Raw genomic sequence first — 142,938 nt, forward strand, 5'->3', positions numbered from 1 at the left:
ATCATCAACTAGCTTAGCCAAGCCAAAGTCAGCAATATAAGGCTCAAACTCAATGCCAATGAGGATGTTATTGGCTTTGATGTCTCTATGTACTATAGGAGGCACACAGTCATGGTGCAAATACGCAAGGCCTTCCGCAGCCCCTAACAGAATTCTGTACCTGAGTTCCCATTCCAAACAATTTGCCGTCCTCTCATGAAGTAGACTACTCAAACTCCCATTTGCCATATAATCATATATCAGCAATCTAGTGTTTTTATTCCAACAACAGCCCAAGAATCTAACAATGTTCTTGTGACGGATTGAGCCAAGGGTTTTCACCTCAGTTGAGAACGAGTCACGAATTCCACTTTTATCATCCTTGAATCCGTCTCCTGCATCCATTGTTGTTGGCCACAATTTCTTCACAGCAATGACTTCACCATCATCCATTTCAGCGCGGTAAACAACACCAGAACATCCTTTTCCAATTATATTTCCTTCAACTAAACTTCTCAACACCTGCTCCACTGAAAAGTTTAGCTTCTGGAATGGAATGAATTGCCATGGCCATGAGTCCCCTAGTTCTGAATCATCATCTCTGATGGTTCTTCGCGCCTTTATCACTGCAATTATCCCCATTACTGTCAGTAGTACTGTCAAGACTGCTAACAAACTGATAGCTAGCTTAATCCTTCGTGACTTCCTCGCCTCACTTCCATTCAATGACATGCTAGAAGCACTCACAAAGCATGAGTCTTGACCAGATGTGCAAAGCCCTTGATTCCCAGTTAGGTCCTTTGGCGATAGTTGCCTAAAAAGCTTATTATCTGGTAGATAACCTGTGAAATTGTTGTAGGAAATATTAAGAGAGACAAGATTATCTGGCCCTGCAAGTGAGTTTAAACCTCCCTCTAACTGGTTATGAGAAAGGTCTAGTATAGAAAGCTTGGTAAGAGCAGAAATCTGATCTGGAATTGGGCCACTTAAAGAATTGCAGCTTAGGTTAAGCGCAATTTCAAGAGTCTCTATATGACCCAGCTCTGCCGGAATTCTTCCTGTGAGCTCATTGCCACTAAGATCAAGCATTTGGAGACTTGAACATTGGCCCAATGATGCAGGAATTGGTCCAGAAAACAGGTTTCTACCAAGGATTAGTTTATTTAGTGAAACAAGATGGCCTAAACTTTCTGGTATGTGACCTGAAAACCTATTAGAAGATCCATCAAATACTTGGAGCAAAGATAGTGATGACAAGGAATTAGGAAGTGGACCTTCTAAGTTGTTGCCGCTGAAGTCAATCATTTGCAGCTCTGTGCAGTTGCCAATCTCATCTGGGACTTGCCCAGAAAGGTGATTGCCATTGAGGTCCAAAAAGTTCAGGTTTTTTAGGCTCCCTATTGACTTAGGGATCCCACCAGTAATCCTATTATTCCCAAGCCTCAGTCTTACAAGAGAAATACAACTGCCAATTTCTGATGGGATTGAACCTGAAATATCATTAGAAATCAAGAGCAACTTTGAAAGGTTTTGAAGTTGAAAGAGGCCAGTAGGAATGCTACCAGTAAGCTCATTGTGAGACAAATCTAGTGCTTGAAGATTACTACAGTTTGCCAAAGTAGAAGGAATACTTCCTTCAAGTTGGTTTTGCCAAGCAAAGAAAACTGTGAGCTTTGATAGCTTTCCAAGCTCTGGGGGGATCAGACCTGAGAGCTGATTTGTGTCAACTTGCAGCTGTTGCAGATATGAGGCATTTGAAAGACTTGGAGGTATTGACCCAGACACATTATTATTACTTATCATAAGCTCCTCAAGTTCTAACAGAACCCCAAAAGAGAAAGGCATAGTTCCAGACAGAGAATTCAAAGACAGATCAATTCTTTTCAAGCTCGTACAGTTTCCAATCTCTTCTGGGATAGCTCCCACAAGATTATTCTGCCATAAAAACAACTGCTCCAGCTTTTGAAGTTTACCCAGCTCAGATGGAATAGACCCTGATAGACTATTTTCATATAGGAATAGATCAACAAGTTCAGAGCAGTTACATAACTCTGCTGGAATCTCACCAGATAGCATTGTAGTATAGATGGACAAAGTCCGAAGCTTGCTCAGTTTTCCCAATGAAGCTGGCAATGAGCCTGAAATACCAGTATCAGCCAGCCCCAGCTCAGTCAAATTGCTGCATTCTCCAATCTCTTCAGGGATTTTCCCTACTAAATCTTTGTTTCCTCCAGCTCTAATGATCTCAAGTTTTGACAACTTTCCTAACTCGCGTGGGACAACATCACTCAGCTGGTTATCAAAAAGGAGGATACTTTTTAGGTTAATGCAGTTGCCTAGCTCTACTGGGATTTTCCCTGTAAGCTGGTTGGTGTTCAGAGACAAGCTCTCCAACTTTTGAAGATTACCTATACTTGCAGGGATAGACCCCACAAGATTATTAGAGCTAAGGTCAATGATAGAGAGGGCAGGGCAGTCACCGATGTTAATAGGGATGGTTCCAGTAAGATTGGCATCAGAAACGACTAGTTTTTGAAGATGGGAAAAGGAGGAGAGATTGAAAGGCAATGGAAGCTCTAGAGGGATGGATTGTATATTGATTTCAGTGACAAAACCTTGTGAGGAACATGTAATGAAGGTCCAATTGCATGGGTTGGCGTCAAGAATGTTCCAGTTGGAGAAAGATGGAGGTGGCGGTGAGGCAGAGCTATGAAGCCAAGAGAAGAGAACAGACGCCTCATGATTTGCAGAGAATGCTAGTCCATAGAGAAAAATGGAGTGGAAGAGAAGGATACAAAACAAGTAAGAAGAAGAGGAGGAGGAGGAGATGCAGAAGGATTGCCTCGAGCTGGGCATTGAAACATTTGCCTCAAATTCCAAACCTTTCTCCTTGGGTTTGAGTCATTGGGTTTTGCACTTCCTCCCTCTACTTCTGTGACAGTGTGTTAGCTTTCTTCCATTGAACTCAAACTCAACATAACAAAGCTCCTAGTTAAAAAAAAAAAAAAAAAGAACACCATTACTGTAAGAGAATAAACTAAACAAAAAGACGAACACCTAGAGATCAGAAAATCTGCAGAAGCAGCACCACCCCACCAAAGATGCTTCTCTCTATCTGTACGAAAGGACTAGAATAATACAGGATTTGTTAGATGGTGTCTCTCTCTCTCAGACTTGAAAAGAATCATCTACAAAATTAATCTCTCTGTACTCTGTAGCAAGCTGCATATATTTCTGCTTCGGTTGCTTTTGTTTATTTTTGTTGCTCTTTCTTTCTTTATTTCTTTGCTGTGTCTCTTGTTCCAAGATGTCAATATGGGAATCCAGGTTTATATATATATTCACATCTGCTTCTTCTTGCAACGTTGTGTGTGACCAAAAGTCATCAAGTCATAAAAGCACAGCATTGTTTAATATTGGTGCACTTGGTCGTTTTACTTACATTTTAATTTCTATCATTGGGGTCACTTTGAATAAATATATTTTAGAGCCTTACCTGCTACAACTTTCAAAAATGTATTGCTCAACCGTACACAAACACTAATCTTTGGATTCTCTGTGTCAAGTAAATCCCTCATTTTCACTCTAATCGTATAATTACATCTACATTGAATGCTGTAAATTATGTATTATATATAAATACATACTGAGTACGTGTATGTATATATCTGTATCAGATATAATTACAGACTACCCCTCCTCATTATTCATTATTTAAAATTAGCATAGTGTGATGCTTCTTAATGTGATATATGTATAGATGTGGAGAATCTGAAGTTGACTCAATTATAATAAAATCCCATATATATATATATATATATATGAAAATCTTTCATAAATTTGTCAAACTGGCCTGGGTTTGTGTTAATGTGGGGAAATGCCAGCATATCTTTCGGACTTTCGGTTGCTTCAAACCTACTCTATAACATTCAGAATCATTTCAGTGTGTGTGTGTGTGTGTGTGTGTATAAAGAATTAAACATCTATTTTATAAAGAATTAATCAAACCCCACCAATTTGATTCTGTCCAAACACATGAAAGAGCTTTCATCTCCCTTGCAAATGGACTTAATCAGATCAAGAACATGAAGTGTTGGGGCTGTTCTGCAATCTACAAGTGCGTGTAGGTGTCCGTGTCTACACACACACGCGCACACACATTAGGGTTTGTAGTTTGATTTTAAAAGAGAATGCGAACAAGATTATGATGGCAAAGATTGCCGATTTCAGAAGCTTGCACTGTACAGCAAAACACCACGCGGACTAACCATATGGGGCTTAGTATTATAAACACTAAATTAATCTTAATTATAAATTATTTTCTCCGTATAAGCTCTCTATATACACATGTCCAGAATCTGCTAGTGTTCTCGTACATCTATAATAATTTTTTTCAGCCTCTGTTGTTTTTTTTTTTAATAACTTTTTACAGCAGGGATATTCGTTATAATTTAAACTTTAAACCCAGCAAGTTAGTCATCGAGATGAGAAATTAGCTGGGAGCAGCGTATTGATAGATCCAATGGAATTTTTGCATAATATATATATACACGCATTAAAAATCATTCTACTTACGAAGTTGGAGCTTCTTATGTCTGATCCAGCTCATTTACATAGACACGCATATGTAAATTCAATACTCACTTTCACTCATTTTTATTGAATTTTGTGTTAGATGTATAACTCATCAACATGGTGGCTAGTATTGGAAAAATTTTTGCATGGATCTAATGCATCGCGTTATCTGTGATTTTTTTAATAAAAACATGTCATATAAAATAATTATAAATATAAATTTATTTTGTTATTAATAATAATCGAGAGAAAAAAATACAAGAAATTAAATAAGCACTTCATGCCAAAAATAAAAGTAATTAAAAGTAATGACATTAGATTTTATTTGTTTGAACGAGTGATGATCGAATCCATGTAAAAATTTCACATATATCATTCAAAATCAAATTAAAGTTGATAATTATTAAACCTTTCACATGACATATCATTTAAACACTAGCATGCATAACTGTTATAGATGTGAGTGAGGGCTTTATATTTTTTGAGCAATAATTTATAAGTAAATTCTCTTTAAATTGAGATTTACCTTTGACTAACCCACCTTGACTAACCCACCAAAATTTTATTGTGATAAAAAAAAAACGGCTATTTCAAAAATCTTAAGATAGTAAAAAGGGATAAAATTTAAACCTATTTGAATTGTAGTAACAAATTAACATGTATAGAACCGAGATCAGAGCATTAATACATGGGTTCATAATTTAATTTCAAACATGATAGTGGCATGTTAATTAATTAATTAATTTTATTTTAGGTTATTTGATAATGTGAACAGAGATGTAGTGAGTTGATTAGTTTGTGTCTCCTTTTCAAAACACGCAGATACTTAAATAATAATTAATAAATGGTGGATCATGGATGCTACTTTCGGCTTTTAATTAATAGAATTAATTAATTAATGTCATTGATTTTGCTAAAGATATTGTGATGATATCCAAAAAAGGATGACAATCATGTGCCTCAAGCTAGAAACACTTTCAAACGGCATATATATTTGAATATATATGAATCCGCATTCCTTAATCATCAAAAGATGAACAAATTAAAGTTTGAGAACGAAAAGGATCAAAAAGAGAGATAAGCCACATGAACTTATATAGTATCAAGTAATGAGTTAAGGCATCACACAAAACTATATATGTATTTGAAACTACTTTAATTAAGATATGCCATATCCTTTAGAATATATGTAATAATAAGCTGATCTAATATTAGTATTACCAACAACTAGACAAGTGATTAAACATATTGCTACAAATTCAATCAATTTTTTTAATAAATTCATCTAATATTTGATACTACTAATTGTATGAGTATTATCTGACTTGACTAAGGATAACTTTCCTAAAATGGATTTCTTTTATTTACAAAATTCAAATATTTAATCTTAATCAAAGGAAATTAAATTTCTTCCCACTAGCTATATCCAGATGTTGCTGTTCTATTGAATTATTTACTTATTGTGAACAAATTATCTCTTGCCATTAACAACTAAAAACTAACATAAATATCAATTTAATATAAGATAATCATAGTAGTATATATGCAAGACTGGTGGGGATAATAGTGCAGTGGTGGAAATAACTTTTTATAAAAGGAAGAACAGGATCGCTGATTTTGAGGGCACATCACGTGAGGATGGGAATCCATAATTTTATATTCCACCTTGTTAGTTGATGTGTGTGTGTGTTTTTTGATATCATGATGAAATATATTTTTTTTTTTATAGAAAATGTATATGGGTTGGGTATCGGAAGTCTATGATCAGAACAAAAGTTGTTAAACTCCAAAATTTAAATAAATTTATAATAAGAATATAAACTTAAAATGTAAATTCATATAAGTTTAAATACCTTTTAAATGTATATAATTAAATAATTAAAATATAAAATAAAATCATAATTTAGTTTAAATATATTTTGTTGAAATTAAATCCATCAATGTTTATAGATTATTATACTCAACATAAAAAATTTAAAATAAGGCAACATATTTTTAGTATTTTTATTAATATTATTTTTTTATTTTTATTTTTCATTTAACTGGGTCTTGCCCTTTGTATGAATCAAGTTCTATATAATATATATCTATTTTGTTTAATGAGTTTATGAGTGAATTTGCACGATATAATAAGTTAAAAATGTAAAAATGATAAACTTAAAAAGTTAACTCACAAGTTTAATCGAGTTTCATCTAATTTAAATTTATAAGTGAGTTAATATAATTTTGTAAGTTAAAAATGTAAAAAATGATAAACTCAAAAAGTTAACTCAAGAGTTGATAATAATGATTAGAATATATTTTTAAACTCATATTTAAAAAAATATTTACCATTTATAGACAGTAATAGAGCCAAAATCTCGAACTAGGATGTAAGATAATTTAATTTAAAAATTAATACTTTAACAATAATACTAAAACTAAAATTGTAATAATACAAGTAGCTTAATTTTTTTTAAAATTATATTAAACACATTGACATGGTTTTTTATGCAAATACACCTTTTATAACTTTATATCTTATTTTAATAATTAAAATATTACAAATCTAATATTTTTTTAAACCTAAATATTTTATATTTAGTCAAAGAGGGTGAAATAAAAAAAATAGTGGTGCAAAGTTACAAAATGTACATGCCCTACTTATATTTTTTTTTTTTCCCAAAGCAAGTAAGGTGAGTTTGTCATTTCTTACAATTTCTCAAGAAGATCCTCATATTAAACATTTCATTCATTCAAAAATATAAAATATTTTTAACTAAATCTCATTTTTTAATAAAATAGTTACCTATTTTTTAATTAACCCTATTTTTTATATTTATCCTTATTAAACACCCTACAATAAATATAAAATCATTATCAATATGAACACTTTAAAAAAAGAAATAATTACACATCGAAAGACTAAAAATACCTTACATTTTTAAACATCTAACTCTTCAAAAAATATCTTATATTTTTTAATAAAAGAAATATGAATTTATGAATTATGAACCAAATACTTATTGTAATAAGAGGATGTACATGTTTTATATCGACTTGTAATTGATATATGGTGTACGTGTATATATGATACATGTTGAATAATATTCCCTCCATTTTAAATTATAGAAAATTTTTGAAAATTTTTTTATTTTAAAATATAATACACTTTAAATAAATTAAAGTTTTATTAAATGTATCAATTTTAATATTATCATTTTTTTCTTTATAATTAATTTATGTTTTTTTTAATATATTAAATAATAGATATTTTTAAAAGTTTATATTTTTATTTTAAAAAATAAAATTATTAAATATATTTAATAAAATTTATTAATATATAAAATTTTATTTAAAAATATATTATAATTTAAGATGAAAGGAGTTTTACAATAAGAGGAGTTGTTGTAGTTATGAAGGGACTTAGAAAGAATTAAGAAGAACATAAAGTGACAAAAGAAAGAAAAGAAGAAAGGAAGCGGCGCTGCCCCTGATTTTAAGGGCGGCGAGACCTCGAAAGGCTCGCACGGCCACACCGGAATCCATGCAACTTTTTGGTTTTATTATTCACTTCTCAACATCTTTTCTTTTCAATTTCGAATCTGCTTTTCAACATTTTAATTAATTAACAGTGTGATTTTATTTTTATTATTATCATTATGATTGCTTCCCTCTTGACTCTTGTCATATTTAATTAATATGCCTTGTAACCATGCGGCTCATTCCACTAACCACACTTGTATAATTACCCAAAGTCTTCTCACATTTTTCACTTCAATTTCAATATTTTGTCTCTCAAAAATTTGTGGGGAGAATGGCATTAAAGTGTTAAAGATTGAATTAAAAAAAAACAAGATATCAACTAAAGAATTTTTTTAATCAATTAGTATAGAAATTTGCTACTTCCATTTCATAATTTGCATCTCTCAAAAACAAGAATTTGCATGTGAAATTTGCTAAAAAAATTTTAAGATAATATTTTCCTTCTATACCATATAATAAGTAATAACGACTAAAGATGTTTTGTTTTTAGTGAATTAGCATTGAAATTTGCTACTTCCATTCCATAATCTGAAACTCTCAAAAACAATAATTTGCCGGTGAAATTCGTTAATTTTTTTAGAAAAATATTTTCCTTCAATACCATATAATCCTCTTTCTGTCATAAATTATAAAATATTTTTAAAAGAAATTCGATATCTCAAAATATATTTTTAAAAAATAAAATTTAATCAATAATATTTTTTAAATATTAATCTTTTTATATATTCTCTCTCTTTAATATTCTTTTAAAAATAAAGTACATAATAAATCATATTTTTAAAAATTTATATTTTTATTTTAAAAAAATAAAATAATAAAATATATTTAATAAATTTTATCAGTATACGTGACTTTATCTTAAAATATTTTACAATTTAAGATAAAATAATATCATATAATTTGATTGAACTTAATATGCTAGTCCTAAAGAACCTATTTTTAGGCCAACAGCATTTTGGTTTGGCCAAATCTCATTTATAATGGAAGGTCCATATTGTTTCATTTCTTGACAAGTGTTGTTTGTTTTTAATGCAACCATCGCAAACCGTGAGGGGCAATAATTAGTTCATGTAAAATAACACAAGTATATAAAGCTTATGAGCGTATTTGAAATTATTTTTATTTTATTATTTTAAAAATTAATGTTTTGTAAAACATATTTTTAAAATTAAAAAAATAATAAAAATATATATATTTTTTATTCTTTCTTATACTCTAGAACAATAATTTCAGAACTCCTAAAAAATATTTTTATTTTTTTATTCTTCAAAATAATATTTTATTTTTTATTCTTTAAAATATTTTTAAAAAACACATTATCAAATAATTTTTTTTGCTTAGAAGAATAGATAATTGTTCCCAAACTTTCAAAACAGGCTGCCAAACAGTCCTTATTATTCCTCCTTCTCTTCTATATATAGAGTATTTTTTAAAAAAATTATTATATTATTAAATATAAGGGATATCATGATATTTTTGAGTAATTAAATAATTTTATCCTTGCCTTAAAAAAAAAGGAGAGATATTAATTGTATACTTTATCCATCACCATTATAATATTAATTGACAATAAAAAAAACAAAATCATCAGTCATTATAGTTTCATCAAATTTTATTTGTAGTTCCTATAATTTTTTTAGTTTTTTCAAGCCCTATAATTTTTAAAAAAAATTGGGTGATTTTTATTTTTATGTTCCTTATAGTTTTTATTTTTCAGTATTTTAATCCCTATAAGGACTGAAAACATTAAAAAAAACTATAAGGACTAAAAATAAAACCCGATCAAATTATAGGGATCAAAGATTATGTTTTTTCTTGACATTATTAAAGGCAAAATTGAAAAATTATCATGATTTAATGGGATTTTGACTAAATAAGAAACTTTTATTGATACATGTGATTTGGTTAAAAATACTTTATTTATAAGGACGGAAGGAATAAATCTTAAGGGTGGTTACAAAAATCATAGTAACAAAATTATCATGAGATATATGACAAGCAAGCCAGTCCGCACATTTGTTTGATTTATGAAAAACATGATTAAAAGTAACAACTTAGTCTTGCATAGCCAAATCCTTAATTTTATTGATAATATTTAAGAGAGAATGATTTTGACTGAAGTTATACTAAATGGGTGTGAGAGCTTCAATTAAGTTAGAGTAAATGTTAATTTTATTGAATTTTCTATTTCAATAAATGTTAAGACCTTTAAAGATATCTATAAGTTCAGCAGCAATGCTAAAATAATAACCATCTTAACAAACATCGTAACCTATTCTTTTCTATTAAAAGAATATCCACAATTAATAATAGAACTGGGCTTTTTTTAGGTCAAAAGGAAACATGTAGATTATTCTAAATCAAGTAACTGCATCAATACTTAACTGTTCGAGATTAGCTAAAAGCAAAGACAATAATGGGGGAGGGCAATTAGAATCCCAACCTGAGAGGCACACCCCCTTATAATAAGAGTAGGGTATGTTTGGATTATTTTTTAATTGAGGTTTGAGAGACTCCAACTTCAATTGAGATTAAAAAAAAAATTTATTAGAACACATTTAGATAAGAAAATTTTAAATCAGCTTTGGCTATAGAATGAGCATTTCTAATAAAGCTAGATTGAGAAGCTTTTTTGACGCACATTATGAATGTTGGTGGGGCATTTGTTGTCAAATTTCTCTCTCCAATCCCTATCCTCTCACTTCACTCATACCTTCTTCACTTCAAGAAGCACCAGTTGTCACCTCCAACATTGTTATTGCTAACCGTATCTATGCTCACCACCATTGCCATCCATGGAGGCCAAGGATTGTCATGTTTGCTCCAACTTTATTGCTTCCCTTCATTTGTTGAGGTAGAGAGGGAGATGACAGATGCGTTGGTAGTCAAGAGAGGGAGAAGAAGATGAAGGGAAGGGGTGTAGAAGGGAGATGATGTTGAAAGGATTTGTGGAGACTTCTACAGGATAAGGAAAAAATAAAGAGGGCTTATTAATGTATTTTATATTTATAATCTATATTTTTTAAAATTGTAATTTTAAGCTTAATGTTTTTTTTCCTAAAAATATCAAATTAGTCACAAAAATATATAAAAAAAAAACTCATATTCATTTTTATCATTATACATTTTAATTGACTTTTAAATTAAATTATTTAAACAAATTTTAATTTGTTTAACTGATTTTTAAAAAAAATATCTACACATAAATCATATTATATTTATAAACATTTTTTCTAATTTTAGTTTGCTAACCTTAATTAATTTTTAACTACAATTATAAATTTTTTACTCCAAATAAACACTTTTCACTTGCCAAGTTACGCAGCCTTTGGAATCTAGCTAAAAGACCAAAATTTATTATCAAATAGAAGCCCTTGGATTTCAGCAACGAGGACAGAGCAGTTCCATGCAGGGCATTGGTGATCCATGTTAATTACATCTAAAAGAGCTTTACAATCAAATTCAACTATTAGGAGATCGAAATCGTGGTCAACAACAAAACGGAGAACTTGGAGCCTGGCTAGAGTTTCAGCCATAAAGCTAGAGTTTGCACGAGTAAGGAAGCCATGGATAGAGGTCCTAAAAATAAGTATTCTTTTTTTAAAAATAAAGTCAAGTGGTCAAACATATACTTAATTAAAATAAAGAAAAGAAAAATCATTAAATGACTGCAGTAGTAGAGGTGAAATACTCATACTAAAATTAAATAAGGACAAATATATTAGTATTCAAATGATATGATATTAACTATGAGAGTATACAAATTCAAAATAAAGCAATACAGAGATAGAATACACGGTTTAATATTTTAAACAGCCAAACATAGGTCTTGAAACCTAATACATTGACTTTCTCATACACAAAATACAACTTTTAAAAAAAAAACAAAAACTTTGATTTAGGTCTTTGTTGTAATTTATCGATCCTTGCCAGAAGTTTTTTTTCTTCAATATTTGATTTTCTAGAAGGCTGTGACCGTTATGTTGAGTCCATTTGGAGCTTCAACTCTTGGAAATTGGCGAAGTTCATTTCCGTTCTCTTCTTCCCACCTACGATCATCAACCACATCAATGTATCCTTCCTCGGCAAAATATGGACCCAAAAAAAAAAATTGTAAGAAAGTACTAACCTAAATTTAGTGACAAAGTGGTGAAGGAAAATAGAGATTTTAACAATTCCCAATTCTTTTCCTGGACATATCCTAAGTCCTGACCCAAACAACATGTTGTGATGGTGACTTTCCAAACTTCTCTCCTGCATTCATTTGATCAATAAATATAAGTGTTTGCCTTTATAGGCTGCGTTTGCTACATGGACAAGGATTTTGAGAAAAGGGTAAAAGTTGATGGAAAGTTTGTGTTTGATATATGGTAAAATGGTTTCCAGGAAAGAACTTTCCGTTGGAATTCCCTTTCCCATTTCCATTTCATGTACCAAACAGCCTCTTTAGTCAAGTTCATTGATCAAGAAATCTCACCAGCCATCTCCATGGATTAAAAGTGAAAGGCTCTGGATACAAGAAGGGATCATAGTTTATCTCCCTTGTGTACACATAAACTCTCCATCCTTTTGGAATTTTAAATCCTGTCATGTTATAATCACACATCCATATTCCATTGTCAATTGTTATGTTACAAACCAGAGCTATCCCAGAAACAATCATGAAAAGGGTAGACAAAACAAATATACCATTCAGTTCTAAATCTGTATTGGTCTTCCTCAGTACCCCATTCACAATGCTGGCCATTCTTGAGGTTTCAAGAATCACCTGCATGATCCAATAATGCCTTGAGCATAAACATGCGTAATTTGAAGAAAATCTTAGTTCTTAAACATGGATGAGGTAAAGAGATGTTTACTGCACGAGTCAAACTCATTTTCTTATAGTCATCCCAAGTTAGTGGTTGGTCTGATCTTTTCCTTTCCAGGATTGCAAAATGTTCTTCCTGTACATTAGGGAAAAATAAATAGTCATGGTTAAGATTTAGAACTGAGTTTGAGACTGTAGAAATTTTATCAGTTCAAAAGGTGTTGACTTACTCTTAGTTCTTGAAGAACTTTTGGATTATCATGGAGATATTTGATAGCCATCATTGTAGTGGTTGACACGGTTTCATAACCCGAGTACAAGATTGTGATGATCTGATCAATTATTTCTTCATCATTAAGTTTGTACTTGAGGTCCTCACTTCTTAAAAGCTTGTCAAGAATGTCATCATGAGGAGCATCAAAAGCTCTTCTTTTGGCTAGAAGCTCCATCAAAATTGCATTGACTTTGTCTCTCGCCTGAATATTTTAGCAATTTAACACTGGTCGAATTGGCATCCATAAAGGAAAAGGAAGAAGAGTGAAAATTATAGAGAATTTTTTAGTATATATTACCTGAAGTCCTATGTAGTAACTGGTTCCTGGAATCTTAATTGGCAGGGATATCGTTCCTAACAATATGTTGTCAAATGTAGCTTTAAATGCCTCATGGAAAGATTTTGGTTCATCATCCACAATCTGCTTCATGGAGACAAAGAATGCCATCTAAAAAAAGAAAACCAAGGAATTTAAACATGGGATTAGTCTGTTATAACCTTCTAATCACTCCTCTTTGCTGAATAATCAGAACCAAAGAATAAAGAAAGACATGGATAATACTGACATGACACATACATTTACTTTATAACACACAAAAAATAGAGTTTTCATGTATAACTTTTAAGAGCCATATAATGTCTTCTGATATGAGAGTTTTGTGCTAAAATATGGAGTATCAGATTGCATCAGATTCAAAGACGAAGTATAAAGAATGCATAATCTGTGCTTCTTGTAAAGAGTTATGAGGATTGAATTGGAGAATAACCTGTTTGGTTTTTTCTTGAATATCTATAGTTTGACCAGCCCAATTGTGAAGGAAGGACGTCATAAAATGGTCAGTTTTTGTCAAAAGATGATCCTTAATTGCAGGTGGGCCAACAAGAGACAACAATGAACCTCTAATACGTTTGTGAAAAGCACCATGAACAGCAGCAATATTGTTATTCCCTAGGATGTTCCTCATGGACACAGGGTACCCTGGAATAAGGCCTTGTGCTTCATTCAAGAGGATGTTCTTGTTCACTTCTGGATCCATGCTTACAATGGTAGGAGACCCTAATGCATGAGTCTTGAACATATTTCCATACCTACAGAAACAACATAGTGGATAAGCTATGCATATATATCAGGTTAACAATTCAGAAACAAAAATTAAAAACCCTCCATTATGCTTCTCTTCTTCCTTCTCTTTCTTTATGATTTGGTTTCTATGTCTCTGAATTCCCAAGTTTATGTCTGTTTTTTACTTCTACTAGGTTGGAGGAGGAGGAGGATTATTTTCTGGGGATACTTCTCAAGTCCAATGCTGAATCTGGGACCTTTCTGGGTTTCTGAGTCCTTTGTCTGCCTCTAAAAGGGTTGTGAATGGCTTTTAATATTTTGGATGCACAAATTTAATGGTTTAGGGTGCTTATAGATCTCATCATAGTAGCTCCCCCCCCCCCTAAATATGAATCAACCCTCATGAGTCATGACACACCCTTATGCAACAATTTGAAGTGACATTGGACACAAAAGCACTTGAGAATTGAGATGAAGTAATTTTCCATTTAGAAGGCTGTATATATATATATAGTAAGGTACCTTTATCTTTTTCATATGGGTAGAAAATGCTTTTAGCTTGAGTGGAATTTAAAATGACTTTAGATATTCTAGTTATCTTTTTAACATCTTTATAATGACTAATTAATTCTGCATGCTATGCTTTAAAGGGGGAAGAAATTAAAGGGCTGAGACAAAACCTACTCAAGTGGGCCTCACCTTGTCCTTGTTTTTTTTTTTTTTTGGTTTCTTTAACTACACTCAACATGATAATTCTTGGTTTTGCTCAACCACAGAAATTTAAAAAAAAAAAATTCTTACAGACGCCAACAAAAACATCACATTTTAATGGTAATGCAGAACATAAAGTGCCATTTTCTACTGTATACTGAAAGTTAATCTATATCCCACTGTTTTGCTTTAAAGGTTTGGAGGGGCCAGTGAGATAACACAAATCTTTGTTCTATACTGAGAATGTACAAATAATCTAAGAACGACTTTACATCCAGTTCAACTATACCACACACACATAATAAAAATGGTCACCAATGAAGGCTGGTCTTGGTAAAGATGCAACTTATCCTCATATGAAGATCTTATTAGCAGATAATATATATATATATATATATATAAGTACTTTTTGAGTCATGAGACATGCCTTATATGCTCAACAAAAAGATAAAGGTCCACCTAGAAATTGAAAAATATATAAGGTGTAAGTACGTACCTAGCTCTCTTAGCTTTCATGTAATCAGGTCCTTGTTTGAGAAAAGCTGAAGTCTCACCAAAAAGAGGCCAACCCAGTGTTCCTGGTGGAACACCTTTTCTTGTGTACCTTATATCATTCCATTTCAGCAGTATCATGAATCCACAAAACGCCAAGCCCAATCCATAATACAAGTACACCACTATTGATGATGATAGCATTGACATCAGCATGACGCAGCTCCGAAATCTTTGAGCAATATTTTTCTGTGTGTATGAATCTGATATGAAAAAACACGGACTGTGCTCAAGAAAAAGATGGGAGACACGTTAATGTTAAATAGGCCAAACCCGCCTACCCTATGATCATCATATCTCACTAGAACCTATTTCAAGTATACATGTTTCTTAAATCTTAATGATTCTAACATAAATTCTGTTACTGAATCTTCCCTGCCAGATATTATTACTACAACGATGTTATTCTTGTTTTTTGTTTTTATTGTCATTAATTAGATTGTGCCTGAATCAGTTTGTATGGATCTCAGTTAATTCAGCTTTATGGTTTTGTTGGTATAACTATAATTAAAAATGCCAAGAACATTTGGTTCAAGGGGCACCAAGGCATTCTTGTGATGCTCACATCGCGGGTTTAAACTGTGTCTACAAACATTTCGGTGTCTGCCAAATCCAGAAGCAGGATTTATGTCTAAAAATAGGATTTTGAGACTTTATGAATCTTGAATGTTATGTGGTAAATATTGTCAATTTGTTTAATTAGGCTAATGATAATTATATGTTATGAAATACATGTTCTGTTTCAAAGAGATTATGATGCAAAATTAATTAAAGACCTACCATGATGTATCCCAATAATTTATGCCCTTTAGAAATATTAGAGTTGGTATGTCACTTTAATTTCACATCAAAATTAACTTTCAATGTATATAGGAAATTTGCTTTATACATGGGACAATAATTTCCTGAAAATTAAGCGCACCGAAATATTTTCAAACTATTATGCCTTTCTACATTTAGATATTCCAAATATGTATACTGAAACATTACCTAATTTGATATGGATGGCATGGGAATAAAGCAAAATATTCGTCTCAATTATAAAACTTATATATTCTTTTTTTTTAAAAAAAGATGCAAAATTTTAATTTAACTTTAAATTGTTTTTCACTCAAATGTTCACTGTTAAATAGTGTTACATATATTGATGACGGTATTTTCGTCAAAGAATTTTAAATTGGTCTAAAATGATAGCATAACATACAAATGGGAAAATTTATGATTTCACTCAAGTGCGGTTTTTTCCCTAAATTTTGTCTGATAACACTATTAATCTATAATACATAATTTTCACTTCACAAATTCAATTCAAGACATTTAGGTTGAGCATAGATATACTTTGAACTATAAGGGTGAATAACAATAAAATCTTATAATAAGGAATTTATAACAGTCAAGTTTCTGACAATTTTTTTTAAGAAATAAGTTATAAATATTAATTCAAATAATTATAAATAAAAATTTAAATTAAAATCGAGAGTTATATTTAAAATTTAAATATTTCATTTACAATTAAAAATTTTAAATGTTTAATTATTTGAATCAACATTTATTACTAGTTTTTCAGAAAATTTTATTAGGAACTTAACAAAAATATTCATTGCTTTGGGATTTTAATATCCTTCTCCTGAACTATAATGTTTGTGTGTGTGTGTGAGGTTACTGGATGCATTGGAAATGTGAAAGCTAACCCTATTGATGGCTTATCTTCACCAACACATTACATTATAATTAAGAGAGATTTACCAAAAAGATGTGACGTGTCTCTATGTGTTGCTACATTCATATTACCAAATCATGAATATAAATATCACTTCCCTCATTATTGATTATATATGCATCAGGGGAACTTGTTGCTATTATATTCCTCTCTCTTATCTTAGGGTTTGCATGAACTTTTTAGTATGTGTGTGTATGCTCGTCTACAATATTCTTTTTTATATCAAGAGTTGGAGTTTGTGAACAACTATTTTCCTTTCAAATGTTATTTTTAGGGTGATACATTTTCATGTTGTCACACCTTAGATGTCACGCGGATGGCAGGAAGGGGGAAATCAACCTTCCAAATGAGATTTGAATGAAACAAAATCGGTACTAAAATTTTTAAGAAAATCTTAAAAAATCATATGAATAAGAAGGACAGTCTATGAAACCAAAAGAAAAAAAGAAAAGGTTCAAGAGTCCATTTTATGTATGATGAATGTGTTAAGACACCTTACAATATACACTTTACAAAACTGTTATAGAGATATGAGAGATCGAGAAGTCCATTCATTCGTAGGAAAAAAGAAGAATAAAAGAGAGAGGAAATTTATCTTTAAGGGTGGACTTGACATAGGCAAATAACATAAAGCCTACACACTTTTTGCAGATTAAAGTCCACATAATTCAAATAAAATGATATGTTACTTAGTTGGTGACCTTTATTAATTTATTTTTTTCTTAAGAATATCAAGACATAAAATAATTTATCTTTGGCAAAAAAAAAACAATTTTTTAGATGATTGAGCGCTAGTGTAAACTACTTCAAGATATATTTGAACATTAAATGTGAATATATCTCCTAACAAGAATTTGAATCTTGATATTATTTATTATAAAGAACTAGCCTCTTTTACTAGACTTAACTCATGTTGGCTGCAAAAGAACAAGTTTTTAGATGATTGGTTGGTGTGTTTTAATCTCTTAGGTAAAGAGATTTTTAAATATTTTAAGGAAAGGTTTTGAAACAATTTTCTTTTTCAATTCCAAAATTTCTAATTTTTTTATGCTTAAAAATATCCTGTAAAGATCCAGAAAAATAAATATTATTTTTTAATTTAATTTTTTGAAAGATCAATATTTAAGATAATATTTTTTTATTTTTTCTTCAAAGAGCGAAAAAACTAATCGGCATTGAGTATAAACCGAGAGACATGTAGCCTCACACAGCCTCTACCGATTGACACCATATGACTGATGACTATGAAAAATTATACAAAATGAAAATTGAAAAAGTTAAAATAATTTTTTATTGTTTATAAGTATTTTCCATTTTTTTTACCAACATACGTATTTTCCGATTGAAAAATCCAACAAAGGTTACATGGGCAGCTTTTCCAATAAAAATTTCAACCTTGATTATTCATATTTTGTAAGGGATTAGTCACTTTTATTGGATCAAATTCTCATAAATAAAAAGTTGTAATATTTACAATGAAATAAAGGAGATTAACCAAGAAAGATTAGTTCATTTGATAAGAATTTATCTCATAATCCATAAGGTTGTAGGATTAAATCCTGTTACCAATGAAAAGATCTTATTAATAGATGATTTATAAATATTTTTTAATTTTAAAAACATGCATTAATCTTAATAAGTCGTTGTATACAATTCTCCTAAACTTTTTTATAAAAAAAAATAAAAGAAGAGAAAACGAAAGAATGAAAGGAGATGAAGGAAATGCACTTACAGCAGTGACACCAACAGTTCCAAATTACCGGCGGTGCAGTTATGATGATGGAAGAAATTATAATTTAGAATCCACAAATGCAGGTATTAAGACAAGAGAAAATTGTATTATTATTGTTATTCTTGTTCACAGGTCACACAATATTCTCTCCAATCTCCAATTCTTCTCCCTTTTATAACTTCATTAATTTTCACCATCAATGCTGGGATTCTTACCATGATTTGCCTCTTTCATTTTAAACAAGGTTTGACTCTTATGAAATTGATTACAACTCCCAATCTAATTTGGATACCTTCTTTAATGACTTGAAAATCAAGAAGATTTTTTAGAAATATTTGGAAAATGAAAACCTCAAGGAAAGATAAATATTGTTATTATTATTGTTGTTGTTATTATTAAAAAATTATTGCATGGACTTGATACATCACGCCATTTATATATTACTTCTTTTTTTTAATTTATAAGATATTTGACGTCTAATAATATAAGACACTTTGCCAAAAAATAAAGTTCATTAATAATATTTTTTTATATTATCATTTTTATTATATTCTATCTTTAATATTTTTTTACAAATGAAGTATTAAATTAAAAGTATTTTATAAAAAGTAAGATAGTAAAATGTATTTAATAAACTTTTATTGATATATGTATTTTATTCTAAAAGTATTTTATAATGGATGGATGTAATATCTAATAAAAACATTTCATGTCAAGTTTATTTAATTTTATATATTATCTCTTATTTATATCACTTTAAATTATTTTAATTTTTTTATTTCCTATGTCGCCTCATCTATGATGATTGAGAGAGAAAAACAAGAAATTAAATTGATAGTATATTTTAAAAAAGTCTTTAAAAATAATGATACATGAGATTTTATTTGATTCAATTATTATTTTAAGTATTATGTTTTAAAAATAAAATAAAATAAGTATCTGCCAAACAGGATTAAAATAAAATGATTAAGAGCATTTTAATTAAATAAACTATAAATGATGTGACATATATAATCTATCCAATAATTTTTGCTCATATTAATATTAGGATATTAGGATTTAAATTTGCATCTTATACAGAATATAAATCGTATTATATATTTAAATTAAAAAGGAAAAGATGTTGTCCTTGATAACGTTACAAATTAAGGCGAATGAAGAAGAACAAAATAATGATGATTTTAGGAAGCCATGTTTAAGGGGAGAGGATTGAAGCTTTTTGCAGGTCTTGCCACATGGCACATGCAATGTGATGCTTTCGTAAGCAAGAAGAAGAGATGAGTCATCACGTAATTTTCATTGCCTTTTAATTTAGGATGAAGCAGTAAATTTAGCTATAAATTATTTTTTAAAGAGTATTTGATAGTCTAAACTATCAGATGGTGTAAAATAAATCACGGACTTTTAAAAAGAAAGTATCTAGCAACCCACCGTTAACTTCAACTGACGGACGTTATGTGGGGCCAACAATAACACGTGACATGACATAGGCACGACACATCAGCATGATAAAGGTGCAAATTTAGTTACAAACTATTTTTCTAGGAGCGTTGGGTAGCCTTTACTATAAAAAAAAGAGACCATCCAATACCTTTTCCTCAATTTTGGCCAAACATCATTTATTTTCGTAATTATGGGGCTCATAAAACATTAATATCTCCAATTTTCTTGCCTTTATTCTCAATATAAGCTTCAGAAGAAGAGGTTCAATGAGTTCTTATTTGAAAACCTTCACAAGGATGATGCCAACAAAGTAGAAGCTTGATTTTACTATGCATGAGAGGAAGCTTGATTCTAAGTTAATTTAGTCACGAATTTTTTTTCTATTTTGTTAGCATTGTCTTGATGAATGTCTTCATAGAAGAACTCATTGAACATTTTTTTCTGAAGCTTATATTGAAAATGAAGGCAAGAAGATTAGAGATATTAATGCTTTGTGGGCCTTATAAATATGAAAATAAATGATGTTTGGTCAAAATTGAGGAAAAAATATTGGATGGTCCGTTTTTTTTTAGTAGAAGCCACCCAGCGCTCTCAGAAAAATAGTTCATAGCTAAATTTGCATCTTTACCATGTTGATGTGTCATGCCCGTGTGTTATTGCGGGGTTCACATAACGTTCGTCAGTTGAAGTTAACGATAGGCTGGTGAATATTCTCATTTTAAAAGTTCGTATTTTATTTTGCACCATCTGATACTCCTCGAAAAATAATTTATAACCAAATCTACTACTTTATCTTTTAATTTATTAGTTTGTCGTTCTCACGTAACCAAGCGTTTCCATTTTTGCATGTAGCCAAGAAGTATGTTCATTTTTATGTATCAAATATCCATTATTGCCTCTTTATTCAAACATCAATATCTCAATAAATCTCTCTCCCAACATAACAAACAAAGAAAAAGTCCCTCCATGCCCTAATCAACAGATCTGTGAGGACTTAGGATTGATTAAAGAGGAAAATAAATAAATAAATGCAAATTATATAACCTGGGAGCTACTGTACTTCTTTCGGTCTTAAATATAAGATCTAAATAATTAATCTACAAATATTAATAAAATTAATTTATATTGTAAACTATTCATGTTGATGGAAAATCTCTTTAATTTTTGCAATCAATAGGAATATTAAAAAAAATTATAAATTTCAGAGACAAAATAAATTGAAATCTTACATTTAGATCAAATCAAGTCCCTCAACTAAATCTTATACTTTTAATGCTTCCATGCCAAGTGAGAAAAATCTATAGTTGATTACTCTGATGTCAACGCAGTATTATACTTTTACCGTCCCAAAAATAAAGATAAGTACATGAAATCCAAAATCAACCATATGATTTATTGTTCATAAATAATGCAAATTTTCAGCTTTGCTTCAACATTTAATCGGTTCCAAATCTATTGCACTTCCGATAACTCGAATTACTCTTCTTTTAATTTTTCGCCATTGATTGCAAGATCTCGTATTGTACTATAATTTTTTTTCTTTTCCAAAAAAACAATTCAATTTTTTTTCTTTTTGTATTTTATTTTGATATATAAAGTACGTAAGATGAATTTTTTCCTTTTTTCTATCTTTTCAAAACTAGAACAGTGCTGCTTGCAAGCTTAGCCCCTCTATACATTGGATGAAGATATTGAAATATTTTTCTGTAAATATTTGAGAAAAAAAATTCGAACATAAAATAAATACTATTCATCAATTGAAAAGGATAAAAAAAAATGAAGAAGTAAACTCTACAAAAAATTATTATCCCTTTATTTCAATTTTTTTCAATGAATGAAAGTACAATTAAAAATATGTTTTTTCCCCTAAAAATTATAATCAATTTTTTGTCTAGACAAAACTTAAATACTTGATAGACAAAACTTGAATTCTTGAACACATTTTCTATAATTTTATTATCCAGTTATAGGATAATGGGTTAGAAGAAGGGTCAAGCCCATGGTAAGCCCATGCTTCAGCTTATGACTTCTGAGAAGAACAGCCCATGGTGGCGAAGGCGGATTGACTGTGGCTTGAAGACCAAGAATTCATTCCTAGAGACAAGAGGCAAGAGAAGGAGGTTGCGGCAGTCAGAGGAAGCGAGGGAGCCCCATTCTACATTTCTGCTTCTTCTCTTCCCATTGCCGAAGTCCCCCTCCCCCCTTCTCTCTCTACTTTGAAGCGTCAAAGGCCAAAAGGCTCGCGAACATGCCAATCCTTTCGAAGCTCTATACGATGCAAGAGGCTTCCCAGCATAACACCAAAGGTGATTGCTGGGTGGTTATTGAGGGCAAGGTAAGACTTTTTGCTTGAATGCTATCTTTCGCTCCGATGGGTATTTCTCTACTTCTGGGTTGTGTTCTGTTTTGTTTTTCACAACTCATGTATGAAATGGTCTGTTTTTTATTATATTTAACTAGCCTTTTATGAAGGAGAAGTAGGTGGTATTGAATATTGGCATTCTATGAGACGGTAGGAGCAGGCAAATTTTTATTGCTGGTTTATTGAGGATTTAAGTATTACTTGCCTTCAAATTGTTTGGACTTGTTTAACTTTGCATAGGAAATTTTGAGTTGTCGTGTATTGGAAGTATTGAGAAAAAGTGCGAGGTATCCTGCTCCTACTGATTGGATTCAGAATGTGGTGGAGTCGAAATTTTCAATATTATTGAGCTTGTGGATATTTTTTGGCATTGTTTTCAATAAAGGTAGCTATTAAAGTTCAATGATTATTTATGAAAGGCATTGGTTACCTTGTATACATATTATTGTGAAAATTATATAATAGCTTCCAATATTCAATGTTCGCCCACCTTTGCTTTCACATAAAACAAATAATAATTGTTTAGAGTTTGTCGATTGTTACTTTTATGGTTCATGTGCCTCTCCTGAGGCCTGTCTTTCTCTACTATGATCTACGAATTGTCAAGGGTTTATGTTTGAGTTTTAAACTTTAATCATATATATAGAAAACCATCATATCAGTTCATTACTTTTGCCTTCTACATGCATTTCATTTTCTCACTTCTCAGTTTTGTCTTTTTATCATGTCTTTTCTGATCATTCTCCGATGTCATCCTTCTTTTCCATTATATTCTTTCCTACTTTCTTTGCCATTGCTTTGCTGTAGAAATGTTTATGTGATCTCAGGAAAACTGACTATTGCCAACCCCTCTTGGAAACCCATGTTTTTATCATTTTTAGTTTCATCATTACCATAGTTGCTTTTAAATGTGAGCTGTATATGAGAGTTATTGCGTACGTACATACATAGATATGGCCTATTTACATACTTACATAGATACATAAATACATGATACATTGATTTATTTGATATATATATATATATATATATCATGTTTCTGCATTTTGTTTTATATTCTTGCAATGGTTTGTAATGCTATATGGTGTCAAGTAGTTTCTGATATGAATAAGAACTTGTCTTTAAATTAGACTATAATGTTTTTTTTGGGCAGTAAATGGGATGCCCTATTAAGGACCTTTTTAATGCATAAAAAAATTTCTCTTCCTTTCCTTTTTCTTGCCATTTCATCTCTCCTTAAGTGATAGAATTCTTGTCAGTCACGAGACTCCTTAAGGTTTAAGTTTTCATCTCCATGCATGGAATAATATCTCAACTCCAGCAATTCTATTAATCAGATCTTAACTTTCCCCTTGCTCTATGTATTGTGCTTCACCATCTTTGAATGTTTGTGTGTGGGTATTCCTTGGAGAGAGGAACAGAGCAAGAGAGGTAAAGTGATTATCTGTACCTTAGGTGATTGCTCATAGCAGTTTCTTTGTTGTCAGCAGCCATAGCCCAATTGCTACTTTTTAGGATGATAGCTTCTTTTGTCTATGGCTATTGGTTTCTCATCTTATTTGTTATCAAATTAAGAAATAATGATTCTTTACAATTAACAATTTGCAGCTCATATGTCGGTGGCTGCTGCACATTTGAGGATAACATTTTGAAGTGCAGCTTATTCTTAACCATGTTTGCATATGTAGGTTTTTTTAAATAGAAAATTCTAGAATACGTACTTGGTTTCATTTCATTCTCTTTTTGCTGACTTGTTTTCATCTTTTGTTAAAGAAGAAAAAAATAGGAAGTGTGCGCTTGCTTTTAGACTCTGGCAGTCTGGCCTCTCTCATCATCTATCTTCTTGTCTCTGATTGGTAATATGTTGATGATTTATTAATGCAGGTATACGATGTGACCTCATATTTGGATGATCATCCGGGGGGAGATGAAGTAGTCCTTCTTGCAACTGGTACTTGTGCATCCTGTCTTATATCCTATATCCTACTGCCATACTAAGCATAGGGGGAAAAAAAACATTATGCACTGACATTGATGCTTGATGCAACATATTTACACCTCAAACTTTCACAAATAAGAAACATGGCACTGCGAACAGCATTTGTGTATCTTGTCATATTTTCATATTCAATTTTTGATGTTTTATTTTTATTTATTTATTTATTTGTTTTTTGTCATCATCCTATCTTTACAGTATTACTTTCTAAAAATTCTATGTACTCTTTCCATTTTCAAATATAAGAGAAAATAACTAATTCACATAGTTTAAGAAAGTTGGTTTAAGTATAATAATTATGTATGAAATTAAAGAAATTGGACTAAATTATATCTGCAAGTAATGAAACAAATTTATCTAGTGAAAATAAACATCGACTTTATGAGGGATAATTTGGGGAAAAACGTAATAAATGCTTCTTGAAATTTGTAGTTTTGCTTGTAAATAAAAACTAGATGAAACATGGTAGTTTATCTTATATTCGAAAATGGAGTAAGTACCATTAAATTAAACTATGTTATTCAAATTATTCATGTGCAATGTAAAAAGCATTACGGCAAGATCATGAATTATCTCATCAGGAAGGCGTTTCTAATCTCTCATGCTACTTAATTTATTGGCCATTTTTCTTTTCTTGAAATAGTCGCTTAATTTATTAGCCATTTTTCTTTTCTTGAAATGGTCTGGCAGTATGTTCAACTTGTGACATGCCTAAAATTAGATGGTGTCCATGCTTTGTAGAAAAGAAAAGGAAAACATTGGCAATTATAAATAAAATTATTGAAACTTCTTTGTATTTTTTTTTTTTTACTTTGATGAAGGGAAAGATGCGACGGATGAATTCGAGGATGCTGGCCACAGCCAAAGTGCCAGAGAACTTATGGAGAAGTTTTGTATTGGTGAGGTTGACCCTTCACCACCTGTTTCCTCGAAAAATCAAGCTGCAATTTATTCAGAAAAGTTCTTGCAGTTGACAAAGCAATATTGGGCTGTTCCTGTGGCCGTTCTTGGCATCTCAGTGATAGCTGGTTTTTTATACTTGCGTAAGAAGTAATACCACACCTAATTTTTTCCCCATTATTGAAACTGGAAATGAATAGTTGCAACGGATGTTTTACTGTTTCAAGGAAAAGCACTAGTAACGTCGGCCTGTTTCATGATAAGTTTTGGTTACACGCATTACATTGAAAAATTGGTCAAGTAATGGATATTGAAAATCTTAGTTCACATTGATGACTTTGGACCTTAAATCCAGTATCCGGTTTATGGTATAGTTGGATGTCTATTTTGAAATGCAGTAACTGAGCTGAGTAGATTATCAGAAGCCATGACAGGTTCGAATTGATGTGATTCCCAGAAAATTTGGAATGACCTGATTCTTAACCTAACAAAGCAACCTCCCCATGAGAGAGCAAGGAAAAATTTAAATGTTGAACTCAAATCCAAGGGAAATTAAAGTAGTTTGGATCGATGAGAGTCAACATATACATCTAGTAACAGCATACATCAATTTGAGAGAGTTCATGCTAATAGGACATCAGGGAAGGTTTAAGTTTTGATGCGGCTGGCTCATCCAAAAGCCAAACCAACTTACCGTTCACTGGCCGGATCATCCTCGCCGGTACTATGGGGAACTCTGGCCCCACATTATCGGCTGCCAAATGTACAGCATCTGCTTTACTATCACCTGTGGCAACCACTGCTACGTTTGATGCAGAATTGATAACGGGCAACGTGAATGTGATTCTCTCATGTGGAGATTTAGGAAATTCAGTAGTGAAAGTCACCCGTTCTTCCCTCTCATTCATTGCTGACTGATTGGGAAATAGAGAAGCAACATGGCCATCCACACCCAATCCTAGAAGGATGAAATCGAAACTGGGGCAGTCACCAGTGTCACAAACTTTGACTGTGCGATTTTTTACTGACTGTCTGATTAGAAACTCATACTCATCAGCAGCCTTTTCTGCTGAGACTGAATCATTTATGGAATGCACGTGACTAGGGATTATTGGTACCTGCTAATATTGCTAGGAAATGATGAGAGAAAATAAATGAATATCTAGTTATAAAGTGCAATGTAGTTATATAACAGCCTCTGCCCTCTGCCTCACATTGCTACTTAGTTTGGATGGAGGGAAACTGAAAGGAAAATGGAGCAAAGAGAATACTAAAAAAGATTGTCAAAAATAACACACACGTCCTATTTTTGACTGTTTTCCCTCCTAGTATTTTTTCCTCCTTATTTTTCTCTTCATCCAAATTAAGGGGGTCATGAATTGTTTATGGATGTCTGAGTGAAGAAGTAAATGAACATTCATATAAGACTGACAAAGTGAAGCAAAATTTAATCTGAATGTCATCAACATTGAATCCTTGATAAATGTAACTTTAATGCTAATCGAAAACTAGGTTGATATGTTTATAACTAATTCTGAGAGTCAAAACATTCTTTGTAATTGTATGAAAAGAAGGAGCAAAGATATACTTGGAGAGTACAACCTTGACAAAAGGCAATCTTTTGCAAGCTTATAATTTCTATCTGCATGGTTTTTTCCCACAAGAAGCTGATCAGCCCAGAAGACATACCACTTGGACCAATCTACTATCTTGCTACAAGGAGCTTCAGGAAGTTTGCTGTTTGCCATCATAGTGTTAAATCACTAACACATGCAAAGAAACATCGAACTTGGATCCACCAAAGAAAGTGCACTTCACTTGAAGTGAAAGATAGAGATAAATGTACAATTCTGACAGCCTGTATTTTACAGAAATAGTGCTCACTTCTGTGTCTATCTCTCTTTTTCTATACTGTAGGTGAAGAGCATTTTAGAGGATTTGAATCCGAAAACATTACGTGAAAAAAAAAAAAAAAAAAAGAAGTAAGCCACCAAGAATACCTGACTAGTCCAATGAGAGGGCCACCGGATAAAGCGATAGCAAAAACTCCCCTTTCCTTCACAGATGCTTCTGATATTTCAGCAATATATTCTGCCAAATCAGTGCTCTTCCAAACTCTCACGAATCCTTACCTTTCCTCTATCTAAATGACCATCACAAAGAGCGCATGCTTTGAACAAATACAATACCTCTGTCTTTTAAAAACATATTAGACACGGATGAAATAACCAAAGAAAGCTTTAAAACAACTCAAGAAATTCAGATACAACTTATGAAGCATGGAATTCCATATACAGATGTAATTCTAACAGTAAGGAAGTAACTTTGCCTTTTCTAGACTCAAAAACTACACGAAAGGACATTTGAATATAGATCATACTCTATCCATGAACTATGTGAATTAAATGTCAATCTAACCCAATAATCTACAAGCTGAGAGACCCAGAGTTCAATTTTAGGTAAGCGTGTGTGTTGCATGAGAAGGCAATTCAATAAAAGGGTATAATGATTCTTTTATCTATATAACCCAACTGATGCCACAAAATGGCCTCTAAGTCTTGACACAAGTTCATACTTCGCGATATAAGAAGTTTGACAGCACAAAACCATGTCTCATGAGAATCAATAAGCATAAACATGAAAATGATATAGTTTGAAGGTTAGTGATAAACTGATAGTCTCCTGAGAATCACAAGAAGCGAACGATAGGAAGGGAGAAATAGAAATGCTCACAAAGAGAAAAGAGGAGGGGTGATTGACGAAGCTAGAAGATGAGTATGTATGTTTATATACATACACACACGCATATAAGCATAAAAAAGATAAATGCTATAGACAAGAAGAATACTACCTGCTGGAAACTTATGACACGAAATGGAACAATAAGTTGTCGGGACTATTTTGAATTGATGTCTCTGACTGAAAATATCTGAGAGAAACTTTTACCAAATTAAACAAAGTCACGTACTTGTCAATGGCAAGCTATTCTAGTGGTAGTACTACCTCCTCGTTTGGAAGAGGTTCCTTGTTTAAATTTGATGTTGACATGTTTTTATATATGTGTTCCGGTTCTCCTTTTTTTATAAGAAAGTATTGGATTAGTGGTAAATTTTTTTATAAAAAAAATCATATTTGTTCACAAGTAAAAGAAAATATGACAAGTCTGGGGAATTTATGAGTGCAGGTATTGTAATTTGTCATTTATGCTCAATCATCAATGCATGGCAAAGGAAGCATGTGCAGTCATTATAGTATATTGTTATTTTGCTAATACGTGAAACTAGGACAGATTAAAAATAGAAATTTAATCACTTACGGATTTGTTTGGGGTGAGCAAAAAATATGGAGGAGGAAAAATTAAAAGAGAACTAAATAAAAAACATATTTTCACTCCGGTTTTCTCCTAATTTCCTGATATAGAGGGAGAAGACTAAGAAAAGATTGTGTTAGGGAGGGAAAATGTTTTTTTCTTTAACTGTTTTCTCCTAATTTTCTCTCATTCCTTTTTTTTTTTTTTTCATTCTAAACGAAGGTCGCTTTTTCAGATTTAAATGTGGACAAATTTGTAAATTGGTATTTGTGTCCTGCAAGAATAAGCTTAGCATATCTTCAATGGGCAATAAATGAATTCACACTCTTAATGCAAGTAAATGATGACACCGTATTAAAAAAAAACAAAAAAGAAATTGGATAGATACGTCTAACTTCCAGACACCATTCATCATAAATGAATCAAGAAATCATTTCATCAAAATTTATATGTAATTCCAATAAACTTCATCATTTAGACATTTAATTAAAGCTTTCTTGTGTTCCAACTTTCTTTTGTCTAATGGAAGGTTAATCTCATACATGTTTGAATTCTCACAAAAAAAAAAAAAAGTGCTCAACTTCAACCTCGCCTTTCGGAAAGATTGCCTCAAGAAAAAGGGAAAAAAGAAGAAGCTTTCTTGTGCTCCTCCAACCTTCTAAAACTATGTTAATTAACTTATTAACTTATTATTTCACATAATTTTGAGTTGCATCATAGAAATAATGAAACGAAGAGATTGTAATATCACTATATATATGTATATATATTAAAAAAACTTCCAATAATCCTAGGAGTTAGTAATGCTATCCTAAAACTACATTGTAAATCATGATATGATATTTAAGAATTTTAAAAAAATTCTGGTAAAAATCTTATTTGATATTAATTTTTTCAACATTATTTGATATATAAGAGTTTATTATAAATTTATAAGTGTAAATTGATTATCAAAAAATTTATAAGTATCAATTAATAAAACAAGCGTCATTATTTGGAATAATTAATTTTGCCATTTGAATAATTAATTTTCCACCCACACCAAATTCTTCCTAAAATTAATTACAACCCCAACGAAACTACAAAGCCCATTGTTGTGAGGACGAACAAGCATTCCACACTCCGTCCGACGCCGTCCACTGTTGTCAGCCCGGCGCGGTTGTTCTCGGGCAAGCGGTGAAGAAGGTTCGAAGCCTAGGGCTTTTTCTACTCCCAAAATCAGGTGAGACTGGTTTGTTCAATCTGGCTTTGAATCTAGATTTGAATTTGTTCCCCGCGTTATCTGTTCCCTGCGTGGTTGTTCTTGCTTTGTTTTAAATTTTTCATTTTTATTTGGCTTTGAAACTGGTCGTGTAATCGTTGAATATTGACGCTTTTGAATTTGGGAATATTCACATATTGAGGTTTTTTTTTTTTTCTGTACTAGTTTTTGCTTTGAATGGTGTGTAATTGGCTATTATACTTCTTCCCTCTTCATTTTGATTACTAGTGACTCGTGCGATTTGGATTGTGTGTTTTGTACTGTTAAATTTGTTTTGTGTTGGCATTCTGTTAATTATTCTTTTAATATTATCATCAATTTTGGAAAATTCTTAAGGTCTTTGTGATGTATGATCTTGTAAATGGCTTGGCTCCAGTTGTGTCAAAGTATCTGTAACAAAAATTAAAAAGGTATTATATTAACTATGCATATTTCAAAGAGCCCCCACTGAGTGTGGTACTAGGTCCGCTGATGATTGAGCAGCAAGTCAAGGAGAAACGTTATTTATTTATTTATTTTTATTCTTTTTTGTCACAGATGAGTCGAACATCCTAGCTCTGCTTGGCTAGCTGTTGTGTTTTGAGGGCCACAGAGAGGCAGATGCAAAGTGCAACTTTGTAAATTTATAAATGAAAGGTGATCTATAGGATTCAATATTAGTCATTGTGTGCAATATGTTAAATTTGTTACTCTCTAGAAACCAAAGTAGTATTGGGAAATCTTAAACGAAAGAAAATACTTCCCATTGCTGCGCTGAATGAGAATAAGCTGATAATCAATTTTCAAGAATGGTGTTTTCTGGCTAAAAGCATTCTCTGCCTAAAAGTGACAGCGTAGATGAGAGTATTCAGATGTTGTTTTATATGCTTGTTGCCAGTTAACGTTTATATTGCTACTTGGCAAAATATGAAAGCCGTTTTCAGTTAAGATATACTGTTTAATAGGAAAAGAATTTGTGTTTGTGTGTTGTGTGTTCTGAATAAGAAGGGGATATAAAATTGATAGTTTATTTTTGTATTTTTTTCCAGACTTTCTTAATTTTTGGGGGCTGAGACTAAGAGGATAGTCATGATGATAGAAGTTGCTCGAATCCCACTAAAGGGGTGGCAGCAGGCAGCTGTTGCACTTGGTTCAGCAGTTGGTGCATTGCTAGACCCACGAAGAGCAGATTTAATTGCAGCTCTTGGAGAGACAACAGGAAAGCCTGCTTATGAGAGAGTTCTTGAAAGGATGAAGCAGAGTCCAGAAGGCAGGGTAAGCCGATAGTTGTATCTTGTCATTCAATTTCGAGGATATTCTTGTTATGTTTTGTCTGTAAACTTATTTATCATAGAATGAAGGACTTCCTCTATTTGATTCTGAATTCTAACTGCTAGTGTACTTATGATTTTCCTACTGTTTTGACATGGCAAAAGTGCATGTCTTAAATGATTGTTTTGTTGAGTATCCTTTATTCAACTCTTTATGGACAAACTTCGATGGTAATTTTTTCCTTATTAGAAAAAGGGACAAGTTGGCCTGTTAATGGTTGTAACCCTGCATGCATCACAACAGTGCAATAGAAATATCATCTTGAATAATATTGAAATTAATATAACAATGTAGTAATTCCTTTTGAAATATTCTGGCATATTACCGGGTGTTTAAACTGTCAAAACGGCAAACTTTATCTTAGGCTGGTTATTGGTTCAGTTCTTTTCCTAAAAAGTCCTTTTAGACTATTATGGAATTACTCTGATTTGGATGGATGTATTTTGAAGGGAATGGATGTTACGGTCTTAATTGAGTAATGTTTTTCGTCATAGCATCTTGGAGTGTTGTGTTCTGCAAGTTGGTTGTATTTATCCTCTTATAAAACAAAATCTGAAATCACGTAAAGTTCCCAGAGTAAAATCACTATTTTATTACTTTCTTGGTTGCAAACTGTATCTTCTTATCTATATGATTTGTGTATCAATGTGGGGACTGAAGTTCATTAAACCCTATTTGGGTATTTTAAATTTTTAATCAGATGTCACAGCCAAAACCAATCCATTTTCTCTTGTATTTGGCAGGCAGTATTATTAGAGCGTCCACGTGTGATATCTGCTAAAGTTGGACATGCTTGGGACCTACCAGAGAACACATTTGGTGCTGCCTATGCTAGATTCATGGGATCCAGGAATTTTTCACCAGACGATAGACCTCCAGTGCGGTTCATGGAGACAGATGAACTAGCCTACGTAGCCATGCGGGCTCGTGAAGTTCATGATTTCTGGCATACCCTGTTTGGCCTCCCAACTAACTTGATCGGAGAGTCAGCACTGAAGGTGATTGAATTTGAGCAGATGCACCTTCCCATGTGTCTGCTGTCTGTGGTGGGGGGCACGGCAAGGTTCAGCGAAAGGCAGAGAAAATTGTTTTATCAGCACTACTTCCCGTGGGCCATTCGAGCCGGCATGCAATGCACTGACCTTATGTGTGTGTATTATGAGCAGCACTTCGAAGAAGATCTGGAAGATGTCCGCAGAAAATGGGTGATTGTTCCTGCTCCTCCTGGCCCTAAACCACAATTTTTTTGACCTAGTGATTTGTATCATGTTTAGTGGGTGTGGATGATTATCTTATAGGTTCTTTTCTTCTTTGCAATGTATTGGAGACTGATATACAAGAGAATTTTTCTTGAATAAATAGACAGGACCCTGGGGAGTATAAGCTGCCTTGATGTAATAGGGATCTAGATCTTCCGTTTGACATTTTATGGTCATGGATCTTGGCCTCTTGGGCCTGAATATAAGCGCAGGGATCAATGTATAGTTACTACTTCAGAGTTGGAAAACTTTGTATGAATACCGCCACAATAGCTTGCTTGATGGCCAGGCTTAGATGTTTGCCTTGTTTGGTTTTGGTTTTTTTTTTTTTTTTTTTTTTTTGGGTATTTTACTAATTCAGTTCAAAAGACGCTTCGGGTATCATATCATACTTGTAACCAAATCTAAAGTGATAATCTTTTATTATCCAAAGAGACCTGAGATGAGAATTTACACCCTGGAAATGAATAGAGAGGAAGATAACCGTATAGATCTTTTCAACCAACAGCACATTTGGTGTACAAAAAAATATAAAAAGTACTTTTAAATAAAACTAATGTATCTCTCGTTTCCTTTAAAAAAAATTTCTATTTACCAAACAATTTGGAAGAAAAATAATTCCAATTTTGAAAAGGATCATGTGATATAAAATATTTCAATGTTATGTTCCAATGTCAGGACCATTGCACATGGGCAGAAGAAAATTGAGGGACTAAAACTAATCTTAAAAGCTACCAAAAGAGCAAAGAGAAAAAATCTCAAGAACTCGTTAAGCACAGAAGTAAAGCAAGATATGCATTTGAAAATTGAAACATCCATTGACAAGCACAATTATGTAGATGTTTTGTGCTTTTAGAACAATGCAACTGACTCATCCAAAACAACCATAATCTATATTACACCATATCTTCCTCATGTTTTCAGGGTTTATATTTTCAGAAACAGCTTATTTTCCGTCACTAGGTCCGCCAAAGAGATAACCCAGTGATGAGCCACCACCAGGGGCAGAATGGACCTTAGTTGAGGGTCGGTCCTGCAGCATAAATAACAAAGAACAATAACAATCAGAACTATATTTGTGGAAAACAATCTAGGCATGCATCTTACAAGATATGCAGATAGCCAGATACAACATCTCAATTAAATTAGATATGTCACTCCAAAACAAGTATTGCATCAAATGCATTTCGTTTATTCCATCTGATTGAAAAATTATCATTTCATTTGCAGGTGCAAGAGGTCTCTTCTCAGGTATCTTGAACTATAAATGATGGTATGGGAACCCATCGAACATGAGAACATCACTTGAATTGAACTGAAGTCAAATAGTTTAGTAAATCGAAGTATCTAACCAGACTGAGATTGCAATACTGACTAATTCAGATCAAATTTCACCAACAACAGGGAACATTTTCAACACGACTCCACTATGGAAAATTCGATATGAGTAAATAAACCATACAAAACAATGAAGAGAAGCTAAACATACACATGAAAGTTTGAATTATACTAGCCATAGATCACGTAGTATTTTGATTAGATGCTCATCACGTTAAACCCTTTTGACCATAAATTATCAAATTAAGAAGCAAATAGATGGAACAGGCAAACACAATACCGTAATGAAGTCGCCAGTGTTCTGGCCATCTGCTTTATTGCTATGGATACCAGCAGGAGCCTGCCTATTCACATCTACTGGAGGAGCAGGTTTCTTTGAAGGAGGCTCGCTATTTACAACCTGTTCTTCAGCTGGGGCATTAGTTTCTGCTGGTTTTGGAGCCTCTCCACTACCAAAAAGATAGCCCAAGGAACTCTGTCCACCACCACTGCTAACTCCACGACCCATGCTCTTCAACTGTTTTTATAAAAAAAGTAAATCAAATATCTGTCTTGATGCAAATTGACAAGGTAAAATAAACTGTTAGAGAAGAACAAGAGAATCATAATATCATTTCATGGAGGCAACAATCACTGTCAAGATTGGAACGAGGATATCTTAACAGTCCCACAAGTAATCTTAATTCCATGTTCAGCCTAAAATCAAGAGGAGAGAAAATTTTTAAGGTCCGATTGTATTTGGTCCCTAATATTTGGGGGGTCAAACAGGAAGAGCTTAAAGGATTTTACCAACTGAATGATTCGTCTTCATACTCCCTTTACAAATATTAAGGAAATACAATTTTTTTTAGTAACTGCAATATAAGAACTTTAAGCATAAGGCACATAACTTTAAAATGGGATAGGTAGTCCGATGTTCATTTTAAAAGTTATTCATCACATCACCACAGAAAAATAAGAGAAGTCTAGTTTATCAAAATAAAATTAAATAAAATAAGAGAAGTCTCCACTCTTCACCTTCCTCATCCTAATCCCCTCTCTGTTACTTTTTCGTACTGCATCTTTTTCATGGATATGAAATCTGAAGACAATGACTACCAATGAAAGTTTTTCCATCCTACTTTCCCTCACAACCTTTCAACCACAGGCAAGACCTATGATGGAACTGATTACTTGATCCTATCCTTTTTCCGTACTCATTTTATACTTACTGCTATTTCCTTTCATTAATATGAAGCAAAACTTCTGTAACTCAACGACTCGATAACACAAAGCCACTGAGCTTATCACACATCGTACGAGCATAAACATACAAGAGAGTTGGCACTTGACACCCCTCAGAAAACTGGTAGCATAAATACAACTGGCTGCATAACAATCATTTCAACGCCACAACGACACACTCAGCACAAAGTGTCTCGCTGTACAAATTCAAAGGATATTCACAAAAACAAGTCCAAGATCCTTGAGACACAATAGTCGAAGATCAAGTAAAAGGCCTTGGAAAGGCAGGCAGGCATTACAGTGCTACCACAACAGCAAAAAATTCAAAAACAAGATAAAAACCCACAAATCTGAACCATAAAGGTTCGCGATCCGGAAAACAGTACGCGAAAGCACTTTATAAGTCATCGGCACAATGAAACTTGCTTCAAAATCCAAACAAACAGAAAGATAATGATGAAGAAGCTTATATTGAACAACAGTAACGAGATCACAGACGACAATGAGATTGAAACCCTAATTCAGAGGAAAAGAATCAAAGAGCTAGAGTGAAGACGTTACCAAATCTAGAGGGAAAGAGACGCTGTATGAAAGAGGGTGAATCGAAACCGCAGTGGGCAGTGAGGTGGCGCAGTAGTGAAGTGCGTGCCCTTTTATACGAGATGGCTTGACACAATCACAAATGAATTTTGGGAAATGGCTATTGATAGGGCTGTGCAAAAGTATCCAGTCCTGTCTGATCCAGTCCAATTCGAGATGGTCTCAGTCTTGTTCGGTCTGTATAGTCACTGGTCCTTCAGGACCAAAAGGACTAAAAAGACCAGACTATTTTTTCGGGTTGGACTGGACAAGAGACCAGGCATCCGGACCACTTGGTCCAGTCCAGTCCTATTAATTTTTTTTATTATAATTATAATTAATTTATTTTTGACAAATGTTTAAAGTGTAATTGATGCTAAGGAGATGATTGCATAAAGATTTATTAAGTTTGTTTCTAAATTGTTATTGTAATATAGTGTTGTTGAATTTTTTGAGTACTGTTTTTATTAAAGTTTATAAATTTAAATAATTTAGACTATAACAAAAATATTTTTTTTCTTATTGTTAGAAATTATTATGGATTTATTATTATTATAAGTATTTTTACTATCTTAATTGAGTTTATTATGTTGGAATGGATTATTGCCTCTCATAGAATAAAAAGAGGGAAAAAAAGCTAAGTGAATACTGGACTGACAGGACCAGTCTCCCAGTCCTATGGACCAAGTCCGGTCCTGTTAATCTTCGGGTTATTACTGGACAAGACTGGACTACGGGTTGCCTAACCCAGTCTTTTTCATGAAAGAGACCGGACTTCGGGTTAGGGTGAAGTCCAGTGCCGTCCAGTCTTTTGTGCAGCCCTAGCTATTGATAACAAAATAACAAAAATATTTGTCCTTAAGGACCTTAAATTTGTAAAAAGACCAAGGTCGTACAAAATAAAATTAAATAAATGTGCAAAGTTCTACCCTTTCCTCCACATGAAAATTTGTGAGAGTTTTTTTTTTAAAAAATTGGTAGTCTTTCTTATTTGATAAATGTTCTTGCTTATTTTTCATATATCTTCCTTATTTTTATGGAAGTTTACAAATATTTGCACTTTCCTCCACAAGAAAATTTTCAAGAGTTCTTTACTTTGCTCATGAACTTTGTATCTGTCATCTCATGTTTTCATGAAAATTGGCATGGTAATGATTAGACGGATGAGACCTCCAGGTTTGCAAATTTGGCATTCAAATGGAACAAAGATAATATTGGTAGTATCATTACAAAAAAAGAGAATTTTGAAAAGACTAGAAGGGATAGACTGAAATGGAAATTTCAAAGATAAATATTTCCTCAAAAAACTTAAAAAATCTCTCTGGAAGGATTACAATAAGGTGCTTCTACAAAAAGAATTGATCTGGTATCAAAAATCAAAATATAAATGGTTGAATTGGGGAGATCAGAACACAAAATTTTTCCATGCCTCTACTATCATCTGAAGAAAAAGAAATCAAATCTTATCTCTCAAAGATGAGAATGGCAATTGGATCAATGAGCAAAACTCTCTCAAAAACTTGGCTATCTCTTACTTTGAAAATATTATCAAAGAAGATAACCAAAAGAAACCCAAGGTTATCACTGAAAGAACTTTCCCTTCTTTGTCCTACACCCAGTTCTTTCCTTCCATCGGGAATGTTACTAAGAAATCAAAATCGCCATTTTTGACATTGGAGCTTTTAAAGCACTCGATCTTGATGGTCTTAATGCCAACTTCATACATTCCCACCGGGATGATCTAAAGGAAAGCGTCTTCAAATTGATTAGGAAGGCTTTTAGGGATCTAAAATCAATCGCTGAGGTTAATGACTCCTTTATTAATCTTATCCCAAAATTGGATCACCCTAATTGCATGAAGGATTTTTGCCCGATATCTCCATGTAATGTAAGCTATAAAATTATCACTAAGATCATTTCTATTCATCTTAAAGTGTGTATGAATCACCTTATTGGGGACAACCAATGTAGTTTCATTCAAGGGATACAAAGCAGTGATAATATTATTATAACTCAAGAAGTTGTTCATTCCATGAGAACTAAAATTGGAAAAAGAGGATTCATGGCTCTCAAACTAGATCTTGAAAAAGCTTTTAATAGACTCTCTTAGGATTTCATCGATGATACACTCCATACTATTGGAATAAATAGCCACTTCAGGAAAATCATCATGACAGCTATCTCAACTGTGAGTTTAAGAGTCATTTAGAATGGAGAACCATCACATAAGTTCAGGCCTACTCAAGGCATCAGACAAGGAGATCCCCTCTCTCCTTATCTCTTTGTCCTTTATATTAAACAATTAAGTCATTACATTTTTAGTAGTATAAATAAATCATAAATGTGATTGGAAACCTATTAATCTAACTACTAATGGTCTACCTATTTTCCATCTCTTTTTTGCTGATGACTTATTGCTTTTCGCAAATGCATCCCTTCTTCAAGTTGGAATCATACAAAAATGCCTTCATGAATTTTGCAATGCTTCAGGACAAAAAATCAACAATATGAAATCTGAACTCTATTGCTCTAAAAATGTCAACATTATTAGAGCATTACAACTCAGCAATGATTTGGGCATCCCTCTTACGGGAAATCTTAGCAAATACCTTAAGATTTCTATTCTGCATGAAAGAGCTTCTAACTTAACCTTTGCTCCTCTTCTTGATAAGACTAAGTCTCGTTTATCCTCGTAGAAAAGCTGCTATCTCAACATTGCTGGAAAATATGTTCTCATAAAGTTTGTGCTTTCTTCTCTTCCTAGTTATATTATGCAAACTATGCTCCTCCTTGACAGCATCATTTCTGAATTAGATAAAAGTTCTTAAAGCTTTCTTTAGGACTCCTTTGATGGTATAACAAAACCTCACCTTATCTCTTAAGACAGTGTTACTATGGATAAAAAGAATGGTGGTCCTGGTTTCAAGAAAATTAAAAGTCAAAACATTGCTTTTATTATGAAACTCTATTAGGGCATTATTACTAAGCCTAACTGTTTTTGGGTTCAAATCCTTCGTGACAAATATAAATACAACAAACCTAATATCTCGATGATCAACAAAATGAGTTCCTCCTCTTATACTTGGAAAAATATTTGCAAAGTATAGGATACCTTTATATCGTATGTTGGCTGGAAAGTCAGTAAAGAAGATAAAATATCCTTCTGGTACGATAGATGGTCACCTCTGCTGAAGCCTCTTGTTACTTATGTTTCTCTTAAAGCAGAGGCCATCTTTCATGCTTGAGTCTCTAATTTTTGCTCTATTATAAAGGGCTAGAATATTGAAAAAATTAATCGCTACATCCAACCGGATGTGATCAACTCTATTTTATTAGTTCAACCTCCCAACCCTCATGGAGAAAATAATATACTTGTTTGGAGACCTTCTTCTTATGGCAATTTCTCTATCAAATCTACTTATAAAGCCATTGAGAACTGTGAGAGAAACACCAATTCCAAATTTTGGTCTATAATCTAGAAATGGCTTACGTATGAAAAAAATCAAGTTCTTCCTCTAAAAAGTCACTTCGGATCGTCTCCATGCCAAATTTGTCAATTCGGGAAACACAAATCTTGCCATAAGAAATTGTCCCTTTAATTGCAACTCCCCTGACTCTTCCATACACATCTTACAAGATTGTACTAAATCAAGGCAATTTTAGATAAAATTAGTAAAGTCTTGTAAACTTGACACTTTCTTTTTCCTTTCTTTGTAGGATTGGATACTCTAAAATGTAAACAATAATGTTGGAGGCCTGAATACTAGAGGAACCCCTTGGAAAAAAACTATTTGCTCACATATGTTGGAACATTTGAAAAGACCACTACTCTTATCTATATTCTGAAGAATATATTCTTGATAAAGACATTGGGTAAGTTTGGATGTTAATGGTTCTGCCCACACCAATAAAGCTGCAACCTGTGGTGGCCTTATCTAAGATGACCAAGGAAACTAGATAAAAGGTTTTTACTAAACACCTTGGTTATCTTCCCAATATTGCCACTGAGCTCTTGGCCATCCTTAAAAGCCTTTCTCTTTGTTAGGGGTACAAATTCACCTATGTTAATGTTTACTCCAACTCCTTTAAAGCTTTGTCACTTATTCAATATTATCACAACCCGGACCATCCCTTCAATGAAACTATAATGAAAATCAAAGACCTCAACCATAAAGGATTGGATCATCAAATTCAGCCATGTGTTTAGAGAAGCCAACAAGTATGCGGACTAGCTTACCTGTCAAGTGTCGATCGACAATAACAACATCTTGATTTTTGACAACCCTCGGCCAAAATGTCGCTCTCTTATACAACTTGACTTGACCTAATTTTGTACGGATCTCTATGGCCTTGTATTAAAAAAAAATTGCAATGTTCTTCACCAAAATCCACAAGAAATTTTTCTTGTGGATGAAAATTCATAACTTTATATATTAGATAATTAGATTTTTTTATTGGATATAATGGGAAAAAAAAGAAAAAATATATGATTAGATCTTACTCTTGTGAGATCATGATGTATGGAGATATTAAAAATTAATAAAATTTAAACATTACATAAATATTAATTTGATAAATTTATAATAAATAATAGTGTTTAGAAGATGTAAAATATAATTATATAAATAATTGCAAATAAATAATTATAATAATAAAAGTATAAATAACTATATTTTTTATTTTCTGAACAAAAATAAATCAAAGTATAAATAATTACTTTTTATTTTCCATGCATGTTTTTAAAAGTAAAAAAAATTGTTTGATTTTACAATTTGTTATCCTCGATTATATTCAAATATAAATAATTTAGTTTATTCCATAACTTATTTTATTTAGCATAAACTATTTTATAAGTTGTTATCAAGCCATGTAAAATTTATATAGAAAAATTTGTTATTTCATGATGGTTATTTTCGCATAAATTAAAATCTAAGCAATATCTTCTAATCTAAAATTTATTATACATGCATATAAAAATATAAATTAGTTTTATTTTAGAATGCACTATCAATGTCCATATTAAAAGGATTTAAAAAAAATTTATTCCAACATCTTTTACCCGTACAATTCCTTGTAAGTGGAAACTCATGAGTTTAATTTCACTTATAATCTCAGATTATTAGTGTTTGCTTTCAACCTCAAGTCATCAGTGTCTACCTTCTAATTCAAAATATGCTCATACAATGAAAAATGATATTTTTTATTATAAAAAAATAAAGATGATCTAAAATACATACAATAACTTGTTATTTTTTATAAGTTATTACGTCCATATTAAAAAGTTAAACAACATATTTTGTTTCAAAATTTATTATCCCATTTACCCATGCATTAGAAGTTCTTATCCTAGTAATAACTTGTTATTTTTTTTATAAATTATTACATCCGCACATATTAAAAATACAAATAAAATTTTTATTCTATTCTATGATTGATTACTTCCTATAAATTAAAAATACAAGCTAATAAATTATTTTATCTAAAGTTTATTACTGCACGCCTACCTTTTTACCATTTGTGTAAATTAAATTTATAATTTTATTGGTAATGTCACCCACAAGGTTCCACATCCACTACCCAATTGCTGTCCAACCTTCTCCTTCAATATATAAATAGAGGCTTGTTCACGTCCGAGGCGATCAATGTAGAAGAAATCACCAGTTCAATTGCATTCATGAATCAGCAATACATTAGCCGCAAACTATAAATTTTGATAGACAAGGGCATAGACCTGACCTGGTCGAACGTAACCCGCCAAATACTCATTGAAACACCAAAGACTGAGTGCAGAATATTCCACGCACGCACGCGCACACAATGCAATTTATGCTAATGATTCCATCATGAACATGCATTCTGACAATTTATTGGTTTAATTAGAAACTCAAGAAAAAAACTAAGAATGAGAAAACCTGTTGTTTGAACGTACAAAAAAACTCGAAAGGAAAAGAGGAGATTCTCCAAGCCATAATCTGATTAAATATAAACCAGTTACATGATCTTTACTGTTCGTGTACACCAAAAGGTAAAATTATCATTTCATGACCTAACAAAATTCCCCTGCACTATCTTCTTCTATGTTGCTAGATACCAAATCCAGCAGTATCCTTGCAGCATTGACAAATCCAAGGCGGGGCATGTGGGGGCCATTGCCCCCCAATAATCTAAACCATCCTTTATAAATAGGAAAATCTGTAAAACATATTGAAATCAATTTTTGCAACCGAAATTTTAGATAAAGTTCTAGTCCTCCCTCCCCTCCAACACGATCATTTCTGGGTTCATCCCTGCCTTGCGGCAAGCTAAAAGATGCTAAAGACTATGGATATGACGCTCAAAAGGAGATGTGCAGCCACTCGGACCAGTCACTTCAAGGGTTAGCTTCACAAACTAGACGCGTCATAAATAAAAACGAGGACATTAAATTCTCATAAATAATAACACCATGAAAAAACTAACTCATGATATATGGTTATGGTGCTCTCTCAGCCTTGCTTTATACGCCCCTTCCATCTTTCGCCCTTTCCATCTTTCAAAGAAACAGATTCTTCTTTGAAGGGCATAACAACATCAATGGAGGTTATCCTTTTCCAAATGAAGCTGCTTTGGGCCAGCTTTATATGTTCTATGCATCTACCAGACAAGAAGAGACAGCTTCAAAGGGAGGATTAACAACATCAATGGGGGTGATACTTTTTCAATCGTACATCTGCGGGTTCCATCCAAACGTACAATCAGAGGAAATGCAACCGCTAGCAAAGGATTTAAATTACACCTTCTCTGCAGAAATATTACAATGGTTAGTCATTTTCACAAAAACACTAACAGCTTATATAGGGGATTACATAGTTGTTAATTGTCAAATTCAGTGCGTGATACCAAGACGGTGTGGGAAAAAAAAAGACAGGGAAATACATACAAATAACAGCAATGCAATTTAACGGTTCCATGTCAACACCAAGAATTTAACTCTGCACAGCATAATATTGAGGAGCCAGCTCAGTCAACCATAGGTAGTCGATTCTGGTTACATTCCGTATATACTTGTTATTTGTTTGGACCAGTTCATTAAATATTATGCACTCTGGCTTTTGTTGAAATAATACTGAAGAAGGGTGGATCTGCACCACCTGACCACTTGCGAGGGCCCTGTCATGTAAATAGCCTTACTGTAAGAGAGTATCTTTACAGAAGCAAAAGCAAGAGCGATACATGACAAAATCACAGCAGGTAAAAATTTCAGGCAAAGGTCAAATGTGATTGAAGAATTTCAAAACTTAAAGGCATTCCCAAGGATGGAGTTTGACCTTGTCACTCAACAAATGACAATGGCACTATGAGGAGCCAGCCTAATGATATTTAAGACATGTAATTAACCTGTATGTTCCCTCTGGCTGCTTTACAGCTGCATTCAGGAAAAAGGAAGCAGCAAGGCACCTGCGGTATTGAAGTGTATCATCTCCACAAGAAGCAACATGCAAACCCATTTGTTCAACATTCACAGAAATTTGCCTGCAGAAAACATGATCGACATGTGAGAATGTATAATTGCCAGTAGCATCCTAGAAAGAATGTCATTAAACATATGGTCTAAACATCATAGACCCTACTTGTGAATGTCAAGAGCATGCTTAAGAGAACGGCTATTGATAAAGTTTTCTTTACACCACTTTCTCAGAGCCTTTTCACTTTTGGCATTACCCATTCCCATCAATCTCTTTTCTAGGAACTCATTAGATGCCCGGTACACATTAATCAAAGTAAGGTGGTCTCCTTCTGGACTTGAGAAGCATTTCATTGCAGTTCTTGCCTGGTCAAAAGGGTAGAAGCACAACAATAAACCAAAATAATCAGCAGGCGTTAGATATGGAGTAAGGAAACAGTTTCAGACTAAGATTTCTATAATCAATTTCATGTATTTGAACAACCCACACAACAATTTCAAATACTGTGGTTATGTGATCAATAAGCTAGCACAATAGTACATTATTCACTGATTCATTGTGATGTTCAAATTACTTTCATCCAAACATCAGATAGAAAATGATCACAACACATTAGGTAGTGTCACGACCAATCTTTATACCTCTTCTAACTTATCACGGGGAGCATAAAATATGGATTCCACAGAAAGCATTGCAACGGTTATCAACATCTCCTCCAAGCAGTTAAACTGACTAGCTAAAATAAGAGCTTTAGAATAAATAGGGTCCAAGGGAAGCCGAGCCATTTGAATTCCAACTGGATCAGATAGTTGACAGTCATCTGTTAGAGCACCTAACAAGAATAGCTGCTCCAATGATTTGATGATAGCTGCCCTGTTCAAACATGTGAGACGTGAGCTTTGACTAATGGTCCAGGTTGTAAAAACTTTTTGAACCAGAAGTTGAGGTTGTAAAACTGACTTTAAGAAACAACAATCACAAATATCATTGAAGATCTATCAAGAATACTAATTCAGTTCTGCAGCATGATATATGACCGTTGAGTATTAAAAAGAAACAAAATAAGTTTCAATATTTTTACCCACCATTTACATAATCACTAATTTCACTAAGATATATTCACTTGTCAGATCTAGTTAAAGGAACTGATCTATTACCCAGAAGCCTCTTTCAGAAAAGAAAAAAAAAAGGGTATCAAATTTGGCAAATAATTTACAACCAAACTGGAGACAGCACTACATATGTAAGGGAGAATTATAACGAAGGACCAAAATGTAGTGATTTATGCAAAAATGACCCATTAACAAATCCACAAGAAGATTAACCACAGTAGCAATTAATGGATCCTTTTGCAAATTATAGCATATGTTGATCACTGTAATGTTCTCCGCAGGTAATGCTGTAATGACAAAAATGTCCGTGTGGCTTTCACAATATTGTACCAAATCTGATTTAGCCTACAATCTTACCCTGATGAGGTTAAGCGATAAAAACTCATTAAAAAATTTGCAAGCATAAGAGTATCCACAAATATACAAAAGGGAAGCAGTCAAACCAAAATTCTCAAGTGGTTTTCACCTTGAAGGTTTCTCAATGAAATCAAACCCTAGTATGTCATCAACACCTAAAGCCTTAAGCTGCAAAATAACATTGGAGAGGTTGCATCGCTTAATCTCTGGCTTTGTTGAGTCCTCGAGTTTCTCAAATTCAATTTCTGGATAGAGACGAAAACATTTTCCAGGTCCCTCACGCCCTGCACGCCCACTAATACCAAGAAGTCAATAATCCTTCTGATCCACTCAATCAATAATATATCGTCTTCATCCATCATTTCAATTGAGCTGAGCTGAGTGAGCTAAGCTAACAGTAAGTTTCACATAAAACTAATGTAAATGGGAAGAGACCAAATGAGCCACTAAATATGATGAATGTGTTCAAAAGTTAACTGAGCAGAAAATGTTACACATTATACAAAAATCCTATTCTAAATTTACCTGAAAGCAATAATAAAATTGGACATGTATCTGCTTACGACCAAATTAAACAACAAAATATCTTTTGAAACACTAAAGCTACATTCACACCCCAAAAGACCACGCCAAACAATACCATGTATTACTTGGAATTCAAAAGTTCACTTTACTAAAATTGTTTGATGCCCATTCATTGAACTAAACAAAATAACACTTGCAGCAACAGTCAACCATATCAAATGCTCCCAAGCATAAATGTAGCAACGCACCTCCTTTGCAGAGCTTGGGACTTGGATGTAGGTACCACAACCAAAGATTCCATTCCTTTGCCAGGGTCATAAGTGCGTGCTTTAACAAATCCAGGATCTACTACATACTTGATTCCAGGAATTGTTACTGATGTTTCAGCAATATTAGTTGCTAATATTACCTTCAAGAACAGAGCTGAGTTAAAAATGAAGAACTACAATATGGTAAAAAATTACAGAAGAAAAACCGGTATGCTCTAAGAACAAATAATGTAATGTTGTTTATTGATAAAAATCTCAAGTTAATTAAAAAATTAAAATATATGATAACTAACACAAAATAGGTGATACTCAAGTTATGAAGCAAAAATTTGGCAAAAATTGCTGTGTATATCCACCTATTACTACTGATAATATCAGCTTGCAGAGAAGACATAACTCCAAAAGGAGCAGTCATGAAGAAAAGGGATAAAACATAGCAGGTGATGGCAAAGATGGAAACAGTTGCTGTAGCTCTTCCACGACAGTAAAACAATTGAATGACAGTTATCACTTTAGTATGGAGAAATACTGACAGGAGCATTTGGGTAGGTTAGCTACCAAAACACAATCAAAGTGATTCGATGATGAAAGCAGTAGCAAAGAAGTTGAAAAAAGGATATTGTTAGAACTCAAAACAGAAGTGAAAATGATTTCAATTTTCAAAGGCTGTCACGTCGAAAGTGACAGAAATGCCACACATATTGTGTACTTAAGGCTAAGAGTAAGATACTCTGCTATTAATCAACAAAGAAAAGGAGGGATTATGATTATACAGAACAAGTGCCCAAAGAACTTCCGGAAAGAAAATTAGCATATCAGAAATAGGCATTACACAAATATTATAAATGCCCTAAATATATTGAACCAGCATTTAATTTATAATATGAAGATGATCACCAAAATACCTTGCGAAATCCAGATGGAGCTGGTGCAAACACTCGCATTTGCTGCTCAGAAGGAAGAGCTGCAAATATAGGCACAGTTAGAAGCTTCTGGCTGCCTTCAGGTAACTGCTTGAGTCGCTCATTTATGAGCCTTTCAATAGATTCAATCTCTTCTTGCCCAGTCAGAAATACTAGTATATCACCAGGGCCCTCCTCCAAATGAATCTATAATACCGAAGATCATGAACTTAAGGAACAAGACCAAGAACTTCATTTATAAGTCCTCATCATAATGAGTCTAAAATATATGCAATGTTAAGCATAATAATTTGAATGACTGATGTAACATAGTAAAAGGCTTAAAAAAATTATACATCATAAGGAGAGATCAAACTGTAAATGAAAACCAAAAATGAACATAGCAAATGAAGAATTAAAGCACCTAATCACCCAAAATTTCTGGAAAGAAGGAATTAAATAGTGCAGACCAAGTGAACCAATAACCTGGAATATTGTTATCAAGGAAGCATCTAAATAATCTGCCTCTGCATGGCGAGTGTAAAATATATCAACAGGAAATTGCCTCCCTTGAACATGAACAGCTTTTGCACCGCCAAAGTACTCAGAAAACACTCGCGCATCAAGGCTTGCAGACATAATGATTAGCTTCAGTGGAGCATAATTTCTGTTATTGTGCTTCCTAAGAAAACTGCCACGCTGACCACCATTTTCTTTCTCCAATGACATGCCACTCTTTACATTCTTGTTTTCAGAGTTAAGGCTCTGACCGTCAGAAAGAATATCAGAACGAGCATGTTGCACATTTTTAAGCAGGCCAATCAAGACATCAGTGTGTACAGTTCTCTCATGGGCTTCATCAACAATTATAACAGAATACTTGGAAAGAAATGGATCCAACAAGGATTCCCTGCAAGCACAACGAGAGGCATATCAGCATTCTCAATGAAATTTACTTTTAATACTACGATAAAGAATATATTTGATATGAAGCTTGTTCAACTAATTTAAACCACGTATCCATATTAAAAAACTATTAAACAAGAGTGCTAAACGGGAAGGTTATCCCCTCAAAAAAACCACTTCTTCAATCTCATCAACTTAAGACATATGACATGAAAAGTAAAAGCTTATCAAAAATGTTTATCAATGCATATTTAGTATTTGGTTTTTAGGTTAATATGTCAATCTAATGGAAAAGGATAGCAAGATCATTGCCATGCCCTCTCCTGAACACCCCCCCAAAAAAAAAATATCTGGAGAGCCAAATGAAAATGAAAATTGTATGATATCAAACCATTAATAAATTTACACCCAATGAAAAGTTAAAAGCTTATAAAAAAATGTTCATCAATGAGACATTCATTTGTCAATCTGATGGAAAAGGATAAAAAGATCACAACCATGCCCTCATGTCAACTCCATTCCCCTTTTTTATATTTGGAGAGCCAAATAAAAATGAAAATTGTATGATAGCAAACTGTTAAATTACACCCCAACAGTATTACTTTTAGATAATAGTATATAGAACCAACGCTCGTAAGGAGTCCTATTGAAACTTAGGAATATAGGCCAGCCTGCCATCTGCATCAAACTAAATGAAGTTTGCCGAAAAAACCTGCTAGTGGAGGAAGACCTCATAAGAATAAGAGACATAGGGCTAAAGAGACAGCCAAAAAAGGATCAATAAGTAAAATGAAATCTAAAGTTATACAACGGTTTTACCTCAGAAGCAACCCATCTGTCATGTATTTAATCCTTGTTGAACTTGAAGTAGCATCATCAAATCTAATAGAGTAACCAACCCTTTGGCCCAATTCAACACCGCATTCCTCAGAAACCCGTTTTGCTACAGTAACAGCAGCAACACGCCGGGGTTGAGTTATCCCAATAACTTTCCCATCAAGACAAAATCCAGCATCAAACAGGAATTGGGGGATCTCTACACAGTTTAAAGCAAATCATGTAATCATCGCAACACACTAAAAACATAATCTTTATCTAGCTTCTGTATTCCAGTAAACAGATGGGAAAATCACAAAGCTTATAACAAAAATAACCATAATATTTACGAGGATAAAAATGTAACCTACGTGTGGTCTTTCCACTTCCAGTTTCACCAACGATTATCAAAATATCATTCTTTCGCACCTCTTCAACAAGTCTTTTCTCAACTAAATGGCAACAGTTAGGATAATGTTAAGTTTACAAGAAAGTATAATTGAGAACGTAAAAGGCACCAAAAATAATCTCGACCCAATACCTGAAGCAATAGGAAGTGACTTCCTTTGTTGTAAAATCTTCTGTCTCCTGCATAACAAGAAGTATATTTACAGATAATACCAAGGCAATCAATATAATAAAGCCCTAAACCTATTTTGACTCACTTGCAATAGAAACTAGTGCCACAACATTCAAACATTTAGCTCAAGTGGCTCTGAATAGAAATTCCAGCCATGATTAATCTATCAGCTGGATTCAAAAGAAAGATTGAATATTTCATATTTATAGAAAATTTTACCGGGAAGGGAAATCAGTTTGACGATTCTGATTTTCATTGGATAATTTACTGCCAGGCTTCTGGTTGCCGGTAAAGTTTCTGAATCCTCCTTGAGCCATGGAAGGCATCACACCAAACAGCAGAACAACTTGAGCGAACTGTCAGGAGCTAAGCAGACAATCAACAGAAACATGATAATAAATAAAAGTTAAAACGTGGTTCATTTATCACATATTAGCATGAAAAAAAAAGTACAAAGAGAATGCAGCTCCATTTTCAAGCCAAAATACTTCAAACAGCCAATCAGCCAAAAAAAAAAAGGAGAAGAAGAGATACAAGGCGATGAAGAGTTACCTAGCTGAGATTTCAAAGGGAATGAAGAAGTCGCCACTGTCTTGACTTTTTCATGAAGGTCAGTGTCTAGCAGCTGCAGAATCCTGCTGCCGGAGCGGGGAAGGGAGGAAAAGAAAACAGAGAAGAGGAAAAGTTTGATGAGGATTTTGGAAGGGAGGGAGAGGCTGGAAACAGGCCAGACCACCATGCTTTGACCAAACAGACTAGCTAGGGCTAGAGCCGTCACTGTTCCTAAAGCCGATGAATAGTGTTTTCAGTCTGGAGCCGCTGTTCCATCCAGCTTGGTTGGAATAGATTTGTATGTGATATTATTGATATTAATATTGATTGATGATTGATAATCCGTCGGATTATTGTAGATTAATAGTAGGATAAACAATAATATCCCTTCCGTACCCATATTGAAGAAATAAAGCCACCGCCCAAATCAAAATTAAAATTAAATTATCATTAATATTCCATCAATAAAAATAAACTCAAAAAAAATAACATCTAAATATTTTCATAAAATAAAAATTATCTCAGAAAAAATAATATAGAAAAGAAAAAACAAATTACAGTTAAAATCATAGCAACCAAAATCAGAATTCCAACCCAAGAACAAAACATAAACAATAGGCTTATTTAAAATTGTTATTTTTGAGCAAGTCAGTGATGGCGAGTATAAAAGGTACAATACCAGGAGTAAACAAAATAAGCCCTCAATGAATCATGCCAGCAACATTGTCAGGAAGGTGTGGAGAAAGAAGGACCTATCTAGGTTTAAGAAGGCGAGACAGAGTGAGGTGAATGATGATCGGACAGAGCGGTCTTGCGATCACAAAGAAGAACCGACTGAAGATATGGAAATGCTTTTTAGCACAGATAAGGGAAACAAGAAAAAACTAGTTGGGCCATGATTTAATTGGGAAGGCCCAAACTCTATAAACATTGAAATTATGAAAGACAAAGAAGCAATAACCGCATTAACCAAGCCCAATTGCGCACTAGGAAAGTCCACAAAAAGGCTATACTCGGTCATTAAAGGAAATAGAAAGAATTTGGGCTCTCATTCTCAACCCATCAACGAAAAATACAAGGAGAAAGCCATTAGTGCTTCTGAGCCCGTAAACGACACCTGACTGCAGCAAATAACATTTACTCGCTGAATTTAAAGGTTTAGAATATTAGCAATGTTGATAACCAAATGCTGACTCTCAATCATTCACAAAGAAAGCCTCTTGATCTTGACTCCTCACCCAGCTTTATTCCAAAGACACAAATGAGTGATGACACCATCATGGATAACCATAGTAAAAATCTAAGGTCTCAGAATACATTAATTCTGTTGAAGATGAGTATATTGAAAATGAAGACATAGATGATGATTTGCTCTATAAGACTTTGAGAATACTCCTATTAATGAGGATCTTGAAGATGATGATTTTAGCGATGATCAGAATGAGAAAATGCAGTCTGATATCCGTGGTTAATCAGCGTTCCAGGTTCTTTCTTCGCTTTTATTTATTTTTTCCATGAATATTATTGGTTGGAATTGTAGAGGTTCTTGTGCTAAAAGTTTTCCTTCCAGGGTTAAAGAAATTTCTAATAGATATAATGCTTAAATTTTTATTTTACTCAAAACCAGAGCTAGTGGTGCTAGAGCTGATAAAATTGTTAGAAAATTGGGATTCTCTGATTGGATTCATGTTGAGGCCACCGATTATACTGGAGGTATTTGGTTACTTTCGAATAATGATGTAGTTAATATTGAATACTTATACTCTAATGTCCAGTTGCTTCGTTGTAAAGTCAACATCCCGTATGACAACACTTCCTACCCTTTATCTTGTATTTATAGGGATCCTAATCCCTATAATCGTGATGAACTTTGGCAATCAATTATCAACTTATCCAAAATCACTAATGAACCTTGGCTTCTTGTTGGTGACTATAATGCTTACCTATCTTGTGAAGATAAACATGGTGGCAATGGTTTTAACTAGAAATCTATGAAGCTCTTTAAACAATGCATCAACCTTTCCAACCTTCTTGAGCTCAATTTTAGTGGAGAAAAGTTTACTTGGGAAAAAGGTAGCATAAAAGAAAGGCTTGATTGGGCTTTCTACAATACGGAATGGAGACTTTCTTTCACTAATGCAAACAGCCATCATCTTCTTAAATTTGGTTCGGATCATCGACCAATTCACATTCAACTCAGCAAGAATTATGTTTCCAATCTTCATGCAATACCCTTCAAATACCATGCCGTATGGTCTTTAGAAGATTCCTTTAAGACTCTTGTCAAAGATTCTTAGTGTGATAATGATTGGACAAACGAAACTCTGAAGTTTGCTAAACTTGCTGCCGATTGGAATAAGAATAGTCTTGGTAGTATCTTTGCAAAAAAAAAAAAGAAGAAGAATTTTAAGAAGACTTGAAGGGATTGATAAAAATAGAAGCTCTAAGGACAGCTATTTTCTCAAGAAACTGGAAAAATCCCTTTAGGAGGACTATAATAAAGTTCTTCTTCAAGAGGAATTAATTTGGTATCAAAAATCTAGATGCAAATGGTTAAAATGGGGTGATAAGAATACAAAGTTCTTCCATGCCTCTACTATCATCTGAAGAAAAAAGAATCAAGTCCTATCACTCAAAGATAATGATGGCAACTGGATTCACGATCAATTCTCTCTTAAGAACTTGGCCATCTCTTATTTTGAAAACCTCTTCAAGGAAGATAGTCAGAGAAACCCCAAGTTTTGTATTGAAATAACTTTTCCACCATTAACCTATGACCAATCTCTTTCTTTCTATAGGGAAGTGATTGAAAAAGAAATTAAATCTGCTGCTTTTGACATTGGAGCTTTTAAAGCGCCTAGTCCTAATGGTCTTAATGCTAACTTCTTTCATACTCATTAGGAGGATATCAAGGATAACATATTCAAACTAATTAAGTCAGCCTTTAGAGATCCTAATACCATTACGAACATTAATGATACCTTCATTACCCTTATTCTTAAACTTGATCATCCTACTTGTATGAAAGACTTTCGGCCAATCTCTCTCTATAACATGAACTACAAAATCATAACTAAAATCATCTCCAACCATCTTAGAGCTTATACGAATCATCTTATTGGGGATAACCAATATAGCTTCATTCAAAGTAGATAGAGCAGTGATAATATTATTATTGCCCAAGAAGTAATACATTCCATGAGAAGTAAAGTTGGGAAAAGAGGCTTCATGGCTCTCAAAATTGATCTTAAAAAGGCTTTTGATAGACTTTTTTAGGCTTTCATTGAAGATACTCTTCAAGCTATAGGCATAAATTCTCATTTTATGAAGATCATCACGGCAGCGGTCTCTTCTCCTTGCATGAAAGTCCTTTGAAATAGTGAACCATCTAAAGAATTCAAACCTATACGTGGCATCAGACAGGGGGATCCTCTTTCTCCTTATCTGTTTGTACTTTACATTGAACGCTCATTGCATTTATAGTAGTATTGATACAGAGATTGGAAGCCCATTAATCTAACAACTAATGGACCTCCTATCTCACATTTATCCTTTGCTGACGATCTGTTACTTTTTGCAGATGCTTCTCTCACACAAGCTGGGATCATTTGTAAATGTCTTAATGATTTTTGTATTGCTTCTGGACAAAAAATCAACTATGATAAATCTAAACTCGTTTGTTCCAGAAACATCAATATTAATAGAGCCTTACAACTCAACAATGAATTGGAAATTCCCCTTACCGAAAATCTTGGCAAATATCTTGGGATTCATATTCTTCATGAAAAAGCTTTTAAGTTAACATTTGCTCCTCTTATTGAAAAAATAAATTCTCGTTTATCTTTTTGGAAGAGCCGTTATCTCAATATTGTAGGAAAATCTGTCCTCATTAAGTCCGTGCTCTCTTATCTTCCGAGTTATATTATGCAAATTATGCTCCTCCCCGATAATGTTCTTTCTAAATTAGACAAAAGCTCCTGAAACTTCCTCTGGGACTCTTCCGATGGAGCAAAAAAACCGCATTTTCTCTCTTGGGATAAGATCACTAAAGATAAGAAACATGGCAGCCTTGGGTTTAAGAGAATAAAAAACTAAAATATTGCTTTCATCATGAAGCTATGCTAGGGCATTATTACTAAGACCAACTATCTTTGGGTTCAGATTGTCCACGATAAATACAAATGTAACAAACCCTTTATCCTTATGATTTACAAACCAAATTTATCACCTTACACATGGATTAGTGTTTGTAAAGTTTGGGATACTTTTAAAATCAATGTTGGTTGGATAGTAGGCGAAGGAGATCAAATATCTTTTTGGTATGAAAGGTGGTCACTTCTCCCCGAGCCTCTTGTCATATATGCTTATCCTAAAGCTGAAGCCATCCTTCATGCCAAAGTCTCTAATTTTTGCGCAGCTTCAGGAGGTTGGCACATTGATAAATTAAAGTGTTATCTACCCCCAGATGTGATTAAGGGTCCGTTTGGTTTTCCTCCGTTTCACGTTCAGAAAGCAAAATTTCACTTTCAGAAAGTTGAAAGTTGTTTGGGTAGAATATTTGGCAGAAAAGCACATCCTGAAAGTACATTCAAACAGTAGCTGAAAGTGGATTTCTGAAACGTAACTATTTGAAGCTTTTGAAAAGTGGATTTGAAAAGTAGGATGTTATTTGACCATATTAGTTTAATCTCTTTTTTTATTTAAAAAATAGTTAATTCATTAAAAATATAATTATTATTTTAATAATAATAATTAGGTATCAATTTTTTTAGTATTATAAATTGAGTAATTAATCATGTTAATTTTTAGCATTAATGTATAATAAAAATTACAAATCTTTATTACATCTTTTAAAATTACAAATTAAAAAATACAAATAATTAGAGATCAAATTTTTAGCATTATAGATCAAAATTTATGTTATTTATAATCTTTATTACATTTTTTAAATATTTTGAATATATTACATTTGTATAATAAAAATTATAAATCATTATAAATCAGTGTCCTTTTTGGTAATTGTACATTTAAAAGCACATCTCACTATCACAAACTAAATAACTTTTAATGTATCAAACTGACTTTTGAAAAAATATATCCAAACACAAATTTCATTACAACAACTGACTTTCATTAAATTGACTTTCACCAAATGAACTTTTGGCAAACTAAAAACTAAACGTACACTAAATCCACTTTGCTTGTCCAGTCGCCTAACCCTCATTGAGATAATGATATTCTTGTTTGGAGACCTTCTTCTGACGGCAACTTCTCCATCAAATCAGCCTACAAAGCTATTGAGAATCAAGATGGGAATTGCAACTCAAAAATTTGGAATACTATATGGAAATGGCCCACCTACGAGAAGATCAAATACTTTCTATGGAAAGCAACTTGGAATCGACTGCATATAAACTCTGATTCTTTCAATTCTGAATGCCCCTTTGGCTGCAATTCTCTTAATAACTCTATCCACATTCTGCGTGATGCACTAAATCAAGGAAAGTATGGATGAAACTTGTAACACATTCAAAGCTTAATACTTTCTTTTCTCTTTCCTTTCAAGATTGGATTCTCTATAATGCGAAAAACATTGTTAGTAATGCTAATACCAGAAGAATCCCTTGAAAGAATTTTTTTGCCTATATTTGTTGGAACATTTGGAAAGAGCGCTGCAAATCTATCTACTCGGAAGACCGAACTCTTAAGAAAGACATCATTTTCACTTACACACAGGACATAATCAATGACCTCTACCTTTCAATCTCAACTTGGCATTATGCAGATGAATCAAAACAGATCTTTCACTAGATGGATTCCACCAAAACCTGGCTGGATCAAATTGGATACTGATAGTTCTATTCTTACCAATGGAGATGCTTCTTAGGGTGGCCTCATTCGTGATGATTTAGGAAACTGGATTAAAGGCTTTATTAAAAGTCTAGGCTATCATCCTACCACTACCGTTGAGCTCTTGGGTATTTTTAAGGGATTAAAGCTTTGTTGGGAGAATAACTTCAAGCAAGTTAATGTATACACTGATTCTTTAGAAACCCTGACACTTGTTCAAAAGGATCATAATTTGAATCATCCTCTTGGCGATATCATAAAGAAAATCAGATGTCTCATCATGAAGGATTGGACTATCACCTTCAACCATGCGTTTAGAAAATGTAACAAATGTGCGGATTGACTTGCTCGACAAGCTATGAGAGAAAATATAGACACTTTATTTTATGACGTTCCACCTTTAGGGTGTCGTTGGCTCATGGTCTTGATTTGACCTAAGCCATCCTTTGCACGGTCCTTCCATGGTCTTATATTCAAAAAAAAATTATTTTTGTGAAAACTGATATTTTATAAAACAAAATAAAAAAATTGTTTAAATAATTGATTTAAAAAATTATATCTAAAAATAAAAAAATATAAAAACTTGTTTGATAAATTATATTATATTTACAAATTAATTTAACAATAAATTGTTCGTTTTCTAGGTTCTCTCTTAATTTTCTTAGCCATAGCAGTTTCACTGAATTTCTGGTCTTTCTTCGTCACACCCATAATTTCCACTCGCAGATCCTTCCTAACTCTGCTTTTCCAGGACTCATGTTCTTCTTCTTTTTCTTCTTCACGCGGGGCGACCGAATTGGAACAGAACAAGGTGACCCAGAAAATCTCGATTTCAGATCACATAGACGCATTTCAATACGCACCCCAGAAATCTGATAGCTTCGTGATTCACATGGACGCCTTCCCTCCCACCATCACTAAAGATAACAGTTCCAGTTCCGGAATTATAGTAAGTTTGTTCTTCTGTTTAATTCATCATGATTAATTTAATAAAACACTTCACCTCTGTTTCTAAAGCCCTAAAAAGCCATATTTTTCTCATTAAAAAAACAGTAATTGTTAAATTTTCACGAGTAAATCAAAAACTTAGCCACGTTACACGGTGTTGCTGTCATCAACTTCCATAAAGTTTGCGGGAATGTCTTTCTCAAGCTTTATCTTCCTCTGTATCCTCTAAAATATTTTATATTTTATAATATTTAACTACTTAAAACATATTTCAAGGAAGAGAGTAGTTACTAAACGGATTTTTTTAAAACAAAAATGTGATCTTAGATCACAAATAAAATCTAATATCAAGTATTATGATGGAATACATATACTCTTTTAAATTATTAAATTATTTTTTAAATTATTTTAGAATATTTAAATTTAACTATTAAAATTTATAAAATATTTTATTTTTAATAACTTTATTTATAAATTAAATTAAGGCTAATAAATAGTATCTCAATGTATTTGCTTTACAGGTCTTTATGAATAAATAAGAATTGACATTGATTTATTTTCAGGAGGTTCTCTCTTCTCTTTCTACCTCTACCTTCTCCAATTTCTATTCTTCTTCACTTATTTTCTCCCTTTTCCCTTCCCATCCTACTGGCGAGGAGGATGGAGAGGAAAAACAATGACAAAACTTAATCGAATGAAATAACAAGAACGAAGAGCAGGGGATTCATTCAAAGAGGAGAGAGGAGGATGAAGCCTTGGGAGTGAAGAAACTCGGGGGACACAAGAAGGCTTGAGAGTAGGGAGTGGGCTCAGTGAAGATGGAAACGTTTTGCTGAAAAAGTCCAAAATTAATAAATTATTAGTAAATGTTTTTTGGCCTAAATTAATGCTTTTGAAAAATAGAAAGGAATCCATCAATTTGTTTGAGTCTAAATAATAGCTTTAAAGAGTCAAGAGTCAATTGAATTAATTGTGAGATTTAATTTTATCTATCTCCCAATTATTGCTAAAAATGTTTATATCATAATTTCGTTACTATTTTTAAGATAAAAATTGTTACATGGAATTAAAATTGAAAAAATAATAGAAAAATCTTCTTGAAATATCCAAATAATAATGAAGTTTGTGAAATGTGATAATTTTTCTCAATTTTTATGAGATCTTTCTTATATTAATATCTCTCATGAAATGATTATAATTATCCCAATTTAAAATATTGATGATTAGTTTGATTAGATAATGACTACTTTTCCTCTGATATAATAACTAAAATAGGATGGAATAGCAAATGACATGGTTTGATTCTAATCACTTAAATTCAAATATTCTAAATATCAACAACTATTTTGAATAATTACTAAAATGAGATGAATAATTACAACTTTCCGTCAATAAATTTTTAATAAAACAACATGGTAAATGAGCAACTATTTTTTAATTAAAGTACTATAAATATCAATGATCATTTTAGTTTAAACAATGAATATTTTTTTTCTATCAATGACTAAAATAACATAGTAAATGATAAGTTTTGTTCTACAAATTTTTAATCGTCTATTCATTTCTTTTATTATTTTAAATTAAGAACATTATAGTCATTTTATAAAAGACATTAATGTCAAAAAGATTATAAGAGACTTGAAAGGAATTATTACATTTTATCTCATCTTATTGTCACTTGCATGTTTCACAAGATTTTTTTAGTTTATTTAACACTCATTTTATTCAAGTGTTATTGCATAAATAATTATATATCATATTTTTTATTTAAATATTATATTACCAATGTATTTGCTAGTTAGATGGATTGGACAATATAAACCTTGATCTAGTATTGAGCAAACGGGTTACGGGCCAGTTTGCGAGCTAGCCCGTGCGGGCTGGCAGTTTTGCGGGTTGGGTTGGACCAGCCCGCCTGATAAAACGGGCTGAAAAATCTAACCCAACCCATTTTCTAGTGGGCTAGTCAACCGCGGGCTAGCCCACAAAAAATTATTAAATTTTTTCAATAATTTAAAATTTATACAATATAAATATATATATATTTATTTCATATTTTAAAGAAAATTAAAAATTTAAAAACTTGTAAATAAATAAAATAAATATAGAATTCAACCAAGCAAATTTATTTTGCTAGATTTTTATTATTAATCATTTTCTCACCTAGGTGTGCTATCTTTGTCACTAATAAAGAAAATTTGAATATAAACTCATATTATTTTTCTTAGTAAATTCATATTTATAATTTCAATCAATAGAATTTATGAGATTAATAAATAATATATATTCAAAATATTTCTATAAAAACTAATAAATCATCTTTATAAACTATAAAAAAAATTTATTTGCAAATTATAAATAGAATTTACACTATATTTTAAATGTAAAGAACATTTTTAAAAGTCATAAATTATATATTGAAAAAATATTATCATTATTATAAATTTATAAAAAGATATAATGTAATTAAAAAATAAAAAATTATTTTTTTAAAAAATATTGCTAGCCCGCAAGCCAGCCCGTTTAGCCCGCGGGCTAGCCCGTTTTAACCCATTTTTTTGCGGGTTGGGCTAACCCAACCCGTTTTAAAAAACGGGCCAATTTTTTCAACCCAACCCGTTAAATTGTGCAGGTTAAACGAGCTAGCCCGCGGGCTCAACCCATTTTCCCAGCTCTACCTTGATCCATTAGCATTTCTAGCTCGATATCTAATCTGTTTTTTAAAACGATGGAAAGAAACAAAAGGAAGGTGAGGGATTGAGAGATGGTGAGGTAGAGTTTGAAAGTGGTGGCAAGAAAGGAAGATCAATGCCACATTTAGTACATTGAAAATGATCACAAACAATTTATCCAAAGCAATTTCAATTGTAAAACTCAATAGTTAACAACTCTAACTTGTGGGTTTCAAGAATTCTAACTAGAAGCTTGAGAAGGGATAAATCACCATCAAGGTGTAGCCTAGAAATTGTTGAAGGTTGCTAATTGCTACTGCAGATTTTGAAGAATGGTTTCTAGACTTAGATGGTTAGAACAAGACTTGGTTGTTGCCTTTACTTTCTGACGCATCTTTGCCACTGCCTTCACCTCCTTCCACAGCCTCTCCAGTAACAGTGATGGTGTTCGCTGCCATTAGAGGTGGTGCTCACTGTCATCATAGTTGTAGAGGTGATGCTTGTAACACTGAAATTTAACCCAAATTAATTAAGTTAATCAAGAGCAAATGAATAATTTTAAAAAAATATTTAGATATAAATAATTTTAGCTAAGAGATTATTGTTGGATTTAATTTAGCATGAATCTAAATTTTAAGTTATGATTTTTTTTAGAAAATAAAATTATCACTATTATTATTCTTAAAAGAGAAAAGGGATGTGAAATAAAAAGAAGAAGAAGAAGAAGAGAAATAGATGGAAAAGACGTTAGGGTGTGCGTGTGTGTTTAATGTATACATATATAAAAGAAAAGAAAAAAAAGAAGGAAAGTGAATTAAAAAAAATAAAGAAAAAATGGGGGCGGGAACCGTATACTTGTATAGTATATTAACAAAAGACAAGAAAAGATGAGGAGCAAAAGCCATGGGACCACACTATTTTTAAAAAGGCCAACAAAGCCTTTCGGCTTTTCATTCTCTTCTTCCTTTTCGTTTCTACTTTTGTACATAGAGAGCGAGCGACGCTGTGGTGGTAGGAGCTAATTTAGAAGGCAAAACTCTTTAATAGGATATTTTAGATGACATTTTAAGTATTTAAGATTAGGTAAGTGTTCTAAATATTTTTTTTAGTCATTTTTCTTTTTGAGCTGCAGATTTTGAGATTTTGAAAAATCTAGGGTTTGAAAGAGGGATAAATTTTTGATGAGTAAATCTAGTTGTTGAGGTTATTGGTAGTTTAATAAATATTCTGGAGTATTATTTTATTGATAAAATTGGAATTTGAGTTTATCCCTAGATCCCTGTGGACAGATTTTTGGTTAAATTTAAAATATAAATTAATTTGTTGATATTTAGATGATTATTTAAAATGAAAAATAAATTATTAGGGCTATAGAATAATGATTCTAGGCTTGATATCAAGTTTGCAATTTTTGACTATTTTTATGTGTGAATATTTGGAATAAAAAGGAAAATTTTGATATTAGAAATTATTTGAATGATGTTTTTAGCTAAATTTCAATGAAATTATTGTGAAGGAGATTATTGAACTAAGTAGATAAGTTCAAATACATGAAGTTAAATTTTAGAACTCAAGAGGCTAAGATTAAGGTCTTAAAAAAATGAAATAAAATAAAATAAATACTTAGATGTTAGAGTATGAGTAAAAATTGTATTAATAATATTATTAACACATTGAGATATGATCAATTGTAGATTAATTTTCTTTTAACACAATTCGATCTTTGAAAAGCTTTGGAAGTGTTGTAACTTGAGGGATAACCTTTGATCTCTTAAAGGGTGAGGTAACCGGAAAAAATTTATTTTATACATTTATATGTTAATTAATTAATTATGTTGGTGAAACAAAAGAATATATATATATATATATATATGTCTAAATTTTGAAATGGTTGTTTGTAATGCATGTGGCTTTATTGAGACTTTATGATTTGTGACCCAGTTAATTGTAACTTGGAGTGAATAATGAGATTGATGGTTGATGATGAAGTGTACACTCTTAGTTATAAATTGCGAATTTTGCATAATGATGAATTGTATATGAGCATGTTGAGTTTTATATAATGCTAATGTGGGTTATGTGGTAATATAAAATTGATGCAAGAAGCATGATTGAAAAAAATGATAAGTCTTGATACTTCTTAAGCAAGAAAGTTAATAAGCATATGGGATAATTGTGAATTATATATATGTGAGCTTTTGAAATGCATTTTCTTATGAGCATGATCATATGGCGGGAGTTCACTTTAGTGAAGGAGTTAGCAGTTATGCAAAATTCATATGGTACTTGGCCATTAACTAATAATCTCAGGGGTTATAGCTGCTACTTACCTTGTAAGGTACTGTAGCATTGTTCCTATTAAGGGACTTGACCCTACTGGCCTACCTGGAGTTTTGGCTAGAGTTAGTTTTGGATATAATATCCCATAGTGTGTGATTTGGGGGAATCCTTGTTCATAAGTGAGTAAGGTAACCCTGACCCAATAGCCCCCCACAATATGATTAAGACCTTAGGTAGTTTCACCACATGGACGATCCCTTCCAGTGGTTAGCCCACGGATTTCATGTCAGGAGAAATAAGGGGGGATATAAGGGAGAGATTGATCATGCATATTATTATTATCATGCCATTTGAGTGATTGATGGCTATGTTGAGAATATGATTATAATTGTGAAAATGAGAACATGTAGTAATTATGTGTAGATGTTAATGTAATTAACATGTTATTAATATGATTGTTTACATGGTCACCTTGATAAACTTATTAGCTACTTGCATTCATGATTAATTACCATATATTTGTAAAACTTAGATGTACCTTGGTTGTTGAGTGGTTATACTCACCCCTCTCTTTTAACATATTATAGGAGCTAGCTCATCTCAGAAAAATAGAGGAAATGAGCATTAGGTCAAGTGATAATAATCACTTTAGTAGGCCTTTCTTATTTTATTTTGATATATGTATTTAGTTTATGATATTGCCAACTAGGATAATATATTCTTGATCTACTTGCATTATGGGTTTTGTGTTGGATGGAAATGTATTTTAGGCCTTTGAGAATGTGGTTTGAAGCCTGTATTATATTAATGAGCCAAAATATTTGTGCAAGTGAAAATAGTTAATATCTGCTTAGATTGAGAACTTGAATATTGTTATGATCTCTCCTTATGTTTTTGATGTCCAAGTGTGAGCATTTGATATTAATTATATGTGAATGTAAAAAAAAATTCATGCATATGATAGGCTATTGATGAATAGATGATATATAGATCATAATGATTAGATAATAGTCATTGTGATAAATGTGATTGAGATCTTAGCCCCTTGCTGCCAATTATAGAAGGGTTTGAGCAGCGAAGGATTATATTGTAAATATGTATATATGTATTGTGGAGTAAGGCATAGAGAGAAAATAAAGGGGGAAGCTTTTCTCCCATGTTGATGTGTTTCCTTTGTCATGCTTTCGCATAGATCTAATTGAATGATATGGGTTCTTAAAATATTTTAAAGACTTAGGATCCCTTTGTGTTGAATCATTTGTGAAAGGTTAATCTCTTATAGGATAATCTTTTTGAGTTAGTCCTTAATTTACTATAATTAGTTTAAAGATTAAGTCCTAATTTAAAACACCATTTATAGTACTCATTGCTATTGACGTGTTGCTTGTTGTTAGGGATGGAGGAATGGTATGATAAAGGGGTGTAACGTAGAAAATAAGATGAAGAGGCATATGGAAATAGAAAATTGAAGTTTTTTACTATGGAACCCAATTTCGTGTCCAAATGGCCGATTCCATGTAGTATTGCCTCTAAATGGAATCATATTCCATCAATTTTGATGGAATTATCTCATGTCTGATTTTGTTTCCCTTTTATTAATTCTAAGATACCAAAAACAGCTTAAAGAGATTTTCAACTATAAATCAAGTTTGGTTATAAACCACTTGATGAAAGCATGACTTGTTCTCAATTCTCATCTCCAACAGTGAGGAGGAGAGAAAAGAAGTTAACCTTTTCTCCTAAATTTTTATGTAATTGAATTATTTATTTGTATTTTTTAATGATTTTTTGTGTGTTTAAAGATGATTTTCCTTAATTTAAATTTGCAACAAAATTTGATTAAAATTTAAAATATGTTTAAAGCGAGGTAATGATTAAATTAATAACATTTGACAAAAAATCATCTTAATAACAAGAAACTTGACATGACAACAATTGTGTTTCATCCGCGACTTATAAACAGCAGCCCATGCATGAGTCTAATACACCACTTTCAAGTTTTTAGACATCACACTTCCTTTCTTGCGTTCTACTCCTATGTTGTATTTTTTTCTATCATGTTATTTATATTGTCTCACTCTATTTTTTCCATGAAAGGTCCGTTTCACTTTAAAGAGTTGTCGCATTTTATTGGTGTAACAAAAATAACTTTTAAAACCAGTATGATTTAACACAACTCAGATTGATTTTTGCATCGCTACTAACAACAAGCAAAGAATTCTTATATTTGGATTCGCATGATGAAAATCATGGGCCTTTCAACATAACAGCAGAAATATCATTATGCAAGATTTGTATGAACTGAAAAGCCATTCGTGATATGATCTTTGAAAAACATCATCAATCATTCACCTCCACAAGGAAAGAAGTGAAGACCTTACGTATCATGACGTATAATTAAACTAGGGATTCCCTAGTGCCTAGAGATTAATTTGCTTTTTCATTTTTCATCCAAATTGAAAAAAAGAAGAAGAAGGAGAAGGAGAAGGAGAAGGAGAAAAGAAAAGTCAACGACTTGAGGCTTTCTCGTTCCTTTTTTTTTTAAAAAAAAAAAAAGTCGTTCAATGCATGCGATCCAACTTTGAAAAGCAAAATGCCTATGGGCCATAACTTTTAAGAGAAATTTCACATGCCTAATCTAATTTCAACCCGCCAACACATAAAGCCCAAACATGATCCAGTCCATACAAGATGAACCACTTAATTGAAGGTTAATCAAACAATCACTCGAATATGCACTACTTAAATTACGATCTAATCAATAATTAATTTGAATATTATAATTCAAGCCATACTGTCCATAATACCACATCCACCATTGATTAGAGCGCACGCATTTTACATATAGTAGCTTCTGAGACGTATAATCCACCTAATTCTTACAAAAAAGTAACTACATGTTTATGAGGGGAAAAACAACTTAATTGTCCTTAAAATTTAATAATTTAATGAGTTGTTAACTCAAATGAATGCTTATTTATACAAGACTAATACTTATATAATTAAATATGTACCTTTAGTTGTAATCACTTGTTAATTCTAAATAAATTTTTGTTAACTACATAATGTAACTTGTCAAAGCTAAATGGATGTTTATTTATACATGATCGATACTTATATAATTAAACCCGTGCTATAAATTATTGCAACTTGTCATTTTTAAATGGATTATTATCAGTGGCAGAGCAACATGGCAGTGAAGGGGGCAAATACACCCCCTCACATTGGAAAATATAACAAGTATAGTATGAAAATTTCATAACTTTACACCTTTTATTCTTGATCCTTTGCCCCCTTTAGATTAAATAAAAATATTTGAGCTCAAAAATTTATTAGATATAAAATAGTTTGATGATTTATATAAGATATGAAGAGCATATTTATAAAAAAAATCATATCAACTTAGTCATTATAATTTTTAAGAAGAAAAATGATAATCAATTTATTTATGTTACTATAGTTTTAGTCCTATAATATAATTATTATTTTTTAAAAATATTAATATTTTATTAAATTATCTTGTACTCTAATTTTGAATCCTGATTCCATCACTGATTGTTATTAATTATATATAGTTACTTTTCATTTGTTAAAATTAGAATAAATGCTTGTCTATGTATCTATAAAACCTTATAAGTAATTATGTCTTTTCTTACAAAATTTTATTTTCGTTATGGGGCCTAGTAAAATTTTACCTTTTTAAAGTTTTTGAGAACACGCGAGCGCCATGACGTAAGCAGAATGGCCAGACGCGACACCGAAAGGTCATTCTGAGCTAAATAGAAAATGGGAGAATGTCACTTGGTAATTTATATTATGAAATCAAAGAAATAGTCTCCGTCTAAATATTTAAAAAAAATAGTAGATAAATTTATATATAATATTAAAAAATTAATAAATTTATTGAATTTTAAAAAATTATATTAATTGTTAATTTCTTAACGTTGCTTATTAATTTTTTAATATTATTATAAATTATTTTCTTGACTTAACAATTATTAATTGAGAAAATGATAATAAATTTTTTTAAAAATATATAAATATTTGGTCCCTCAAAATGTCATAATTCCTTTAAAGTTTTAAAAAATTTTTATCATTAATAAATTTATATAAATCATCAAATTATCATTATTAAGAATAAATAATTTATAAATTTTGTTTAAATATCTACAACTTTTTTCTTATAGTCACGACAATGAAATAGTAAATCACAAATAAGAAAGAAAGTCATGGATATTTAAACTAAACTCGTGAATAATTTATTTTTAATAAAGATAATTTAATCATTTATATAAATTCATTAATGACAGAAAAATTCTTTAAAACTTTAAAAAAATTATAAAATTTTAAATGACCAAATTATTATTTATATATTTAAAAAATTATTATCATTTTTATTTATTAATTTATTCAATAAATTTATTGAGATTTTTAAAATAATATCAGTTATTAATTTTTTAAATTTACTTATTAATTTATCAATATTACTTATAAATTATTTGACTTATTAATTATTGAGAAGATTAGAAGATTTATTCAATTAACTTATCAAAACTTATAAAATAACTTCAGTTATTAATTATTAACTTTAATTATTAATTCTTAACATTACATATTAATTTGACCATTATTTTTTAATATTTTAATAGAAACTATTTTAATATTTTTACCATGTAAATTAATTTCATTTCAATTCTCACTAAATTAAATTTAAATTTTAAAGTTTAATGATCTATTCTTTCAATTAAAAAATATAAGGTATATTTAATCGAATCTTACTTACTAAAAAATAATTATTTATTTTTAAATTAATTTTATCTTTTTATGTTTATTTTTATTAAATATCTCATAATAAATATAAAGTTATTATTAATAAAAATAATTTTTAAAAAAATAATAATTATATATTAAAAAATTTAAAATATTTTATATTTTTTAATATTTAATTATTTAAAAAATATATTATATTTTTAAATGAGAGGAGAATATGTCACATCCTCTCGTGGAAAATTAGGAGGACACTGGTACTGTGTCACAGTTCACGGACCTCACCGTCATGGACACGTGGTACAGTCTTCCGTAGTTAACACGTGGCTCCGCTTCGGACACTAATCCCCTTCCTTTCTTTTTTCCCCCCACAAATCTCTGAAAGCAGGAAAGAGTAATTGCAACTTGGAGAGGCGGGCCCCACCGCAGGACATGAATTATGATGACCCATGTTGTTATCTCTGTATAGTTGGACCACGTGGCTGTCACGCACTCCATGTTCCTCCATCATTCCCGCCGGACATCGTTTCCTTGAATTTTCTACCTTTCGCTTGACCGGGTGTTTTCAGGTCAACTTTCTTCCTCAACCGTTGGATCTCTTTCTAGTCATCACATCACGATTATCAGCTTCTAAATTTTTCATTTGTTTATATTAGTACTATTATTGCAGTACCCGCGAACTGTGACACAGTACCAGTGTCCTCAAAAATAAAAGAATATTTTTAAAACATTTTAGATATTCAAATTTGCCTGAATAAATTTAAAATTATAATGTATTATGATCGAACTTAATTATATAATTTTTTAAAAAAAATAAAATATTTTAAATTTAATTTAAATAAATTTGACCTGTCGAAATACCAGCTCTAACAATAATAGGCTAATAGCCGTTCGCATTCCTCCTTCAATTGGTTATGAAAATTTAAAAAAATAATTAATTTAATTAATTTTTACATTTAGTTTCTAAACTAAATGTATTCTTAAATATGATTACTTTTAATAAAAGATATATAAATAATAAAAAATCTACTGTAAACTATGGTCAAGATAAGACACAGAGCAAAGGATGCAAAGTAATGTAATTTTAAAATTAATAATTTTTTAAAAAAATACATTGATAATAAAATTGTAATGATATAAATATAATAATAAATTGATCATTACTTTTTTGAGAAGTTATATTAAATAAATTTGTATAATTTTTTATATAAATATCTTTTTCATATCTTATTTTAATTATTAAACTATTATATATATTTTAAAAAAATTGTGTACACAATTTTTTTATTTAGTTTTGGAGTGTGAAATATTAGGAGTAAGAAATGTAAAATTGTAAAACTCACACGCGTAATGTTTTCCAAAGCAATGTACCCCTCACAATAAGGTGGTGGATTGTGAAAATGGCCGTCACTTTTGTTTTTTAAGGTTAAATGCCTTGTAATAATAAAATAATTGAAATTCACGATAAAGTAATAAACAAAAGCTTTGTAGATACTGCATGAACTACTTTATCTGGATCGTGATATAAATTACTTTTAAAAATAACTCATGATTTAAATTTTACATTTTTTATCATTTATGCACCTTTTTTATATTTCATAATATTTAAAGATCATGCATAGATTGTTAAAAAAATTTAAGAGTATAAATATAAAGAAGTGACCATTTTTAAAAAAATGAAATTTTAATTAATATTTTTTATATGAACATAAATTAATTATTAATAACATATATTATTGTCTAAAAAGAGTATGTGTTTGTGTGTATTTTGGCTGAACCAAAAAGCGTATATTGATATGTTATTACATGAGATACAGCTAATGTATATTTATTCGGTCTTTTTTATAAATTATTTTTATCCATCTCATTAATATCAATATAAAAAATACAATGAATGAAAATATATATAATTTTAAATATATTCTTATATAATAAATTTTAAAAGTAATATTATATTATTTTTTTCTTTCAGGTGATTTTAAAAATGTTATTTAAAAAATCATAATTTATAAATAAAATTAAATAAATTTTTTAAATTGTGTTCATAAATGAGATGAGAGGGAATGTATATTGTATAAACTCGTTGCGCAGCACATGGGGGCGACCTTGACGCTGCTGAACTTGACAAATCCGACGCTGGCAGGCATTCATAACCGATGCGATATAATGATATATAATTGTAAAATATTCTTATCTCGCTCTGGTGTGCAATAATACAGCACTACGAAATTTGAATTTCAGCCCAATCTACCATTCGCATCCACAAAAAGTTATAAAGTATGTGAGATATTATATTATAATTTTTTTATAATTTCAAATAAATTGTAAGTTTTACAAATTTGAATTGTTAGCTACGTAGAGCCCTCTAATCTCTGTCCACTTTTTTTTAAAAAAAAATCTTTGATTGTATAATATCCAAACAAGAAGGTTGGTAAATTGAAGCTGGCAAGATGATGGAGAATACGGTCTTTCTTAATTCTATGAAACTAAAAAAAATAAAATATAAAGAAAAATAGGTACGAAAATATCAAATACTGGACACTTGATAGGCCAATTTAAATAAGTAAAAAATCCTAGGATCGAACTTATGAGTTTAATTTTTTTTATTTATCAGGATTATTTATGCCACCTCCAATAAGCTCAGAAAAATTTGAGCAAAATCAAAACTTGAATGAGCTTAGTCCTAACAATCAAATTCTCCTTTATTATTAATAAAATGAAACTAACCTTCACCTCAACTTCCATTTAATGCTCACAAACCCTCCCTAAACTCCATATTCTCACATTTTGCATCTCTGAAAGAAGATTTAATGTTTTGATAATTGTTCGTTTTGAATATATGAAGAAAAAAATAAACCCAAGAAGTTATTTCATAATCATATGCATTCATTTTTACTATTTGATTTTAATCTTTGATATCACTTTAATAAGAATGGGAAAAAAAAGTGCAGTTTTGGTGTTATGCTATTTGGAAAATTTAACATTTTAAGACAAAATTTAAAATTGGTTTAAAAAATAAATAAAATAAAATTTAAAAATGAATACCCATCCTGATTAAATTTTAAAGCCTGATGTATACTCATAATTTGTTATATGTTCATATATTTAAAACTCAATTTAAATAAGCTCAGCTTGAATGAAGTTTTGTAACATTTCAAATGTTCTAATTCAAAACATTATGAACTAATAAGGGATCATTAATGAGTATAGTTATGATTTAATTGTGCTTACGGATTCACTAATGGACTTATTTAGATGTTCGGAGAGCTCTTGAATGGAGCTAATATGGGATGGCCTAATTGATGGTTTAAATCTCACATGGCCCAACTGAGCCATTTGCTAAATTTACTTGAATAGCTCTTAAATTGGACGTGAGATAGAGAGGAAAGGAAGGGAAAAGTGCGGTAAAAGGGAGAAGAAGAGGAAGGCTGTGCTAAGGCAAAAGGGTTTGAGCACCTAAGAGCTACTTTTGACTTGTTTTCTTTGGGTGAGCCTTGTACATATTTACTCTCCTTATCTGGCCTAGTTTCTCTTGGTTTAATGGAAGTTGTGTGAAGCTTGAGAGGTTAATTAGGGCTTAGAAGTCCAACAATAAAAATTAGTAACTTAGGTTAACTTAACTGTGTTATTAAGTGCTTATATTAAATTATAAAATTAACATGTAATGCTTAACTTTGTAAATTAACGTGGCTCAAGTGTGTTTTGAGCAATTAAAAGTGTGAAGAGCAATAATTTTCATGAGTAACATCTTCAATAATAAAAGAGTCGAGATAACTAAATAATCTAATCTGTTTGTCTGCATATTGAATTATTTATAAGTTTGTGAAATGGTAGATTTAAGTATAATTATAGTTTTGAAACCTAAAACAACAATTGTGCACATATAGGTTATTATATATTTATTTATTTGTTTACTACGAATATATATTATGCTATTTCATTTTACTTACTTGTTTACATGTTGATTTGGAGATATGCATTTTAGATTATTTAGTTATTAGAATTTTGTCTCACTGTGTGGTTACTGTGTTACAGGTGATATTGCTGGTAGAAGCAAGGGGGACGAGCGAGCAACGAGTAGTTTCATATTGCTTGTTTTGTATCACCCTGATCTTGTGATGTGTAAATGATATATACGTGTATACATGTGCATTGCCAACTATGATATGCACATATTCTTGATTGTACTCACATGATGTGTCTAATGAGGTTGTATTTTGGTCTGGATATGTACTTTGAGATATGGTTATGTTAGTACACTAAAATGTTAATATAAATACTTGTTGATAGATAATTATTTTAATGTTATGATGTGATCACTTTTATAGCCTAAAATGCTTCAGGTATTTGATCCTGTTTTGAGTAATTAGGGGTTTGAATGGCAAGAACCTGCTTGAATTGTATAATTATATATATAATTAATCAATCAAATGTTTGTTAGTCTAGTTGAACATGATTCGAGCCTCGATTGAGGCTAATGACAAATGATTGAAATCGTGAAACACTTGAATTGTACTTTATTTTAGAAAAGTGACCATTTCGCATTCAAGCATACAATTTCTAAATGAAATATTATCTATGATGAAATCAATGCTGTTAGCTAGATGATTAATTAAGCTTTTGTATTGGTATTTAAATCACTTTAATTAAACATAAGATAAAGTTATAGCGTACTCCAAAAGTTTGCCATTGAAAGCTGTCATGATAAAAAAACAATGTTGTCATGGAAAGCTTTATTCACTATGACAAATAGTATTATATGTCGCGGTGAATAGGATTGTGGCACTTGATTACAGCTAAGGGTACATTAGCTGTAGGACAAGCCTTTAATGATAGTTGCCATTGTAAAATGCACAGTACAGGTTATTATTTTTTATTGAATTATTTTAATTAGCATTAATGCTTTCCTATGTTTTAAATCCTTTCATTTTAAAATGCTGAGCTCAATAACTTTAAAAAATATTTGAAAATGGGATTCTAAATTTAAATTAATTAAATTTATGTATGAATTATCCTAATAATGTCACGTAAGACACTACGATCTTGGTTTAAACCAATTCTATTAAATATAATGTATTGATAAATGACATGTTTTAAAGAATTGACACAATTCATATAATCAACTATAAAAATAAGGAGATAAGACCTTTTTGGATACACTTTCAAAATTATTTATGAGTTTAAAATTATAGTTTTAAAATTTTTTATCCAAACACGTTAATTTTTCCATATCCCGTTTGGCTTCAACAATTCTATTTAAGATAAGTTGAAATTTGTTCAATTTGAAAAATTAATTTTGAGTATCACTGACTTGCCACTTTAAACAATATAATTACCCACTTAAAATTAATTTTAAAAAATTTATGTAAATATTTTCAATTTTTTTGAGAAAATTTATTCAAACATTATCGTATTTTAATGATTAATTTTTTCTATCATTAATTTTTTTAATCGGAATCCAAACGCACCTTTAATGCAATTCATATAATCGATTTTAAAAATGAAGATATCGTTACATAAGAACTAAGAACAACTTTTTACATAGCGTAATTATAATGATAATTCCACGAATAAACAATTTTTTTTTTTTGGGCCAACATTCCATGAATGAACAAGTGAACGAGGTGAACCGGTGCTGCCAAATCATTGGAGCGATTAGAATAAAAAATATTTTCTGAATTGAGATCGGAGAAGATTTAGACCAAATCTGGAAAATGATGACATAAAAGAAATGGAGCATCTTTTCCAGTAAACCGAGGGATTGGCGATTGCGACTTGGCGAGAGCACAGAGCAAGCAGTTGAAATCATTGAAGCTACGTGGCAGCTTTCCGATTCTCGATGTCTGACCGACACGTGGCGACCACACCCGTTTATCCTTTTCGCGACACGTGTTAACCCAAGGACAACTTGTTGACAGCGATCCCAATGAGAGACAATTTGCAGTGAAAAATCGTGTCACTTAGACACCACGTGTTTCGCGTCCCACCCCCTCTCCTCCTCGCTACTTGTCCCCACTCACAGGGGCATTTTCGGAATACAATATATATCATAATTCTCATTCCCTCCTCTCTCCTTCCATCCCTATCTTCTAACTGTAGATTTACAAGCAGCTTCTAATCATTTCATCAAAATAAAAGATTAGTTAGATTATTGTTATTATTTAAAAAATAAACAAATTTTTTAATTTATTTTTATTAAATATAATGTTTTTAGAAAAGTGATTAGTAATCCATCTTTTCATTATGCAAAGTTACTTATAAAAATTAAATATTTTTTTAGAAGGTAATTAATAAATGACAGGAGGAAGTATTTTTTATTTTTTTTATTGCTTTTTGGATTTGGACTGGTCACTAGACTTCGCTTACTTAAGCAGCGTTTCAAAAGGCAAATAACAAAATCGAATAACGGTAAGAAATTATTTTTATATAATACTCAATACTAAATCTCAATGTTTTGGAGGGAAAATAAAGTATTGTGAAAATTATTTTAATTTCTTTTAAAATTTTTGAAAATTTTTAACTGTTGGTAAAATTGTATGGCACATTAAGCCTGAGCTCCAATTTTTTTTTTTTTTTTACCGTTTCTCTTTCCTCTCGTTCTCACTATTTCCATTTTTCTCCCACTTTTTTTTTTGGCCGTTTTCCAATTCTTTTTTACTACTGATAGTTATTTTTCTCGTAGTGAATTCTATTTGCGGTATGAACACCTCTCTCATTAAAAATTTAAACTTTGATTTATTTTGCTGTGTGAGATTATTCCTTCAACTAAATCCAATCCTTGTTGATCCGTTTTCTAATTCTAAAAATGAGTCACGTACTGCCTGCTCTGGCTTGCGCTGCTTCCCTTTATTTCCGTGGAAAAAGAAATTGAAAAATCGGTGTTTTTTTTTCCCCTAGTTTTGTTGGGATCGCTTCTAGTTTTTCCTGAACAGTTTTTGTTCGGGTTTTTGATTGAGTTGTAGATTTCTAGTTTCTCTTCCCCTCCTCCTCCCCCACTAAGTGGTCGATATCGCCTCTTGTTGTGGATTGGGTTGGGACTCTGGGTTTCTGATGGATTCTCTGTGCTGTTCCTGAGCACTGTTGCAGAATGAGTAGCTGAACTGCTACTGCATCTCTTCATTGCCCTGCATGTTTCTGGTTTTCTGAAATATGAGCCAAGATAACGAAGAGACAAGGAGAAAAGCAATGGAGACTCTATCTTTGCAAATAGACAAATACCCGAGGGATCTGCTCCGGACATTCATGTCCAGGGACGATACTCAACAATCCGACAACGCAGAGCCTGAGGCTGGTTCGGAGGAGATTGAGCTGAATCTTGGCCTTTCGTTGGGGGGTCGATTTGGTGTCGACAAGCACGCTAAGAAGCTAGGGCGATCATCGTCTATCGTCGGAACAATGCCTCTCGTCAGAGAGAACGAGTCCACGACCCCACCGACGCCGTCGTATCCACCCCTTCTGAGGACCTCTTCGCTTCCGACGGAGACGGAGGAGGAGTGGAGGAAGAGGAAGGAGTTGCAGACGTTGAGGCGAATGGAGGCTAAGAGAAGACGGTCTGAGAAGCAGAGGAATTCCAAGACGGAGAGAGACGGTGGTGAGGGAAGGACTGAATTGGAGGGTCCGAAGGGAAATGATTGGGCCTTTGGGTTGCCTATGTGGGCTTCGGCATCATCGAGGCAAGTGGTTCTTAGTGATGTGTTGGCCCAAGGAAAAGCCCATGGGCTATTAGGTGGTACTGCTGGTTTCCATGGGGGAGGCTCCTCGCCAGGAATACCAGAAATGGAGGGAAAACCATTTCAAGGTAAATTGGTTCTTCAAGTTTTATTCTGTTGGTAATTCTCTTTGGGTTGCTATGTACTTGTTTTCTTGATTTATGAGTTTTGTTTTTGGGATTTTGCTTTCGTTCGGTGTCGATGCTCTTCAAAAGTAAATGAGGGACTGTGATCTGACTGCGTGATGAGGATTGAGGACGCATTCTGTTTGTATGCATCTGATAATTCAATTCTATCTTCCAATCATTCTAAAAAAGTTTCCTAAATAACGTACTTATTTCGAAGTACCTCTTTTGGAAATGTGAATTGGTTGCTACTTGCTTCTAACAAGGCTGATGAAGCAAAGAGCTAAAGATTTCATTCTGATGCCATCCTGTCAAATTTTCCATATCAACAAGGTGAATGATTATTGAGTTCTAAAGAACCTGACCCCGGTCGATCACTGTAGGTGGAGGAGATATGTAGTGAGATTTGAGAACTGTGTTTTTCACTGATCGTGTCGTGTCAAACTAAAGTTATTATACTAATAACTAGCAATTGCTTTTTTTTATTGTTGGGGGAGGGGGGCTAACGTGCACATTACTGATTACTGATGATGTGGACGATGCTTCTCCATCCTTGAACTGGGAATAGCTGCTAAATTAGTGATGGATTTCAATCCATAGTTGATAAAGAAAGAAGAATTCCATTTAGTCTATCATTCTTATTATACAAACGTTCTACTCAAACAACAGCTTGCTGAAACAGATTATTACTGAAAAATTGGGGAGATTTGCAATTTTCATCATTTTTTTTATATTAATATGATTTTGAAGCTCTGATTCCTTCTGCTCTTTGATACGATGATCACTTCTATTTGCTCCCTTAGGTGATCCTCTTGCACATGCGTCTTGCTTCTTGTTAATAGAAGCTCTAAGCTAGAATTAGATGAAATGAAGATGGATTCTATCCATGAAAACTGTTGGCTCTCTCATGGCTAATTTGTCATGAATTGCCATTGCATGAGTGTATCTTGGATTCCATCCAACTTGATTTCTTAGCGACTCACCAAAATGCGTTAACCAAATTTATGCGCTCTGGGATGTCAGAAATTTTGAGTCGTCTGGACTCTGGAGAAAATCAGTAGCATGGTTCATTTCACCTAATGCGAAGTATTAGAAACCCAATTGTATTTTTGCCATTTCTTGACTTGTTTACCTGGGGACTATACAGTTTAGTTCCTATATGTCTATAGCCCGGATGATGAGTGATGGCTTTTTGTTGAAACAAAATACAGTGTCATGGAATTGAGCTATTTCTACATTTTATGTTTCTTGTGCGGGCTAACAGTTTTCATTGTTAAACATTTTGATGCCTGTGTCAGGAAAGGAACAGTATGGACATATTTTATTTTATCTTTGGCTGTTCTAGCCCTTTAAAGTGGGCTTGGATGTTCGGCTTTACAAATTGGTTAAACTGTCACTCTACTTTATGTGGCATAATTTGGCTTGTACAAGCTCCGAGCATTGCTAGAGCATCTGTAATTCAGCACTACTACTCTACTTTATGTGGCATAATTTGGCTTGTACAAGCTCCGAGCATTGCTAGAGCACCTGTAATTCAGCACTACTTTTTTTTTTTTTTTCTTTCCTTCCTTAGCATTTTTATTCTTTGCTAACTTAACTGGGAGGGATGGTTTCTGGAAGGCAGAACTGCTGACTGGGCCAGAGAGCCAGACTATGCACTTCCATTCATCCAGGCAAGTTAGTGTGTCACAGTTCGATTAACTGATTTTTGTTTTTTGTTTTTTGTTTTGGGTTCCCCCCACATGGTTATTTGAGCAGTAAAGTTTTGTCTTACGGGATTGGATTAAATTTTTCTTTGAACAGAGTTTGCTTCAAATTTTGGTAGTAGCTTCATTCACCATAGGACCGCGATAAAAATATAGTAGTTTTCATCTGCGGCTCAGAGAGTTAATATATTAGCATAGCCACTTTGGTCAGCCAACCCACTGATGTAACGACAAATGGTATCAGTGAAGTGTAGATTATTCCTGGGCTGTCTGATTATGGTAAAGAACCTTCAGGTTATTGTTGAGAAGAAACTGATCTATGTCTGATATGTTTAAAAAGTAGATAGATTACTCAAACTACTATGGGAAAAGTCAAGTCCTAAAATCTATGTTTTGGAATCTATTTTCTGAGATTATGTGCTTTAAAAATTAGATGTGGTGATTAGTGAAGGATGTAATATGTTGAAGCCCGCATTCCTAATGCTTCACTTACATGTTGAAAGCCCAATTTTATTGGATTCGGTGCCTTTGCTTTGTATTTCTTTTTCTTTTCTTTGGGTGGAGATGAATGTTAGAATGGAGACTTAAGCGAAGCTTAATATCAAGTTTGGGGTAACGGGAAAGAGGGGCGGGGGGAAGAGGAAGGAAAGAATGGAGTCTAGAGTAAGGTTTCACCTTGGACAATTTATTTTCACACCCTCTTTTAGTTATTTGAACTTGGTAGTTTACTATTACAAGATAGGAACTATTGGGAGAACCACATAATAGGACGGGAATGCCAACTGTCCAAAAACCCCATGTCAAAATCTCAATATTTCTAATGCGAGGCTTAGTCCTATACCTTGCAATTGGGTGCTAACATACCACCATGCTTCATATTTTCTACACTCATGTCATGCAAGCTAGCTTTGCACTAGCTTTCTAGTCCCTGACTAACACTACCTTTCTATAACTTATCCTTTACTAAAAACGATAGTAATAAAGGGGACAATACGCTGAAGACAACATAAGATCCTTCTGTTTCTTCATACACTCTGGTCTGTGTCACAGGATCAAGTAATTGTGGTGAAGCAAGAAGCTCAGCTGGTAATCAATTGTTGCAGGAAAGAAGCAATCAGGACGCTGAGGGTTCCTCTGGGACAAAGTCAAATGAGAATGAGACCAAAACACCAAGTGAGGTGGAGAATCTATCAAGAAAACCTCATCATGGCCCAAACAGGGGGAGGGAAATTGGGTCAAATTCAATGGAAGACATGCCTTGTGTTTTCACGCAAGGGACTGGTCCTAATGGAAAGAGAATTGAGGGAATCTTGTACAGATATGGTAGAGGGCAGGAAGTGAGGATTATGTGTGTATGCCATGGAAACTTTCTTTCTCCAGCAGAGTTTGTGAGGCATGCTGGTGGTGGTGATGTCGCTCACCCACTTCGGCACATTGTTGTAAACCCTTCCTCTACTCCTTATTTGTAATGTGTGACACATTTGATGAGTAAATTATTTTAATCAGGTAGCCTCTTTTCTCGTGTCAAAATTTTGTTAGGCTCTTAGATCTTAAACATGTTATACATGTAACCTTGCCTTTCTTGAAGAGAATTCTGAGGTTCATCACTTTGGGATCTTTGCCTGTTGATGATGATTTTCCCTTTACTCTTTTCTTTTTTTATTTCACAAAAGGCACCTACAATCTGAATCATATTATGGATACACTCGGAAGTTTCAATGTTGGTTTTTAAGGATGATGGAGAAATATGCAAGAAATCCTGCTAGTCAAGATATCCCAACTCTAGATACATTTAACGCAAGCAATTTTAAAATTGCTGGAGTGGCATATCAGTAATTTAATTTCACTTTCAACATAGGTTATTATGTTCAAAATTTTACTTGCTCGGCTACTCGTTTACAGCACCAAAAAAAAAAAAAAAAGTCAGAAAACTAATATTTACTTATGGGGGTGCTAATTGCCACAGATGATAAAAAAAAAAGTTATTTACAATTTCCTCAAATTTACTCGAGATCAGAGATCCTAAGCTGCCATGACCCCCAAAAACGAAGCTCTCCTAGGAAACACGGATTTCCAGACGTCAGAGACATAGAACAGAAGAATCCACAAATGAGAAGCTCTTGAATCTTAAGACGAGTCGTAAAATATCCTCATAATATGCGAATTGATATCTGATCATACCTGTAAGCTAATAGCTATGCCAAATAAGGCTTGGGTATCCCATAATACATAACCTTAACAACGACAACTACAACACTTGCCCCGTGTCCAACAAGAGGACCAAGAGAAGCACCATAACCAGTTCCAACGCTTGGCAGTAGAGCGTGATGCTAGTTCAGATGCATCTTCTTTTGGGGGAACATAGGGTTCTTTTTCTGAATGCCGTGGGGAAACGTCTGCCTTGTGGGCGCTGAATCTGTCCGCTTCTATCAAACTGCAACAATTTCAAAACAGGTCATACCGATTTGCTTCTACAGCTTGAGCTGAATTTAAAAGGACTTACTGAGAATTTCCGGACAGCAACACTAAATAAAAAAAAAAAAAAAAAGCTCAAGGAGCAAGACAGATAACAAGGACACACTTATAATAAAAGTAGTTAGACTAAACACAGTAAATTAAATGGACATGAGTTAACAGAAGAAGAATAGAATAACTAGAAAGTGTCTTAATTCTTAAATTAGATGCATGAGTAGAGAGTAAAACATTCATAGGTTAAGAGAAGCATGGTATTACTATCTTTCATGGTCGCAGTTTTAACTGTCGCAAAATGCTCAGCTGCAAGTAAACTAGTAACAAGTTGGCCTTTAGTAGTAATAGTAACAACTTGGCTATTCATAGTAGGAGAACCTGCTTCTACTATTCGAATGATAGACCAATGGCCATGGATAATTTTTTTTTTCTGCAATGTAAAAGACGTATAGTTCTCATTGACCTTATTAAATCTTTGGGATTCTATCTAACACGTTTTCATGTGAACAGAGGCTTCACGAGCAAACCTAATGTAAACCGTGACAGGACAAGGATAGGTGCAAGACATAATTAATATAGAAGTAGATAAATAGTTCTGTACAGAACACATCAAAGTTTTCTGCCTCAGTAAACTAGTATTTATAACATTGTTCTGACATGTAGAAAGTAGCACAAATAATGTTCGGAACATAGAAAAAATAGACTCACATTGGGAAAGCAAAAGAGCACGTACTGGTTCCACTACAATGGGAACGACCAGAGACGTTGCGAGAATTACAAATTGTATCTGGTTGCGAACTCTTTGCCTTGTTTTTCTCTCCGTTCGACCTGTTTTCTGACTCAAAAGCTTCATCTAACATGTTATTTGTTAGCAAGTCTTCCTTATCAACATTCTCATGGTCTAATTCTATGTCCTCTGGTATAACAAATGAGGGTTGGCTACGAAGCTCACCAGACTTTGTCAATTCTCCAGACTTGTATAAATCATCGAACGCAGAGGCATGATCTCGAGAGAAACTATAGTTCCCTAGGTGAATGCTAAACAATGATTCATTAGAAGCAGTACTCCATTCTATTGGAGATGTATTATTTCTTGCAAATATTGAAGATGGAATCCTGTTAGGATCATATCCTCCCGACAGGTCCATCACTTGGACTGGAGGGCTTACTGGTGGTGGTACACATGTTGAGGTGGGAACTGGAGAGTTTTTGTCATCACCTTCAGATGAGGAAGAGCTATGACTGGAAATATCATTATTCTGTTGATTTTTTGATGCAGGTCTAGATGTCTTAGACTCAAAATCAACCGTCTCTACTTCAAAGACATCGTTTAATGATGATTCTGATGAAGAGGAAGAACCTGACCTTCTGACTGGCTCCCATATACCTCCAGTGTCATTGGCATGTGTCTCAGGGCAATTGCTTTCATGACCTTCCAAAGCTCTTTCACTGCTAGCGATAACATCTATTTGTCCTTCTGAACCTGTACTGCTTCTAATTCCATCAATTACCTCAGGTTTTGAGTGGGAATGTTTGCTGCTTCCACTCCCAGAAGAAGGAGATTCTGGACATGTTTTTACATGCTTATCATTTTTTCTCTGATTAAATGTGTCCGCATACATTTCTAAACGCTTGCTATTTCCTTTCCCTGCAATAAAACCCTGCATTAGTGCCTGATTTCTTAGAATAAGCTCTGCCTTATATAGATCAGTCTAATATTTGGAAGTATTTCTCAGGTAGACCCACTCAGCTACGAGCTACCCATCGTCGGGCGTTAAAGTACACATAAGCAATAATGACCTTAAAAATTCATCACTTTATGCAGATTTCAGAGTTCAATTGAATGCAAGAACGAAAAATGCCATCATATTGACGATATCATTGTTATCCTCGTTTAATTTACTTTCTCCCATTGTTGATGCCCCTAAGGGAATGTCTAATTTCTTTATTCCAACCCGAGATATCATATTCATTCATCGATCATGGGAATATTTTCCTTGCGTACGGAGCAAACAAGAACAATGAAAAGAATATGACCATATTATCGGAATAACTTACTGATTACGTCAGGATGCTGAAATTCCAGTCGCCGGAAGAGGCACCGTTCAATCAGCAGTTCCTTTATCCCACATTTCTACAAAAATATGAATAATAAGAAATCGTGGAAACTGGAAAGGGATTGAAAATCTTAGATAAAAACATTAGAAAGTCGTAAAAACCATTTATTCATGAACACAAAACAAAAGAAAAATTAATGGACCTTATGGAGTGAACTATCTGAGGAACCGATTTTGATTGAGGATCCTTCTTGAAGTTTATGATTTGTTGCCCAGAATTCTTCGACTCTCAGTTTCGATTCCAACAGCGCAAAACAAGTTTTTTTTTTTTTTTAAAAACTAATTTCAAATGAGAAAGTAGGGTTTTATTGGGAATGTGATGCCGAAAGGTCTTGCGACATTATCGCCGTGTCCCAAAATCCGATTTCCATGTGTAACGAACTACTCTGTATCTTCGTTTCGCGCCATATCTTCATTTGCGTACGTCTCCGTTGCAGTCGTGGAGGCACGATCTGGCACTAGCTGCGCCCGTTGTTTTCTTCACATTGACTAATCAGATGACGCCACGTATGACAAAAACATGCATGGCACTTGATTGGTCTAGATTCCAAAATAATCGGTTCTCTTTGATGTGACGTAAGATCAAGGAATTGTTGGCCGTTAGTGAAGCAAATTGTCTGGTTTTCATAAATAAATTTTAAATATTGAAATAAAAATTATAATTATGAATTAAAAATTTTAACCATGAATTTTTTTCCTAAATATTATTTTAAATTCATGAATGCGTTTTGTTTTATTTTTACACTCAATTTTTAACTAATAACAAGTTAGAGAAACTAAAATTCTTGACCATCCATGTGCTAATTAGGAAGAATAACATACTTACCCTCATGCTTATTATCCAAATTCCAAAACTCCAGCCATATCACGACACTGTATTTTCTTTTACAACTCAATAATCTAACCATGAACTCCACACTTAACATTGTTTAGCTCTAAAAAGTTAAAAAAAAAAAACGAAGTTCATATCATCTTGAAAAAGCCGCCAAACAATCATGGAGTAATTGGATGGATTGGTGATAAAAGGAGGTTTGTTTAAGATTAAAAAATAGTTAACTTTTGGATAGTTTAGAAATTCTATGAAAAAAAATTATTTAAGTGATTTTATAAAAATAAGATATTGTTTTATATTTATTCACAATAATAAAAATAATTATTTAATTAGTTATTTTAAATTTTATGATTCCTTTCTTGATTTCTGCTTTGCAAAAATTATTAGTTAATTGTTTTAAAATTTTATGATATATTCTTAAATCTTATATTTTTAAAATATTCTTTCTCATCTATCATATCAAATTGTTTTCAAAAGCCACTTAAGGTAACTTATAAAAATAATCATATACTCCCTCCATTTAAATATATAAGGTATTTTTGAGGAGTTAAGTATTCAAAAATATAAAATATTTTTAGTCTTTTGAGATGTGATCATTGCCTTTTTTTTTAAAGTATCCTTAATAATAATTTTATATTTATTGTAGAATGTTTAATAGGGGTAAATATAAAAAAAATAAGATTAGTTTAAAAGTAGGTAACTACTTTATTGGGGGTGAAATTCATTTAAAAATGTCTTACATTTTTGAACGAAGTAAGTATTTGCTTTTTTCCCATATTTTGATCATTTTAAAAATTTTAAATAAACATAATAAAAATTCACAAAATATATTTTTTAAAAAATAATTTTCTCATTAAAAAAGCTAAAACAAACAGGTAAAGCTAAACATGTCATCATAACATGGGGAATTTTGAAGGCAAGTGTATGAGAGTGCATTGGTTTTGTCCTTAAGAAACTTGATTATTAGTTCATATACTTGTTGGGAAAGAATCTATACTTTAATTTAAAATAAATACGGCTCAAGTTAGAAAGAAATAATAAGATAGGAATGAGCTCCATTTGTGTAGAACCCTTGTAAAGTTGAGTCTATTTCTCTCTCCATCTCTCTCATTCACTTTAACTTCGCATTTAAATTCTTTTAAATATTTTTTTCTGTAACAAATATTTAGTACTAGTAGTACTGACTAATTTAGATGTGAGTACCTTAAGTCTTTAAATAAGGATAAATTTCTTAACATAGTTAAGAGATATACTCTATCTATTTTAAAACATAGGTGCCTTTAAAAAAGAAAATTTTATTTTGTTGTATATATCCATTTTAAAATTCAGTGCAGCCTCTATTGATGCTTTTCTGATTATATACTTATTTTATTTATGATCTAAACGCAACATTTATAGGTATATTTATTCTTTTATATTTTATTTACCAAATGCATGAATGAAAATATGTATATATTGAATTGCTATATGTTGATCTAATTCTAAATTGCCACTTACTATGAGAAAAAGGCAATTTCTTATTATATTAACTTTTATAATGACTACTAATAAAAGTTAAGGCCTCAACATATGTCATATTAGTTTATATCTACTTCATCTTGTTTTCAACCACAGCCAATTGTACAGTATTTTTTGTGTGTTTTAAATGGGAAATGTTTAAAAATATTATTTCTTGATTGACATGATCACTTCACAAATAGAACTTCTATTGTGGTTTATAAGAAAATATTTGGTAACTTGATTTAAAAAATTATATTTTTTTATTAATCTACTTCTAGTTATATCCACAATATGTTTTTAGTTTTTATTATTTGTTTTACTCTAATATATATATTTAATAGGCTAAAATGTATAAAGCCTATCTAAATTTTGAGAGGGTTATACATGACCCTTCCATACCTTTAAACATTTAAAATTAACCTTCTTAACCATTATTTTTGTTTCTTTGAGCCCCTTACATGTTATTTATTAATTAATAATATTTGAGGCAAACTCTATTAATAACATAACGTAGTTAGGGATAAAATACTTTGACCCCTCCTTTATTTTACCTTAATTATAGATACATCCTTTTTATTTTCAAAACATATACGAACTTCTCCTAGTATGAATATTTACAAAATATAAACATCCTCCGATAATTTTTGTAACATCCCAATTTAAATTTTAATAGTTAATTTGGGTTAATAAAAATTAAAAAAAATAATATTTAGAGGTAAAAAAATTAGTAAGAGATGATTATTAAATCTAACTTAGGATATAATTCTAAAAAAAATTTAAAAAAAATTAAAAAAAATAATTAAAAAATAAAAAAATATTATTAAATTATTATTATAATAAAAAAGGGAAAAGGTATTAAAAAAAGGAGGGGAAGAAGAAGAAGAACAAAATTGCTTTTGGCCGCCGCACAATAATCATTATGTATATAATAATAATAATAAAAAGAAGGAGAGAGAGAAAAGAAGAAATAATAAAAAAAATGTGTGGGACTCACTGAATTTTTATGAAAACTCACCTGTTCTTTCGTTTCTTCATTCATTCCTTCGTGCGAGCTGAGCCAGAGAGAACGCGAGTCACCGGTGCGAAATATCTAAATTTTTAAGGTAAGAGTTTTTAATAGGATATTTAGGGTGTGATTTTAAGTTTTTCAAGACTAAGTAAGTGTTCTAAAAATTTTTCTTAATCATCCTTCTTCTTTGGTTTCTGAGTTTGTAGTGGTAGAAAATTTAAAATCTGGAAGAGGGATGAATTTATATTAAATACATATAGTTTTTGAGGTTGTCAGTAGTATAATAAATGTTCTAGAGTATAAATTTATTGATGATCTTTGAATTTATGGCTTATGGATCAAATTCTAAACTAGATCTGAAAATATATATTGATTTATTGAGGTTTAGATGATTATTTGGGATGAGAAATGAATTATTATGCTTATAGGATTATGATTCTAAGCTAGAGACTCAATTTTTAATTTTTGGGTATTTTAGGTATGAATTTATGAAATAAAAAGAAAATTTTGATAATAGAAATTAGTTTAGAAGTTGATTTTTAGATTATTAATATTTATTGATAATTAAAAGAGGAATTAAAAATTTTACTTAATAGTATTAACTATAGATTTGTATTAAGATTGAGATTAGGAATTATGTTATATTTTTAATTCTATTATTAGAATTATTTTATTAGTTTCAAAAATTGAAACTAATATTTATAAATAATATGTTATTTGTAGATTGTATTACTGGTGAAGATTGCGGTGAGAGAGAAATTTTAAGGAATAATTTATTGAAAAAGCCACAAGGTAACCATGCTTTTAATTTGTGATTTGTGTTACTTCATGTTAATTGGGTGATTATTGAGAAAATTATAAATTTTGTAATATTATATAATTGTGCAATATTATTATGAATTTATTTGATTATTGTGGGAAGTGTTAGGAGACTTGCTATTGTTGTTGTATTTTTGTGCCACGTGGTACGTCCTTATTGGAGCTCAATAGGTGGCTTGTAAGGGCTTGGGCTAATCTACCTTTGGTTAGGTAATTTAGCACCGAGTGAGGGTTACGGCTCGAGGTTAATGGAGGGATATAAGGATGGTTATTTTGTGTATTGTAATATTTCTTATATTTGTTAGAATTATATTATTTTTAATTCTCACTTAGTAAGCACACACTTAACTATTTGTATACACTATCATAAATTGGCTTTGGTTACTGGGACTTTTAAGTCTCATTATGTGGTTAACAATTTTCAAGAGAAGAGCCACGAGTGACATGTGGAGGAGTCCCAGAGGCTTAGTGGTATAGATCCACTGTCTCTTTTGGGTATTTAATTTATGATTTATAATGTGTTATATTGCCAATATTAGGGCTTTTTATTTATTGTCAATTATATGAATATATAAATGTAATCATGCCTTTCAAACTATTTCTATTTTTGGTACAATTTGAATGATTGTAATTTTAATATTTGGTTTACTTTGGATTGGTTAAAATGGCATGATTATAAGGCTAAATAATTGGCTTGTGTTGAAAATTGGCTAAATTGCTTATTTTACTTGTTGGGAGTATAAGGATGGACAAATATGATTTAGTTTACTTGTTGGGAGTATAAGGATGGATAAATGTGATTTAGCCTAATGGCATGTAGGAGGTAAAAATTTATCTGAAATGTTATAGCGTGAAAGTTGAAGTTAATTATAAAATATTTTATATTAAAATTATTGATATAAGAATGTGTTGGGTGGCTGTAACCCAACTATGGTTGAGTTAAATTATTTAAAAAAAAAATTTGGTATGTTACAATTTTAAGTTTTCATTTTTATCTAACTAACATTAGTTGATTGTTAAGTTATACCTGTTGGACCAAAATACCCTTTTTTAAATATAATTGTTGTCTAAAAATTAATCATATTACCCAAAAAATTAATGCATATTTTTTCTTTTTATTTTTTTGTTTTGTAAACGTATTTATTAAAAACAGAATTAAAAACTCAATGGAGTAAGGATTTTTTTGCTAGAAATAAGATAATTATTTGATATGATAGATCGGTTGATATAATTTATATTTATTCTTTAAAATTTTATTAATTTTAACACAAAATTTTAAAGTTATTTATTTAAATATCTATATATTTAATTATTAAAATTTTTTAAAATTAAGAGAGAGGGTAGACAATTAGATTTAAGGGAAAATTAATAATTTTAAAATTTCAACATAATTATAAATAAAAATTAAGTATTTTAGAATCTTAAATGAAACATTCCTAACGGTGTTAACAATTGGACTAAAGTCTATGTTTTAAAAATAGAAAGGAGGTCATTGTAATTTTAACAAAATGAAAGGGACATCACTGTATTTTACTCCATAGTTAATTAATTGCAGGGGTGTTGAAAAATAAAAATAAAGGTTAGGGGATTAATTTAAAACATTTAAAGACAAAGGAGGTCATATGTAATTATCACAAAGTTTACACAAATTTTATGTTTTTTAACCTATTCAATATTAATGATGATAATTGCATAGTCCCGTCACTTATAGAATAATAAGGAGAAGATGCTTGCTATAAGTTATTAGCTCAGGAAATATTTTCTTACAACATTGGCACCTATTTAAATATACTGTTGTAGAAGATGTAAGGGTACTTTACTAATTTTATTTATAATCTAAATATAACATTTATGGATATATTTACTCCTTTATTTTTTATTAATTATAACATGAATTAAGAGAAAATTTGGAAATGTGAGGAAAATATCATCACATCAATTGTATTTCTTAATTTTTTATGTACAAACTAGAGCCATTAATTTTGGTTATCCTCAATAAATTAGTAAAATGTTATGGCCGATTTAAGGAAATGATAATTCCTTTGACATTTAGGCTAGCCTAAATAGGTTTAAAATTTTTGGGCAAGTTGAGACACTGTTTTAGTCTATCTTGAATGAGTTCAAATTGTTATGGTGAAGCAATGTTTGATCATATTCAAGCTTTTCTGAGTAAACCCAACAACCTCAAATTACTAAAACATAGCAAAGTTTTTTTTTTAAAAAACAAATTATATCTTAAAGCAGGGGGAGTGTTTAGTTTCTTTTGTTTTGATAAACTATTATTGGCACTTTTTTTAAATACATGGTCATGGCAAATCTATACAAAAAGATTAAGATCTAGTCATGTGTAAGGTTAAAAGACTTTTACAATTATGTAGGGGAACATCATAGATCATAGTTAGAAAATTGTCATGAGATATTTGATGAGTTAAGGGATCAGTGCATCTATTTATTTATCTATAAACGTGATCAAAAGTGATCCAATCTCGCATAGTAAGTTCTCTGATGTTTTTAATGGTATAAGATAATAGATAATTTTCAGAGTAGTTGTAGCTAATAAGAGATAATGCTTCCATCGAATTAAAATAAATATTAACTTCAGGTAATTTTTTTATTCCAATAAAAAAAAAGGCCTTTATAAATTTTTATGAGCTCAATTACTGTACTAGATTGATATTCAATATGTTGGAAAATACCTTTGATTTAATTTCCCTCATCGTCTCTTATTGCAATCCATGCTCTTCATGTCCTGTGGGCTTTAGGGTCACAAATGAAGGGCGACTTGCCAGTCCAAATAAAACCCTGCAACGACAGCGTTTTGCTCCATTCAATTTAATCTCAGTCGTCCTCGTTTTTTTCTTTCTGTTTTTTTTTTGGGCCAAAAGTCGTTCTCCTGCAGCTATGGCCTGAACTCTGAAGGCTCTCTAAACGGCACATCCAAAACAAAAAAGCCGTTCACAAATATTAGAAAAGATTTACTAATTTAGTACTCTATTATGTTTCAAGTAAAATTACCTCTAAAACCAGGAAAACATAATTCAAGGGCTTAAAGTTAGGAGGACTCAATCTTCAATCAGTTTTCAACAGGCCAATCTTAATGGACTTAAAAATTAATGGATTGATCTTTTAGCCGCAAGCCGCAAGAGTCAGTTTATTTAAATCTATTTAAATTTTTTTATTAAATATTAATATTTAATAAATAAAAATGAGGGGGAGGGGGATCCAAATAAGGAAAAAGGAATACAAAATTGAAAAAAAAAACCTTACATAATCTAATACTTCATTCACAGTTGCTTGTTTTTGGTTGGGTTATCTACAATTTGATTTATTTAGCTTTGAATAAGTATGACAATGATTTGGTTTGGTTTTGGAAGTTTGGACAATAATTTAGTACTTTAATATCCTAATATTTAAAATTTATTTATTTTTATTTTCATGCATTTATTTAAAAAAAACTTTGAAAACAAATAAAAGAACTTGAAGCTTGCAAGGCCAAGTGCCTGTAAGTTCAAGAATGGCTTTGCAAATTGAATTATTCTTGGACAATTGAGTTTGTAGGCTCGACTTTTAAACTTAAGCTTGTCAAGAGTTGGATTGGCTCATATTTCTATCTCAACCTCCAAATAAAAAATATATAGTTGTGTGTCTATTTGAGTAAATGGCACTACCAAGATTCATTTGAATATTTAAGTTTCTTTTCTGTTTATTGGTTGAAAATAATTTGATATTTGATTAACCAAAATTTAAGTTGACATAATTTAGATAAAATCAAATTGGATTGACCGGAATGAAGTATATTATTCTTAAATAAAATTGAGATCTCAAATCAATCTCATAATATTGTAATTCCAAAAACGTATTGAAAATTATTTCTTTTCATTATTATTTTTTATCGACACCCACGTATATGACGTTTTAAAATGTCACTTCTTTTTTTTTTTTTTCCCCTTTTGATTCTACTCTATTATACAAATCACATGGGCCATTATTTACAAGACTTCATATACATGAAAAATGTCGGTACTTTGATACTTTTCTCTCATTCTTCTTTCTTTTCTTTTTCTTTTGAGCATGCACTTATGATACTCTTATGATTTTATTTATAAATTATTTTTAATATATTTAATTAAAATTAAAAAATATTAAATTTTATTAATTTTATCTTAAAATTTAATAAATTTTTACCTTTATTCTTAATAAATATTTTTAAATCTTATTACTAATATTTTTATTCAAGACATTTAATAAGAAAAAATGTAAAAAATGTCATTAAAAATTGACAATTATTCTATAAATATGATTAAATTTTTTTCTATCTTATAAATAGAATCAGAAGAATATTTTCTAACAAATAATTGGAAACTATCTCTTGAAAAAAATAAAAATAAAAATTGGAAACAACTTTTGAGAAATGGGTTTTACATGTGCTTTTTAGTTTTATCCATCACGCACAGCCACGTTGAACGCTATTTAATGAAAAAGATAAGGATAATTAACCAATGAAGGAGTTAATGATATTATTCTTCCATGAAATAAGTGTTAAGTTTTAAAAAAGAAAATTAATGATAATCACTTAATCAGATTCTTGATCAATTTTTTTAAAATAAATAGTAAACATTAATTTAAATGAGAATAAATAATAATAAAATATTTTTAAATTATATAAATGATAATTTAATCTTTTAAAAAACTATAATACCAATGAAGTCCTTAGGAACTTCTTTATTAATATTTTTTTAAAAAATATTATTTTATTCTTATTGATAAATTATAATTTTATATTTAATTTTTTAATTCTTTAAAAAAAGCTGTAATTTTTTAAATAAAAATTATGAATAAAATTTGTTATTTTGAGAACTTATTTTTTAATAATAAAAATTACACATAACAAATTACGATTTTTTTGTTAAATTTTTTCTATTCATAGAATAAAAGTTAAAATTTTTTAAATAAAAGTTATAATTGGGGCTTGTTTTTCACTGACAAAATTTACACTAGACAAGTTGTGATTTATTATTCAACTCTTATGACTTATAGAACAAAAATTATAATTTTTTAAACAAAAATTATAACTAAACCTTGTTATTTTTAATAAAGGTAAAATGATATCTTTTCTAAAAAAGTTATTAAAAAAAATCCTTAAAAATTTTATTGATATTATAACATTTTGAGTGATCAAATTAATTCGAAAGAATTTTATTATTATTTTTTCTTTAAATAATTACATATTCATGAGTTCTAATTATTAAAAAAATCATTTAAATTCTAAAAATAACTCTTTTCTAATTGACATTTATGTTTGCAATTATCTAAATTAATGAAGAATCTAAAGTGTCATTAATTTTATTTTTGGGTTTATTATCATCCTCTGTTATTATTATTCTCTTTTAAAAAGTAATACTATTCTTTTCTTAAAAAATTAATAAAAACTGAAGTTAAAAAGTACCCCATCCTCCAATATCAGCAAAATTGCAGGGAGGGTAGTTGGATCATGCTGATAATGTCAAGTGTCACAAGTAGTACTAAAAGCTACTCAGGCTTTCTTCAGCGGTGCATTGCTGCTGAAGGACGATCGCACCATCTCCTATCAGCCATGGCTAATTTGCAATGCAGAGCTCCGTATTCATATAAGGCAAGTCCATTAACAAATTCGGCAACTTTCACTTTTACTCTTACTTCTCTCAGGGGTTCTTTGTTGGTTTCTGTTGTTCTTTTTCATCAGTTCGCAATGAAAAAACCATATGGAACGATATTTCGCATCTTGTGCTCTGCTTCCGCATATATATGGATGGAAATGATAAATGCGGTTGTTATTTCTGCGAGATTGTTCTTGATTAAAATTTGGTGGAATGGGTCAAACTGGATATTGGGGGATGATGGGTATTGAAGTTGTAACATTTAGGGTTGTACGTGTTGGGTGATTTAATTTTACGATCTGTATACGTTAGTTGGTTAGAATGTTAATTAACTTTCCCCCACAACGATCTTTACAAATTATAACAGAACAAACAACTATTACTAGGTTGGTTATTATTAGACACTGATAGGTATCTGAAAGGCGGCAGACACTGATAGAAATCACTTGTTGCTAGCTATCCATCTTTCACTTTCGGGATCCTTTTTTTTCCCCTTTAATTTATTTTGGGCATTATCTTTCTTGAGATTAACTATGAAGGTATGGTTGTTCTTAGATTCACATATAAGGAGAAGAATATGACCTACTTTCCCTCATTTCCTTGTTTTCTCATCTTCCTTTTTTGAAATTTTTTTTATAATACTTCTTAACTAGAATATTTCTTTTGTCCTATTTTCAATTCAAGGTTTTAGACTGAAACATGCACAAATAATGGATAGCATCAAGTGACAGCACTTTCCCGATTCCATTTATCACCAGTATTTTACGGCTGTGATAGTGTGGTTGAGACAAAATTCTACATTTCCTAATCTGTACTGACTGACGAATACTGATGGAGACAACTTAGCCTGGAAAAAAAAAAATTCCAAATCAACTGAGAAAAGTTGATTCTGATGGAAGAAGCACATGGTTGTTCTACGTCTAGTCCTCCTGAATTGGCCTTATCTCATGACAGTGGTCAGAGGTCTATTTTCAATGGCCATGTGAAGAAAAGAGGTCATTTAAGTCGTTCTTGGATAAAATTGATCGGAATGGGAATTCACAGATTGTGACACTGGACAAGGCTACTATTATGAGATATTGTTCTTTGCCTTCAAGGGATCTCAGACTATTGGATCCTACGTTCATTTATCCTTCTAGCATATTAGGACGGGAAAAGGCAATTGTAGTCAACCTTGAGCAAATCCGGTGCATAGTCACCGCTGATGAGGTTTTCCTGATGAACTCCTTGAATGGCAGTGTTGGCCAATACAGGTCGGAGTTATGCAGTCGACTTCAGAGAGAAAAATCTGGTAAGAAGCCTAAATCTTTCTGCGGCAAATTTGACACCAATGCATGAAGCACATAGAGAAAAATAGTTTATATGTAGTTGAGAGTTGAGACTGATACAATAGTTCTACTGTTCCCAATGTTCTTTTATTACGTAGCACTGCCAGAAATAATGCAAAATGATGTAGACAACGCATTGTTTGTCGTGATTCTTGTTTTAAGGAAAGAGCTGATGACACTAAACTGAAAATGATACATCTCCTTCAACCTTTAGTAGCTCTTCCAATCTTGTGCCCTGGAACTAAGTTTGTTGGTTATACTTAAAAATTGCACTAAGTTTTTGGAGGTCTTTGATGAAGGTAGCCACAGTGTAAAATTTCTGACATGCATGTCTTTTTGGTCCAGATGATCTGCCTTTTGAATTTTGGGCATTGGAGCTGGCTTTGGAATTGACATGCACGTTTTTAGATGCTCAGGTATCAATTACCTACATCGTTGCACCCTATTTGTTTTAGGCAGACTGCATCTTTTCAGCAGCACCAGTATTATTTCTACACTTTTCCCCATTATAGATGATCACATTGAATTGAAACCCTTGTCTATATTGTGGTTATATTTCTTCTCACGTTTCATTTGCAGTACAGTATTTCTGTGCTGTACTTCATTAACTATCTTCTTCAGTTTTTGCCAAGTTTAACTAACTCAAAACTGAAGCTTTATTACTCTGTATTGTCAGAATACATGTTTTTTCCATAATTCATTTTAATAATTTTAATTATTATCGATTTTTTCTTAATTGTCCTTGTCTGTTAGGCTGCATATGAGAGATTGGTCAAACAGACTGGGGACTATTGGAGCCTATGTCATTCCACAGTAGGAACTGAGCACATGCGGGGCATGTAAAATCATGTATTCTAACCTGCTTAGTGTTATTTTTAGGACAGTGTGTAAGGGTTCACGTCAATTGGAATGATTAAGGAACATTTTTCTTCAATGATGTTAAGTTTATGATGCAACATAGGACAGGCTTGGTTACCTCAAAAGATGCATGGTGTTATCTTATGGATTTTCGTTACCTTTGTTACTGCTTTTGGCTGCTTTCTTTATGTAATAGATTCCAGTGGTACTGCTATTGGTTGCTTTAACTGTTCTCATAGCTGAATCTTATTATTGAGCCTACTCAGTTTTTTGTGTGCGTGTCACTCCCTTTTTGGTATTTTTGGATGAGGTGGCTTACATAATTGTATCATGTAATTCAATGGTACCATGCAAAAAAATTTGATAATTGTTCATGTGTATATTTTTTTTTTTGGTATCAGAGCTTAAGAGAACACTCTTGGAAGTTATTGAACGCGATCTCTTAATTAATAATATTCTTAAAAGCTTGATAAATGATAGAGCACAATAGCGTCTTGCAATTCATGTAGCCGACCCCACCTAGTGGGATAAAAGCTTGTTGTTGTTGTTGTTGTTCATGTGTATATTTTTAGATGTCATTGTTATTTCATCAAGTATATACAACAAAGTCATTGACAGTGGTAATTAATATTGAAGCAATAATATGTCAGCTCTTATTCCTTAGATGAAGAAAGTTGTTGATTTAGTAGGTCAATGAACTCGAAATGGAAGTATATCCAGTGTTAGATGAACTGGCCTCATCAATCAGTACTCAAAATCTAGAACGTGTTCGAAGATTTAAGGGTCATCTACTTGCTCTGACTCAGCGAGTTCAAAAGGTCGATAGAAATAATCTTCTTTTATTGGGGTATTATTTAACCTTTCTACTACTGGCAATTAGTAATTTATGTCAACTACCAGGTTCATGATGAAATAGAACAACTCATGGATGATGATGGTGATATGGCTGAAATGTGCCTGAGCGAGAAGAAGAGAAGATCAGATCCTTACCCAAATGACCTTGGTCTTCAAACTCACAGGTCACGTAGTGTAAAAGTGATTTCAAAATCAGCTCCTGCTTCACCAGATAGGTCCATTAGTGGGGTCCGGATGTTACAAAGGGCTTTCAGCAGCATTGGAAATTCGAGTAAACATGAGAGTCTTACAAGTTCTTCTGATTGTGCAGAAAAGATTGAGCCACTGGAAATGTTACTTGAAGCATACTTTGTTGTCATTGATAATACTCTTAACAAGTCATTGTCGGTAAGAGAAATTTGACTAACTCAAAAATAGCTTTCAGGCTAATCCATGCTGCTTATAAATTTCAATATTGGTACATTTTATTTAATATATATGTTGATAAATAAGGCACATATATTACCTGAGTTGCTGAGTTATATCTTCAATCAATTGCTGAGGACAATCAGCTTCTTTCTTGTCTTTAAATACGTTATTTGTGAAAATGATCACCTATATGTCTATCTGCCTGTCTATATAAGAGGCAAGATCGGCATATGGTTAGATAATTTGAAAGATGGCATGTTGACCGGACATTGAGAATATTTGCTCTTGCCGGTGATGCAGCTCAAAGAATATATAGACGACACTGAAGATTTTATCAACATAAAATTGGTACGCTGTGATTGACTATTGGCACCTTGTTTCTGTCAATTCCTTTTATTCTTTCACATGCTAAATTATGTACATCAGATTTCCTTGATGTTTCTATGCGTGTGTCTGACAGGGAAATATTCAGAACCAACTCATACAATTTCAGTTGCTTCTTACAGCAGCAACATTGGCAGCTACAGTATTTGCAACTGTGACAGCAGTTTTTGGAATGAACTTTGAAACCCCAGTTTTTGATGATCCATGTGGATTCGATTTAGTTGTGATAATCACGGGAATTGCTAGTGCGGTCATGTACTTCCTTTTTATAGTTTGCTATAGGTGCAAGAGAATTGTTCCAGTATAAAGTGCACTCCACTGAGATTTTGAAATCCAAGTGGATAAATCTAATTGGAGTGCAGGTTTTGATATACTGATATATCTAATGGTAAAACCGAGAAATATAATCCGCGGATTTTATGATACCTATGTTGACCAATTGGATTGCAAATAGACAATGTGCGCTTGGGACCACCTTTTTGGGTGCCAAAAACACATGATTTTGGCAATATGTATTTGGTTAACAAGGATTTGAACTTGATCCAAATTTTTCATTTATATTTATAAAAAATTTGGATTCAATCTAAATTTATTTTTTATAATTTTAAATTTCTTCTATATCACGGTTATTTAAATTTTCAGTTATTTCAAATATTTTGTTTTCTTTGTGTTTTTATTATTGATAACTCTATGATTTTCTTACTTATCTCTCATTAGCGTCTCTCATTAATTAAAAAATAAAGATAAAATTATCACTCTCAATTTTTTATTTTTGTTTCAAATTTTAATTCATTTATCTTATTCACTTGAAATTTTTTAAATTATCTAAATAAAATATTTTAAATATATAAATTTTAAATGTAAAATTTAAAATGTAAGATTTTAAATATAAAATTAAAGTTTAAATCTATCAATTCAAATCATATTTAACTTGATTTTAAACACATCGATATCGGTACATCAGAAGTGAATTTGATTGAAAGTGACATGACTGTATATAACGTGCCTATTTGTTAATTTGTAATTATCCTGTTTACATTTTTGTTTTCATTTTTTCCCAAAAAAGTTTTCCATGTCCCAGAGTTTCAATATGGTGGAATCTCGCACTGATGTCGGGGTCTACTATTCACTGCTTGGTGCATCAAGATGCGATTTCACTAGAAGAATAAACCATTTATAAGTTACAACGTGAGCAGCATCATTTTCACTATTTTATATGATTATTTGATTAAATAAAATTCGAATATTATAAACAATTGGAGATAGTTCTTTCAGATATTTTTTAATATTCATATAAACTAGAACAAACTCCTCCATACACTGTACTGGAAGTATTTGCTGACACAACATTATATAAAAGATCATGTTTATTATTGTCATGAGTATCATACTATCATTTACTCTCTTGTGCGATGCTCGAGAAGCATATATACTTCCATTGAAATGAATTTAAGAGTTTTTACAAATAAATATTACCAAAAATAATTTCAATGATCATCACCAACAGACACCTAAATTATATTATTGTACTTACAATGTTGTGAATTATGAAGGAACTAAATTTTAAAAAAAGAGCTTCTTTAGATAAGAAAAGAGGGAGATTAAAAAAGAGTTATCAAAAAAGAAATAGTATTTAAAAATATCTGACATTAAGTTATGCAAGCACTAATTATCTCATACGATGTAGGGAAGCAGTAAATATTAAATACAGCCATCATTAAAACATATATTCGAGTGATTGCTAACTCCATGCTTTTAACTAATAAAAGCACTGAAAAAATTTACAATACATAATGAACAACAATTACATAAATAATTAAAAACAACCTAGACACCTCATAATTGGTTTTCAAGATGCATGACTCATCAAAGCAATTTAAATATATTAATTAATATTTCCCTGCAAAAGATGTCAGGTAATTAATTGGTAATTTCACAATTACAATATGGTGCCTAACTAAAAAATATCTTGCAATTCTCAACTAATGATAGAATGGTAAACATGGAATCTAAATCAAAAGAGTTTTGCAAATAAACGGTACAAAAGGATACAACAATCATTATAAGCATCTAAATTATATCATCGCATTTACAATGCTAATGAATATGAAAGAACTAAAATAAAAATTAACTTATTTAAATGTAAAGAAAAAGAGAAATTAAAAAAAAAGAAAGAATGACAGTTAAGTCTTAAAAGAAATAATTAATGACAATTAAATATTTGACAAATTTTTTTTAAAAATAAGTTACAAATATCAATTCAAATAATTATAAATTAAAAAATTTTAATTACAAATAATGTATATAAATTATAAAAGTAACTCTTAATTTGCAATTGAGATTTCTATTTGCAACAACTTGAATTAATATTCTCAACTCATTTTTTTTAAAATTTTTTTATTAGAGATCTAATTGTCATTAATTCCTTTATTCAGAACTTTATTGTGATTAGATTATTAATAAAGAAATGATTACAGAAAACTAATATTAAATTAACTCATCTAATCACTGAATACTGCTCAAATAGCAATAACTTAACTTGTCTAATCACAAAACAGAATTTTATTTGGTTCCATGCAACTTTTTATTTTAATTCCTTCAAAATATTTTAACATATTTTAGCATGATTCAAATACTAAAAAGGGTTCATCAATATTCACATATTTTTGAGTTATAACCGCACGATGCATCCCATATATGCTTGTGACGTTGGGGGCTAATGAGTCTATCTTGTTCCACATTAGGAAGTGACAACATGTAGCTTAAGCCAGAATTGGTACATAGTCTTAAAAGATGAATGTTTTCCAAGGGAGAATAAATTGCATTATGAGCAGCAAAAGCTACGTTGAGATGATTGTTATAGGAACATAATGACGTAAGAGAGCATCCCTATTTCTGTTAAAATCATGGTTTCAACTTCCAACTGTTTCTAACATAAAATCAAACAAGTTTCATGACTAAAGATTACACATCCATGAATCTATAAACAAAAATTCGGATTTGTCAACTTCATTAGCTGGCATCCAACTTGCTATTTTTTTTTTTGGGTAACACAAGGAGTGTATAAAAGGTAAACCAACCAGCTAGTCAATGCTGGTCAACCGGTCATATTAAATAAAATATGAAGACATTCCAGCTCAACCCAACTAAGTCATTTTTTGTCGTCCAGTCATGTATCTTTATCTCTGAATGTATTTTTTTTTTTGGGTAAGCATAAGGAGTAGATTTCAATTATTTCCTTAGGTACTAAGGGTAAAATGTAAGTTTCCCCCATTTAAATTGTTACATACATAAGAGTTGGGATTTGAGTCTTCAATCATTTACTTAAGTAATAAGAGACCCTGTCACTTATATTAATTTTAGGTGGTATCACTATCTCGAAATATGACTGCAATTAAATGAGTTTGAATATGTCATATGGCTTCTTGTGATGGCGATGGCACTTTTAGGCTTTTAGCTTGCTTTTCCTTCTTTCCCCGTCACTCGTGGCTTCTATGGATGATGCTTGAATGAATGTAATGACTTTTCAACACAAACAATTGTACTATTCCAATCCTACTGACTAATATGTATGAAGCAGGTATTGAATGAAGGACTATAATCTCCACACTTGGTTCAGAAATTTCAAAGCTCACCGACAGCGAATCTTTATATGACTGGATTCTCTATCCTTAACTCGATTCGGTCAAATTTAGTTAGCTTGTTAGAGTAAGGCTGTCAAATGTTGGCCGGCAGAAAGGACATATGAAAATAAATAGGGAAGAACTTTCTAACGATGATGTTAGCTTTGGACTGGTGTATTATATCAACACACAATTTATATAGTCTTTAAATTATTTTCATTTTTCACTAGACAAGAATCTTATTACTGATATACTTGATTCTGAATCTAAAGGAGTTTGATCTCTTGTCGTTTTAACATGAGAAAACCTTAGCGTAAAAGACAGGGATATATCAGTGGCAAAGTTTCATCACATTCTCATTCTTCTCTACTTTTGAAATAAATTATTCTCTTGTTCAAAAAGAATGAGTGATTATAAATTTATTTTACTTAAATTATCCTTTCGTAATATTTAGTTTATTGTAGAGGTTGAGCTTGATTTGATCCAAGAGAGGCGACGTCAACCAAAAATTAAATTTGCTTGGAGTGCAAGTACAATTTTCTCACTTTCCTATAAACCACTGCAGCAGATGGAGGTATTATGTTCTCACTTTCCTCTACATTATTCCAAGAAACGTTTCGCCACTATTTTATTCTATTTTGTTATTCAATCTTTTGATTAGGATAACTCGGCCAGATCAGTTTTTAAGTCTAGGTTGGAGATTGATTTTTTGTTTTGATACACTGGTATTAATATATTACTTCTTCAATGCTTCTGTTTTTGAGGATCAAACATCTTCAAGACTAAAATTTTGCAAAACTTCAGCAAGAGAACTTTCAATTTTGCGCACACAGTTACATACAAGATATAAATGCAAACTCATGTTGAGAACCTAGTAGCTAGGCTAAAAATAATAAAATGCAAAGACACATGATCTGAATTTCGAAAATATAAAAGGGCTGTTTGCAAATGAGTCAAAGCACAGAAGGTATCTGCCCTTTTCACCTCAGAGTATTTATTGCATGTATGCTTAATTCTGAATATGAAAGTTTGTTATGACCCTCAACAAATGCTTCTTCCAAACAGATCACCTCTGCTAGATAAAGTACATATTTGCACAAGAAGATAAGAATAAAGGCTCTAATACATTACTCCCAGATACAATGCACTCATGGATACAAACATTCCACAAAACCCACTTAGATATTCTTGTTGCGGATACAAATGACACTATAAAGGAAGGATAATGGTTATAGTTTCAGATTACTAACACGGTTGATAACAGTGAGCAAAAGATACAAACCACACACACACTACAAATTCAACAGGGTAGTAGAATACATAATCCCTATGTCCCTTTCTATGTGTTCTGGTGGTAGCCAGGGGTAGGTTCTTATCAAGTGAGTAATTATTAAGTTTTAAATCATTCTTATATTCCTCAAGTTTAGGAATAAAGTGAAAGTGGATTGACACTGTCGTGTGATAATGTGTCAAGAAATTAGTAATGCCAACGACTGCTATAATGCATACTCTCCTTTTAATTTTTTTGCATATTGCATTGTGTATTCTAGAAGTTCAAGATTCTACTATGTATGAGATAGGCCAAGATCTTTCTAGAACCATTAGGACAGCCGTTTAGTTTCTTCGTTAAGTTAAATTATTGACCTTGCTCTACACACAAGTTCATAACATCGAGTGCATGTTTGGCATATAAAAAAGTGTTTTCCAGAAAGGAATTAGAGAATTTACCTAGAAAGAAGATGGGATAGATACATTTACCATTTCTTTTTTAGAAAACACTTTTCTATTTACTAAATATCGTGCAAATGTAGCGTAGTGTTTACTGTCCAGAAAATCTTACAAACCACCAGAAAGAGTAGTTTGATACTTCTGAAAACTTTGGTGGCTTACTTCCTGCTCATCTTCTCATCGAGTATTTTGTCATCTTCAAAGATCAGTGATCAAGAAACCTGTGAGGAAGATATCATGTAACTTAGCATTCATGTAGTATTCGGAACATATACTCAGGATGAAGGCATGTTTTAGGTAATTAGGCCTTAGTTTTAATGAAAGAAAAAGCTAAATCGTAGTTATGCTATCAAAATTTAGTTTCAAAAAATTGTCTGCTTGCTAAGCTGAAATTTTTCAGTGCCATGCAAAGATTCCCTGCAAAAATCTACACCACAAAATCCAATAGCTGGCCTACAATGAAATGTAAAGGATTGCTTACTAATGGAGCATTGTGTGTTATACATATCAACCATTCAAATTGTACTGAGTCTGATGGATAATACTTGACATACCTAAGCATCTAGGAGGAGTAGCAATGAATCTGATTTTCATTGAGAATTTTCTTTACTTAACAAGACAATGAAAAATCATATAACAGTCTCCAGAGTTCACATGTAAAAAAACATTGTAAGCTTCAATTGTACAACATCAATTTTTATCAATTATATCTGGCAGATGTCAACATGATAGATGGGAATTAGGAATAGTTAAGGCTAATTAGGGGAATCATGGCTAAAAGGCCAGTTTAGGTTGAGGTTGATATATGGGGTTATTAAAGGATGTAATGGTGTTTGGTGAAGTTTTTTTAACTGCGCACATGTATTTTTTTATTGAAGGCAATCTTATTTGAAGTACGATTGAATACTAAATGTGAATATCTCTTTTAGTGGAGGTTCAAATCTTACTTCACCACGTTATAAGAAACCAGGCCTTTCTGTTATATCAAACTTGTGTTTGTAGTGCTTAGTGAAATTAAATTTTAGTTTTCTTTGCCTATTTTACTTGTTTAATGAAACTAGTGAATGGTCAAGGACAATCATCAATGCCTAGAAATGGGGAAAGAAGAAAAGGCCCCTTTCTTTTTTCTTTTTCTTTTTGCTTTTTTGGGGAGTTTTTTTTTTTTTGGGGGGGGGGACATTTAGCTCAAAATGTAATGATTAGTGTCAACATGTTGATACATGAAACATGTGAAGGCAGAAGAGAATCAGACCTTGTTGCTTGAATTGTCATGAAGCATCCTCTAATCCAAAAACAACCACTACCATCAGGTAAACACGGAACAATGAATTCTTCTTCAGCCCTCTCGTTAAGTTGTATCTATGAGAGCTTTAGATGCATAGTAGGCATTGGTCCAGATTCAAGCATTTAAGCCAGCTCAGTTTTTAGAAGCAACAGGTGATTCCATTTTTCTGAAGTTTCTTCTTCTTACCTCCAACACGTTTGAGTTTCTTACGAGTTACGAGTCAGCAACGATGCTTAATTAAAAGGGAAAATCACTCCAAAATTCCTCATGGGATTCCAAGTATTATAAGATCCCATGAAATGGACAAACTACCCCAAAATCCCAAATCTTTTATATTAAATATATTTTATGTTGACTTGCTAAAGTACCCTTACTTTATTTTTTTTAAACAAAAACTATCCACTGCTCGTCATTGGAGCTCCGGCTGGATGCCGGCAATCGGAGCACGTTGCTAGTTGCTGGTGCTACTAGAGCGAGCGAATTATTATTATTATTATTATTGGTCATAAGTTGGTAAGATTTGAAGATACAACCCCTTGGTTACGAGAAGGTATAACACCATTAGGCCATTGAACACAATTTAATAAATATATGCAAAATATTTTACACACACACACATATAAAGAATTTAATGTTAATTACTTCATTTATTAAAAAATGTAAGATATTTTTTAAGAGATTGAATGTTAAAAAATATAAGGCATTTTAAATTTTTTAAAGTGCAATAATTACCTTTTTTTAAAAAGTATCTTTATTGAATAAATCATTTTATATTTATTTTAGAATTAAATACCCTATTAAATAAAAGTAAATATAAAAAATAGGCTTAATTTGAAGACAAGTAATTATTTTATTAGAAGGTGAGATTCGATTAAAAATGCCTTACATTTTTAAACGAAAAGAGTACAAAACATTAGTAGTCAATGCCCTTTGCTCAATTATCATATTCTCTTACTCTATTGTCATTACCCTTTGTCTTGTTGTAAATAATTGTTGTGGTATAACTTGTGCATTTTATCATGAACTCATTTCACTTCAAATTATTTTAGTTGTCAATATCCTTTATTGTGTTGTCATTTTCCCTTGTTTTGTTATTATTGTCCTTTGCCTCATTGTAATTAACTAGTGTAGTACAACTTGTGCATTTTATCATTAAATTATTTTAATTCAAATTATTTCAATTGTTGATGTCTTTTGCCTTGTTGTCATTTCTCCTATACCAATTATTTACACCGAGGTGGAGGGTAATGACAACTGGGGCAAGGAAACATGACAATAGAGTAAAAAGCATTGACAATTGAAAATATTTAAAATGTAATAAGCTCATGATAAAATTTATAAGTTATATTACACCAAATATTTACAACGAAACAAAAGACAATGACAATAGAGTAAGGGAAAATGACAACATGGAAAAAGGTATTGACAACTAAAATAATTTAAAGTGAAATAAGTTTATGATAAAATGGATAAGTTATATTATACCAATTACTTGCAATGGGAGAGATGATAATGACAATAAGATAAGGGAAAATGATAATAAGACAAAGAACGTTGACAAGTAAAATAATTTGAAATGTAATAGGTTCACAACAAAATACACAAGTAATACCGACCACACCAAACATTTGAGGTAGAGGAAAATGACATTAACAATTGAGATAATTTGAAATGAAATAAGTTCATGATAAAATGCATAAATTATACCACATCAATTAAAGAAATGACAATAAGGCAAGGAAAAATAATAATTTAACAAAGGGCATTGAATACTAATGTTTTGCAATTGACAATAAGTTCTTTACGTGTATGTGTGTGTACATGTAATATTTTGCATATGTTTATCAAATGGCTTCCGTGGTGTCGTGGGGACAAAATATTTTGGAATTCAAGAAGGTGCATCCTTAAATTCTCTTATGACTAATAATTTGCTCGCTGACAGTGGCCTTCAATCACTGGTTGTTGGTCGGAGCTTCCGTGACTAATGATTGATGGTTTTTTTTAAACATAAAAATATAATTAAAATAAAAGATTTCAGACTTTGTGTTTGGTTATCTATTTCATCGAATTTTATTGTAGTTAGAATTCCTATAAAAGACTCTGGAGTAATTTTCTCTGGTTAAAACCCAAAAAGGAGGGGAGGAACAAAGATAAAAGTACCAAAATACCCTTGAAACATTTCAGGTTCAGCTCCATGACTTGATTTACTTGCAAATTTCCCTCCTCTTAGCAAACCATCCCGCCGTGCGTCATCTCCCTGGAAGATAGAGAGAAACAGGAGCGGTTGAATGCAGAATAATGCTTTTACAGTTCGGTGAGTGGGAATAAGCCGAAACAGAGAGCGGGACGGAGAGATTGACAGGGACAGCTTCGGTGAGAAGGAGAGCGGAGGAGGGAGCCGGATCGGTAAAAACCAAGAAAGAGAAAGAACCAGTAGAGAGATAAAACATCCATTGATAGATAGAGAGGTCGGAGAGGAAGACGGCGAGAAGGGGCAGGAAAAGCAGGGAAGAGGCAAATCGGTAATGTTGAAGATCCTAAGGGGTAATCTTTTTGAACCCTTCAGTGAATGTTGAATATTCTGAATAATTAGCTGATCATGCAAAACCAATTTGGCATCAAGTGTTTATCTTTAATACAAGGGAAATAAATGGGTATACTGTCGAAATCGGCCCATAAGCTCTTAAAAGTAACGAAAGACGCGATGAACTTTGAATCAAACAGTGGTGGTTAAAATTCCTACACTTCCCATTTCATACATCGAGTTGCTACAATTCAGTTTCTATCATGTATTAATCTTCATTCTCTATCCTCTGGCACAATTTCATTGTGCAGTTATTGTTGATCCATCAACCTATTGCTTGTTGGCCTTCTCATTTATCCCGACAAGGGGATGTGGATCTCCATTTGTTTCTTCTTCATCTGGACTCTCCTGCAACAACAAAAGCTTCTCCAAATTACTAAGCACTTCCCCCATAGTTGGCCTATCTGTGCTCTTTTCTGCCAAGCACTTGATGCCAATATCTACGAATGCCTTGAGGCAATCTGATGGAACTCTTCCTTTTAAATGCGGATCCACCATTCGATGAAATTCCCCAGAGAGATGACACTGCCAAGCCCACTGAACCAAGCCAATCTCCTCACCATCCTCTTCCGCCGCCATAGGATTCACTGCCGGCCTTCCGCAAAACACTTCAAACAGCACCACCCCAAACGAATAAACATCAGATTTTTCAGTTAGCTTTCTTCTCCTGTAGTATTCTGGGTCTAAATAGCCAAAAGTACCCTTAACATTAGTGCTAACATGGTTTCGTGATGCGGAAGTGGGGCCAATTCTAGATAACCCAAAATCTGCAATTTTAGCCACGAGGTTGTGATCCAACAAAATGTTGGCTGATTTGACATCTCTGTGAATAACTGGATGCTTTGTGCCTGTATGGAGGTAGTGTAATCCTCGAGCCGCACCAATGCAAATATGTATTCTTTGATTCCAAGGTAGTGGCTGTTTCTGTGTTTTGTATAAGTGATCGCGAAGAGTGCCTTCAGCCATGTATTCATAGACAAGTATCAGCTCATTGTCCTCTTGGCAGTAGCCCAGAAGCGATACTAAATTCTTGTGACAAAATGAGGATAACAAATTGATTTCATTTTGAAACTCTCTGTATCCTTGGTGGGAAGTAGGATTACAGCGCTTTATTGCCACGGTGGTGACTCCATCATGGATGAACCCCCTGTAAACTTTACCAAAGCCTCCCTCCCCAATGGCAAGAGCCTGGCTGAAGTTGTTCGTTGCTGATCTGATCTCTGATAATGTGAATTGGTAGCATTGACTTGAGCTGACTGTTGAATGAAAATTTTTGGGACTTTTGCCTGCTGAGTTTGACGGGACCACCCGAAAAGGTCCCCACTTAACTCTCTTCCCCTTTTTGTGAATAACAATGAAAAATGTAATGAGCAATCCCAAAATGACACCTACCGTACTTCCAACAATAATGCTGTAACGAGTTTTCTTCTCCTTTTGTTCCATATCCAGTTGGATACTAGCCGCAAGATTGTGGCTGCTGTCGCTTAACTTAAGGATCTCAATGCCATTCAGTATAGCATCAGCATACCTGGGCTTTGACTCCATGTTTGGGTGAAGGGCAATCCACATATCTTGCTTCCTCCCATTTCCTGCAGGAATCATGACCACGTAGTCTCTGTATAAAGTGACAGATGGTGCACCAGTAAGAGCAACCAAGTCCATGCTCTCCTCTGCTGTTTGGTTGTTGATATATACCTTGAACACCCTTTGGTTGACCTGGGCTATCTCCATGGATATCTCACAGAAATGAAGCCTAATAAGGTATTTGAAACCGGAATCAACCGGGAAGGACCATGTTAAGTTGTACCTCGTGTTAGTGTCTTCGTCGATACCCATCGTCCTGGCGGTCCAATAAAGTTCTTCTGGTGCTGCATAATGATAATCATTGGATTTGGAAGAGTTGTAAGTCACCCTAGTAGGACGAAACTTAATATTAAGGACACTTCCTTGTCTATAGCTAGCTATGTAGCTCAGATCATCGTCATATGTTCCAAACACATTTACAGCATCATCAGTATGCTCATCAACTCCGACATTAATCCGGTAAAGCATTTCAAGAGCATAGTCATCATTAATAAAGAAGGGTACCTGATGCCCAAGTAAAGGAAGGGGAGAGTTAGGACCCGGAAAGTAAATACTGAGAGGCACTGCGAAAATCTCAATGCCATTTATAAAGGCAAATGCATTGGAAACCAGAGAATACGGGATGAAAGTTATGTCAAGTCTCTTTTCCTTGACGTTGACCAAGAAATCCTTAGTGAAGAAGACTAATTTGAGCTCTCTAGCGGCAACAGATGGGCTGAAATTACTTAACAGAGTATAAGGACCAGTTTTAACAGAAAAGTAAGCCTTGGAGGGGCTTAGACCCAGGTACGAAGTCGAAAGAAAGTAAAAACGGATGAAGACAAGGCCATGGGAGAAGGGGAAAGAGTATGTGAATGGAGAATGAATCACGCGTGCGGTTGAGTATGGGACCTCTGGTACTCCAGAGCTCAGGTTTGAGATGAAGCGTGCTGAAGATGTTTCGTCATATGCTTGAGGCAAAAAATGGGTGCGAGTGTCTCCTATCCATTTTGCTCCATTGAATTTTGATGCTCCCAAAGAACCACAGTCGAGGAGGATTCTATCTGAAGGGACGTCAGTTGAAGAACAGGTTTTGAAAGTAGTTAAAAGGAAGGAGAGATGCATCACAGAGCTCAGAACATACTTGCATAGCTCAAGTGTATGGTTTTTCTCCATGAAGAGGCTGATTTACAGAAATATTTGAGAAACAGAGGTGAGCGGAGGGATTGCCTTGTTCATGTTGTTACAAAAGTCAGGAATAGTATCTTTAGATCGCAGGCTATGAATCTGATTGGCCTTACTGATTGTTGAGAGTTGATGTGACTTGAAGGACTCTTCCTAGCTCCTGGCAAAGTCAATCTCCAAGTCTGCAGTTCTCCAGCTTTGTTTGGTCCACACGGAGAGCACTTACACATCGACTAATTCCTCGCTAAGCAGCTAGTTTTGCTCGGGTTTCTTCTTTTCTTGCTGTGCTTCTTAACTTCCAACTGTTGATTGTTTTAATCATATAAAATATTTGTTTTATTTCTATATGAATTTTAAAATGATATAATGTTTTGGATCTTGAGGTCCCCACATTACATTTACACCTGGGCTTTTGGGCTTTTCCTTTTTAGCTCGTTTCCTTTATTTCTTTCCCCCAACTGTTGCGCATGAAGTTTCTAACATTTGAATGGATGCAATGAATTTCAAACTTTCATAAATTATTTTATTTAATATATTAGGACCTTTCGTAGTAAAGGGCGGTTATTTATAAAAAGAATAATAATAAAATACACAAAAGACTAGTCTATGTCGGAAGTAAGATTAACAAAACCTAAGCTGGAAGGCATATTGCTATAGGACAAAGTCTGAATAATATGTTGGGACTTGGGACCTACGCACTCGGTTCAAAAATTGCACAGCTCACCTACAACGAATCTTTGGATGACTGGCTTCCATATCCTAAACTTGATTCAGTCAAACGGCGCCATGCAGAAATGAACTTGCATGAGAAAACAAACAATACTTTATACTTTCTCTCTTTAAAAATATAAAATATTTTTAATTAAATTTTATCTTTTAATAAATTAATTATATATTTTTTAATTAATTCTATTTTTTCATATTTTTTATTAAATATTCTATAATAAATATAAAATTATTATCAATAGAGGTATTTTTTTAAAAAAATAATAATTATATTTTAAAAAATTAAAAATACCTTACATTTTTAAATAGAGAGAGTAAAATGAGATTAAGAGAATATATTAATAAATAATTATATAGTTTTCAAATTAATTTTTATATTTTTTATGGATAATAAAAGTTTTGGTATATCAAATTAGATTCAGTTATTGATTTATTTCCTAGAATTTAATATTTATCAATCAATCTCATAAGGAATCAACACCATGCACAGTCCTCTTGCTTTGAAGGGAAAACAATATCATAAAGATTAATTATGCATGATTATAAAACTTTAGAAATTTGATTGATAAAAATTAGACTTCAATGAATAAATCAATAACCGATGTAAATTTAAAGCAACAAAGGATTCATTATCCATATTTTTTATTAAACTCGAGTGCTATTACCGACATAACTTCTGTTGTAAGGTATAATATGAAAATTTGGCACATGACGAAAAATGCAAATATAACGATGCAGTTTGTTAAAAAAATTTTATTTTATATTGATGACGATGATTATATTATAAAAAGTACTATATATATATTGTAATTGTTCAATATAAAACAGTCAATTTTTTAAATCAACTTTATATATTTTACTACAAAAGAAATAATATTAAAATAAAATTATTAGTTCAAAACCACCATATTCTTTTTCAAGGACATTTTAATTTCTTATCACATGGTTAAAAGTTAATACATGTTTTTTTTTAAAAAATATATATAGTATAAATATTCCCCCCTGCTTGAGCTCTAGTATCCAAGATTTTTAACCAAGATTTGTTGGATTGGTAACTTGCAAGCATGTATTTGGGAGGTATGTCTCCTACCAAAAACTTAATCAGTAGTATTATTGTTTGCCCCGAGCTCAAACTTGAAATCAATTTTACAGTTCAACATGGTAGAAATCCTTCACTAATTCTCACCAATCCTTGTCATTTTAAAATATATAAAGAATACAGCAATCAGTAATCACGTTTCCCTCCTACAAAAATAATAATACATCTTCTTGTGTCCTAATCACAACTTCGCAACTCTGATTCTTGTACAGTGTGGGTGAAACTTTTGTCAGAAAATAATTTCAACGTCCAATGGGTATCATGATCTCAGAGAACTCAATCCCCGGTGTCAAATCTGAGTTGCTTCCTGAATCGCTATTTTCTGTTCTATTGCCACCACTGGTTGGTGCTATATTAGCATTTCTCTGAAGCTGCAATGCGAGGAGAAGGCTCTGCAACACTTCACTCATGGTGGGGCGCTCTACCCCTTTCTCAGCCAAGCATTTCTTGACCACCCCGATATATGTCTCAAAAGATTCTGCTTCTATATTTCCTTCAAGGTGGGGCTCCACTAGCTGAGTTGTAATGCCATTCTCACAGCAGTACAGAGCCCAGTCTGCCAAGTTACCATGTTCATCATCATCTTCAACTGGATTCACAGCAGGCCTTGCACTTATCACCTCCAATAACACCACCCCAAATGAGTACACATCAGATTTCTCAGTCAGCTTGTGATGCCGAAAGTACTCTGGATCTAAGTATCCAGCACTGCCCTTGACGTTGGTGCTGACTAAAGTTGGGTTGCCTACCTTTGACAAGCCGAAGTCTGAAATTTTGGCCACCCAGTTATGGTCCAGGAGTATATTGCTTGTCTTGATGTCTCGGTGGATGATCTTGTGCTCTGTGCCAGTGTGGAGGTAGTGCAAACCCCTTGCCACTCCGATACATATCTCAAGACGTTGAATCCATGACAAAGGAAGTTCTTCCCTCGATCTCAAATGAAGATGGTCAAACAGAGTACCATTGGACATGTATTCATAAGCCAGTATCATCTCCCCATCTTCTTTGCAATGACCCAAAAGAGAAACAAGGTTGTGGTGGCGCAGCTGGGAGAGCACATGGATCTCTGTCTCAAACTCTAAAGCACCTTGTTCTGACCTTGGATTGCTCCCCTTTATGGCTACAAAGGTAGAGCCATGATCAAAACTAGCCTTGTACACTTTGCCAAAACCACCAATACCGACGACCAGAGCCTCATCAAAGTTATTTGTTGCAACTCTGATCTCATCCAGAGAAAAATGATGGCGAGATGTTTTGTGAGCTTTTTTCACTTGATTAGGAATAAGTATCAAGCGATCATGCCATGAGATCTTCCTTGTCTTCACTAGTTTTAACCTATAAACAATCAGGAAAAAGAGAATTAATACCCCTAACGCCACAGGACTCAGTCCACATCCAATGATGATGAATGTGATTTTCTTTGTCTTTGCAGATGCTGCAGCATGGGGCACCGGCGCAAATGACTCAGACTTCTTGTTGACAGGGTTAACCCCTGCAAGATTTCCATCCCACTTGCTCAGTTTAAAGACCTCCGCACCATTCAAGAAAGCAGTGTAATACTGAGGTTTACTCCTCACGGATGGATAAAGATCTAGCCAAAGATCCTTCTTTCCTTCGGTTGTTTCAGGAACCACCACTACAAAGTCTAGGTACACAGGAACTCCAGGACCACCAGTCACAGCAATTACATCAAAGTCATCCATAGCTGTTTGATTATTTAAGTATATAGTAAAGGCTACCTGATTCACCGAAGTCACCTCTTGGATGACATCACAGAAGTGTAGCCTAACAAGATAATTGAAACCAGAATCAACTGAAAAGAACCATGATAGATTATAGTTTAGATTGAGTCTGCCATCTAAAAAGGGATTCATTGCCAGGGCAGTACGGTAGACAAGTTCTGGTGCAAGATATGGTGGAACAGTTTCCCGATACATAATTGGCATGGTCATATTACCAGGTTCAACTCCTTCGGAAGGAAAATATACAGGTTCATCATCTCCAAGCCAAGTACGAAACAGTCCCGAATCATATTTGGCTGGAATTGCATCCCCTCCTGCATTGATTCTATGCATGGTTTCCATGGCAGAATCATTATAAATGTAATATAGCACAGGATCATGACCAACTAAAGGAATGTGGGCATTATCACCCTGAATATAGAGATTGGAAGGCATGGAAACAACTTCGATTCCATTGACGAATGCATAGACATCCGAAGCATTGGATGATGGAGTGAAGGTCAGCTCCAAGGTCCTTCCGCTCACATGGATGATAAACTCTTTCATCAGATATGCTTTGTTCATGTAATCAGTAGTGAGCGAAACGCTCAGGTTATGCAGAAGAGTGAAATTACCTGCAGTGACTGATACAAAAGCTTTGGAGACATCAAGACCCAAGTAAGAAGTAGGGTAGAAGTGAAGGCGGATGAATTTCGGACCAGGAGTCACATTGAATCTATAGGTAAATTGAGAGTGAAACACTCGAGCACTCATGTATGGAACTTCAGGAACAGATGCATTAATCATTGAGGCTTTGGCTACCAGGGACTTGGCTTCCACATCAGAAGATTCATACTGTGAATCTGCATCTCCAGTCCAGCTCCTTCCATCGTATAACACAGGTTCTGGTGAGCTAGTGCCACAGTTGAGGGCAATGTTTTCCAAGGGAGAATAACTGATATTATAAGCAAAAGCAATCTGGAGATGCAAGAGTAAAAGATGCAGAAATAGAACGATGTAAGGGGAACTAGAGGAAGTTTTCATGGTTCAGTTTATGTTTTGAAACTATGGATTTGGCAACTAAGGATTGAAACTACATGCTTTTATCTCAATACATGGAGTGGATCAAAGGCAAACCAGCCAGCTGGTCAATGCTGGTCAACCATTCATACTAAGCATAACTCTCCCAGCTCAATCCCAGTTGGGCTTTCCCGAACTTGCTGGCATCAAGTCTTCCTGTCTCCTTAACTCTCGGTTTTTCTACGATTTAATTTCAAAATATATTATGATATCATGCGATGACGTTTTTGAAATTTATCAGCTTCTTTGATAATATTTTATGGCAATCTTGTAATTCCATGCTCCAATTTTGTATAATAAGTTCCACCGCTTTGACCCAAGCAATCTGCAGCCTACCAGCTGCTTCAGTGATGGGGGTGTGGTATACTGAATTTCAAGATATTATTATATTAGACCTGTTTTTCTTATCTCATTAGGTGAGGTAAAAATAAAAACTGTATTAAACTATCAAAAGTTAAGGTAAAACTCAACATGTCTCACATAAATTTTTCTAATACAATACTATGAAAATATTTGGGCGAGTGAATGTATAATTTATTTTCAATGTCAACATTAATGTTAATGTAATTTGCAAAATATATACAAAGGACCATACTTTTCATAAGTTATAAACATTCTTTTGGGTTTGGTGCAATTTGTTTTTATTTTTTCAAATTTTTATTTGGTTTCGTGCAACTTGTTTATTTCAATTGTGGTAAAAAGAAATCTTGTTTATTTCAATTTCTTCAAATTTTTTAACACATCCAAACACTATTTGAGTCAAATATTGCAACTTGCTTATTTCTATTCCTTCAAAAAGGCACAATGCCTACAAATTTGAGTCATAACCGCATTCTGCATCGCACACATGTCTGCGACACAAGGAGATTGGGGGCTGATGCTTGTTCCACAATAGGAACTGACCAGTTGCAGCTTAAGCCAGAAATGGTACGTGGCATGAACTACTTTGATTATGTGGTGTGATTTCTTGTTGATGGTGATGGAGCTTTAAGGCTTTTAGCTTGTTTTTCCTTCCTTTATTTTTCTTGTCATTCCCATCATCCCATAGTTTCTTTGGATGATTAATATATGAAGTAGGGATTGGATGAAGATTTTTCTACACCTGGTTGAGATATTTCAAAGCTCACCGACAACGAATCTCTGTTTAGTTAGTATTTTATAATATAAGGCCGCTAAGCGTTTCCTGGAAGGTGAGAAGAACTTTCATATGAAAATGATATAAGGGAAAACTTTCCATTGATTCCGTTACTTATCGGGACATAGCATCTCAACACCCAAATAGATAATCTTCAAATCATTTTCATTTCTTATTAAACTCAGACTGACGTTGCTTATATACCTTTTCTTTTGTAAAGTAAAAGCAACTTACATTTGAACAAATAATCAACGATCTTATGTCTCAATCCAAGATGAACCATTTGAACAAATAAGGCGATAGACTTAAAGTTGAATGAAGCCTTCCTAAACCCAGTTGGGTTAGACTTAGGGTCAATGTCTTTGTCAATACTAATGGTGCTACTACTTGTGGGGGCATTATTAGATATGACAAAAGAAATTGGATTAAGAAGTTTTTCAAAAACCTTAGGTGCTATCCCAATAGAGAAGCTAAACTCTTAAAAATTCTAGAAGGCCTCAACCTTTGTTGGAATGAGAATCTATCTAAAATTAACGTCTACTCAGATTCCTTGAAGGCTTTATCACTTATCAATAATATCTACTATAATAATCACCCTCTTTTTTTGATTATCAAAATATTAAGGATCTCATAATGAGAAATTAGGTGGTCATTTTTGACCATGTCTATACGGAAGCCAACAAATGAGCTGATCTTCTAGCCTATAAAATATATTATTATAATTTTAATATTTGTATCTTTGACAACCCACCCCCCGACTATAATAGCTTCATGACTCTAGATATGACAAGACACTAGTCTCCTGCACGGGTTTTCCATAATCTTGTATTTTTTTTTTAAAAAAAGCAACTTATATGAGAATAAAAAGATTACAACCAAAGCCCAAAGAGAAGACAATTGCAATATTCTTGGGCCAATACACTGGCAAACAACACTGAATGCAAACAGCAAGCAACGACAACCATAAAGTGGCCCATTATACATTGGACCTTACACAAAAACCAACCAGAAACATGACAAACTTAAACAACCAAAGCTGAAACATCGAGAATTCAAAGTTATTCGGTCCACAAAGTTGCAGCAGCATCTGGTAGCAACTCGTAAGGTGAAATATTGAAACCAGCATGAAGACTAGCATGATTAAGGAAGACGACAGCGCAACAAGTTGAAAAATGCAACAATACCTTCTCCAAAAGAAGTATGAGGCACCATATACTCTCCCGTAGGATTTTGAAGACCACTGCTTCAGCTGAAGCAAAGGTTGAAAGAGGATAGCATCAGGAAGTTTGTGAAACTTCAGCCTAAAATGATAACTAAGACAAAGAGAACACTAAAAAACAGGAACATCATATGCAGCACTATATTATGGACCTCTAAGTGAATGTATGCAAACTTAAGAGGTCCATAATGTAATCATACCAGTGAACAAGATTTTTTGGCTAAAACCCCACGAAAACCTTGACCAACAGCGTCATCACTAATCAGGACATTTCACTTGAGACCACAAAAGCTTTGCTTGAGAACACAGACAAAACCCAATTTGGAACCAATAATGAAAGTGATAGGCAGACCCAAAACAGGGCTAGATTCTTGATTGTATGCGACAGTAGGAGGAGCTACACCGTTCTGCATGCTAGAAGGGAAAACAAGGTCTCCTCCTTCATCGTCCGAACTCCGAAACATCAAGGAACTCAGAAGTGGAGTGTCCAACTATCGGCATCACTTTAAAGTAGCTTCATGCCGTAAGTTATGGATCACCAAAGGCTTCTAAAGATTTTTTGGAAATTTTGCTCTTAAATGGGGAAGCAAACGCCTGAACTCCTCCATGCAAAAGTGAAAGGAAGTAAAAGGCTTCGTAGAAGAATCCTCCCAATGCAAGTTAAAGAAACCATAGTGACTCTAATACTGCGTTGCTCATGCATTTGCAGGCGAGTTTGATGAGTGTAGGTATAATAAATGTTACCGATATGCTTGATTCTGAATCTGAAGGAGTCTGTTCCCTTGTCTTTTTATTATGAGAAAACATTAACCTAAAACGCAGATAGATTAACGGGAAAGTTTCATCAATAATTCTCTACTTTTGAAGTTGCAAAAGAATGAGATTTTACAGATTTAATTTATCTAACCTATCCTTTCTTAAAATTTAATTTACTGTAGAGATGAGTTTGACTTGATCAAAGAGCAGTGACATCAACAAAAATTAAATTTACTTTGAGCAAATACCACTTTCTTATCTTATCATTTCCAATACACCACTGCTGCACATGGAATTAGAGGTGTTTGGTTAGCAAGTTTGACACTTTGAAAGTCCTTTTACAAAATGCAGATATGCCCCAATTGATGTTTGGGTATTTTTCCATCTCAGTTTCCTAAACGAACCGTACGCAGAGAATGTTAGTTTGCTGAATGAAACTTCATCTCACCTTAGCCTAACCTATAGTGCCTGTTTGGTTAGGCTTCAAAATCGATTTTTGTGTTTGAAATCGATTTTTAAAATGAAATTACCCAAATGGCTGAAAATGGAATAAACGATTAAGGGGATAAAAATCGCGTTCTGAGTTAAGCCGCCGCTATCTGCTTTTTTCAAGATCTTGGATCAATTTCTACTGTTGAAAAAATTTAGTTTTTGTGCATGTGCTCACAAAAGAAAAGTCTTGAGCTAAAATATATAGTATCACATGAGTCTATTATAGTACACACACACACACTTACTCCATTTAAAAGTGTGAGTCATTTTTGAAAAACTTAAATATTTAAAAATATAAGATATTTTTAATTTTTCACGATATAATTATTGCTTTTATTTTTTTTAAAAGTATTCATATTTAATATGTCGCTTTATATTTATTTTATGGTGAGACACCCTATTAAATAGGGATAAATATAAAATATAATGTTAGTTTAAAAACAAATAACTACTTTATTACGGGTAAGATTTAGTTAAAAATGCCTTACATTTTTAAATAAAGGGGTATATATTTTGGGAAAATCACTTTAAGGTCCCATGAATTCATCAAATAGCTGCCAGATCTCTAGAAACTTAAGGATAAATAAGTCTAAAAATAAAATTACTGATTTGCCCTTTATCGTTAAAAAGGAAATTTTGCTTAAACGCATATCTCACAAAACTCATGATCAGCGATACTGAAGATTGCTGCATATTCACGATTGTTGATCATGGTAAGGTAATTTTCACTTCCTCATAGCCATAATTACCGCCCTTGTCTTCATTTAAGTGAGGTGGGAGTGCTTCATCTGCGACTGCAGGATTTCATCAATAGAAAACGATATAGTGATTGTTGAGTGGCTAAATGATTTCTTGTGCATTAATGATTTCATTATCGTTTAAGGGTAGGATAATACTTTTTGGGTATACATGCGATCATTCAATTTTCATAGCTAATGGGTATGGAATAATTTGATTCAACATTGATACATTAAAAAATATCTTGTACAAATAACTCTATATATTGTCAATAGTGTATTCTTGTGTTGTCAATATGCCATGGATAGTTGTCGATACACTGTATTGTGCAGGCTGACTTGTAAGAATGCAAACACTACTGGAAAACATGTATTATGTTATTTTTTTCACATAGGGGGACATTTTATATATTATTTCTAAGCATATGATGCAAGCTTGTTTTGTTGAAAAAGCTCTATTATGAAATAGCACCGCATCTTTTCAATAGTGGATGAATGTGTTGTCATTATGTTGTGTGTAGTTGTCAATACATTATGTGTCATGTAGGTTGACCTGCAAGATGGCAAGTTTTTCTGGATAACATATATTACTTTTTTTTTCATATAGGGAATATTTTTAAAATGATGACCAAGGAAGTATGCAATATATTAGGGGGAGTGTTAAAACAAGAATAATAAAAGAAGGGGCAACGTATGCAGAGTTGACAAGAATGATATTATCAAATGAGTAGCATATATATACTCTTGTTTGGCATGACAAATGAGTGGAATACCTTATGCACATGCATATATAGTAATCAAGCTAGTTTATAGCAATTTGTACAATTTTGTGGATGAATGTTACAAGTTTACTGCTTAATAGAAGATATATGCTAGTAGCATGAGGCCGGTAGCCATATATGACTGTCTATGTCCAGAAGTATTGACGGTGACAAATTTATTAGCCCAAACCTGCTAGAAGCCACCATTGATTATAAGACTTTCGGATAGGCTAAAGAGTAAAAGAAGAGAATCTTAATTCCAAAACAAAAGGGTTTATCATTGTGCAAGATGCCATGAGACTGGTCATACCTCCAAGACTTATAAGAATCCTAATCCATGCAAGAAAATATCAGAGACAAGTGTACTTTTTTGTTTATGTATCTGGAATTTATTTTTTTATTTATTGCACCTAATGTATTAATGGAGCTGGTAATATGGGCCAACCCGTAAAATTATGGTGGGTTAGGTTTTAAAAAATGGGTTGATTAAAATGCAGGTCGAGTTAGGCTCGTACCGCATAGCTGAAACCCATAACGGGTTAACCCGCGGGTTGATGGGTTAGCTAACTTTTTTTGTGAAAAAAAGAAGGAAGGAAAGTAATACTATGCTTAGCTGCTTATGACTTTGTCACACAAACCCTGAACCATTGCGATCACTCTGTCGCTCTCGCTCAACACTCTTGCCTCACCTGGATAGTCGCTCAGCTCACTTGCTCAACTTCTCTATTCTCGGCTTCTCGCTATCGCTTGGTACTTGCTTCCTTTTTTAGATTTTTCTCCCATCCAAATCGTTGAACATTCCTTTACCAGATTGATTATAATCATCTAATCCCAGACAAAGCTCTGCTTGCGATTCAGCTTTGTAGTCGTCATTGGTTTTTGAACTCATGGGCTAGGTTAGATCTTGTTCATGCAATTGTGCTCAGCTTCTCTAATCTTGCCTTAGCTCAGCTCTTCTACTTAAGCTCCATAAGTTCGTCCCCTTATCTTGTTCCTTTCTCAACTTCTCTGATTTTTGTTCTGGGATCTTTATTTTGTTTAACGCGGTGCTAAGATTTTTTGGGGTTACATTTTCTCTACCTGCTTTGACTACCAAAACAACAAGTGAATATTTTTCCCTTCTATATTCAAGAACAATTCGCATATACCATGTGTGTGTGTGTATTGCACCAAACTGATTTGCATGATGGCTCACTCTCCGCCTAATTTTGGGTTTGCCTTCTGAGATGAAATATGTTGGTCTTAATTATTGTAATCCAATTAAACCTGCACATCATAAATCCTCGAACTTAATAACCAAACTACATGTCAAAAAGATTTAATGTTTGACAGTAAGTTGTCAAGAAAGACGGAAAGGTGAGTGAGAGAAGAGCTAGCTAATTCCTGGAATTACAGCCTAAGAAGGCAAAACATCAGAGTGTCAGATTTCTAGAACCAAAACAAACATTGAAAATTAAAAATCAATACTTGACAAAACATTAATCTAGCAACCAACTATATAGTGCATCATACATGTAGTGTATCAGCTTTTGCAGATTTGGCTATTGTGTGAATTATTCCCTCTATTTGCATTTATTCATTATCTTGGCTTTTCCTTTCTTCCTAGCATTCACTCTTATTATTAGATAGGCATAATAAGAGTAATACAACTCTTATGAGCTTTGTGGGAATGGTGCCACCAAGAAAATAATGTTGCTGTTAATAGTAAAGGTATTGTAGATGTTGGTTTTGTTTGAATATTTCTAGATAGTATTTATATTCAACTTTAAATTCTTTGAATTAGTAGGTCTGTTCATTTAAATAGTTTAAAAATTAATGCTTTTCATATGAATCTGAGTTGTTTGGTTGGTTGATTCACTTCTCTGTTTACTTTGGATGAATTAATTATATGTTGTAGGATGGCTTCTGCTAGTGCTACAGATAGTCAAGTTAATGTGAAAAAACTAGCACCTATTGAATCTAACTCTTTTGTGCAACATACTTCAAATAAAAAAGCTAAAACAAAAGCTTGCACATATGAAGTATGGAAGTATTATACTAGAATTGGTGTAATAGATGGAAATGAGAAGGCTATTTGAATGGTTGTGGAAAATCATTTATTATTGGTGGTAGGGATTATGGTACTTCGACCCTTTGGCGTCATGTGAATGCTTCTTTGTCCCTTCCAAAATGTCATGAAACTGGTATGATAGATCAATCTGGGAAGCTTAAAGCTAGACAAATTGATCATGACAAAGTTTAAGAAATAATTTCTATGGCTACTATTCAACATGATCTCCCCTATTCTTGGGTTAAGTATGAACGATTAAGGAACTACATAAATATTTGAATCTTAATTATAAGCTCATTAAAAGAAAAACTTCTATAGTGGATGTTTGTAATTTTTATCTTTGTCAAAAAGAGGATTTGAAAAGATCATAGCAAATAGTCCTAGTAGAGTGTGCTTGACTTTTGATTGTTGGACCATAATAACTTTTAAAGGTTATCTTTGTTTAACTACATATTTTGTTGATGAGAAATGAAAACTTAATAGCAAAATTTTTACATTTACAAAGATGGATCTTCCATTCTTTGGGGTTGAATTAACTAAAAAAGTACATGAATACTTGATAGATTGGGGGATTGAGAAGAAAGTATTTTCTATCACTCTGGACAATGCTTCAGCTAATGACAATATGCAAGTTATATTGAAAGATATGTTGAGTTTACAAAATGGCTTGATATATTCAGGGGAATTTTTTCATGTGAGATGTTGTGCACATATCTTGAATCTTATAGTTCAAGAAGGCTTGAAAGTAGCAAATGATGCAGTATATAAGATTAGGGAGAGCATTAAATATGTGAAAGCATCAAAGGCAAGGATGATAAATTTTAAAAAATATGTTCAAAATAGAGGGGATGACATTTTCATAAGCTTGAGGTTAGATGTCCCAACTAGATGGAATTCAACACATACGATGCTTGAAAGTGCACTTAAATATCGTCATGCTTTTGTTAGTTTAGCTTTATGGGATACCAGTTTTAAATATTCCCTCACAAGTAAAGAGTGGTCTGGAGTAGAGGAGATGTGCAAATTCTTGAAGCTATTTGCAATAATAACAAAGTTAATTATGAGTCATCATATCTGACTTCTAACATGTATTTCATGCAAATTTCAAATATTGAGTCATTATTAAAAGCAAATTTAAATAATGTTGATCATGTGATTGGATATATGGCTTCTAAAATGCTTGTCAAGTTTGATAAATATTGGAGTGGTTGCTGTGTCATTCTTGTTCTTGGGATTATTCTTGATCCAAGAATGAAGTTTAATATAGTGAAGTATTATTACTCAAAACTTGATCCCATGCATTGTAATGAAAAAATTGAATATATTAGGAGCAAGTTGTATTATTTCTTCAATGATTATAAAGATATGGGATCACCATCATCTTTAGCTACTAGCAGTAGTATTGGAGGAGAAGGTACATCAAGTTATAATGTGTTGGGATCATCATTATCATCATCATATCAATCTACTCTTGATTTGGTGGCATCAGAGGAAGATAATTACATGGATGCTTTTACTATAAGTTTTAAATATTTTTATATTTAAATGAGTTCTTTTAAAGTTATTTGGATTGACAATTTTAGTGATGCTTAATGATTTAGTTTTATATTCTAAGATTATCTTACTTGCAAGAACCAAGACATTGCATCCATAGAAAAGTCTGAACTAGACTATTACTTGGAAGAAGTAACACTTGATCCTAACTTGAAGAAATTAAATGTGTTGGAATATTGGAGGACTAACTCGACTCGATTTCCTCATCTTTTAAGGATGGCATGTGATATTCTTAGCATTCCAATCACTACAGTGGCTAGCTGCTTTTAACATTGGATTGAGAGTTCTCACAAATATTGAAGTAGCCTTCTTCCTGATAATGTTAAAGCTCTTATTTGTACTCGCAATTGGATTCTTTGTTTTTTACGGATTGGTAGTGTAATATTTATATTCTCTCATTTACATTCTAGATTTCTAAATGTTAATTATATTTTCATATTAATTATGTTTTATTTTTATTTGTGATAAATGAAGCCTTGGAGAAATCTACTCAAATTAATATTATTACAGCTTTTGATAAAGCTTCTAACATTATCATTGATTTAGAAAAATTTTGTAACATATTTTATTTCTAAGAGTTGTATGTTGTTTCACATGAGAACTCATTGTTGTTACACTTTTATTTTTAGCCAATTACAGTACATATAGCTTAAGTGTGAAAGAATTTCTTGGTGTTAATGTTGAGGTGATTAGCAAACCAATTTAGAGAAATTTAAAAAATACTAAAAAAATAATTTTTTATTGGCATGTTAGCCCGCGAACCCGCTGCGGGTTAGCAAGTTGGCCCATATATAACCCGCATAAGATGCGAGTTATGCCAACCCTCCTCGCATAACCCGCAACCTGCTGTGGGCCAACTCATGGGTCGTGGGTTGGCCCATATTACCAGCTCTATGTATTAGCACTTGTTAATGAATGATGCATAGCTTGTCAATGAAGTGAGAACTTGTAGTCAATAGTCAACGGCAAGTAATTAATAAGTTCTTTTAATTGGTTGATTTTTAAAGGGAGTTATTGCACCTAATGTATCAACACTTGTCAATAAAAAATGCATAGCTTGTCAATATAGTGATAACTTGTGATCAATGGCTAATGACAAGTAGTCAATAGGTTCTTGTAACTGGTTGATTTTTAAAGGAAATAACAACACTTAATGTATCAGCACTTGTCAATAGCAAATCCATAGCTTGTCAATGTAGTGATAACTTGTAGTTAATGGCCAACGCAAGTAGTTAATAGGTTCTTATAACTTGTTGATTTTTAAAGGGAATAACAATACCTAATGTATCAACACTTGTCAATGATGAATGCATAGCTTATAAATATAGTGATAACCACTTGTCAATTGCCAACGGCAAATAATCAACAGGTTCTTGTAACTTCTTGATTTTTAAAGGGAATAACAACATCTAATGTATCAACACTTGTCAATGGTGAATGCATAGCTTGTCAATATAGTAAGGACTACTTGTCAATTGCCAATAGTAAGTAATCAACAAGTTCTCTTAGCTTGTTGATTTTTAAAGAAAATAACAATACCTAATGTATCAACACTAGTTAATGGCAAATGCCTAGCTTATCAATAAAGTGAAAACTACTTCTTAATCATAGCTGGCCACTTATCAACATTTAATTAATAAAACAAACTATTTACCATATTTACAAACTTGTAATCAGTATTCATAATAGCATTGTCTAAATTAACTGCATAAAATGGGCTAACTATACAAAAGGACATGATTATCAACAAAATTATATCCTAAAATTTTATCAATAATCTTCTATTTTCTCTTCTTCTTTTCTTGGGATCTTTCTAACAAGGGCATGACTTCATGCTCCTTCACGTTATAATGATAACTCAATAGCCACCACAAAAATTTTACCTTCTTCCCATAAAGGTCATCTTGCACCCCAACAAAGATTTTTTAACAAAACAAGCTTGCATCATTCCTTGAGAATAATATATAAAATGTCTCCCTATATGAAAAAATATAACATAATGCATATTTTCTTGTAATATTCGCATGCTTATAGGTCAGCCTGCACAATATAATGTATCGACAATTATCCATAATATATTGACAACACAAGAATACACTATTAATAACATATAGAGTTATTCATATTAGATATTTTTCAATGTATTAATGTTGCACCAAATTATTTCATATCCATTAACTATGCAAACTAAATGATCGCAAGTATACTCAAAAAACATTATCTTACCCTTAAACAATAATAAAATTATTAACGTATAAGAAATCGTTTACTTGCTCAACAATCACTGTATTGTTTTGTGTCAATGAAATCCTGTAGTTGCGGATGAAACACTCCCACCTTACTTAGATGAAGACAAGGGCGATAATCATTAATATGAGGAAGTGAAAATTACCCTACCTTGATCAATAATCATGGATATGCAACAATCTTTAATATAACTAATCATGGATTTTGTGAAATGTGCGTTCAAACAAAATTTTCTTTTTTATGATAGAGGAAAAATCAATAATTTTATTTTCACACTTATTCACCCTTAAATCCTTAGGGATCGAACAGCTATTTGATAAATTTATGGGACTTTAATGTATTTTAAATGCTTCCATGAGACTTTAGAGTGATTTTTCCATATATTTTTGAATTTAGATAGAGTTGTGGTCGGACAGATTCCCCCATTCAACTTGAACAAATTTCCTAATATGCATTATAATTTTTTAAAATTTGCACATGCTATCCCAATAATTTTGAATCCACTTTAAACTACAAATTTTAAGTTCTTAACCAATTAAGTTTAAATTTATATTATTATTATTTTTTGGTAATATAAATTTATATAACTTTTTATATTATTTAAATTTTTATTATTTTATATTTTGTGCTCCCATTGATCCAATTTATATAGACTGGAACGCTACCATCTTCTTAATTTTAGAAGATCAACTAAATTTACAAATAATAATGAGGTCTTTAATTATTTTCATTCAGGTTTATAATGTACAATAGAAAGAACATTTGGAGTTTGGAAGAACAAGTTTGTAATTTTACGCAACATGCCTAGCTACGACTATGATAAATAAATTTATATCATTATTGCATCAATGACGATATATAATTTTATTAGAAGACACTCTAATTCTAATTTTTATTTTATGCGTCATGAAAGGAAAGATCAAATAGAGCACGAGGATTAAGAAGACCATTGCATTGCTGAATATCCATCCATACCATCATCTATAACATCTTCTTTATCAACTACGACTCATATTCATGATGTTATTAGGGATCAACTTATATATTATCATTTTCATTAGTTATTGTAAAATTGATGTTTGGTACTTAAGAATTAAATCTTTCTCTTTTATTAAATTTATTTTAACTAAGATATATTGAGTTACTTATTTACATAAATTTAAATGCTAATATTAATATAATTTAAATTTTTAATTAATTAGATATGTAATTTAAATAATATATTTTACTTCTTAAATAAAATGTAATAATATTAAATATAAATTTATTAATAATTTAATTTTAAAAAATAATATTCTTTATGGTAATTTATGTAGCTAAAATTAATTTTGGATAAATTATCCAAATATTTTTAATTATGTTAAAATTAATTTAAAAAAAACAGTATCTAAACATATTATGTTATAATATAATCAACTGTGATTAAAATCAATCATTCAATCAATTATTTTTATAATTAACTATATCCAACTAAAATTCAAATAGGTAGAAAAATATATTGAGTGAGAAGTTATTAAATTTTAAATCATTTTTATAATTCCAAACTCTGAAGTTAAGTATAAAAGTAAATTACCTTGCTCTATACTAAGTTCAAAACATATAATGTAACTTGGTGATTAATGTCCAGAAAATCTGATAAACCACCAAACAGTAGTTTGACATTCGGAAAAACTTCGGCGGCCTACTTCCTGCTTAACTTTTCATTGATATTTTGTCCTCTTCAAAGATCAACTGATCAAGAAACGTAAGGAAGTGAAGATAGCATATAACTGAGCATCATAATTAGTTTTTGTAAAATCTGTCCAAGAACGGGTGAATTGAACTAATTAAAATTTAAACTAATTTAAGCAGATATAAAGATAAATGAGGAACGATATTACCAAACAAATTTGAATCAAGGGAAGAGAAGCTTTGTACACATAATTTATCCTAATTCAGCTTTATGCACTTAAGCCTACATCTAGTCTTCAAGGCACCTTTAAAATTTCTTACTAAATCCATTAAGATTAAATCAGGCTTTTGGTTGAGCCAATACAGTACAAACTTCTTATTAAGTTTGAAAATCTCCCTTTTATAAAGGTGATTATAAATTTCCTTAAATTCTTCGAGCTTTAAGTTACTTTGTTTCAAGTGTGAAATACAGAGATGAAGAGAATGAATTCAATAATAAATCACTACTATAACAAAACCTTTTCTCTAAATGTTCAATCAATGAAGCTCTGAGAATAATAAATGTTATAGAAGAAAGTTGTTAAAAATGAATGCTTATAGTTGGCTCAATAACTCATCTTTTTCTCCGCTTCATAAATAAATCATATTTATAATTTATTCTTAAAATAAATCTGTTAGATTCATAAATTAATCATTGAAGACTTCATTTTTATTTCTTCTGAATTTTTCATTGTTTAAAGCAATAAAATAGTGCTTTCCAATGGGTTTGTGTGTTGTTGGCACCTTAAGAAAAATAATAATTGTATGTATTAAATGCTCTTACAAAAAGGTAAAAGAAAATAATACCAATAGAGCAAAAACTTGAAAGATATATTGGTAGAAATAAGGGCATAATGGTATGAGTATGAAAGTTTTAAGAAAGATGATGAAGAGCTTCATATCGGTAGAAAAGAGATATACTTAAGTGATTTATCATAAAAAAATGTTGATTCTTGAATACTTCTACAGGAAGAGCCAAAGATATTTGGGAAGAAATTAGACCTTTGAGTAGAACCTCCAATATATCGGTAGACATAACATGTACATGGCAGGCTAAGATTGAAGGGAACAATTTGGGTAGAATCTATTCATTTTGGTAGAAAATGGATATTTGGATATAACAGACATATATCAGTAAGAAAGTTATAAACAAGAGAGGCCAAGCACAAACGAAGATATTTGGGTAGAAAGTCACTCCTTTGGGTAGGAAGTAGTCATTTCGGTAGGAATGAGTGCTATCAATATGTCCAAGAATGATTTTAGCATATAGTTAAAATTTAATTTAATTCAAGTTGTAATCAATTCAAGGACAAGAGATAATTTAAATAATTATCTCTAAATAAAAATACAAGAATTAAACTTAAGGAAGTCAAAGATTTTAAACACAAAGGCCTTCTCTCCTTAAAGTTGCCAATAACATTTACCTGCAAAATAACAATTTTTTTATTTTGCAATCATCAAAATCAGAGCTCAACAGTATTTGGAACACTTACTTAGGATGAAGACATATTCTAGGCCTTATTTTTTATGAAAACAAAAGCTAAATCATAGTTATATAATCAAAATTTATTTTCAAAAAGTGTTTGCTACTTTGCTAGCTAAGATTAATCAATAGTTTTAGTACCATGCAAAGATTCCCAGAAAAAATCTACATTGAGAAATCCATTAGCTGGCCTGCAATAGAATGTAAGGTGTTTCTTACTGATGGAGCATTATCTGGTATTTATGTTAAGCATTTAAGTCTACCGAGTTTGTGGCCTAAAAAGTAATCTACCGAGTCTGATGGATAATGCTTGACACGCCTTAGACTTACAGGTCGCCTCATCCATAGGAGATGAGAAGCAAGGAAGGGGACAGCCAATCTGAATTTCGTTGAAACTACCTTATTTATATTCATTAGACATAACAATGAAAAGCAAATAACGGTCTGCAGTGTTCACAGGTATATATCTGGCGGATATCAAGCATATGATCAAGGACAATCATCAATGCCCAAAAATGGGAAAGAAGAAAAGGAAAGAATGGGCAGAAAGCACATTTAGCCTGTATGATTAGCTGAGAAACTAGATAAAAGAGATGCCAAAATAATGATTCATATAGCATGTGACGGCAGAGGAGAATTAAACCTTATTGCTTGAACTGTTATGAAGAATCCTCTAAGCCCAAAATGACCACAATAAGGTAAACAAAGACTTGGGTTGCTCCAGAGTTTATGAAATCCGTCGAGTCCATGCTTCTTGAAAGAACATGCAACATTAAATTCTTCTTCAGCCCCCATTTTGAGTTGTGTCTACCACATAAAATTTCAAAGCTTTAGCTGCAACGTAGGCATCGCTTTAAGTTCATGCATTTAAGCCAGCCCAGTTCTTAAAAGCAATGAGTGCTTCCATTTTCCTGAAGTTTCTTCTTCTTAACTTTGACACTTTGAGTTTCTTATGAGTCTCCATGAATGCTTGCTTGTATCTCCACTTATCAACAAAAATCTTCATCTCATTAGATTTCCCCACAACTTGCATAACCGCATCAAAGAAACCTCCCTTCACCATAGCATACAAGAAAGCATCAACAAGGCTGTGTTCAAATTTGATCCCCTTCTGTCCATCCGCTGATAACTTTCGCTTTACCTCATTCCACAACATTAGAACATTAAAATATTTCTCTGCCAAGACATACCCATTAATTAGGGACAGATATGTCTGATCATTTGGCTCAAATTGCAGGAATACCATCCTTCTAAATGTCCTTCTAGCATCTTCTAGTCTCCCAGCTTTACAGAAAGCATGAATGATAGAATTCCAGTCATGAGTACCAACTTCAATTCGAGGGTCCTCAGCCACCTCATCTAAGAAAGCTGCCATCAACTCAGGTCGATGGTTTTCCATCAAACCTGTCATTATAGTTAGGTAGCTCCCCTTCAAATCAGAAATTCTTGCCTCCCTCATATCCCTAAATAATGTAAAAGCAGACTGAAAATCTTGGCTGGACATGGATGAATCTATTAGAGCATCATAGGTTTCCACATCCAATTTTAGACCTGAATTACTAATCTCCATGACTAATTGAGTAGCTTCAGCAGTCCGATTTTCTTTGCAGTAAGCTTTTAAGATTGGCACATAGACCCCGAGACCAACAGAGCCTCCAAGGGCATTCATTTCATCAAGAACGCTGTGTGCCTTGTTTGATAATCCACTGTTAACACATGCACTAACAATACCATAACCTATAGATTTATCTACGGTATTTGAAGGCTCTAACTTCTGAGCTTCAATAATTAAATTTGCTAATCCCTTGATATGTCCATTTTGAAGATATCCCTTAACTACTTCACAGTAAGTTTCTTCTCCAAAATTCCAACTTTTGTCATCTCTATCTTTCAAACTTTGAAGAATCGTTAGCTCAACTGATGCTAACTTGCCTGACTTAACATACCCTTGTATTAAATTACAATAGAATTCCTTTTTGTTTGAGAAACCAAAGCCACTCATTAAAAATTTTAACTCATCTATTTTTTGTGCAAGCCCCTTCAATGAATACAAATAAGCAAGAAATCCAAAACTGGATTCATCTGGTCTAACACCCAAAACTGTCATTGTTTCAACAACTTTTTCAGCATCACTCACTGATTCAAGGTCACGACAAGACCCTTCCAGTGCTGCATTACAAGCAGCCAGGTCAGGTTTCATGAAATCCAATTTCTCATCCAAAGCAATCCTACAATTCTCTTCAAAAAGGCGTAAAAAAGCAGCAAGGTTACTGTTCTTCCGACTAATTTCAACAAGCACACTGCCCCAGACACTAAATGGAACAAAAAACCTGTTCTTGAACATGCATTTAACAAGGGCAAAAGCAGGGGCGGCAAGATTGGCACATTTCATAGAATCAAGCATGGCATGAACTGTTTGAAAATCTAATATTTTAGGGTTCTTCTCTATGATGTATACTACAGATGCAAAAGACCTCTTGAGATTATGAATGTCACCATGTGAGGACAAGTGGGCGATGAGGGAATTGGTGATTGACTTACTTGGGAAGGCAGAGTTGTTTGTGAGAGTCTTGAAAGACCTCCATGCCTCATCTGTGTCACTGCTGATAAGAGACTTGTGAAGAGTATTTTGCAGGGTGGTTATTTGTTCAGGAGTGAGGGAACGAGGTGGTGAGGTTGGGAGCTTGGTGGGTTCTGGAGAAACTGAAGGGTTCCTTTTAAGGGCAAAGATAGAAGGTTGAAGGAAGGAGTAAAGGGATGGAATCTCAGGGGTGGAGGAGGAGGAGCGTCTATGTGTAAGCAAGCACGGCACTTTTCTCGCCATTGGTGATCAAAGAAGGACCTTTCCCATCTCTTGATTATTTTTCCGGTTCCAATTTTTCATTGCTTCCCTCTAGTCGTTCGTTTTATTAGGTTCCAATTTTCCATGGCTTCCTTCTGGCCTGTCGGAATGGATTCTTAAATGTAATTTAACTAACAGATAACCAAACATAACAATTAAAATCAAAGAAGCAAGATTCGGTAAGCAAACAGAAATTAAAATCAGACAACAATGGAACATCAGAAAGGAAGAAAAAATCAAAAAATGGGACAAGACCTTAAATTTTCAGAAGGGCAGAAACAAAACAATCAAAATCAGAGAGGCAGAAAATGGAAGAGACGAAATCATCATAAGGCGTCAAGGCAGTTAGACTAGACTTAAAGAGACGAAATCGAACCTCGGAAGAAGAGTAAAAGTCTGAGAGACGAATACGGTTGACGGAACAATGGAAATGGAACACGACCTTGCCTTGAGAGAGAGATCGACGTCGGTGAAGATTGAGAACAGAGCTTTGGAGATCAGATCATCAGAGCTTCGCTGCTTCGGTTCGAAGTTCAGACACAGAGTGGAGAGTGTCGGGGCCGGGATCCGCATCCCACCAAGGGTGATCTTGGCCGTTTATTTTCGTTTAAATGATCTCTGTCGTTGCTTTTAAATTATTTTTAATATTATATTTATTAAAATAAAATTAGAGAAAATGATGATAAAATTTCTCTAAAATATATAAATAATAATTCGATCCTTAAAATATTATCATTTTTTAAATTATTAAAATTTTTTTATCATTAATAAATTTATATAAATTATTAAATTATTTTTGTTAAAAATAAATGATTCATAAATTTTATTTAAACATTCACAATTTTTTATATTCATAATAATATAATGATAAATAAATAATAATAATGATAAAAAAAATTTAATATAAAGTTATGATTTGTTAATTTATATAAATTTATTAATGATAAAAAATTTTAAAAATTTAAAAAAAAATTATAACATTTTAAAAAATAAAATTATTATTTATATATTTTAAATAAATTTTATCATCATTCTCTCATAAAATTATATAAAAAAATTCACATTTCATATAAATTATTTAGAGTATTATTTAAATAATTAATTTATAAAAATTATAAAAAAAATTTAATATTTACCTCTCAAGTTATATCTACCATAGTATATTTAAAAAACTAATTTATAAAAGTCATTAAAAAATAATATTAAATTAAATTATTTAAATAAATTTATACTAACTAAATTTTTGATAAACAGTTGTGATAAAAATCTCTATATTCTTTACATATTTTTATTTTAATAAATATAAAATAAAAATAAAAAACTTAAATCACTATTCATTAATCGTTGGTGAATATCATGATTTTATCTTTTAATAAATATAAAATTAAGTCCAAATTTAATATGTAGTCTTGCGGCAAGAGTTGACTGCTGAACTGGGAAGTGCATATTGTTTTAAGTCATAAAGGCTTCCTAGTTTGCACTTGTCAGTGTGTGTCGTCCAGCAACCCCTGGGAATGGAAGTGGAGTCATCAGCTTCAACGGGGACCAATAAGATCATAACCTTGGAAGAATGGAATGGTTCCTCTCCCACAAAGCTCTCTAAAACTTTCACCATCAGAGCTTCTCATTCTTCACTCTCCATTCAAAGGTTTCTTCCCTTCTCGTACCATCAATCTCCTTTTCATTCCCCTCTCCCTGTTTTTTTTTTTTTTTTGGGTTCTTCTTTCAAATAATAAATTCTTCTTGCCTCGATATTCTCAGATCCAGTGCCCGTTTCAGTTATGTTTGGAAACGATTCCTTCAAGCATTTGTGCCCGAGGCAAACTTCGATTCTTATATATTGTCATAACTATATGATTCTTCTTTGGCCTTGTGGTAAAAAAAGTTTCTTTCTCTCTCTTTGATCGCTGTTTATTAATAACTTACAGGGCTTTCCAAATAGCGTGACTTCAGATTATGTTCCTTTTCAAATATGGGATTCATTGCAGGTAAACAGATAGTGATGAATCTGGGGAAATCATTTCAGTTTACAGAAAAGCCATGTTTTTTTTTTCTTGTTTTGGTAATACAGAAAAGCGATGTTCAATTGGCTTGTTCTTACTGTTGATTTTTACTGTGTATCGATTATTGCAGGGCCTTTCAACGTATATAAGGACAATGCTTTCGACCCAGGTAAGGGATTGTTTCGCTCTGTTTTCAGTGTAATTGTTGCCATGGAAGACTCAAAATGGTATATAACTTGTCTCTCTTAATCTCATTTAGGCTCTCTTGAGTGCTATTGGGGTTGGCGAGAAATCAGCAACAGTCATTGGTGCCACTTTTCAGGTATTCCCTGTAAGAAAAATAATTCTTACGCGTTTGCTGTTAAGATCTGTAGGGAAAGCGTGACACATGCCTGAACCTTTTCAGAAGTTGATGTGATGTTGAATTGGTAAAAATTGCCGACATTTTAATATTGTAATGTCTGACATTGGAGAACTTGATAGCAAATAACTAAGGTCATGTTTGGTTACTAGAATGGAATTGATTGAAAAAATCAAGACAAAAATGAAATAAATCATCTTTCTTCCTCATGGAAAGCATAATTAAACTTATTAATATATATTACAAATATGTGAATCATTATACCTTCCAAAAATTTCATGAATTATGATTTTCAATCTTATGAACTAAATTACCCCCTTTCTTTATGAATGTGGTTTACTATTCCTTTTGATCATCTTATTTTTACCTTTATTTTTTTCAATCCATTTCTTTCTAGTAACCAAACATGACCTAAGTAATTATAGCGAGATGGAGCTTGGAAGAAGCCTTTACACTGCTTACACTGTAGCATGTTGACAACTTTTCCCCCCCTAAAATGTTAAACCTATTTCCAGTGGTTCTTGAGGGATTTAACTGGCATGCTTGGAGGTATCCTATTCACATTCTACCAGGTATGTATCTCTTGAATCATCTTATTCTACTTCCTTATTTATTTCTGAAGGGAAAATATACTGAATTCGTTTCTTTTGGACATAGTCTTGGTAAGCATATGGGGAAGAGATTGGCTATTGGAATGGTAGTAAATTGTGAGGAATATTGCAATTGAGTTGCCTGATATCCACGGTCCTTGTGTTAAGTAACCTGATATCCTGCAGGGATCAAACCTGGATAGCAATGCAAAAAAATGGCGTTTGGTTGCTGATCTTATGAATGATCTCGGTAAAAATAATTTTCCTTCATCTTATCTATTTGTTTGAATTGAACAACCCCCTTTGTTATTCAATTTTTTCCTGAAGCATAACAGATGACTGTTGTTGTTGTTGTTGTTTGTAAGAACAGATGACTGTTATTGTTTGTTCATGAAGTGCCGGTAACAATTTTACAGAATAGAGTATTAGTTGAATCTGTATGACTGTCAATACCAATTGGGATTTGTACGAGCCTATTGTACGCACTAAATATGAGTTCTATATTCTTGCTCAATGGAGAATTTCCATTTTCAAAATCTTACGAGACCATTTACTCTCAAACCAGTATTTCTTTTCTTTTTTCCCCCGTTTTTGAGGAAACTAGCAGCATCTTTATGGTGTAGCTTCCATCTTGCTGCTTTGCATTTAATCTGACCTCCTAGATCCATTATTTCTTCATGTCTAACATTGATTTGTGAAGCTCTCTGCATGGACTGTAGGAATGCTGATGGACCTTGTCTCCCCATTGTTTCCATCTGCTTTTGTGGTTATCGTTTGCCTTGGAAGCATATCAAGATCGTTTAGTAAGTTCTCACATTTCCAAAAGTAAAAAATAGACACTGATATTAAGTTAGTTACACCATGATCACTGTCTTCGTAAGATTTTTATTTATAAAATTAGGCATTTTATTTGATGTAATACCTAATGACGTCAGTTGCTCTAATCTATGCTAACAATTGAACCTCTTCAATGGAAGTATCTGTTTTAGAACAATCATATAATTAGATATTTCTTCTACAACAACAACAACAACAACAAGCCTTTATCCCACTAGGTGGGGTCGGCTACATGGATTGCAAGACGCCATTGTGCTCTATCATTTATCAAGCTTTTAGGAATATTATTAATTAAGAGATCGCGTTCAACAACTTCCAAGAGTGTTCTCTTAGGCCTTCCTCTACCTCTCTTAATCGGACTCAAAGTTATATGTTCCACTCTTCTCACTGGTGCCTCCCTTGATCTTCTTTGTACATGTCCAAACCATCTCAACCGATTTTCTACCATTTTTTTCTCAATAGGTGCCACCCTCACTTTTCGTGTACGTGCTCATTTCGAATTTTATCTTTACGTGTATGTCCGCACATCCATCGTAATATTCTCATCTCTGCTACTCCAACTTTATGCTCTTGCTATCCCGTTAGAGCCCAGCATTCACTACTATATAACATTGCCGGTCTGATAGCAGTGCGATAAAACTTTCCTTTAAGTTTATTAGGCACCTTACGGTCGCAAATAACTCCTTTGGCTTTTCTCCAATTAAACCACCCAGCTTGAATTCTATGTAAAATATCGCCACTGATTTCGCCATCATTTTGAATAATGGCTCCCAAATATCTAAACTTTTCCACTTGAGGTATAATTTGATCTCCCAATTTCACTTCCAAATTATTGTCGAATAGTCCTTTACCAAATTTACAATATAAATATTCCTTTACCAAATTAGATATTTCTTCTAAGCAATGAGTTTTTTAAATTGACATTTTACTTAGATCCTTTTTTTTTTATTTAATGTGTGTCCCTTTAAAATATATTGCTGGTTAGCTGGTGTTGCAAGTGGTGCCACAAGAGCAGCTTTGACTCAGCATTTTGCCCTTCAGGATAATGCCGCAGACGTATCAGCTAAGGTATTGTTTGCATTTATTCTAACTACTGACTTTAGAATCTGATGTTTTGCTCTGGATGACAGTATTTATTTTAATTTATCAACATCTATCTATAGGAAGGAAGTCAAGAAACAGTGGCTACCATGGTTGGCATGGCATTGGGTATGGTTCTTGCTCGCATTACAATGGAACGACCACTAGCCATATGGTTTTCCTTCTTGTCTCTGACCCTGTTCCATATGTTTGGTAAGTTTCTAGGTTATAATTTGCTTTACACAATTCTCTTTGCATCTTAAAGTTGTAAAAAGAAAACGTAGTATTATAAATAAATCGGACTTGCTTTGTTGTATAAATAAAATGCTAAAGACATTTGCTCCATTTCCTACTAGCATCAAATTTTGGGACAAATTGGTAATTTATATGCTCTGTTATGCGTCATGGACAAAATTTGCTTTTTGATGCTGTTTACAACCTATGATATTTCAATGTCATGGAGTTTCTATTGGTGGTTTGTGTTACAGTTAAAACATATAAATGATTGATTTTTCTTTAGCCCAACAGATTAAGCTTTTAACTGAGATAGTAACAAATTGCTGTCAAATTAGAAAACTGTCTGGCCACTTTAACACAACTTTAACCTGAAGATCTCTCCATCTATTAAAGTTAAACCTACCCTTCACTTTTCTTTAAATACATGATCTAAATCTGCATTATACACAATACTGATTCTGCAAAAGTTGTCTCTTTTATGCAGCAAATTACCAAGCTGTTAGATGCCTTGCATTGACCTCACTAAACCCTGAAAGGAGCTCAATTCTTTTGCAGCATTTCATAAGGACTGGCCAAGGTATTGTCTGTTTTTTTATTCCATTGTTTTCCCTGTGATCAAAACATCTGTGACATTTAGTGTTGTGTGTGTTATCTTAGCACCAAATCTGTATCACCCAAGGCCACGATAGTGGACCTTGTAAAACAAGGATGAAGTGACCATCCTCAGCAGCCTGCAACCTGCAAAGGAGAAAATAGTTCCCAACGCTGTTAAGCTAGCCGCATAATTATCATTCCCCTTTTTTTTTTTTTTTTGAGTATTAATGCTGGCTTCTGAACTTCTTGCCAGTTCTCACCCCTGAACAGGTCTCTTCGTTGGAACATATTTTACCCTTACAGCTTACTTCATGGGGCTCAAAGAATGCTAATTTACTGCATTTGCGAGTGCGTTTGGGCACAAGGATTTCTTCATTAAATAACATGGAAATGTGAGTATTGCCATTGACCAAATTTTTTTTCAATGGGAAGAAACAAACTTTTTCTCAAGCATCGTTATTATAAAATTTTATAGTGTTACAGTTTTCACAAGTCACGAATAATGTGGTTCCTTCTTCAAATTCCGTCTATTGCACCAGGGCCAACTTAGTTTGTGCATTATCCCCGCATGTGGGGTCTGTGCCTGAACTTCTGTCTTGCTGCATAATTACCAGCCTTTACCATTACCCAAATTCCATATAAGGTGATAACAGAGTTGTGTTTACTTTCAATAGCTCAAAACCTGACAGGTAGCTGTTGTGTTATAATGAGCAGACAAAACCTCAGAGTCTTGCATTAAGATATGTCAAGTTGAAAAAATTAACAAACTCTTCCCGTGCATCTCATCTAGCATTGTCTCAAAGCCTAAACAGTCCAAGATTAGGAGTTGATTCTTGTGCAGTCTTTAGAGAAAACAATTAGTAAATTCCATTTCTGAATGATGCTGACAGTAAAATAACGTTTTGTAACAGATTGGAGCCTCTGCTTTCTGCAGCATCTTACTATGCTAAAGGTCAGTTCAGCTGCCCCCATATGTAATGTTGGCTACTGAGTTTTCGCATTCCAACAGAATTCTTAACTCTTTACTCATTCGTTGCTTATATATATATAGAAAAGTACTTGCTAGTGGAAAGGAAGGGGATCATTCATGTCATAGCTCATAAAGACTCGAGTGCTGTCGATGTCTTGAAGTCATTTATTCATGCTATTGTTATGGCAAACCATATTGGTAAAAGCAAATCTTTGCATACAGACAGTCAATTGTGGATAGATAATCAGTATGAAATTTTTATTCAGAAGGTACTTTTTTAGGTTTCTGGATGAATACAATTTACTCATGCTTGCATGCATCTTCACTAACTTGAACACTAAGTACACATTCATTGTGCAGCTCAAGTCATCAGGTTGGAAAACTGAACGGCTTCTATCGCCGTCTGTTATCTGGAGGGCTAACTGGACCTGTGATCTGTTGGAGGAAAAAATTGACTAGTTCATCTTCAATTTTGATTCGTTGAACATTCTTCTCATAGTGGTGACTAGTGGCAGCTCTGATTGGATTGAGATATTCTGAATTCTGATTTGTTGAAACCAATTAGGAAACCTGAAGCTAGAGAAGAAAGCTCTTCTAGAATGAGGATATGATGTTATTTATGCTATATTTATGATTTTGAAGATCAGAAACTTCCCTGCATTCTAATGTCTTGTATTTGGTTAAGGCAGATGCTTTGATTTTAGCCACTCCCGTTCCGTCCTGCTTTCCTCTTTTTCTTTTTCTTTTTCTTTTCCCCCCCGGCTCTTCATTACCTTCATTTTTTTTACTCAAGATTTTATTTGCCGCTTGTTACTGTCACTTGGTTAAGTAAATGCTGAAAAGGTGAGAGATGCAAGTGAGAAAATAACGAACACCCCCCCCCCCCCGGGGGGGCAACCAAAAAGTCAAAGATAATTTCAAAGAAGGTCATTTTTCATGCACCCAAGAATTTTGTAATTCCTTTTTCTTTTACGAAATTTAATAATGTTACTTTGGGGAAAAAAAAAAACCTGTTTCTTTAGCCGTTTCTATTCTTAGGACTTGATAATTTCAAGATTACATGGAAGTACAATTATCAATGAATGCATTGATTAATTATTCTATTATAAGCTTGTTATTCAAAGAGAAATTGAAGAATTCAAGGTAGAAAAGAGAGAGAAATTGAAGAAATAAGATACAAATTAAAGGCAAATCATTTTACACTGCGTTGCTAACATGAACGCCGGAAACAACATGAAGTTTTGTTTTTTTTTTTTTTCCCAATGGAAACTGAAATCTTATTAATCAATAATACTCAAGTACAAAGTACAAACAACAAAATGAAAGAAAAGACAAGAAAAAATCAGCGTAGAGAAATCCTTCATCAATTGCCAGGTGGGGATTAATCAATAAAAGGATTTCAAATCCGTTCCTGGCATGATAGTTGCAATGTTCCTGCTTTTTATACACTTCGTTGTTTACTCAACGACGCCAACGAACACGGAAATCTTCATTCTTGTCACAGAACATATATTGCAGAATTAATTTTTTGGTCTTTTATGGGCCAAGAACATCTATATATTGTAATCTAAAACTATGGTGCTTATGTACAAGTCCATCTTGGAAGGAACCTATTGGGAGGCGCATGCCTCCATATCCTTTGATTACTGCTGTCTGCTGAATCAATCATTTCTGCAACTATCATTTATTTACAACCAATTTCTGTGTCGCTAATTGATCATTTCCAATTCCTTTGGCCCGATGATGCCATGAGTACAACAACAGCCACAATAAACATAAACAACATGCTCCCAAGCAGTATATATGTTCTTCCAGATGATTTCCGAAACTCACCAAACAAAACAATGCCCCAAAAGGTGCTCACTAGTGGAAGTGCCTGCTCGTCAATCCAAATTAAATTATGGTTACTGTCCTATCAAAAGTATACTTGTTCTATTACCAACTATATATTCATGTAGTTTTTATTTTTGGCCTAAGCTCATCTTAAGTTAGGTCCATCGTTTAAGGAAAATTAATGACTCAGGTTCAAGGGTAAAGATTAGGATTTGCCCGTGTTTCTAAATTTCATATATGTTACTCTCTTTGTCCCAATTTATAAGGCATTTTTTGAAGACAAAATTACACATCCTAACAAGATTCCTTAAATATTGTTTACAATTTTAATTTTTCTATAAACTTCCAAAAATACCCTTTATTAATAAAAGAAGGGAAGAAATTTTATGAGTAAAATAATGAGAGGTAATATTAAAACAATTATCATTAATAAAACCTTATTTTTGTCACATTTTATATTTTGAGACACTAAATCACTTCCAAAAACATGTTATAAATTGGGATGGAGAGAAATATATAATTTTGTTATTCTGTGTACCAAATAGGTCCCAAGGGAATCACCTGGACAGAATCTGCTGCTGCATATCCAGCAGCTTGACCACCCATGAATTGGAGACCATTCCCAAGCCCACAAAGGAGACCAGCCAAAAGGCCCCAGCCTCTGCCATCCCAGTCTACCAAATAAGCCTTGAAAGATGACTTGGGCAAGTTTAAGATAGGTTGGTAAAGGAAGGTGATGTTTAGAACGACGGCAATAACAAAACTGGACACAGAGAAGTAGAAGAAGGAAGTATAAACAGTCAAGTGAGGAACACCTTCCTTTAAAGCATGCCACTGGTCATTTGTTGCCAAGTTAAACGCTGGTGAGAATAAAGAGAAGCAAACTCCAGCAAAGAAAGTTATGGCCAATCCAATGAAAGTACTTTGCCCAAATACCTGCAGCAAAAGTTTAAAAAGAATAATATCTTAGAGAGGAATTATTTTTAGAGCTTGAGAAGATTATTCGCAGAAGTGTATAGGTACGCATATATCTTGAGCACCCTTTTTATCAGAACTCATCTCACACACTCACACTCAGATATGTGATGAAACCCTCTACTCTGTTAAGCTTAAAAACAAGCAAACCCAGAAAAAACAGTTCAAATGTCACTAAAAATTACCATTACTGAATAATAGAGTGGGATTACAGGCAAAAGGAATGAAACTACACTCACATGACATTTACAGAGTACATGAAACAGCATAAAATACACCCTCTGAGCAGCAACACACACAAGCCTCTCACAAATACACTATAAGGTGGAAAGATAACATGGTGAAGAAAAGATGATCTTCTCCACCCCCAATCTGACATTCGAGAGGCCAAAACTCTCCTTACTTGACCACGATTCTCCAAAATGCTCCACACCTCTATCTGGCAGACATGTAGGATCAGACCATGTGAGCCACAAGGCAAGTGAGGCAATTGCCTAAGGCCTTCAAAAAAATTTGTTAATACCCCCTATTATATATGTGTGTAATTGATATGTGTATTATTATATATTTAATTGTAGATGAAAGTGAATAAAAAGTATTGATTGTTCTTCTTGTTGATAAGTTCTAATCATTCCCAATATAACATTAATTATTGAGCTAAGTCCATTATCTACATTAAAAGAATAGTAAGATCCATTATATACTAATTTGCACTATATTAGCTTGCTCTAAATCTTGCTCACAGTCTCACTTTTCATTTTCTCCTTTTCTTATTCTAAAGCTTACAACATTGAAAAATATCAGTATCAAAACCTTGTGTAGTTTTAGACCATCAAGGTGAAACCATTAAGCCTTATTCAAATCTTGTTTATACTTTATATAATTATTATTGGTTTTTTACATTAATCATTGATATTATTAGTCTTAATTATATATTTTTTGTTAAAAATGTATTACCATCCCATATTAGCATTAATATTCACATTCTATCCCAGCATATAAGATAGAGTAGGAGCACTTTGTCAACACTAATTTTCATCTCACTATTGAATTAATTTAGTATTTTATTAGAATCACTATATTATAAAATTTAATCTATGGTTTTTAAAAAATGATGAGTGGATTTTTATTTTTTTTTTTTTTGGGAAAGGACAATTACACATGCTAGACTTTACTAATAATTTTACTTTAGACCTCAAAACTTCTTCACACAGCCTTGTGTAAGATTTAAATATCAAAAAACTACAATAACACTGCTTACACTCTAGCTGACCTAAATCTATTCTCCTATGTCACCTTTTCTTTTGACCCAAAGAATAATCCTTTGACCCAGTAGTTTTTTGTTTTGCCCCCATCCGTCATTTTCTCCTTAATTTGCTCCTATAGGAATAGGCCTTAGCAACTCAGCAGCTCTATCAATATGTGTGCGTGTTTATATTTATGATTGGTTTTTTTTTGTTTTTGGACAAAATATTTTTGATTGGTTTGATAAGATGACAAGTATCCATAAACGACCAAAATGTATAATTAATGGGAAATTTTGATCAAATACACTTAAGAAACTTTACCTAAATCTTACACTAAATATATTTGCGATACATGATAATCACCTGCCTTTATAGCCCTTTTCTTCTCAAGCTCTATAAGAAAAGCTGCTGTCCCTGCTTTCGCCTTGTCCGCAGAACCAACTCCTCCACTCTCGAGATCCTTTGATTTGACTACAGATTCTAAAATAAAAAAAAGGATAAATGTAGCATTTTGTGACAGAAACGACCTCACAAGAGAGCAAATTTCGCGTGACTGGACCTTCTTACCTTCATTTATTTCTTTCCCAGAGGAAGTGTTAATTAATCTGGCAAAAGAACAAAATTTGGAGGCAAAATCAATAACATATTGCCAACAATAAATGAGAAAGAAGACACAAGAAAAAATAATAATAATAATAATTAATTATTATTATTATTATTATTATAAATACTATTGAACATTTCAGCACATGTAAAACAGCTGGATGTTACCGTCCCATTGAAGAAAATATTTGGCAGCATTATAAACTAGAACTAAATCAACACTCAAAGCTAGAATAGCCGCTTGTGTTGGGGTTTCAATCCCCCGTCCCTTCTCCTTCTCCCCTTACCCAGAATAGGTCTCAGCATCCATTGGAACACCCCCCCCCCAAAAAAAAAAAAAAAAACTATCATAAAGAAGACCAAATGAACTGATTCTGCTTCCAACAAAAAGTCCCTAAAAGTAGTACAAAAAGATGGGTAATTAACACCACCTGATTAACTGATATGATGGTGTTACTGAACTAAGTTATTTAATTGAAAAAGAAGAGGAAAAAGATACTATTTTAGTTTGGTGGGTTACTGCTCCTAACGTTAATTGAAATGGATGCAATCTTGGCTTACTCTTCCACCACTGTTTCATTAAGAAGTTTAGCTAATTTAGTGTTTACATCACATCTAAAAAAATTCAGCACAGCGTTTCCTATTTTGGCATTACAGTCAGGGACGTAATTTAGGTTTGCCCAAATCTAAAACCCTTCTCCAGGAGATCTATAAGTATCCTACCACACGTTGGATTGATGCATTTATGATTCTACCCGACAGTGTTCTCAAAGGAGTTAAACTGCATAATGCATCCAAGCTCAAGTAGTTCTTGTGACACCGTCTCTTAAAGCCAGACAAAGTAAAACAGAGAACTTCATCTTTTTTCCTTTTTTATTTTATTCTTAGAATGAAAGAAGGCATGAGAACAAAAACAAGTGAAGAAGATTAAAAGCGACAATTGGATATACTGATTCATTTAGCAGCATAAATTATAGAATCTTTGAGCCTATACTTAGTAGCCTTCCCGTGCAGATGTGAACAAACACATACATAGTTCCATCTTTGTGATTGTTGGACAAATTGCTGAGCTTGGCTTCATCATCCGCAATGTTAGATGAATGCACAGCTGAACCAAGACAAACTGCAATGAGAAAGCAACCAACTCCTGGGAAAAGAATCTGAGCTCTATTGATTCTGTCATCCAAGAAGTAATTCAAAGTTGTGCCTGTTACAGTTGACACAGACAGTGCAGTGAAATTCAGAACTTGAGCAAGCTACATATATTTAGAGGTTCAAAAACCTCCATTGAACGCATATCTCGTGCACACTCACAATCTTACATGCATACTTCTTCATGGAGGACTAGCCTCAAGCCTCACAAACTTGAAGTACTGAACCTAAGCCTGCCGTAAAACCAGTAATAGCTCAAGCTCACGTTGAACTTATTGGCCAGTAGAACGGGCTTAAATTTAAGCCTGCTGGCACAAACATTAGGCCTCGGAATTAGCTCACTATTTGAGCCCACAATACCCATGAGCCAAGTGATTCCTTTCCTTTCTATCTTATCTCTATTCTTCTTGAGGGGGTATGAGGGCGCAATACCTATGACAACATTTATGCTTGATGATACCACTTCCACAACTGATAAACCGACCAACGCCCAAGCATATTGCGCGGACAAATTCCCAATGCTAAGTACTACACCACCCGCCATAGCAAACAGAACAGAGGGCCAGTTATCCTGTCACATAACAGCTTTGTAAATCATAAGCCAATTGTGAGCAATGATATGCAATGTAGTCGCAGAGGACAGTTCATAGTAAACTAAGTGCATAAGACTAGAAGAACATTAGCATCAGTTTTAGGATATTGAAAGGTTTAAGAAGTTAACTATCAATAAAACACATAAGTTTTATTTATTTAAGTTCATTACCAGTAAACTAAGTAAGCTTTTTCTTGATTTCAAACACCATACATAAAGATCCACGTAACCATAATCTACATGCAAGCATAATTATAACAACTATTCAAGTATGATAAGCGTCATCCAATTGTGACTCGTCTTGCCTTGAAACCAAAACAGCCTATGTAACTACTGTAATGTTTCTACATGATACTACCTTGAATGCAAAGAATGTCCACCTGATAAAGTTGATCAATGAAATTTGGGTTATCAGGGGTGCTCTTGCCCATCTCACCAAAAGTGAAAGCAATGAGTACAGCAGCCAAGAGATTGGTGATTGAGTAGTCAAGGTAAGTGTGCTGAGGAAGACGACCTCGCCTTTCTAAAAGAGTCATAATAGCAGGCCATGTCCCCAAGAAGAAAAGGGCCAACAGCATACACAGTATGGCTCCAACCTTGCTCTCCACCATGTACATTTCCAGCCCAGAACTCAAAACCCTTTCCGATTGTGAGGCAATCAAGAAGAAAGAATCAGAGAAATCCTGGAAGAAAATTCCATTAGGTCCCACTAACGCCAAATATAAAAATGACAAGCTATTAGCAGGATACATGAAGATTCTTAATATTACAATTATTTCTTTCTTTCTTTCTTTCTTTATTTTTTATTTTTTATTTTTTTTTTGCCAGAAAATGCATGAAAGTTAATAAGGCCCCATCGATCAAGAATCCACATGTATAGTCTAAGGGAGAAATTTGCGGAAATGAAAGGCTAAAATAAAGATAGAAATCCTCAACTAAATGTTGAAATTAATATCCACGAAGACGAAGCTGTCACAAATACGAGACCTGTCTATAAATCAAATCAACCTTGCAAAGATAAATGATTGGGGGTGGGGGGAGAACAGAAATAATGATCATCATCTGCAAAAGTTTCCCATTATCTCCGAAATCGTCCATTACAAGTCACAGAAGCGAAAGACGTTCACTAATCCGTTCAAAAGGGTAGGCACTTGAAACCAAAAGGAAGTCCAGAACAGAATAAAAATTAGGTTTTTTAATAGAAAAAAAGTAGGAGAAATAACGGATCGATGAGATAGTTTAGAATTTAGACAGACAGAAGTTCTGATTACAAGTTACTCAGCTTAACACGAGGACACTTACACGAAGGGAGAAACTGAAAGTTGAAGTTGGAGAAACCCCTGCCATCTCAGAATCCATTGATTATCAAGCGAAAATAACAGAAGAAGAAAGTATATGCTCATGTGTTAAAATGAGTAGCAATTTGGAGACGAAACCAACGATAGAAAATAAGAAAATTCAACTTAGTTTGCTTCCACGAGCACGCCATAAAAAATAAAATAGTGGGCCATCATTAATTAAACACCGTACAAATACAAAATGGACAGCGCACGTAGTACAAAGCGTCAAACTTTCCCAGAAACAGACGCCAGAATTCCCCAACAGTTCGTGTTGGTAATGGGATATTTTTTTGAAAAGAAGACAACACAACTTCGAAGTTGAATGCAGGCAATACGAAGATGGTTCAAGATTTATAATCACGACCATTTACATTAAGATAGATGTCTTGGTGGGTTTCTTTTCGTTGGAGACAACTATTCCTATGGAAGTGATTCTCGCACATTCTATTGATATTTCTAAATGTGCCTAATATTTTTCACCATGAACATCTCTTCAACGGCGTGATTTATCTGGTATTTTTGTCTATCCGAACTAGAAGAAAAATTAATAGAAGTGTAACAAATAAAACAACTATTATTGTATGATAAAATCATATCAAAAAAAAGCCCGTGCATCACCTGACTCTGCAGAAGTGGGGGCATGGAGCTATGAGATTGCGACTTGCCATGGAGGGGACTCTCGCACATTCTCTTAAATATTTTTAAATCCGTGTATGATCTTTCGCGATGTGTCTCTCCTGGAGTGTAATTTATCTTGTGCTTTTGTCGAAGGATTGAAGGATGAGCAAAGCTGTCAGCAGGAAAATGGAAGAACCACATGAAACCTAAGTTGGAGTAATCGGCAGTAATAGATTCCCATGAAAAGGACCTTAGCGTCTTTTGCTCATATCACCATCAAATCAATCGTGTCCAGCCACGCCACCTGTACCGTAGGCAAGTAGGCATCTCAAGTTCAGCAGCACACGCACATTGGTGTAGCAGATAATAGTGATCGATGGCGGAAACACAGCTTGAAGTGAATCGCATGGTAGCTGCATCTTGAGAACTCGCATGGAGTCGAGAAGAACTGATACATCTCATGGGGACCCGTGTACCTGGCTTCTCTCCATCTCCCCATCTCTTCTTTTCCTCTGCGCTCTCAATCTCAACGATTGGACTCGTTTTTAAATGATTTTTAAATAATTAATTTTTTAAAACGTTAAATCTCAATCATATAAAAATGAATCTAATCAAGGTAATCGGTAACGGCCAAACTCAGGAGTAAAGGGGGTCAAACCGGAGTCA

General features: G+C 32.6%; 14 protein-coding genes and 1 pseudogene across 33 annotated transcripts in view; 5 read left to right on the top strand and 10 right to left on the bottom strand.

Moving 5' to 3' along the window:
• LOC129311024 (LRR receptor-like serine/threonine-protein kinase RGI1) overlaps positions 1–3,114 on the bottom strand; it is a 4,541-nt gene extending 1,427 nt beyond the window's left edge. Inside the window, exon 1 of the mRNA XM_054952964.1 lies at positions 1–3,114. This exon is cut by the window's left edge and continues 58 nt beyond it. Coding sequence (XP_054808939.1) covers positions 1–2,835 — 2,835 coding nt within the window. The 5' untranslated portion in view covers positions 2,836–3,114.
• Positions 3,115–11,878: 8,764 nt separating this feature from the next.
• LOC129311025 (cytochrome P450 85A-like) lies at positions 11,879–14,575 on the bottom strand. The gene is made up of 8 exons (XM_054952965.1): positions 13,931–14,575; positions 13,462–13,611; positions 13,120–13,365; positions 12,939–13,025; positions 12,769–12,847; positions 12,557–12,663; positions 12,209–12,333; positions 11,879–12,128 (listed from the first exon to the last, which is right to left on the bottom strand). The coding sequence occupies exons 1-8, from the start codon at positions 14,240–14,242 to the stop codon at positions 12,041–12,043; spliced, it is 1,194 nt and encodes a 397-aa protein (XP_054808940.1). The 5' UTR covers positions 14,243–14,575; the 3' UTR covers positions 11,879–12,040.
• A 7,900-nt stretch (positions 14,576–22,475) lies between these two features.
• LOC129311027 (cytochrome b5) lies at positions 22,476–25,992 on the top strand. 2 transcript variants are annotated; one of them, XM_054952966.1, is made up of 4 exons: positions 24,110–24,177; positions 24,355–24,430; positions 24,631–24,697; positions 25,564–25,992. In XM_054952966.1, the coding sequence occupies exons 1-4, from the start codon at positions 24,131–24,133 to the stop codon at positions 25,794–25,796; spliced, it is 423 nt and encodes a 140-aa protein (XP_054808941.1). In that variant the 5' UTR covers positions 24,110–24,130; the 3' UTR covers positions 25,797–25,992. The 2 variants fall into 2 exon arrangements, with proteins under 2 accessions (XP_054808942.1, XP_054808941.1); XM_054952967.1 differs by lacking the exons at positions 24,110–24,177; positions 24,355–24,430 and adding an exon at positions 22,476–22,719.
• A 198-nt stretch (positions 25,993–26,190) lies between these two features.
• LOC129310832 (probable 6-phosphogluconolactonase 1) lies at positions 26,191–27,390 on the bottom strand. Its single transcript, XM_054952744.1, has 3 exons — positions 27,245–27,390; positions 26,857–26,884; positions 26,191–26,760 (listed from the first exon to the last, which is right to left on the bottom strand). The coding sequence occupies exons 1-3, from the start codon at positions 27,388–27,390 to the stop codon at positions 26,269–26,271; spliced, it is 666 nt and encodes a 221-aa protein (XP_054808719.1). The 3' UTR covers positions 26,191–26,268.
• A 2,626-nt stretch (positions 27,391–30,016) lies between these two features.
• On the top strand, positions 30,017–33,077 carry LOC129311734 (ubiquinone biosynthesis protein COQ4 homolog, mitochondrial). Of its 2 annotated transcripts, XM_054954160.1 has the most exons (4): positions 30,021–30,174; positions 30,751–30,849; positions 31,242–31,467; positions 32,268–33,077. In XM_054954160.1, exons 3-4 carry the CDS (start codon positions 31,282–31,284, stop codon positions 32,772–32,774), a joined length of 693 nt encoding a protein of 230 aa, XP_054810135.1. In that variant the 5' UTR covers positions 30,021–30,174; positions 30,751–30,849; positions 31,242–31,281; the 3' UTR covers positions 32,775–33,077. The 2 variants fall into 2 exon arrangements, with proteins under 2 accessions (XP_054810134.1, XP_054810135.1); XM_054954159.1 differs by lacking the exon at positions 30,751–30,849 and having other exon boundaries at positions 30,017–30,174.
• Positions 33,078–33,552: 475 nt separating this feature from the next.
• Positions 33,553–36,031, bottom strand: LOC129311666 (protein SPIRAL1-like 1). The gene is made up of 3 exons (XM_054954062.1): positions 35,907–36,031; positions 34,402–34,638; positions 33,553–33,816 (listed from the first exon to the last, which is right to left on the bottom strand). The coding sequence occupies exons 2-3, from the start codon at positions 34,627–34,629 to the stop codon at positions 33,730–33,732; spliced, it is 315 nt and encodes a 104-aa protein (XP_054810037.1). The 5' UTR covers positions 34,630–34,638; positions 35,907–36,031; the 3' UTR covers positions 33,553–33,729.
• Positions 36,032–41,880: 5,849 nt separating this feature from the next.
• Positions 41,881–49,673, bottom strand: LOC129311410 (pre-mRNA-splicing factor ATP-dependent RNA helicase DEAH10). 4 transcript variants are annotated; one of them, XM_054953711.1, is made up of 14 exons: positions 49,389–49,673; positions 49,056–49,192; positions 48,798–48,844; positions 48,628–48,708; positions 48,260–48,476; positions 47,021–47,444; positions 46,538–46,741; positions 45,612–45,772; positions 44,948–45,133; positions 44,011–44,242; positions 43,535–43,734; positions 43,302–43,436; positions 42,844–43,073; positions 41,881–42,704 (listed from the first exon to the last, which is right to left on the bottom strand). In XM_054953711.1, exons 2-13 carry the CDS (start codon positions 49,160–49,162, stop codon positions 42,890–42,892), a joined length of 2,178 nt encoding a protein of 725 aa, XP_054809686.1. In that variant the 5' UTR covers positions 49,163–49,192; positions 49,389–49,673; the 3' UTR covers positions 41,881–42,704; positions 42,844–42,889. The 4 variants fall into 4 exon arrangements, with proteins under 4 accessions (XP_054809686.1, XP_054809687.1, XP_054809685.1 ...); XM_054953712.1 differs by having other exon boundaries at positions 41,881–42,699; positions 49,056–49,202; XM_054953710.1 differs by having other exon boundaries at positions 49,056–49,202.
• Positions 49,674–72,651: 22,978 nt separating this feature from the next.
• On the top strand, positions 72,652–76,975 carry LOC129311259 (ninja-family protein AFP2-like). Of its 5 annotated transcripts, none has more exons than XM_054953427.1 (3): positions 72,652–73,703; positions 75,313–75,412; positions 76,549–76,975. In XM_054953427.1, the coding sequence occupies exons 1-3, from the start codon at positions 73,055–73,057 to the stop codon at positions 76,784–76,786; spliced, it is 987 nt and encodes a 328-aa protein (XP_054809402.1). In that variant the 5' UTR covers positions 72,652–73,054; the 3' UTR covers positions 76,787–76,975. The 5 variants fall into 5 exon arrangements, with proteins under 5 accessions (XP_054809402.1, XP_054809400.1, XP_054809401.1 ...); XM_054953425.1 differs by having other exon boundaries at positions 72,653–73,703; positions 75,360–75,412; XM_054953426.1 differs by having other exon boundaries at positions 72,654–73,703; positions 75,360–75,412; positions 76,496–76,975.
• Positions 76,976–77,447: 472 nt separating this feature from the next.
• Positions 77,448–80,368, bottom strand: LOC129311258 (uncharacterized). Of its 4 annotated transcripts, XM_054953420.1 has the most exons (4): positions 80,175–80,368; positions 79,973–80,048; positions 78,623–79,562; positions 77,448–77,879 (listed from the first exon to the last, which is right to left on the bottom strand). In XM_054953420.1, the coding sequence occupies exons 3-4, from the start codon at positions 79,534–79,536 to the stop codon at positions 77,681–77,683; spliced, it is 1,113 nt and encodes a 370-aa protein (XP_054809395.1). In that variant the 5' UTR covers positions 79,537–79,562; positions 79,973–80,048; positions 80,175–80,368; the 3' UTR covers positions 77,448–77,680. The 4 variants fall into 4 exon arrangements, with proteins under 4 accessions (XP_054809395.1, XP_054809394.1, XP_054809397.1 ...); XM_054953419.1 differs by lacking the exons at positions 79,973–80,048; positions 80,175–80,368 and having other exon boundaries at positions 78,623–79,758; XM_054953422.1 differs by lacking the exons at positions 79,973–80,048; positions 80,175–80,368 and having other exon boundaries at positions 77,760–77,879; positions 78,648–79,760.
• Positions 80,369–90,514: 10,146 nt separating this feature from the next.
• On the top strand, positions 90,515–94,031 carry LOC129310944 (magnesium transporter MRS2-5-like; annotated as a pseudogene).
• An 8,992-nt stretch (positions 94,032–103,023) lies between these two features.
• LOC129311303 (receptor-like protein kinase FERONIA) lies at positions 103,024–105,862 on the bottom strand. Its single transcript, XM_054953523.1, has one exon. The coding sequence runs from the start codon at positions 105,617–105,619 to the stop codon at positions 103,151–103,153; it is 2,469 nt and encodes an 822-aa protein (XP_054809498.1). The 5' UTR covers positions 105,620–105,862; the 3' UTR covers positions 103,024–103,150.
• A 1,587-nt stretch (positions 105,863–107,449) lies between these two features.
• On the bottom strand, positions 107,450–110,218 carry LOC129311304 (receptor-like protein kinase FERONIA). The gene has a single exon (XM_054953524.1). It carries the CDS (start codon positions 110,216–110,218, stop codon positions 107,696–107,698), a length of 2,523 nt encoding a protein of 840 aa, XP_054809499.1. The 3' UTR covers positions 107,450–107,695.
• A 13,954-nt stretch (positions 110,219–124,172) lies between these two features.
• Positions 124,173–127,822, bottom strand: LOC129310305 (pentatricopeptide repeat-containing protein At1g69290). Of its 3 annotated transcripts, none has more exons than XR_008593083.1 (3): positions 127,617–127,822; positions 125,042–127,340; positions 124,173–124,339 (listed from the first exon to the last, which is right to left on the bottom strand). XR_008593083.1 is itself a non-coding variant. In XM_054952120.1 (3 exons), the coding sequence occupies exons 2-3, from the start codon at positions 127,220–127,222 to the stop codon at positions 125,258–125,260; spliced, it is 1,593 nt and encodes a 530-aa protein (XP_054808095.1). In that variant the 5' UTR covers positions 127,223–127,340; positions 127,617–127,822; the 3' UTR covers positions 124,783–125,257. The 3 variants fall into 3 exon arrangements, 2 of the variants coding, with proteins under 2 accessions (XP_054808095.1, XP_054808094.1); XM_054952120.1 differs by lacking the exon at positions 124,173–124,339 and having other exon boundaries at positions 124,783–126,567; positions 126,940–127,340; XM_054952119.1 differs by lacking the exon at positions 124,173–124,339 and having other exon boundaries at positions 124,783–127,335.
• An 875-nt stretch (positions 127,823–128,697) lies between these two features.
• LOC129312001 (protein root UVB sensitive 3) lies at positions 128,698–134,619 on the top strand. Of its 2 annotated transcripts, XM_054954538.1 has the most exons (15): positions 128,703–128,888; positions 129,002–129,059; positions 129,169–129,228; positions 129,374–129,412; positions 129,503–129,565; positions 130,120–130,176; positions 130,381–130,444; positions 130,914–130,997; positions 132,017–132,099; positions 132,195–132,324; positions 132,833–132,925; positions 133,196–133,334; positions 133,854–133,894; positions 133,994–134,181; positions 134,273–134,619. In XM_054954538.1, exons 1-15 carry the CDS (start codon positions 128,755–128,757, stop codon positions 134,369–134,371), a joined length of 1,332 nt encoding a protein of 443 aa, XP_054810513.1. In that variant the 5' UTR covers positions 128,703–128,754; the 3' UTR covers positions 134,372–134,619. The 2 variants fall into 2 exon arrangements, 1 of the variants encoding a protein (XP_054810513.1); XR_008593435.1 differs by lacking the exon at positions 134,273–134,619 and having other exon boundaries at positions 128,698–128,888; positions 133,213–133,334; positions 133,994–134,093.
• A 474-nt stretch (positions 134,620–135,093) lies between these two features.
• LOC129311186 (ureide permease 1) lies at positions 135,094–142,761 on the bottom strand. Of its 5 annotated transcripts, none has more exons than XM_054953259.1 (8): positions 142,273–142,750; positions 140,695–140,997; positions 140,155–140,293; positions 139,603–139,777; positions 138,535–138,572; positions 138,335–138,447; positions 136,307–136,681; positions 135,094–135,788 (listed from the first exon to the last, which is right to left on the bottom strand). In XM_054953259.1, the coding sequence occupies exons 1-8, from the start codon at positions 142,471–142,473 to the stop codon at positions 135,630–135,632; spliced, it is 1,503 nt and encodes a 500-aa protein (XP_054809234.1). In that variant the 5' UTR covers positions 142,474–142,750; the 3' UTR covers positions 135,094–135,629. The 5 variants fall into 5 exon arrangements, 4 of the variants coding, with proteins under 4 accessions (XP_054809234.1, XP_054809235.1, XP_054809236.1 ...); XM_054953260.1 differs by lacking the exon at positions 142,273–142,750 and adding an exon at positions 141,617–142,209; XM_054953261.1 differs by lacking the exon at positions 135,094–135,788 and adding an exon at positions 136,960–137,221 and having other exon boundaries at positions 136,503–136,681; positions 138,331–138,447; positions 142,273–142,761.
• Between the last annotated feature and the right edge of the window lie 177 nt (positions 142,762–142,938).

This window comes from Prosopis cineraria, unplaced genomic scaffold (assembly GCF_029017545.1).
Source record: "Prosopis cineraria cultivar Desert tree isolate PC_DT_omini unplaced genomic scaffold, ASM2901754v1 PC5, whole genome shotgun sequence".
NCBI classification, from domain to species: Eukaryota; Viridiplantae; Streptophyta; class Magnoliopsida; order Fabales; family Fabaceae; genus Prosopis; species Prosopis cineraria.

Excerpts from the sequence above, each read along its gene's own strand:
- LOC129311025 (XM_054952965.1), bottom strand. The coding sequence starts at position 14,242 with ATGTTCAAGACTCATGCATTAGGGTCTCCTACCATTGTAAGCATGGAT. Across the intron at positions 13,366-13,461 it reads GTTACTACATAGGACTTCAG|GCGAGAGACAAAGTCAATGC; the intron begins GTAATATATACT and ends TAAAATATTCAG. Across the intron at positions 12,129-12,208 it reads CACTTTGTCACTAAATTTAG|GTGGGAAGAAGAGAACGGAA; the intron begins GTTAGTACTTTC and ends TGATGATCGTAG.
- LOC129311027 (XM_054952966.1), top strand. The coding sequence starts at position 24,131 with ATGTTTGTGTGTGGGTATTCCTTGGAGAGAGGAACAGAGCAAGAGAG. Across the intron at positions 24,178-24,354 it reads AGAGGAACAGAGCAAGAGAG|CTCATATGTCGGTGGCTGCT; the intron begins GTAAAGTGATTA and ends AACAATTTGCAG. Across the intron at positions 24,431-24,630 it reads TCTTAACCATGTTTGCATAT|GTATACGATGTGACCTCATA; the intron begins GTAGGTTTTTTT and ends TTATTAATGCAG.
- LOC129310832 (XM_054952744.1), bottom strand. The coding sequence starts at position 27,390 with ATGGCAAACAGCAAACTTCCTGAAGCTCCTTGTAGCAAGATAGTAGAT. Across the intron at positions 26,885-27,244 it reads AAAGATTGCCTTTTGTCAAG|TTTCCCTCCATCCAAACTAA; the intron begins GTTGTACTCTCC and ends TTTTCCTTTCAG. Across the intron at positions 26,761-26,856 it reads CATCCAAACTAAGTAGCAAT|GTACCAATAATCCCTAGTCA; the intron begins GTGAGGCAGAGG and ends CAATATTAGCAG.
- LOC129311734 (XM_054954159.1), top strand. The coding sequence starts at position 31,282 with ATGATGATAGAAGTTGCTCGAATCCCACTAAAGGGGTGGCAGCAGGCA. Across the intron at positions 31,468-32,267 it reads AGCAGAGTCCAGAAGGCAGG|GCAGTATTATTAGAGCGTCC; the intron begins GTAAGCCGATAG and ends TGTATTTGGCAG.
- LOC129311666 (XM_054954062.1), bottom strand. The coding sequence starts at position 34,629 with ATGGGTCGTGGAGTTAGCAGTGGTGGTGGACAGAGTTCCTTGGGCTAT. Across the intron at positions 33,817-34,401 it reads ACACTGGCGACTTCATTACG|GACCGACCCTCAACTAAGGT; the intron begins GTATTGTGTTTG and ends TTTATGCTGCAG.
- LOC129311410 (XM_054953711.1), bottom strand. The coding sequence starts at position 49,162 with ATGCCTTCCATGGCTCAAGGAGGATTCAGAAACTTTACCGGCAACCAG. Across the intron at positions 47,445-48,259 it reads ACAGATGGGTTGCTTCTGAG|GGAATCCTTGTTGGATCCAT; the intron begins GTAAAACCGTTG and ends TTGTGCTTGCAG. Across the intron at positions 43,074-43,301 it reads CAGCCAGAGGGAACATACAG|GGCCCTCGCAAGTGGTCAGG; the intron begins GTTAATTACATG and ends TTTACATGACAG.
- LOC129311259 (XM_054953425.1), top strand. The coding sequence starts at position 73,055 with ATGAGCCAAGATAACGAAGAGACAAGGAGAAAAGCAATGGAGACTCTA. Across the intron at positions 73,704-75,359 it reads GGAGGGAAAACCATTTCAAG|GCAGAACTGCTGACTGGGCC; the intron begins GTAAATTGGTTC and ends GGTTTCTGGAAG. Across the intron at positions 75,413-76,548 it reads ATGCACTTCCATTCATCCAG|GAAAGAAGCAATCAGGACGC; the intron begins GCAAGTTAGTGT and ends CAATTGTTGCAG.
- LOC129311258 (XM_054953419.1), bottom strand. The coding sequence starts at position 79,581 with ATGCAGGGTTTTATTGCAGGGAAAGGAAATAGCAAGCGTTTAGAAATG. Across the intron at positions 77,880-78,622 it reads TGCTCTTTTGCTTTCCCAAT|TTTGATAGAAGCGGACAGAT; the intron begins GTGAGTCTATTT and ends AAATTGTTGCAG.
- LOC129311303 (XM_054953523.1), bottom strand. The coding sequence starts at position 105,619 with ATGGAGAAAAACCATACACTTGAGCTATGCAAGTATGTTCTGAGCTCT.
- LOC129311304 (XM_054953524.1), bottom strand. The coding sequence starts at position 110,218 with ATGAAAACTTCCTCTAGTTCCCCTTACATCGTTCTATTTCTGCATCTT.
- LOC129310305 (XM_054952119.1), bottom strand. The coding sequence starts at position 127,222 with ATGGCGAGAAAAGTGCCGTGCTTGCTTACACATAGACGCTCCTCCTCC.
- LOC129312001 (XM_054954538.1), top strand. The coding sequence starts at position 128,755 with ATGGAAGTGGAGTCATCAGCTTCAACGGGGACCAATAAGATCATAACC. Across the intron at positions 129,229-129,373 it reads AAATATGGGATTCATTGCAG|GGCCTTTCAACGTATATAAG; the intron begins GTAAACAGATAG and ends CGATTATTGCAG. Across the intron at positions 133,895-133,993 it reads AGCATCTTACTATGCTAAAG|AAAAGTACTTGCTAGTGGAA; the intron begins GTCAGTTCAGCT and ends ATATATATATAG.
- LOC129311186 (XM_054953259.1), bottom strand. The coding sequence starts at position 142,473 with ATGTGGTTCTTCCATTTTCCTGCTGACAGCTTTGCTCATCCTTCAATC. Across the intron at positions 140,998-142,272 it reads CCCCACTTCTGCAGAGTCAG|GATTTCTCTGATTCTTTCTT; the intron begins GTGATGCACGGG and ends ATTTTCTTCCAG. Across the intron at positions 138,448-138,534 it reads TGGGAAAGAAATAAATGAAG|AATCTGTAGTCAAATCAAAG; the intron begins GTAAGAAGGTCC and ends TTTTTATTTTAG.